Source organism: Anabrus simplex, chromosome 1 (assembly GCF_040414725.1).
Source record: "Anabrus simplex isolate iqAnaSimp1 chromosome 1, ASM4041472v1, whole genome shotgun sequence".
NCBI lineage: Eukaryota > Metazoa > Arthropoda > Insecta > Orthoptera > Tettigoniidae > Anabrus > Anabrus simplex.
Genome location: NC_090265.1, coordinates 1,684,982,258 through 1,685,108,888, shown reverse-complemented (window position 1 = coordinate 1,685,108,888; position 126,631 = coordinate 1,684,982,258). Strand labels below are relative to the sequence as shown.

Here is a 126,631-nt window from a genome sequence, read left to right as displayed (position 1 = left end):
AAATTTTACATTAACTTTGATTCCGTAGTTTGAGACCCGTTCACGCCCGCACCTTCTTTCACCTCTACCTACCGCTAAAACACGGTAACAATTATTATTATTATTATTATTATTATTATTATTATTGTTATTATTATTATTAACATCTGGGTATTGGCCCCTAAACTCTGATCTAGCAGCTGCTTTGCAATACCATCCAGTGCTTGTTTCCTTCACATCCATCACAACAGCCCATTTAAGAAATTTAATAAAGCCTCCTTATTCTTCATATGTTTTGCCCTAGCTATATACTGCATAGCATGATTACTTTTTTTTTTTTTTTGTATCAGTTGTTATTGATATATCACAAACATTGCACTTCAGAGCTGACCCGCCGCTCTGAATACGATCAGCACTAAACTCTTTAGCACTACCACGTATTTTCTCGGGATTCATTTTCTGTTTCAGCATGATTGATACTGACACTACAGTAATGGAAAATAGTGTAATATTAAGGTATACACACTGTCAAAGCGTATATCTTAACGTAATAATGACAAGGCCGGCAGATAAGCAGCTGCTGGAGGGAGGCAATAATCACCAGGTTCGATCTTACCATAAGCGCCATAAGTGCAGTGTAGGGAGCCTGCGATTCTTGCGAAGACTTGAGGAACTACACAGAATAGGGTTTCGGGCTGTGGCTCAGACGTTTTCTTATGAAGTGAGATTAGCACTTATTTTATTGAGATATATATTTTAGCGGGAATATTCCCACACCAACTAATATATCTTTACTAAACACAAAATCTATAATTTGAAAATGATAAATAATCTCTTCTTAATTTTTGATCCCACTTCTAGTGTTATAAATGTATCACTCAGTTGATTAAGAACATTCCTTGGACTCCTAATACTTCCCCTACTTTACTGATTAATTCCATCACGAATTTCTATCACCTGATTTTCAATTACCCTTCATAATGAATTCAAAACCCTGGAAGAACTTTCATCTTTATTTCATTATTCTCACTTATTCTATTTAATAACTTTTTAGGATTATCCCTTATATTTTCACAAGACGAAATATTGGGCTTTTCTTGTTTAATTTCTTTAGGAATAAAATGCGGCAAAGGAGCCAAAAAGGTATTAAGCAAGTGGAGAAAAGTTCTGACATTAAGAAAAGGTGTTAAAAAAGGTGCTAGCATTGAGAAAAGGTGCTATAAAGTGCAAGTAAAACACAGTTAGGGATGTTCGTTTTATGTTTGATTTGCAAGACAAGCTTATTTGGACATTTTAACACCGAGAAAGAATTAAGGTGCAGACCTAAAATTCCTATCTCTAGTAATGAATAATCCAGTGTGACGAGTTCTTAAGTAGAACAGTAGACTGTCAAAGATGGATGCAATTTAAAAGAATATTATTCATGTCTCCTTCAACGGTATGACAGTAAGAACAAATACGTAACTGTAGAACTCGTATGCGGTGAAGATGATATGGGAATCGTCCATGACTGAATTTGTGACGAGCTATATTAACAAAAATATTTCTGGAACAGGAGAGATTCCTGCGCCAATGAGCAGAAAGAACTACAGGATGCACATGGCAGTAGTGGTGTCCTGCCGCTCATTATTCCAAGGAGAGAACAATCTTCTCTTGAGGAGAGGTATATAATAATCAGAAGGGAGAACTGTATTGTATTCTAGTCGACCGCTAATTGAGGACGATTTAGCTAACTTATCTAGACGCTCGTTACCAGGCAGACCTATGTGAGCCTTTACCTAAGCCATTGTCACTGAGTTACCTTTAAATTAATTGTAGGCGACGGCTTGTGTCTATGATTTCATAAATCAGTAAAGTATTTTGGGCACTTTTAGTTGATAGTTTCAACTTCTCCAGTGCTGCTTTCAAATCTGAGAGAACTATAGGCCTAATGGTAGACTGATGGAATGTTATCGCATGTTGTAATGCAGCTAATATAGCAGTTAGCTCTGTAGTGAATATAGAGACTACACCAGGCAATTGTCCGGCCCATGGCTAAACGCTTAGCGTGCTGGCCTTTGGTCACAGGGGTTCGATTCCCGGCAGGGTCGGGAATTTTAAACATAATTGGTTAATTCCCCTGGCAGGGGGACTGGGTGTATGTGTCGTCTTCATCACTATTTCATCCTCATCACGACGCACAGGTCGCCTACGGGAGTCAAATCATAAGACCTGTACCTGGCGAGCGAAGTCTTCGGACACATCCCGGCACTGAAAGCCATACGTCATTTCATTTCACCAGGCAATTTAAATTGTGCACTCCTATTATTTGTTATGTTTATGAAAGCACAACCGACGGAATTCAGGGATTTGGAGCCATCTGTGTATATTTGGCGTAGATCGGTTAGAAAATGTAAAAATTATTCTAGTATTCGTATTATATCATTGTCGAGAGCGTCCAGTTGGAAGGGAATATATATATATATATATATATTTACAAGTTGCTTTACGTCGCACCGACACAGATAGATCTTATGGCGACGATGCGACAGGAAAGGGCTAGGAATGGGAAAGAAGCAGCCGTGGCCTTAATTAAGGTATAGCCCCAAGATTTGCCTGCTGTGAAAATGGGAAACCATGGAAAACCATCTACAGGGCTGCCGACAGAGGGACTCGAACCCACTATCTCCAACCTCACAGCCGCACGCCTCTAACCGCACGGCCAACTCGCCCGTGAAGGAGATGTTCGAAGAAGGTGAGTGGTTGGCGGCCGTGGCCTATACTAGGAACTGTCCCGGCATTCGCCTTAGTGCAGGAGAGTGGAAAATCACGGAAAACCATTCTCAGGACAGCCGATGGTGGCGATCAGCCCCTTTCCGTCTCCTGAGTACAAAGGCGTATAGAGATGGTAGAGCCGTGGCCACCGCTCCTCTGCTCGGTTGGTCGGTCGGAGTGCAGAGCTGTCGGACCATGGACCAGCCGTGACCACTTGTAGGCGGAAACCTACTCTGCGACCTAGTGAAAGTGCCTGGGTCGTTGTTTAATTCGGGGGTGAACGTATCAATCATGAAGGAGATAAACTCTTGACCAGGTGCTGACTTTTGATCGATGTTAAAATTGCCACAAAGTACGATAGGTAGTAAATGATACTCGTTCTCATGAACTTGTATTTTTATAGCAAAGTATAAATGACATAATGTACATAGATGACGAACACTGGTTGTCCTGGTGACAGTGGTGTCCCGAAACCGATGACGCCAATTCCAGATAGACCCCCAGCCCACAAACATACCCATGTTAAAAGCCCACGCTAGAGATTTGGGCCGAACTGGACGAGTGAAATAGTTAGCCCTTACTTTCTTCAATGAGTCAAAAAGTGCTATTCCAGCGCTTCTAAATAAAGATAATAATAAATAATAATAATAATAAAGACCTTTCGCGGTATCAACAGGCAGGCATTAGTCGGACCAAGAATGACGTTAACGTCCATGCACAAATTTCTTTGTCGGTTCGCTTTTGCCAGATCCATCGGCTTCGTTCGGGAAAGTTCGTAACCCTGTATCAATTGATAATTACGAACAAACCTGCTAAGGGATTTTGGGTCCCTTTCCGCGAAACAGGTTACAAATGTCGATGGTATCTGTAGATTTACGAAAGATCCGTAGAGCGAACACGGTGTTTGAAGAGGCTTTGACGATGCTCAATAGGATTAAAGTCAGGGAAGTTAAGACCCCATGGAAGTAGATGGAAATCTTGGTTATACTCTTCCAATCACTGTCTTATTTTTCTTGCCGCGTGACATGTACGAATCCAACCTGCCCAAGCATGTATGGCTAAGAGATCACCAAGGATGGAGTGGGGAGAAAATCGATTGAGAGTGCCTTCCACATGGGTTAGCGTATCGATTGTTCTCATGTACATTTGTAATCGACGTTCACCTCTCACACTGACAGCGTGGGGTGCCTCGCAGCTTTCATGCCAGTTATTTGCAGCGGTGCCATTTGTCCACTCACGATAAACTTTCACCACAGCATCATGCGAACAGTTTACAGAGTACACTTTTTTAGAAATTGCCAGAAAGCCAATAATTCGAACTCGCATAAATCGTCCCATGACCGAACGATACAAATGCAGACGGCCTATCACACACCTTATACTATCTGAATCTGACGAGAAGTCGCGGCAGCTTGCAGGTACAGCAAATAAAAGTCAAGAAAAACGAGACCTAAGTATTTTCCTCAGGCAGTGGACTCAGGAGAGGTATCAGTGAAGAATCAGTATGAGTCACTACAGGTAGATCAGCAGAGGGAAGATGGAGATCAGGGAAGTATTACAGCGGAGGGGAGGTGTAAGAGGAAAGGGAAAGGTAAAGTAGAGGAGAGGAAGAGGGAGGAGGAACAGGTTAGTGAGAGGAAGGAAAGAGAGGAGGAAGTGGGTTCTTCAGGCGTCAGGGAAGTTAAGGGAGACCAGGAGAGGAGCGAATCAAATGAGGAGGGTGGAGTTGGCCATGGTGACTCAATTGTCAGGCATGTAGGGAAGGGGTGTGAAGGAAAGGGAACCAGAGCAGAGTGTTATCCAGTAGGGTTGGGCAGACCGGAACAGTCAGTTGTTCTGGAACATTGGGAGCTTGAGGTGGAGTGTTTCGGTATAGTGTGCCAGCACACGGCACATGGGACTGTAAATGCGCAGGAGAAAGAACTTCGTGAGGCAACATGACATGCTTCGCATCAGCGGAAAAGTGCTGCTGTACCGGGCGTGTGTAGTTACGGCCAGCATAAGCTGCACGAACGTGAAGGAACAGTCGGGACACTGAAATTCGCGCCCAGTAATTACGTTCAAGGCTGCTTTTAGGTTAGGACTTTTCGGTCAATATGAAATACACATAACACGGTTACAATGGCAGTACAGGTGTTTAAAAGTAACTAATCCAAGAATATTTTCACCAGTTGAATGTATTGGACTGTATTGTGAGTAATTAGAACCAGGATAAAACTTCACGGCACGTGAAAAAGCAGTCTGAACCATTGAACTATAGGTATTACCTACAGTTCAATGGTCAGAACTCTGAAATACGAACCCAAAAATCATGTCTAAATGTTGTTTTTAGGATAAGAATGCTTTCAACCGTCCTGTCACAATTACACTGGCAGTAGATGTATTTACAAATGCACAATGTTATTTCCACCAAGTAAAAATATACTCGCACAGTTGAATAAACATTCGTCAGTACTCTATTTACGTACACAATATACAAGCGGAACACAAAAATAAGAATTGACCCATACAAGCAAAACATGAAGATAAAAATTAAGCACTAAGCAGAACAGGAGATTAAAAATAAAACTATACAAACAGAACACGAAAATAAAAGTCGTGGGATTTTTTTGAAATGTCTCGTCATTGTGCCGGTTTAGATCCCTTTGCAGACAAAACAGAAGAACATAAATTGCATTTCACTCTGTCCGGTTTTATTCTAGTAAAAAAGTCCTAAACAGGACTCCGGTGCGATATTATGCAAAGTTTACCTTCTTTCGTACGGTTATATTACTAGGCTTCAATGAAAAATCTCTTACAAAATAGTTGAAAACGAAACAGAACGCATTACGATATTCGTATATATCGAAAGCCAGTTGCCGGTGCAACGGAACTCATAGAACAAAGAGGATGTGACGGAACACAGAACACTTCAGCACGTGGCGGCACACAGTCAGCTAGTAGGCGAGGGGCATTGCATAGTGGCGCTTCTGACGGGAGAGCAAGTCACTATCTCGGTATCGCTTGAGAATGTTTCGGAACAATTAACACTCGGTGTTCCGGAACAGCGGAACACAACTATGCACCGGCATAGTGTGGCGAAACAGGGACATAGTGCCCAACCCTATTATCCAGACCAATGTTGAGGAAAATAGAAACGAGGGAGGACGGTAAGGAGAAAGTGGTAATTTTCCACCTTCATACCAATAACGTAAGGCCAGCAGGAATAGATACGAACATAGTTGAGGTGTGTAGGAACAGATTACAGCAGCACTGAACAAGTATAAGGAAGCAGAGATTGTTACCAGTGGGATACTGTGTAGGAGCGATACTGGCTGGGTAATTGGTAATTTAAATGTGACTATGGAATGGTTATGTGGGAAATTGGAAGTGAGATTTGTAGATCATAATCGGTGGGTAGGATATAGGGATTTCTGCTCAGTTGACCTCACTTGAACCGCAGTGGTACGTATCAGTTAGGAAGCTTGTTTAGAAGGTTTATAGGGCGTACATTCAGGGAAACGGGGTGGCTAGGGAACGGTAATAAGAATACAGGGACGTTGAAGTCAAGTAGGGATGGCATGAAATGTTAAGTGTTGAACTGTAGAAGTATTTTCTTAATATACGCAAATGATTTAGGGAACAATATAAAATCAAAAGTAAGATTGTATGCAGATGACGTAATTGTTTAACCTATAGGGAAATAAATAACATTGAGGACTGCTCAGAATTACAAAGGGACCTTGAGAGTATCCAACAATGGGTTGAAGAAAATAATATGGAAGTTAATGGAGGCAAATCAACTGTTACAACATTAACAAACAGGAGATTTAAAACTGAATTTAAATATAATTTGGATGAGGTAGTTATCCAAAAAGATTGCAAGTGCAAATACTTAGGTGTGAGATTTGAAAGTAATTTGCACTGGAAGGGTCATATTGAAGGCTTTGTTGGGAAAGCATACAGATAGTTACATGTCATAATGAGGCTACTTAAAGGATGCAACAAAGAATTAAAAGAGAAAAGTTACTTAAGTATGGTTCGTCCATTATTGGACTATGCAAACAGTGTTTTGGATCCTCACCAAGAATACCTAATAAAAGAAATAGATAGTGTGCAGAGGAAAGCAGCAAGATTTGTAACAGGGGATTTCAGGAGAAAAAGTAGTGTATCATAAATATTAAAGGAACTTCGGTGGGAAACTTTAAGTAAGAGAAGGGAGAAAACTAGACTTATAGGATTATATAGAGCCTGTACAGGAGAAGAAGAGGCTGCCTGGCCGAGGCGGTAAAGGCGTGCTCGGTTCGCCCGGAAGGACGTTCCCCATCAGGAAGTCGTAAAATTTAAGAAACGAGATTTCCACTTCCGGTTGTGCATATGGCCCTGAGGTCCACTCAGCCTACACAAAAAATAAGTACCAGGTTAATTCCTGGGGGCAAAGGCGGCCGGGCTAACCACTCTACCCCATCACGTGTCGAGGTTAACAACGGTGGAAGCCTCTACATTCCACTCTTCCAAGGGCCTTCTTGGCCTGTACGGAGGTGACTTTGCTTTTTTCTTATACAGGAGAAGAAGCATGGGGAGAAATCCGTGAGAGGCTTCAGTTGGAAAATAATTATATGGGCAGGACTGACCACAAGTATAAAATTAGAAGGAATTTTAGCAGAAGCGATTGGGGTAAATTTCCATTCATTGGGAAGGGCGTGAAGGAGTGGAACAGTTCACCAGGGATAGTGTTTGATCATTTTCCAAAATCTGTACAGATATTCAAGAAGAGAATAAACAGCTACAGAGAAAATAAATGAAATGTTAGAGGGCATTCGATCAGTGCAGGTTATTGCAAATAAAAGATGTGTGTGAATAAATTAATTCCATCCCCTGGTCTATGGAGATTGGACAGTCGAAGTAGGGGACTGCGTAGTGGTGGTGGTGGTGGTGGTGGTGGTGATTATTGTTTTAAGAGGAAGTACAACTAGGCAACCATCCTCTATATAACACTAATCAGGGGGAAAAATGGAAGGGATCCGACACTTCGAAAAATGAAGATATCGGTCAAAGGAAGACAAGGGCCGCGAAGGGCGTGAAAATGAAAGACTCCCTAGCCCTCGAAAACCTAATAGCGTCGGGGTCAGAAAAGAACAAGAGTTGACCAAGGGAGGTCGGATAGGATAGATGAAAGTGAGGAGCCTGGCACAAGTAAGTGGAAGCAATGCCAGGACTCAGCTAAGGGCCCTGTGGACGCCATCCCACGTTCCAAAGTTTGGAGCCCCTTGTAGTTGCCTCTCACGACAGGCAGGGGATACCGTGGGTGTTATTCTACCGCCCCCACCCACAGGGGGAAAGGGGACTGCCTGTAGGGGTGAAGTACAGTGGGGAATTCGAGGGCCCTGGGACCGCTATGACGGCTGTGAAGGCCCTTCAGGAACTCTGAAAAGCGGTGGCAAAAAGGGCTCTGGTTAAGATGCAGCAGGTCATTATGCTACTTATATTCGAAAATGGGTAAAGAGGAATAAATAAATAAATAAATAAATAAATAAATAAATAAATGCAATGTAAATTTTAATCTTATACCAGTTGTATAGTATTATTTGAAGTAATTCCTCATTCTGTATATGAGTTGACTAGGCCTATGTTTGTAAGTATAGGAGATATTATAAGTAGAATTTTGTAAACAATATAAATTTGTTAAGGATGAGCTGTGTGTTAATAGAAAAAATGGTAGTGTAAATTGTATAATATTGTGTTCTAGGAAAATGCCTTCTTCTCTTGTTAATTTAAAATTTAGTGCTTGACAATAATGTATTTTAGTGTACCATTTGCCACCGAGTTAGACACCTCATTTGCAAATACAGTGATTTTGATTTGATTTGATTTATTTATTGTAAAGAAAGGAATAGAATTAAGTAATTTAATAGATACATATTTACCAGATATTGTAATAGAAGTTGAATCATGGCTGAGAAATGATATAATAAATGCTGAAATTTTCTCATGCACTGGAAAATTTATCGTAGAGACAGTATAGGAATAGTACGAGGGGGAATACTCATTCTGGAGAAAGAATTTGTAAGCTACGAAAAAGTTAAAGATGACGAACATGAAATTCTACATGTAAGGCTCATCTCTAAAGATAATAGGCAACTTGAAAGAGACATCGAAAGGGTGACGCAGACGCAGATTCGGAACTTTTTAAATTTTGTATTGCTGTTTCTAGCCGAGTACAGCCGTCGTAAGGCAGACCCTCCGATGAGGGTGGGCGGCATCTGCCATGTGTAGGTAACTGCGTGTGAATTTTCCACGTAGATACCAATAACGTAAGGCAATCAGGAATAGGTACGAACATATCTGGGGTGTGTAGGAACTGCTTACAGCAGCACTAAACAAGTATAAGGAAGCAGATATTATCAGTGGGATACTGTATAGGAGGGATGCTCTGGCGGCATTTCTATAAATATAGCAACCCATTCAGTTACTCTCTTGTCTAGTCCAATTGCACTCATTCTTGCTAGTAGTCTCCCATGATCCACCCTATCAAATGCCTTAGACAGGTCAATCTGGATACAGTCCATTTGACCTCCTGATCCAAGATATCTGCTACATCTTGCTGGAATCCTACAAGTTGAGCTTCAGTGGAGTAACCTTTCCTAAATCCGAACTGCCTTCTTTCGAACCAGTTATTAATTTTGCAAAATTGTCTAATATAATCAGGAAGAATGCTTTCCCAATGCTAACATGCAATGCATGTCAAACTGACTAGCCTGTAATTTTCAGCTTTATGTCTCTAACTCTTTCCTTTGTACACAGGGGCTACTATAGCAACTCTCCATTCAATTGTCATATCTCCTTCATGAAAACAATAATCAAATAAGTACTTCAGATATGGTACAATATCCCAACCCATTGTCTTTAGTACATCCGCAGAAATCTTATCAACTACAGCCGCTTTCCTAATTTTCAACTTTTGTATCATATTGTAAATATCATTGTTATCATAGGTAAATGTTAATACTTCTTTAGCATAGTTCCCTCCTCTATCTGGGCATTATCTTTGTAACCAATAATCTTTACATAATGCTGACTGAATACTTCTGCTTTTGGACGATTCTCATATACATTCTCCCATTGTTAATTAATGATTCCCGGAATGTTCTTCTTGGAACCTCTTTCTGCCTTAAAGTACCTATATATACCCTTCCATTTTTTACTAAAATTTGTATGACTGCCAATTATGCTTGCCATCATGATATCCTTAGCCGAATTATTTTGCTAGATTCAATTTCCTAGTAAGTTCCTTCAATTCTCCTTACTTCCACAGCTATTTCTAACTCTAGTTCTTCCCAATCTGCACCTCCTTCTTAGTCTCTTTATTTCTCTGTTATAATAATGTGGGTCTTTACCATTCCTTATCACCTTTAAAGGTACAAACCTATTTCCACATTCCTCAACAATTGCTTTAAACCCATCCCAGAGTCTGTTTACATTTTTATTTATCGTTTTCCACCGATCATAGTTACGTTTCAAAAACTCCCTCATGCCTACTTTATCAGCCATATGGTATTGCCTAATAGTCCTACTTTAAATACATTCCTTTCTATCACATTTATTTTCAACTACGACAAAAACAGCTTCGTGATCACTAATACCATCTATTACTTCGATTTCTCTATAGAGCTCATGTGGTTTTACCAGCACAACGTCCAAAATATTATTCCCTCTATTTGGTTCCATCACTTTCTGAATCAGATGTCCTTCCCATATTAACTTTTTGGCCATTTGTTGGCCATGCTTCCTGTCGTTTGCATTACCTTCCCAATTGACATTTGGTAAGTTGAGATCTCCGGCTACAATCACATTCCTCTCCATGCCGTTTCTCACATAGCTGATTATATTATCAAATAATTCTGAATCAGTTTCAGAGCTGCCCTTTCCCAGTCTGTACACTCCAAAGATAGCAAGTTGCCTTTTATCTTTAGAAATGTGCCTTACACCTAGAATTTGATATATTTTGTCATCTTTAATTTTTTCGCAGCTTACAAATTCTTCTTTCACCAGAATGAATACTACCCCTCCTGGCATTCCTATCCTATCTTTACAATGCATACTCCAGTTTCGTGAGAAAATTTCTGCATCCATTATATCATTTCTCTGCCATGATTCAACTCCTATTACAATATCTCGTAATTTAAATATCTGTTAAATTACTTAATTCTGTTCTTTTCAGTACGTATACAGTTCAACACTAACATTTTTGTGTCATCCCTACTTGACTTCCAGATCCCTGTACTCTTATCACCCTCCCTAGACCACCCCATTTTCCTGAATGTACCTCTCTATTACCCTTTTAAACAAAATTCCTAACATATACGTACCACTGCGGTTTAAGTGAAGGTTATCTGAGCGCAGATCCCTATCTCCTACCCACCCATTGGATCTAGAAATCTCACTCCCAGTTTCCCACATACCCACTCCACAGTCTCATTTAAATCCCCAGCCACCTTCCAGTCAGTATTCCTACTACACAGTATTCCACTAATAAAAATCTCCGCTTCCTTAAAATTCACCCGTGCTGCACTTACCAGATCTGAAGCATCCCCAACTATGTTGGTACTTATACCTGCTTGTCTTACGTTGTTGGTACCAACATGAAACTCTACCACCTTCTCTTTTCCCCTGCTCCTTCTCTTCTACTTTCTTCAACATCTGCCTCAATCTAATTCATGGATAACACTCTACCCTGGTACCCTTTCCTCCACACACTTTCTCCACATGTCTAACAATGGAATCCCCCATGACCAGAGCCTCAACCCTACCCACTTCATTTGATCCCCTCCTCTCTTGGTGAGCCCTATATTTCCTGACAGCTGTAGAAGCTTATTTCTCCTCCATGTTCTCCCCAGCATGACGATGTTCCACCTGTCTTTTCCTATCCTCTACTCTACATTTCCCTTTCCTACCTTTTCCCTTCCTCCTACTTCCACACTTCTCAGCAACAGTTCCCTGTTCTTCATCATCCTTCTGTTCTTCTACCTGCAGTGACTCGTACCGATTTCTCACAGATATCCGTCTTGAATTCTGATCCTGAATAGATCCTCTAGCCTCTACTCTCCTTCCTCTTAGAACATTCGGCCACCTGTATTCTACAGTTCCCCCTTCCTTCCTAGCCCACCTTTATACCTAGTGTATCCTGTACATTGTTTGGGGGAGGCCTACCTTTCTTCGTGTCTTCTGAGAGAATCCTAATTATCTCCCTCAAGCTCTCCAACTCTTCCCTCATACTCCTTAATGCTTGGCCACATACACAGTTCCTACACTAGCACTCCTTAGCCATTCTTTACGGAAAAATTGAAAGAAAAGAAAAAATAAATAACTTATTATGTGCAAAGAATGAAATAAATATTGTCCAGGATAGTACACAAATATCTTACGACAATAAGGCAATTAATATACTACTACACTACAATACTACTTAGTTGTACTCAATTTTTCTCCTACAGCACCACAACAGGATAAAACTGCCGTTAATTACTGCATACTGAGAGGAATACACAAGAATTACACAATTCTAAACTGCAGTAAAACGTATCCTAGTTAAAATAACGGAATTATAGTAAAACACTTTCTACAGATACTTCTACTATATTATATAAATATTTTACAATAGAATAAGCACGCTAATTTCTAATAAGATACTACAATGCACTACGATAATTTTAAACTAAGTTCAGACTTATCCTAATTATAATAAAATGTTGCTATTAAGCGCAAACAGAAATGAAAATTGCAAGTTTTTAATTCACAAGAACTACTCAAAGACTACCAACAAAGCTATGCGTAGACAGATTATTATTTGCACTATTTTATCCTAATATGCTCTAATAGATTCACACAAAAGATACACATCCAAAGATCCACATGGATATAGCAGGCAAGATACTATCTAAATATACCGCATTTACACTATAATTCTCAATTGAAATGTGGTTATATGATATTTAGAGCTGGTGGATGACTATTATTTTCGCTACTACGCGGGACGGAGAGTAAAAGTGTCCTTAAATGCTGAAAAATAAGAGGTAGTTTACAGTAATTTCTGTCAAAAGTACGTCGGGGACTTGAACTGCAATATTATTGGTGTATAGGAATTTGATAATTAACTTTTACTCGATGAATAAATGAAGGTGAAAGTCTACAAATTATCGGAATACAGTAATCAGCTGATTCATGTATTTGATTATTCACCAACAATATTCTCTTTTATCTCGTTGGAATGCAGCAAACAATCGTCAACAATCCAAAGGCTGTTGAGTAATTATTCAGCGAAATACCGTGCATTCTCTTTAACTTATTTTTAAATCGATGTTTACAGGCGTATCGTGTTATTTAATGTAATAAGTTATTACCTTCGTGATAGTTTGAACCATCCTCGCGGTGTAGGGGTAGCGTGCCTCCCTCTTACCCGGAGGCTCCAGGTTCGATTCCCGGCCATGTCAGGAATTTTTACCTGTACCTGAGGGCTGTGCCGAGGTGCACCCACCCTACGTGATTACGATTGAGGAGCTATCTGACGGTGAGGTGGTGGCTCCGGTCTAGAAAGCCAAGAATAACGGCCGAGAGGATCCGTCGTGCTGACCACACGACACCTCGTAATCTGCAGGCCTTCGGGCTGAGCAGCGGTCGCTTGGTAGCCCATGGCCTTTCGGGGCTGTTGCGCCGTGAGGTTTAGTTCGGTTTGGTAATAGTTTGAATGGATATCTATACGAATATCTATACGATACAACGGAAAAGCTGCGGAAGTTACAATTCCTTATGATAATCTGCCTCTGTAAGTATTATACCAACAAACCTACAGATATTTTTTTTTAAAGTTAATATTATTAACTAAAACTAAATTCAAAACAAAGTACACCTAGCTAGCCTACTTAACCTAAAAAACGTAATCTGCTGAACACCAACTGAACTACTTGTTATAAAATTCAAATAAATATCACTACTCCCAATTTCTACCAACAAGCACTATACACCAATATAAAAACAGCTCTAAATGGATCTCTCTCTCTCTCACACACACACACACACACACACACACACAAAATTAATCGGTTTCAATAGGTTTTAAACACTTTATCACTATGATAATGCAAGAGGACTCTCAACAGCAGACCATTCACAACCCCATCCAACAATGGGAAACTATATGGAACTATATGAATATTAAATGCCTTTGCTGGCGAGATGTAGTATTTACAGTGCACTATGTCTTCTGGTATGGGCTATATCAAATGTGTTACTTTCATTGACCTGTCTCAGTCTCATCCTTGGCTTTGACAATATTAAAGTGACTGAGGTATGAGTGATGCTAGTAATACCATTCCTTATGCAGCCAGTCCCTGCTATGAATGGTGTGAAAATATCGCTCTTAGGGTCGGTTGGTGCATGCATTTCAATGGGCTTGGCAGACTGATACGTAATAATAGCGGCTGGCTCGGTGAGGAAAGCAACGGGAAACTACCCTCACTCCTCATTTCCCTAGTACGCCTCTTCAGTGACGCCTAGTCTATTTATGACAGCTGTTGGCGGAGCTGCAGAGGATCAAACCAGCCTTCGGGCTGAATACTCAACGTACACACACACATGAATATAAAAAGAAACGCTGGTAATTTCTCGATTGAAATAGCCTAAAGAGTTTAAGTGCTTAAGTGCTTTTAACATTTGAAATCCATGAAATTAAAATATGGTTTCCTTCTAGGAAACTTATTTCTTGATATAGGCTATAGGCAGGCATTTATACGAATTGAGGCACATGCTTCCCCTAGTACACCGTCACTGCATTGTCCTACATAAGAGGCTTGTAGTGGTGTCTCAACGGCGCACTGCGCCAGCGTCTTGAAAGGGTGTAGCATTCCAACTGATGAGCCCACTGCTACACTGGGTCGAAACGCTGGTAATTTCACGATTGAAAAAAGCCTAAAGACTTAAAGATCTTATATGAATATTTTATGAGTTAAAAACTGGAATCAGAGATACGGCTTTTTGCGGATGATATTATACTATATAGAGTAATAAATAAGTTACAAGATTGTGAGCAAATGCAGAAGGACCTTGACAATGTTATGAAATGGACGGGGTTAGGAGTTAGGTTGTGTGTTTCACTAATAGGAAAAGCCCTCTCAGTTTTAATTAGGGATAGGAGGGGGGGGGGTGGAGTTCCTTATGGGGATCACTGTAAGTATCTATTTTAACATAAGGAAAGCGCTTCACTGGGGTAATCACTAAAACGCTTGTAAATAATTGTTACATATCTCTTCACATGGCTACAAGAGTATTTAGACGTTATAATATGGATGTAATTAGAGTATGGTTCCAGTGTATGTGACCCTCATCAGGATTCCTTGCTTTGAGAACCGAAAGAAAAATCAATGAAAAGGAGCACGGTTTGTTCCGGGCGATTTCCGAGAAAAGAGTAATGTTACAAACATGTTGTGAAATTTGTGCTGTGAAGACTTGAGAGAAAGGAGACGAGCTGCTCGGTCAGTGGAGAGATGGCGTGGGATGACATTAGTAGACGAATACGCTTGAGCGGAGCTTTTAAAGGTAGGGGAAGTTCGCAATATGAAGATACAGTTCGAATTCAAGAGGACACATTAGGGCAAATATACTTTTATAAGAGGAGTTAGGGATTGGAATAATTTACCAAGAGAGATGTTCGATAAATTTCCAAATCCTTTGAAATTATTTAAGACCAGGTACATAAACGACAAGGAATCTTCCACCTGTGCGACAGTCCTACATACAGATCAGTGGTGATGATTTGTATTCTGAAAGACAGGAAGATGGAAAGTAACAAATAATGTGATCAACTAATGACTGGTCAACGTGAGAAGCGAGAGTTACACAAGGAGGAAAAACGGATAAACATTAAAAAGGAAAGAAAAACACCAAAAGACAACAGACTGTGAAATGCAGTACTAATGTATTACTGTAGTTTAACACCAGGTGATTTGTTTAAGACACGGAGAAGTCGCATTTCAATACTCTCAAATGCAGCTGGAATCGAAGCCGGTGTGTTTGGAACATAAGGACAATGATTAAGTGTGTGGTCGACAGATTTATTTTTGTTAGCGCCTGTAATTTCCTCCATTCTACGACAGAGGATGTCTATCATGAAGTGAAGTTAGTGTTTCCGCCGGATGTGTATCATGACCACAGCGATAACTTCGGTACTTCACCGAAGTTCAAATGCTAACTTAACCTCCTTTCGAGGAAAACAGATGTAAATGCTATAGGCCTATTATTATTATTACGCTTTCCTTTCCCTGGTGTGGCTCGGGATATTAAGCTGCTATTCTGTCGAACCATATCTTATAACACTACATACAGTCTATCAATACCACATTCAGTCTATATAATACTAAGCTCTTAATTTGGTTATTTTCAAACTTTAGTTTTCATGGCATCCGTGGAAAAGAACATCCTCCATATTTCCTTCTGGTTTGAATAAAGTTCTTGTAGAACACTAATGTAGGCAGGTGTAGAATGTAGTAGCATCTACTCTAGCAGATCTTCCATGAAAAACTTTTCTCTTACTAGTTCATATACCAATATTGTCATCATCATCATCATCTGTTTACCCTCCAGGTTCGGTTTCTCCCTCGGACTCAGCGAGGGATCCCACCTCTACCGCCTCAAGGGCAGTGTCCTGGAGTTTCAGACACTTGGTCGGGGATACAACTGGGGAGAATGACCAGTACCTCGCCCAGGCGGCCTCACCTGCTATGCTGAACAGGGGCCTTGTGGAGGGATGGGATGACTGGAAGGGATAGGCAAGGAAGAGGGAAGGAAGCGGCCGTGGCCTTAAGTTTGGTACCATCCCGGCATTCGCCTGAAGGAGAAGTGGGAAACCACGGAAAACCACTTCCAGAATGGCTGAGGTGGGAATCGAACCCACCTCTACTCAGTTGACCTCCCGAGGCTGAGTGGACCCCGTTCCAGCCCTCATACCACTTTTCAAATTTCGTGGCAGAGCCGGGAATCGAACCCGGACCTCCGGGGGTGGCAGCTAATCACGCTAACCACTACACCACAGAGGCGGACTACCAATATTGTGAGGGAGTAAATTTCAATAGGCTTAGAAGTTTCTTTAGATGTACATCCTTGGTCTTCTCTTAAATTACTCTTGATAAGATGGTCCCTTATTTGCTGTAGTCTTCAGATCTTCATTTTAAAGAGCTTCATCACCGTATCCACTGAAAGACATGTCATGATAACGATTCGCGGTGCACGGCTTTCATTACAGAATATGTGACAATACGAGACATCATGAACCGCAGGAGGATTGTGTGTGCCGACTGTGCAAGAATCGTTGTGATCGCTATCACCTTCAGAAATGTGGAAAAAGAGTGGTGACTTTGACCAAATTTTGTAGTGATTAACACAGAGAACTACATATCACTAAGTAAAAGTTTATGTATGTATTTCATGGTCATTAGCTGCATTAAATTACATTATATAATAAGCTCTACAGAGTTATAAGGCAATTAAAAGAAAGGGAGGGTTTCTATCCCGTTTCAGGGACGGCAAAACGGTTTTCTTGGCTTCTGTCGGGAACGCTTCGGACTGCTGTCGTGTTACAGTTCATTATGATTCCATTAGTCCATTGGGAAGTTGAAATTCCTTTCTTGGTCTGATCTGATATTATTGTAGCTGGTCTTGTCCAGGCATGTGGAACCGATTCTCCGCGATTCCAGTCACAACCTATCCAACCAAGACCGGAACCAACCCATCACTACTGATATCAATATTCATCACTGCTGATTTTACTGTACTGCATCTTGAAAATGATTACCACATTTAATAAAAGCTTTCGTGCAATATATTCTGTTCTGATGAATTTAGTAATATGCTCTTTCGTGTACAGTGTTTTATGCAATAATCCAACACATTAAACTTTTCTGCATAAAGTCCGACTCATTGGCTGGATGGTCAGCGTTGACGTTTTCGGTCCAGAGGGTCCCGGGTTCGATTCCCGCCGGGTCGGGCATTTCAATCTCATCTGATTAATTCTTCTGACCCGGGGACTGGGTGTTTGTGTTTGTACCAACACTTTCCTCATCATATTCAGACAACACACTACACTACCAACCACCACAGGAAAATGCAATAGAAATTACATCCCTCTACTAACAATCAATACTGATCTGCATTTAGGGCAGTCGCCCAGGTGGCAGATTCCCTATCTGTTGTTTTCCTAGCCTTTTCTTAAATGTTTTCAAAGAAATTGGAAATTTATTCAAAATATCCCCTGGTAAGTCAATCCAATCCCTAACTCCCCTTTGTATAAATGAACATTTGCCCAAATTTGTCCTCTTGAATTCCAACTTTATCTTCATATCGTGATCTTTCCTACTTTTAAAGACGCCACTCCAACTTAATCGTCTACTAATGTCATTCCACGCCATCGCTTCACTGACAGCTCGGAACATACCACTTAGTCGGGTAGCTCGTCCTCTTTCTCTCAGTTCTTCCCAGCCCAAACTTTGCAATTTTTTGTAACGCTACTCTTTTGTCGGAAATCACCCAGAACAAATCGAGCTGCTTTCCTTTGGATTGTTTCCACTTCTTGAATAAGTAATCCTGGTGAGGGTCCCATACACTGGAACCATACTCTAGTTGGCCCTCTCCTTTACATCCTTACTACAATCCCTAAACACCCTCATAACCATTTGCAGAGATCTGTACCCTTTATTTACAATCCCATTTATGTGATTACCCGGATGAAGATCTTTCCTTATATTAACACCTAAGTACTTACAATGATCCCCGAAAGGAAATTTCATCCCGTCAACGCAGTAATTAAAATTGAGAGGACTTTTCCTATTTGTGAAATACACAACCTGACTTTTAACCCCGTTTATCAACATACCATTGCCTGCTGTCCATCTCACAACATTATCGGGGTCACGCTGCAGTTGCTCACAATCTTGTAACTTATCTATTACTCTATACAGAATAACATCATTCGCAAAAAGCCTTACCTCTGATTCCATTTCTTTACTCATAACATTTATAATATATAATTTCGTGTGGCTATTTCTAGCCGAGTGCAGCCCTTGTAAGGCAGACCCTCCGATGAGGGTGGGCGGCATCTGCCATGTGTAGGTAACTGCGTGTTATTGTGGTGGAGGATAGTGTTATGTGTGGTGTGTTAGTTGCGCGGGGACAGCACAAACACCCAGACCCCGGGCCATTGGAATTAACCAATTAAGGTTAAAATCCCCGACCCGGCCGGGAATCGAACCCGAGACCTTCTGAACCGAAGGCCAGTACGCTGACCATTCAGCCAACGAGTCGGACATATAATTTATATATACGGTATATAAGAAACCATAAAGGTCCAATAATACTGCCTTGAGGAATTCCCCTCTTAATTATTACAGGGTCAGATAAAGCTTCGCCTACTCTAATTCTCTGAAATCTATTTTCTAGAAATATAGCAACCCAGTTAGTCACTATTTTACAAGTCCAATTGCACTCATTTTTGCCAGTAGTCTCCCATGATCCAACCTATCAAATGCTTTTGACAGGTCAGTCGCGATACTGTCCATTTGACCTCCAGAATCCAAAATATCTGCTATATCTTGCTGGAATCCTACAGTTGAGCTTCAGTGGAATAACCTTTCCTAAAACCGAACTGCCTTCTATCGAACCAGTTATTAATTTCACAAACATGTCTAATATAATCAGAAATAATGCCTTCCCAAAGCTTACACGCAACGCATGTCAAACTTCATCATCATCATCATCATCATCATCATCATCATCATCATCATCATCATCATCATCATCATCTGTTTACCCTCCAGGTTCGGCTTTTCCCTCGGACTCAGCGAGGGATCCCACCTCTACCGCCTCAAGGGCAGTGTCCTGGAGCTTCAGACTCTTGGTCGGGGAATACAACTGGGGAGTATGACCAGTACCTCGCCCAGGCGGTCTCACCAGCTATGGTGAACAGGGGCCTTGTAGGGGGATGGGAAGATTGAAAGGGATGGGCAAATATGAAGGAAGGAAGCGGCCGTGGCCTTAAGTTAGGTACCATCCCGGCATTCGCCTGGAGGTGAAGTGGGAAACCACGGAAAACCACTTCGAGGATGGCTGAGGTGGGAATCGAACCCACCTCTACTCAGTTGACCTCCCGAGGCTGAGTGGACCCCGTTCCAGCCCTCGTACCACTTTTCAAATTTCGTGGCAGAGCCGGGAATCGAACCCGGACCTCCGGGGGTGGCAGCTAATCACGCTAACCACTACACCACAGAGGCGGCATGTCAAACTTACTGGCCTCTAATTTTCGGCTTTATGTCTATCATCCTTTCCTGTATACACAGGGGCTACTATAGCAAATCTACATGTATTTGCTATAGCTCCTTCAACCAAACAATAATCAAATAAGTACTTCAGATATTGTACTATATCCCAACCCATTTTCTTTAGTATGTCCCCAGAAATCTGATCAATTCCAGCCGTTTTTCGAGTTTTCAACTTTCGTATCTTATTGTAAATGTCATTGTTGTCATATGTACACTGACTGACAGAGCAAATGCAACACCAAGAAGGAGTGGTCAGAACTTTATGCCAATTGCAGGGTAGACTGACGTCACTGAGGTATGCTCATGATGTGAAATGCGCCGCTGTGCTGCGCACGTAGCGAACGATAAATGGGACACGGCGTTGGCGAATGGCCCACTTCGTACCGTGATTTCTCAGCCGACAGTCATTGTAGAACGTGTTGTCGTGTGCCACAGGACACGTGTATAGCTAAGAATGCCAGGCCGCCGTCAACGGAGGCATTTCCAGCAGACAGACGACTTTACGAGGGGTATGGTGATCGGGCTGAGAAGGGCAGGTTGGTCGCTTCGTCAAATCGCAGCCGATACCCATAGGGATGTGTCCACGGTGCAGCGCCTGTGGCGAAGATGGTTGGCGCAGGGACATGTGGCACGTGCGAGGGGTCCAGGCGCAGCCCCAGTGACGTCAGCACGCGAGGATCGGCGCATCCGCCGCCAAGCGGTCGCAGCCCCGCACGCCACGTCAACCGCCATTCTTCAGCATGTGCAAGACACCCTGGCTGTTCCAATATCGACCAGAACAATTTCCCGTCGATTGGCTGAAGGAGGCCTGCACTCGCGGCGTCCGCTCAGAAGACTACCATTGACTCCACAGCATAGACGTGCACGCCTGGCATGGTGCCGGGCTAGAGCGACTTGGATGAGGGAATGGAGGAACGTCGTGTTCTCCGATGAGTCACGCTTCTGTTCTGTCAGTGATAGTCACCGCAGACGAGTGTGGCGTCGGCGTGGAGAAAGGTCAAATCCGGCAGTAACTGTGGAGCGCCCTACCGCTAGACAACGCGGCATCATGGTTTGGGGCGCTATTGCGTATGATTCCACGTCACCTCTAGTGCGTATTCAAGGCACGTTAAATGCCCACCGCTACGTGCAGCATGTGCTGCGGCCGGTGGCACTCCCGTACCTTCAGGGGCTGCCCAATGCTCTGTTTCAGCAGGATAATGCCCGCCCACACACCGCTCGCATCTCCCAACAGGCTCTACGAGGTGTACGGATGCTTCCGTGGCCAGCGTACTCTCCGGATCTCTCACCAATCGAACACGTGTGGGATCTCATTGGACGCCGTTTGCAAACTCTGCCCCAGCCTCGTACGGACGACCAACTGTGGCAAATGGTTGACAGAGAATGGAGAACCATCCCTCAGGACACCATCCGCTCTCTTATTGACTCTGTACCTCGACGTGTTTCTGCGTGCATCGCCGCTCGCGGTGGTCCTACATCCTACTGAGTCGATGCCGTGCGCATTGTGTAACCTGCATATCGGTTTGATATAAACATCAATTATTCGTCCGTGCCGTCTCTGTTTTTTCCCCAACTTTCATCCCTTTCGAACCACTCCTTCTTGGTGTTGCATTTGCTCTGTCAGTCAGTGTAAATTTTACTACTTCTTTAGCATTAGTAGGGGCTGCCTGGCCGAGGCGGTAAAGGCGTGCTCGGTTCGCCCGGAAGGACGTGGGTTCGAATCCCCGTCAGGAAGTCGTAAAATTTAAGAAACGAGATTTCCATTTTCGGAGGTGCATACGGCCCTGAGGTTCACTCAGCCTACACAAAAAACGAGTACCAGGTTAATTCCTGGGGGCAAAGGCGGCCGGGCGTAGAGCTAACCACTCTACCCCATCACGTGCCGAGGTTAACAATGGTGGAAGCCTTTACCTTCCACTCATCCAAGGGCCTTCATGGCCTGTATGGAGGTGACTTTGCTTTGCTTTGCTTTAGCATTAGTCTTATCCTCTGTGTGGACATTATCCTTGTAACCAACAATCTTTACATACTGCTGACTGAATACTTCTGTCTTTTGCATCTTGTTATTCGGAATTTCCTTCTTGGAACCTGTTTCTGCCTTAAAATACCTATTATGCTTGCCATCATGTTATCCTTATCTGCCTTCCTTGCTAGATTTAATTTCCTAGTAAGTTCCTTCAATTTCTCCTTACTTCCACAGCCATTTTTAACTATATTTCTTTCCAATCTGCACCTACTTCTCAGTCTCTTTACTTCTCTATTATAATAAGGTGGGTCTTTACCATTCCTTAGCACATTTAAAGGTACAAACCTGTTTTCACATTACTCAACAATTATTTAAAACACATCTCAGAGTCTGTTTACATTCTTATTTACCGTTTTCCACCGCTCATAGTTACTTTTTAGAAACTGCCTCATGCCTGATTTACCAGCCAAATGGTACTGCCTAATAGTCCTTCTTTTATGACCTTCCTTTCTAACACATTTATTTTTAACTACGACAAAACAGCCTCATGATACTAATGTCATCTATTACTTCGGTTTCTCTATAGAGCTCATCTGGTTTTACCAGCACCACTTCCAAGATATTTTTCCCTCCCGTTGGTTCCACCACTTTCTGAAATAGCTGTATTTCCCATATTAGCTTATTTGCCATTTGTTGGCCATGTTTCCTGTCGTTCGCATTACCTTCCCAAGTGACATTTGGTAAATTGAGATCTCCTGTTACAATCACATTTTTTCCATGTCATTTCCCACATAGCTGATTACCTTATCAAATAATTCTGAATCCGTGTCAGCGCTACCCTTTCCCGGTCTGTACACTCCAAAGACATCAAGTTGCCTATTATCTTTAGAAATGAGCCTTACATCTAGAATTACATGTTTGTCATCTTTAACATTTTCGTAGCTTACAAATTCTTCTTTCACCAGAATGAATACTCCCCCTCCCACCATTCCTATCCTATCTCTACGATACACTCTCCAGTTCCGTGAGAAAATTTCTGCATCCATTATATAATTTCTCAGCCATGGTTCAACTCCTATTACAATATCTGGTAAATACACTGACTGACAGAGCAAATGCAACACCAAGAAGGAGTGGTCAGAACTTTATGCCAATTGCAGGGTAGACTGACGTCACTGAGGTATGCTCATGATGTGAAATGCGCCGCTGTGCTGCGCACGTAGCGAACGATAAATGGGACACGGCGTTGGCGAATGGCCCACTTCGTACCGTGATTTCTCAGCCGACAGTCATTGTAGAACGTGTTGTCGTGTGCCACAGGACACGTGTATAGCTAAGAATGCCAGGCCGCCGTCAACGGAGGCATTTCCAGCAGACAGACGACTTTACGAGGGTTATGGTGATCGGGCTGAGAAGGGCAGGTTGGTCGCTTCGTCAAATCGCAGCCGATACCCATAGGGATGTGTCCACGGTGCAGCGCCTGTGGCGAAGATGGTTGGCGCAGGGACATGTGGCACGTGAGAGGGGTCCAGGCGCAGCCCGAGTGACGTCAGCACGCGAGGATCGGCGCATCCGCCGCCAAGCGGTGGCAGCCCCACACGCCACGTCAACCGCCATTCTTCAGCATGTGCAAAACACCCTGGCTGTTCCAATATCGACGAGAACAATTTCCCGTCGATTGGTTGAAGGAGGCCTGCACTCCCGGCGTCCGCTCAGAAGACTACCATTGATTCCACAGCATAGACGTGCACGCCTGGCATGGTGCCGGGCTAGAGCGACTTGGATGAGGGAATGGCGGAACGTCGTGTTCTCCGATGAGTCACGCTTCTGTTCTGTCAGTGATAGTCACCGCAGACGAGTGTGGCGTCGGCGTGGAGAAAGGTCAAATCCGGCAGTAACTGTGGAGCGCCCTACCGCTAGACAACGCGGCATCATGGTTTGGGGCGCTATTGCGTATGATTCCACGTCACCTCTAGTGCGTATTCAAGGCACGTTAAATGCCCACCGCTACGTGCAGCATGTGCTGCGGCCGGTGGCACTCCCGTACCTTCAGGGGCTGCCCAATGCTCTGTTTCAGCAGGATAATGCCCGCCCACACACTGCTCGCATCTCCCAACAGGCTCTACGAGGTGTACGGATGCTTCCGTGGCCAGCGTACTCTCCGGATCTCTCACCAATCGAACACGTGTGGGATCTCATTGGACGCCGTTTGCAAACTCTGCCCCAGCCTCGTACGGACGACCAACTGTGGCAAATGGTTGACAGAGAATGGAGAACCATCCCTCAGGACACCATCCGCACTCTTATTGACTCTGTACCTCGACGTGTTTCTGCGTGCATCGCCGCTCGCTGTGGTCCTACATCCTACTGAGTCGATGCCGTGCGCATTGTGTAACCTGCATATCGGTTTGAAATAAACATCAATTATTCGTCCGTGCCGTCTCTGTTTTTTCCCCAACTTTCATCCCTTTCGAACCACTCCTTCTTGGTGTTGCATTTGCTCTGTCAGTCAGTGTATATATCTATTAAAGTTCTTAATTCTATTCCTTTCATTACAATACTTCTACAGTTCAACACTAATATTTTTATGTCATCCCTACTTGACTTCCACATCTCTGCACCCTCATCACCACTCCCTAGACCATCCCGTTTTCCTTAATGTACGTCTCTATTACCCTTCCAAACAAATTTCCTAACTTATTCGTACTACTGCGGTTAAAGTGAAGGCCATCTGAGCGCAGATCCCTGTCTCCTACCCACCCATTAGGATGTAGAAATCTCACTCCCAGTTTCCCACATACCCACTCCATAGTCTCATTAAGTCCCCAATCACCTCCCTCCTACGCACAATTCCACTGATAACAATCTCCGATTTCTTAAATTTCACCCGTGCTGCATTTACCAGATCCCACACATCCCCAACTATGTTGGTACTTATAGGGTTGGCGTCAGGAAGAACATGCAGCCGTAAAACAGGGTCAAATCCACATGTGTGACACAGGTCGCACCCGCGACCCCGCAGATGTGGGAAAAGTGGTAAAAGAATTAGAAGATTAAACGTTTTGGCATAATGAAGATATCCATTATTTTTTCGTGAGAGCGCCATGCAACTAAAACCCTAGAATCACACCCGTCACTTTCAGGACACTTATCCGATTCCGGGGTCGCTATGACCCACGCAAGAAACATAATTTAGGCAACTAATTAAAAATGTATTTTATTATTTCTCTTTTTTGTAGATCCCGAGTAGGTCTACAGAATTATTTCTTTTTTCTGTCAAATATCAGTTTGCACAATATTCTTTGGTAATAAACTTACCCGTAAATTGCACACATCTTCACTGTAGATCGGCATGCCTTTCAGCGTTCTGTCAGAAAGAATCTGTGAATTTACTATTTTTTTTTTTTTGCTAGTGGCTTTACGTCGCACCGACACAGGTAGGTCTTATGGCGAGGATAGGATAGGAAAGGCCTAGGAGTTGGAAGGAAGCACCGTGGTTTTAATTAAGGTACAGCCCCAGCATTTGCCTGGTGTGAAAATGGAAAACCACGGAAAACTATCTTCTGGGCTGCTGGCAGTGGGATTAGACCCACTATCTCCCGGATGCAAGCTCACAGCCGCGCGCCCCTAACCGCACGGCCAACTCGCCCGGTGTGTATTTACTAAACGCCTCCACAGTCCTTTATCTGTAACTATCTCTATGGACTCGTTTAGTTCTTTACCTCTTGTCTTTAAATCATTGGAAACTAAGAGTAACCATAGTCGTCTTGATCTCCGTCTAAATCTCTTATCCTCCATGACCGATTCCATTCAGTATTCTCGAGGACAACCTGTCCTCCTCCATTCGCCCCTCCTGATCCCATCGAGCCCGTTTGTGCGTACAACTTCGTCAATCGAGTTCATTCCTAACTTAGCCTTTATTTAAAATGTTTTTCCTATTAAATAGCAGTTCGTAAGATATTTTTACGGTACCGGTAATTAATTACTCGTAAAAGAGATTTCATAATTACCTTGTTGTACATTAGAACTGTGTGCTAAATACATAATTTTCAAATTAATTCTTCCAGATGAATATCATCACAGAATAGTATACCGTTGTTTATTGTTTTCTCGACCTCTTCAGCATCACTATCATCCCCTTCGTTACTGTATTCCTGAATATCACTCAACTCACGGCAAGCCGTGGTTGCATGTTCTAGTTCATTATGTATGTATGTATGTATGTATGTATGTATGTATGTATGTATGTATGTATGTATGTATGTATGTATGTATGTATGTATGTATGTATGTATGTTCAGTCCGTCAGCGATTCCGCTGGTGGGATCCTCAACAGCTCTGCCATCAGCTGTCATAGATGGCCTAGGCATCACTGAAGGGGCGTACTAGGAAAATGACGAGTGAGGTAGTTTCCCGTTGCTTTCCTTACCGAGGCAGAAGTTGCTATTATGTATCAGTCTGCCAAGCCCACTGAAATGCATACACCAACCGACCCTATGAGCAATATTTTCACACCATTCATAGCAGGGACTGGCTGCAGAAGGAATGGCATTACTAGTATCACTCATACCTCAGTCACTTTTATTTTGTCAAAGCCAAGGATGAGACTGAGACAGATCAATGAAAGTAACAAAATAGCTCTAGCCTATACCAGAAGACATAGTGCACTGTAAACACTAGGTCCCGCCAGCAAAGGCACTCTAGTTCATTGCTGATTATTTTGGAAATGTCATATTCCGAAAGACCACGGCTTGAACACGGCATCTCTGCAGTTCAGTAGCTCAAATTACGTTCAAATAGTGTATCGTTTTACTTTAAACAGGTATTCGATGAAATACGGCATTTATATAATGAATAATCCAACAAATCATTGATTTTATTTTTCACAAGTTGCTTTACGTCGCACCGACACAGATAGGTCTTAGGATGACCATAGGATAGGAAAGGGCTAGAAGTGGGAAGGAATCGGTCGTGGGTTTAATTAAGGTGCCTGGTGTGAAAATGTGAAACCACGGAAAACCATCTTCAGAACTGCCGACAGTGTGGTTCGAACCCATTATCTCCCGAATGTAAGCTCACAACTGCGCGACCCTATCGACACGGACAACTTGCTCGGTCAAATCACTCTTACACAAACCACGTACTTGGGTCGTAAGAAACCCAAGCGCACCACAAATACACAATAGATGAAGAAAACTACCGGCTATAGTTGGTAGTTCAATCCAACATTGAAGGTGAAATGAATAACAGCAGGCTAATGCAGGTCGGCGCATTCACAGAGATGGACTTAGGATACCAGGGCCATGGACGATCGCACACTGTGGGTCTAGGGATAAATATATCACGATCAACTGTTATCGTCCAGTTCGTGCTCCATTTCTCTTCAGGGTTGGGTATGAAGTGTTGTTTCAATCATCAGTCCATAAACTGATTTATACAGCCCTCCATGCCACCCTATCTTGTGATAACCTTTTACGACCGGATGCCCTTCCAGACGTCAACCTCATCAGAGGAGTTAACGAGATGAAATGAATAACGTGATATTATGATAGTAGGATGGGAGAGGATGAAACCCGGTCTCGGTACATACAGTAGCTTACTCCTGTCGAATAACACTAAGGGGTGTGCTCAAAGCTCCAACAGTACCACATGTCCTCACTCCTTATGTACACTGCTGAGAAGTTTGAAATTGAATCCGAACTTTTGGCACTCAATCTAATGACTGGAAATTTCATCCCGCCACCTCTCCTACCCTGGTGATGAAAATGTTTTCGACCAACGTGACTCAAACCGGTTAACTACGGTTGTTGTTATTGTTGTTGTTTGAATCATCGGTCTATAAACTGGTTTATGCAGCTCTCCATGCCACCCTATCCTATGATAACCTTTTCATTTCTACGTAACTGTTGCATTCTACATCTGCTCTATTCTATTGTTCATATTCATACCCTGGTCTACCCCTACCGTTCTCGTCCCCTACACTTACCTTACTGAACAAGTCCTGGGTGTCTTAAGATGTGTCCTATCATTCTATCTCTTCTTCTAGTCAAATTTAGCCAATTCGATTCAGTGTCTCTTTCTTCGTAATTTGATCTATCCACCTCACCTTCAGCATTCTCCTGTAACACCACATTTCAACTACAGTATATACTTGACGCCTTCACGATCATGACTACCAGGTGGGCTTGAATATGGCGATCGACTGTTTAAACCGAAATATGTTATCATTGACCAAGCTAAATATCTACAACAGTCTATCCGCTGGGCATATTCCGTACGTGACGTATTCAATCAAAGCAACGACATTAAAAATATAGACTGCTAATCTGATGGCCATCTTTGAATCTACTTGAACCACTGGCAGCCATGACACTTGCAGGCAAAACATATGCTTATTTCCTCTGAATCTGCCATAGAAAGGATCTGCAGAAGTTATTGTGTGATGGGGTACGGTCTATGAGAAGGTGTGCAAGGTTAAAATAAATAAATAAATAAATAAATAAATAAATAAATAAATAAATAAATAAATAAATAAATAAATAAATAAATAAATAAAGGCTATGGATTCAGTAGAATGAAGTCATGCGAGGTTCGACCAAGAGACGTCCGGTAGAAATATTAAAGTGGTAAAGCTGGTAGGATACCGTATGTGGAAGAAACGTTACACTCAGCCACGGGTCAGGTGTTCTCAACTTTAGAATCTGGGGTTACCCCATTTAGTGGCCCCTTACGACAGGCAGAGGATGCCGTAGAGATATTGTACACCGTAACCAACGGACGTATGTGCTGCATGTCGCACAGCAGTTCTCAGAATGTAGCCATAAGTAGTAAAAAGCATAAAACATAACAAACCAGACAAAGAAGCAAAATTCAAAAATTATACCAGAATGACACTGAAGGTATGTCATGAAAAGGCAGTGGTATCTTTCTCTACGCGTGATAATTCCTCAATGAACTGCTGTACGTATTAACATGTCTTTCTGTAGTGAATGTCTTTATTGTCAGTGCATGACGCCGAATTATCCATCCTTCTACATACGTAATTCTTGTTTTAACCAAGCAAATGCTCGGCGTATTCACTGCGCTTATTTCGTTATAACATCAATGCAACATTAAGCATGTTTGAAAATGTCGTGTTTATTCTTAAATATATCTTTAATTTGCAATAACGTATAATCTCATCAATTCATTGAACTGATAAGGGCTAACTGTCAAGACCCGGTCAAGACCAAGAAGTGGCAGCCGCCATGACAATTGTAGGCAAACGTTAGTTCGCTGTGCTTCAACCAGGGGCGCTGTAACGGGTATGTTTAGCAATCTGTATCTTTCATGTCGTTGAATCAAAGACACTCCTCCACTGTCTTTGATTCATTGCAAGACTGTCAAAAGCAACGTTTTCTGAGTAAAATCTTAAGTAATACGTACCGTTAGTTTTATACTCTTTGATTTTAGAGGGCTTTGACCTCACCTGGTCTTGTTAGCATAGAAACCAAACAATGCGATAAAATTAACAGTCCGGCAAATTTTATAGATCTTTATTTTCTAATTTTCTTTATCGAGTAAGTAAGGATGTCTGCGCCATGTGGTGTTGTTACCCAGTGCCAACCTTGTTCACCGTGCACACCTACAAATCCTTGTGCACCATGCAGACCTTGTCTGGATAACCTGACGGCAGTGTTATGTGGCTGCGAAGATCTCAGACTAGTAAGTATTTCCGCAATGTTCTCGAGCACAAATTGTAATTACATATTTTCTCTTTCTCACATGACCTTACTGGTCTTGAAAGCCCCACGAGTATGCTATGAAACCATCCTAATGCTGAATTCATTCTGTCGAATTACTGATCACTGATTTGATGAAATAAGATCTGAAAGGGTTAAATATAGTGAGAAGGCAGGCATAGAGAAATAGGATTAGCGCGGAATGTAAGGAGATTTCTGTAGGAAGCGCGCCACGCCCATCAGCTGATCGATTAGGGCGGTCTGAGTGAATGTTATGAATATTGTGCTTGTGAATGTAGTAACCTCCATAGTAATTAAGAACTTTTTTAAATAACTGTGACTATTTAAAGACAGACCATTATTGTTGAGTGAAAGGCGTATGGCTTTTAGAGCTGGGATTTCCGAGGACATGTTCGGCTCGCCAGATGCAGGTCTTTTGATTGACGCCTGTAGGCGACCTGCACATCGTGATGAGGATGAAATGATGATTAAAAGACGACACATACACCCAGCTCCAGTGACAGCGGAATTAACCGATTGTGGTTAAAATTTCCGACCCTGTCGGGAATCGAACTCGGGACCTCTGTGGTCAAGGACCATAACGCTAACCATTTAGCCATGGAGCCGGACTTATTAAGTACATTGCATGATTCTTCCCTAAATTTATTACATCAGGATTTACATAAACAACTCTTACTGAGATAATGAGACCTCATAGTTTAGGTTAGGTATGTTATTTTCATGAGGTGGATTATGTAAATTCAAGGAACGTAATGCTTCTCATGGAATTCATTCACTGAATCGTTACCGTATAGTATATTTTTGTGGAAATATAATGTTGATAATGTAAATAAATTGCCACAATACCAAAAAGTTGTGCGATGACGATGGATATCCAACTATAAGTGACTATACATACTATAGCCTACACCAATATTCTCATTTCTTTCGAATGACGGCCGAAGAACTTACAGAAGACGAAAATCCTAACCGAAAATGTAACTATTACGAAGAATACAGGAGTATGTTTCACTCATTTTCCTAAGCTGAGGGTGAGTTCTACTTTTGACTTCCTTCTTGTTATGTAGATATAATGGCAGTGCGTTTTACTGTTGATAAAGTACAATTCTAAAAGTATCATAGATGATCAGGAACCAAATGTGGCGTCCGGCCCCCGCGGTGTAGGAGGCAACGCGTCCGCCTGTCTCCCGGCGGCCCCGTGTTCGATTAATGATTAATATTCCTGGCCTGGGGACTGGGTATTTGTGTCATCCTTAATGCTCCTTTCCTCACATTCAACACTTTACACTTCCGCAATTTCCAAATGCATGCAGGTTCATAACAAGTGGTGCAAAGTAGAGGCATAGCGGTCGGGGCAAAAGATTTTCTTAGGTCGACACCCCGAATAAATAGCATTAAAAACAAGTATGCCTATATTTGCGTTATATCGTGGGTTAGGTAATAATCAGAACGTGCAATACAAGCGAAATCCAGTCCAAAATATAGAACTAAATGCAGTTTATAAAACCTAGACTTCTATTAAATGATTTTGGCACTGTTACACATACCCTCCCCCCTTCTTTTTCTACCGCTTTTCCCATACCTGTGGGGTCGCGGGTACGAACTGTGTCGCACATGTGGATTTAGCCCTGTTTTACGGCTGTATGCCCTTCCTGTGGTGGTTGGTAGTGTAGTGTGTTGTCTGAATATGATGAGGAAAGTGCTGGGACAAATACAAACACCCAGCCTCCGTGTCAGAAGAATTAATCAGACGAGATTGAAATCTCCGACCCTGCGGGAGTCGAACCCGGGACCCTCTGAACCGAAGACCTCAACGCTGACCATCCAGCCAATGAGTGGGACTTTATGCAGAAAAGTGTAATGTATTGAATTATTGCATAAAACACTGTATACTAAAGAACATATTACTAAATTCAACAGAATAGAATATATTGCACGAAGGCTTTTATTAAATTTGGTAATTATTTTCACGACGCAGTAAAATTAGCAGTGATGAATATTGATATCAGTAGTGATGGGTTAGTTCGGATCTTGGTTGGATAGGTTGCGACTGGAATCGAGAAGAATTGGTTCCACATGCCTGGACAAGACCAGCTACAATAATATCAGATCAGGCCAAGAAAGGAAATTCAACTTTCCAATGGACTAATGGTATCAAAATGAACTGTAACGCGGCAGCAGTCCGAAGCGTTCCCGACAGAAGCCAAGAAAACCGTTGGCGACCATAAAGCGGGGTAGAAACCCTCCTTTCCTTTAATGTGTTCCTTATGACTATGTAGAGCTTAGCATTAATAATATAATTTAATGCAGCTAATGGTCATGAAATACATACATAAATTTTCACTTAGTGATGTGTAGTTCTCTGTGTTAATCACTACAAAATTTGGTCAAAGTCACCACTCTTTTTCCACATTTCTGAAGGTGATAGCGATCACAACGATTCTTGCACAGCCGACATACACAATCCTCATGCGGATCATGATGTCTCGTATTGTCACATATTCTGTGATGAAAGCCGTGCACCGCGAATCGTGTCATGACATGTCTTTCAGTGGATACGGTGATGAAGCTCTTTAAAGTGAAGATCTGAGGACTACAGCAAATAAGGGACCATCTTATCAAGAGTAATTTAAGAGAAGACCAAGGATGTAAATCTAAAGAAACTTCTAAGCCTATTGAAATTTACTCCCTCACAATATTGGTATATGAACTAGTAAGAGAAAAGTTCTTCATGGAAGATCTGCAAGAGTGGATGCTACTACATTCTACACCTGCCTACAATAGCGTTCTACAAGAAGTTTATTCAAACCAGAAGGAAATATGGAGCATGTTCTCTTCCACGGATGCCATGAAAACTCAAGTTTGAAAACAACCAAATTAAGAGTTTAGTATTATATAGACTGAATGTGGTATTGATAGACTGTATGTAGTGTTATAAGACATGGTTCGACATAATAGCCCTTCCTGACGCCAACCCTATATGGAGGGATGTAATCACTATTGCGTGTTTCTGTGGTGGTTGGTAATGTAGAGTTTTTTTTTTTTTTTTTTGCTAGTTGCTTTACGTCGCGCCGACACAGATAGGTCTTATGGCGACGATGGGACAGGAAAGGACTAGGAGTGGGAAGGAAGCGGCCGCGGCCTTAATTAAGGTACAGCCCCAGCATTTGCCTGGTGTGAAAATGGGAAACCACGGAAAACCATTTTCAGGGCTGCCGACAGTGGGGTTCGAACCTACTATCTCCTGAATACTGGATACTGGTCGCACTTAAGCGACTGCTGCTATCGAGCTCGGTGTAATGTAGAGTGTTGTCTGAGTATGAAGAGGAAAGTGTTGGGACAAACACAAACACCCAGTCCCCGGGCCAGAAGAATTAATCAGTGGCGATTAAAATCCCCGACCCAGGCGGGAATCGAACCCGGGACCCTCTGAACCGAAGGCCTCAACGCTGACCATTCAGCCAATGAGTCGGACATTGTTATACATTAAATTTACACAATTTAAATTAAACTACTGTTTCTAGACAATATTAAGGTTTTACAAGTAATGCAACTTAATTCCTTGAAGGATAGTGCCAGAAGTTCCATGAAAGGAAACCATGAAAGCTCCACTATATTTATGATCATCTGGAGACATGGTGGCAAAGCCTTAGTTTTTTATTTGTGTGCTTCGTTGTCTCCATATTTTTATTAAGACACGATAATTATGATTTGTTGGGTACATGGACGAGTAATACAATCGTTTATGATTTGACCACTTTGATTACGTTTTAAGTCTACTTCTCCTAAAATTACTTAGACCTAACATACAAGATATCAAACGTTACAGGTGTTAATGATCTCACCCGTTTTATTAATACAACGTTTGTGAATATTTCGTACCTACAAGGCACAGACTTACCACATGCGTGTATTGCAACGGTCGGACTGTTCGCCTCTTTGTGTGACGTCATCGATCCCCCTGTGGGTGGGGGCGGTAGGATAACACCCACGGTATCCCCTGCCTGTCGTAAGAGGCGACTAAAAGGGGCCTCAGGGGCTCTGAATTTGGAGTGTGGGTTGGCGACCACGGGGCCCTCAGCTGAGTCCTGGCATTGCTTCCACTTACTTGTGCCAGGCTCCTCCCTTTCTTCTATCCTATCCGACCTCCCTTGGTCAACTCTTGTTCTTTTCCGACCCCGACGCTATTAGGTTTGCGAGGGCTAGGGAGTCTTTCATTTTCACGCCCGTCGTGGCCCTTGTTTTCCTTTGGCCGATATCTTCATTTTTCGAAGGGTCGGTCCCTTCCATATTTTCTCTCTGATTAGTGTTATATAGAGGATGGTTGCCTAGTTGTACTTCCTCTTAAAACAATAATCACCACCACCACATGACGTCATCGAGCTACAGTACGGCCTGTGCATCATGAAGGCAGTGGTGAAGTATAGTGAGAAGGCAGGCATAGAGAAATAGGATTAGCACGGAATATGAATAAGAAGATTTCCGATTGGATGAAAGCAGTAATGGTACCTGTCTACACTGCTATCTACAAACAAGGGAAACAAATGACTGATTTAGAAGGGAGAGTGCGAACAATGGTGGAGAGTAGGTTGGATGAAAACCAGTGTATTTCAGATTAAGGAGGAGGAATAGACTGTTACGTTTATGTTTCGGAGATCTAGAGCAAGCATATGGTAGAGTACCGAGGAAGATGTTAAGCCATACCGGGGGATTGTGGGATTCGAGGTAGGTTATTACAAGAGATGAAAGACACCTATATTGACAATCCACCCAGAGTGATAATTGATGGTGGAACGAGTTTTGGTTCAAACTAGTTACATGGGTTAGACAAGGCAGTAATACACTCGTGAGCATCTGTATTATGCCGTAGCTGCCATAGTGATGAAATTGAGCTAGGAATGACAGAGAATGAAAGCAAAAGCTATGTTAAACTCGGAACTGAAAGAACTGGATGGTTTAAGTTAACAAATAGTGTAAAGCAAGGAAGTGCCCTCCCATCATGATGATGATGATGCTTGTTGTGTAAAGGGGCCTAACATCGAAGGTCATCGGCCCTTGCAGGTTATAGTGGTCACGGATGATATAATACAGAAGGTATATAATACACACATTGGGGAGAGAAGAATGAAAGCAGTGTTGTTTGCAGATGATCTACTAATATGGTGACACAGTGAGAGTGAAGTGCAGGAATGACTAAATGTATGGGAGGAAGTTGTGTCAGCTTATGGAATGAAGTTCTCAGCCCCAAAGAGTAACACGAAACAAGAACCGAGCGTATAATGGCATGACATTGAAATGAAATGACGTAAGGCTTTTGGTGCCGGGAGTGTCCGAGGGCATGTTCGGCTCGCCAGGTGCAGGTCTTTTGATTTGACGCTCGTGGGCGACCTGCGCACCGTGATGAGGATGAAATAATGATGAAGACGACACATACACCCAGCCCCCGTGCCAGTGAAATTAACCAATGATGGTTAAAATTCCCGACCCTGCCGGGAATCGAACCTGGGACCCCTGTGACCAAAGGCCAGCATGCTAACCATTTAGCCATGGAATGGCATGACATTAGGAGGGGAGCAGTTGTAAAGAGCTGAAAGCGTTAACCTGGGAAGTGTATTTGAAGAAAATGTAGCAAAGAGGACGGAAATCAATGAAAGAGAAAGGTGTGCAAATGGATTCGTTAAGAGTGTGGGAGGATTGATATGGAACAGGGATGTACCACAGGGATGTAAAGGAATTATCTGCAAGACTTATTTTGTGCCAATTTTGACGTATGAATCAGAAACGTGGGTGATAAAGGAGAGAGATAAAAGTAGAATGCAGCAGTGGAAATGAATTTTCCAATGGTTTCGAGTACTTTTAACAAGAATCGACAGAGTAAGAAATGATAGAATTCGGGAAATGGTAAATGGGGTACTCCTACAGGAAAAGATAGAGACATCAAGGCTGCAGTGGTGTGGACACGTTAAGAGATTGGGAGAAGAGATGATAACAAGAAAGATATTCGAAATGGAGTTGAAGGGAAGGAGACCTAGAGGAAGACCGAGGGACAGATGGCTGAAAGGTGTAAAGAAGAGTATCGAGGCAAGAGAAGGGAACTGGACGACAGTAACAGAAGAGATGTGGTGGGTGGAGAGAAAACGACGGAGAGGCTTATGTTCCAAGCAGACCCAGTCTGTGGTTGGAAACTGTTCCAGATGATAATGATGAATGACAGAGGAAAGTGTCCTTAATTTATAAAATTATGTACCTATTTTCTTCTAGGTGAATTCTGATTAATTCAGTAACAGTCAGGTATAGAGGCAGCCAGATCTTATTTAAGTTTACAATTTACCAAATATTGTACAACACAGAGTGCAGGTTAAATGCCACGCTGTCCTCGAATTATTTCGCTAAAATTAATTTGAGACTGCTGGTGGCAATGCTACACACTCTTCTTCCAATGTAAATGAGAACCATGTCCTCTAATACAAAATCAAATACAGGAACATTCAAGTGTAATACATTGATAAAAACCTTAAAAACGTAACAATACACAGAAGCGAAGAAATCATCACTCGCATGTCAAATGTTAACTGGTACTGTGTCTTTCCAAACTAGTGTTGCAAGAAACAACTGAAGTTTCGTCTGATATTGAGAACAATTTTCAACAAATTTTCTAGAACTATGCAATCATTCCTAATTTTGCAAATTTACAATAGATATCAAAGATACGGTATCAAAGAAAGGTGCCGTTAAAGTAATTCAAACAAAATTCTGCAAATTCTTAAATGCGTGCACATAATTTATGACTTGGAAGGAAGAGGTGCAAAACTGACAATATAAATTACTCTCAAAAATGATCTGTAGGTAACCACTGGAACTTCACCTAATACCTCATAAAATTTGAAAAACACACTTCATGCATTACTTTACGAATGTCAAAAGGTAAGAATCTTAATATAAGCGGAAGTAGTTATCATAACATTGCCGTACAAAGTGCAAACGTAGCATGTATCTGATGATCGCTCTTTCTAGGAAAGTGAGACGTCCAATTTGGGTTTAAATCGATTCGCTTAGTACTCTTTGCACAGTTTTTATAAGCGTTATTAAGGTTTACAGTTATCATCGATAATCTGTATGACAACAAGAGCAATAAAAACTTGAAAGGAAAAAGGCATAATTAAACAAAAGGTCCCATAGAGAACATTCAACATATAAGTAAACCCACCTGAATTTAAACGGAAGCCAATGATAAGCTTAATACTAGATATTCCTTTCAGATATCGACAATACAACCATCATCATCATCACCAATGCCAGCCTCCCTCCTGTTTGTTTCATTTCTAATCTTGTCGTTCCTGGTCTTTTGGTTCAGTGTTCTGAGGAATTTCATTTCTGTTAGCCGGATTTTGCTATTTGCCTTGTTATGCAGGGTACAGGATTCGAGTCCGTATGTGAGAACTGGAATGAAGTAGGTAGTATAGAACATGGTCAATTTTGCTTTCTGGGGTATTTTATCATCCCAGAGTAGATTTATCACTTGAAAATAAAATTGAGAATATTTCTGAGTCCTGTAAAGTATTTCTTGGTTTACTGTGTTAACTTTGAAATTATATTTCCAAGGTATTTTAAGTCAGAAACAGACTGTCACAGAGTTCCCTCTGGGAAAATATTTGAATGTGTGCATTTACTTTGATAGTAATTTCAACAGTTTTTGTTTTATTGATATTAAGTCCATATTTTTTAAAGTTGCAATTACAAAGATTCAGTTTCTCCTGTACTTCTGCTTCATTTCCCCCCCAGATCAGAACAATAAATTAAAACAAATTTGAAAGGCTGTAATTGAAAGAAAAAGGAAAATAATCCGCCTGTTTCAATCAAGCTGGTTGAAGGCTGCCTAGAACATTCTGCCAGTCGTACAGTCAATTTCAATACAAGTGAAGATAAACTAATAATTCGAGCAAACATATCTCATCTATATGAACGATATAAAACAATAGCGTTAATGATTCTAATCCGCACAAGCTCTGTTACATCACAAGGTTACGGTACAGATAGCATGGTGTGTGTGGTGTGCGCTCCAGGATAAAAGAGAAGCTAACTGACTTTTATTGGCAACAGAACTGCTACACTCGTTGTTTTCTTTTCTGTTTTGCACTGCCTTTTTTGCCACACCATCTTAGGCCGCTTCGTCTGACCGCGATCGTTATTCGTCCTGTAAAACGCTGCATATTTTTATTTTCAAGGCTAATTTCTTGTGAACAAAATTAATATTGCTATAATGGAACAGCTGCTGTTGTAAGTTCTCAACTTATTGTGTTATATCATCTACAATCTACGCGGTCATTTGATTATTTTTAACTGTTCTAAAGAACTGAACCTTTTGACGAATCGCAGAAAGGGAAGAGAAAACTTCTATGGTCAAAAACCCTGAACTAAAAATAAGATAGCCACCCATTCTTGCTATGAAGTAGCCAACGGTTTCAGAGCAGCAAAATGCTGCAGTTCACGAAGCTTTGGGGGAGGGGAGGGGAGGGAGTCGAGGGGAGAACTCATCATCATCATCATCATCATCATCATCATCATCATCATCATCATCATCATCATCATCATCATGTAGCGACAGGTAGGTAATGAAATGGAAGAAATCGATCTCTTTTCTAAGCAGGAATATTGTTATAGAAAATGTGACGTACCCACTCTTGCCCACAGATGTGTGACAAAACTGTGACGTGGCGGGTCACCTTAATTTTAATATAAATAAGTAATATCTCATTGTTTCTCCAAAATCAATATCTCATGGGCGCCAGTCTTCAAGTTTATGGCTTGAAAACGATAGTTGATAATTAATAATGATAACAATAATACGTAATGAGACTCTAAAAACTCCCAGGGGTAGGGTGACGGAACACTAACCATTAAGTACTGTACACAAACTTGGAAGTTAAGGATCATTAATAAGAATTTCCGAAAATAAAAATTAAAATAACTTCAGATAGATTAGCATTGTAGAATTGTCCTCTCCAGCTCTTGCCGTCGAAGTATATAGGCTCCAAAGTCTCCCTCCATCAACCATATCACATAGACCAGTAAGATTTTATGTCTTATCCCTTCTCCTATCCATTGCTGTGAATCCATCATGTAGCTTCATTACGTCCATTCACATGCGTTGAATTTTCTAACGGAAACAAAGCGTCAGGTAGCGAACTTCAAAAAGTAGGCGTTAACAAGGCATAAACTGTCTCTACAGAGTGTGGAGAGGGTAAGGTCTCTCGTAAGCTTGATGACGTACATTTCGTGGTAATGGGCTGAAATTAGCCTGCTGACTCCGGTCACCTGACTTCGGCTATTGGAAAATTTACTGCAAGCTATTAATACGAATGATGCTGAAATACTTTACTCAATAAGTCGTACGTTCAGTATACGTTATAGCAGCAATGCAAAGAAATGAAATGATGATGTGAAATGGATGATTAAAACCCTTTATATATATATATATATATATATATATATATATATATATATATATATATATATACATACATAATAATTTAAAAATGACCTACCAGTGATTAAATATATACATCTTTTCAATTAATTACACAGTTCAATAATTTAGTACATGCTGTGTTGTTCCAAACCTCACAAAAATGTTATTGTGCCCCTTCCCACTGAAAAGATCCTGTGGGCACCCTTAGTTAAGTCATGGTATTGTTTCCACTTACTTTTATCAGGATCCTTATTTTCATCTGTCCTCTCCGACCTCCCTTGGTAAACTCTTGTTCTTTTCCAACCCCGTCTGTACTTGGTTCGCGAGGATTATGGAGTCTTTCATTTTAACGCCCTTCGTGGCCCTGCCTTTCTTTGGCCGATTTCTTCATTTTTCGAAGTGTCGGATTCCTTTCATTTTCCCCTCTGATTCGTGTTAATAGAGGATGGTTGCCCAATTGTACTTCCTCTTAAAACAATAACCACCACCACTCATTCAAACAGCGACTTATTTTATTTATTAGTGTCAGTGCCAAGAGTGTCCGACGACGGCCGAATCTTCATCAACAGCGTCATTTATACCCTCGCTCTATATGAACATTGCAGGAGGTTTGGAATTGAAACCAGTCATTTTGTACGCTGTCTAGTGATTAGTAACTTTATACCACCGCCTCTCCTATCCTATCGGCCAACATTCTGACAGTGAACACTTTTTCTACCAACGGGATTCGAACATCGATGTCAGGACACTATAAATGCCGATATGAAACTTCTACTTTTAAAGGCAGAAGACGCATTTGGTCGAGCATATTAGCGTTCCAAGATCCACAAAGCAAAACTCTGCACTAGCTCAGAAGAAGAAGAAGAAGAAGAAGAAGAAGAAGATCACATAAAGTGCATTGATATTGAAAGAAAATTTAAACGATATTGATCAAAGTAACTGCATCATAATTATATAATTGCATATGATGGATTTAATTTAAATGTATACAGTCACGTTTAGTCTCTCTAGAGCAGCTGATGAGATTCAGTGGAAGCGGTCACGGAAGTCAGTCAATACAGCCGATGATCTCATCGCACTAATCACTATCTGTAAATAAATCGGTCCATCAATCACTTATTAATTCACTCATTCCATTCAATCAATCAAGCAAATAAGCGGTGTGTTACATACATACTTCTAAAGCAATTATACATTTATTTTATGTAATATGTGGTATGAGGGATGCATTTGATTACAGTCCTTCTTGATTTTAGATTTAAGAGCTTTTTCACCTCTACCGCATGAAATTCTGAAGTTAATACTGAAGTGTGTTCTCTTCTGTTACAGGAGCAGCGACCCATTCCTGTTCCAAAAGACGATGGTTAGTAGAATTCACTGAGACTAAGTCAGCACCTTTATACCATTGTGCTGGTAGAGTGGTTACGCAGTGGGTAGCTGGTGTCTTAGCACCTAGGTATAACGAGCAGATCATGCCTGGAATGGCTGCGACAACGCGCTGCTCCATGACAGAAATACAGTAACTACTCTTCTACATAAAAGCGAAATAGCCGTTCACTTTACATCCTCCGGAGAATGGAGGTTCCGTTGAATTATTATGTAGGCCGACTACGTAAAATATACACACGTACTGCACCCTTATAACTGTCGGCATATGGGTGCAATACATACATACACACATGCATACATACATCATAAACTCATCCATTATAGACGGTTATGTCTTAGAGCGTTCATTCCGCAAGACTCTGTGAATTAACTATGGTTTTGCTTCGTTCCAATCCTTTTAATGATTAAAAAATGAGCCTAACCATTGTCACGTTATTTTCTCACAACTTCTCTTCTCCCACCATAACCGAGACCATTGTCCTCCTAGGTAATCTATCCTCCTCCACTCACCTCACATGACCCTACTACCGAAACTCGTTTATACATACACCCTTTGTACTTCTTCTTAAATCAGAAATCACCATCACCACCACCACCACCACCACCACTCATTCATCGAGTTTACTTCTAACTTATCCTTTTTATCGCCGGCCCCGTGGTGTAGGGGTAGCGTGCCTGCCTCTTACCCGGAGGCCCCGGGTTCGATTCACGGCCAGGTCAGGGATTTTTACCTAGACCTGAGGGCTGGTACAAGTTCTACTCAGCGTACGTGTTTAGAATTGAGGAGCTATCTGACGGTGAGATAGCGGCCCCGGTCTAGAAAGCCAAGAATAACGGCTGAGAGGATTCGTCGTGCTGACCACACGACGCCTCGTAATCTGCAGGCCTTCGGGATAAGCAGCGGTCCTTCAAGGGCTGTAGTGCCATGTTTTTTATCCTTTTATCTCCTCATTCCGAATAACCTCCTACCATTGTTACCATCCGTTTGTACTAGCAATCACTTTCACTACTTTCATGTCTGTTACTTTCAGCTTATGATTAAGATATATTTAATACACCCAGATTTCGCTCCCGTACAACAAAATCTCTCCGAAAACAGACCAATGTAAAGATAATTTCGTCCGAGAACTGACTTCTTTCTTACAATACCGTTGATCACAACTGTGAGGTCATTACATTAGCTTTACTACAGCTTGATTCAAATTTACTTAGTATACTACCATCCTGGGAAAATACACATCCTAAATACTTGCAGTCATCCCCCTGTTTGAGTTTCGTATTCCCAAACGGACATTCGTTCCTCTTATGTTTCTTCCCTACTGACATCAGTTTATTCCTAAAAGTGCATATTTTCATAAATCATAGTTGCAGCAAATATTAAGATCCAAGATAATAGATTGCAGGCTTTCAGGACAGTAAGTCATGAAGACCAGTCGTCGGCATAAGCCAAACTGTTTAATACTGGGTTGGCCCGTAACTCTTGGCGTTTATTTTATAAACAAGATATGTAAATCAATCAATCAATCAATCAATCAATCAATCAATCAATCAATCAATCAATCAATCAATCAATCAATCAATCAATCAATCAATCAATCATGTATTCTCTATTGTCGTTTACAACTTCTTCCAAACGTTCAACAAGATTTCCAGTGCTTCGACGATAGAAATTACCAAGTTTCAACTCGAAGAAATCGTCCAACCATCCTTCAATTCCACGTCATTATTGAACGAAACGCCACGCATTTCATTCGAGAAGAAGAGTAACAGTTTGAAATTCGCAAACGCCAAGTTGAGAGAATACGGAGGATGTGGCAGCACTTCCTAGCCAAACGTATGAATGGCTTCCTTGGTCGTATTGGCGATGTAAGGGCGGGCGTTGTCGTGCTGCAGAAGAATGCCATTTCGACGATCAGGTATTTTTGCTGGATAGCGTTGTTGACTCGTTGCGTTTGTTGGACGTAAAGTTCAGCAGTCACTATTCGGTTACAATCTAGAAATTCATAGTGGATCATGCCTTCCCAGTACCACCATCAACACAACATCGTTTTGCGCGGGTGAAGACCTTGTTTTGATTGCGGAGTCGCTCATTTGCTGGGGATAAGCGCTGCTTCATATTGGCATATAGACAACATTTTTCATAACCGGTAACAATTCGGTAGAGGAATCGCTCCTTCTGTCCATGAGTTGACCGATGACGGGCGAGCAAACCGGTGGCGAACGTGACTTGTTGATTTTTATTGTTGCTCTTGTCGTTGAAAGCATGTGGAACCCACGCCCCCAACTTTTGAACCTTTCCCATCGAGTGAAGGTGACACTATATGGTACTGTGGGAGCATTCTATGATCTCTGCCAATTCCCTCGTCGTTTTGCGTGGATTTTTGTGAATAAGGTGATCAAACTGAACGGAGCGTCCGGTTCGATGCATGTCTCTGAGGTCGAAATTGACTTTCTTAAACAATTTTGAGCCGTCCTAAAAGGCATCGCATCTTCACCATACACTTCACAAAACTCTCCACCACCTTCTGTGGCTTTGGCATCTTGATTAAGCTCAAGAAGCAGAAAGTGTTGAAAATGCTTTTCGTTTTGTCGACTTGACACTCCATTTGAAGGACCTGAAACAAACAAAATCTATATCGGCATAAAAGTCAAACACAATATTTTGTATACATCTCTATCGAATACCATAAAACACAATGCCAAAAAATTGTTTTTCACGCTAAATTTTCACTTAAAAACGCCACGAGTTACGGGCCAACCAAATATATTTCCAGGCAGTTGAATCCCTCTTTTCAGTGAATGTTTCTGCAAAATAATTTTTATGCATCTTTAGGAAATATTCGTCGGTTCGAAATAAAGGTTAACAAATGCCGCGAATGCTTAGGACTCTCCAGTCATTCGGTAACTTAAGAGATAGTCTGCATTGTATTCACGTAGTATGCAATTAATGTCGGAAGTATTGTCATTCAGCTAGCTAAAAGCAGGTTTGAGATCTTCAGAAGGCTTCGTATTTGCTCAATGGGATTAATATCAGGGGACTGGCGTGGAGTGTGTACAGTAGGTATTTGGAAGTGTCATACAACAGCCACAGTTTGAGAGTATGCCCGGTCTGCTTGCAGTCATTATCTTGCTTAAAGGTCCAGTCGTCAGTCGTTCCTATTTTTCTGCCCTGGCTGGTAGTTCTTGTTTAAGGATGTTCAGGTACATTCTGTGATCCATTACACCATCAATAACGTACAGCTTCCCCACACCGAGTGTACTCATGCAGCCCCACAGACATACAGAGCCACCTCTATGTTTGATAGGTGGAATCAGGGGCGATTTCTCCGAGCATGCTACGCTTGCTGCGCAAGCGCAATATTTTTCTAAAGCAGGCGAGTTAAAAAAATTACAATATGTACCGTATCTGTAATAGATCTGCATTATACAAATCGCATGTTGCATATATCTTGGCGAGTCCAGCGAGGCTTGCTCGTGTCTTAAGAGCTTCAGCGGAGCTGTCGACACAGCGAGAAATGTATGCGCGCGCAGATTTCTTCTCTCCAAGGCCGGTTGCAAGCTGTTACGTTTGTAATATGTAGTTGGAAGCTCTGGTCTGAGAGCTACAGAGCTAGTGTGTTGTGTCAGTAAGTAGTGTACTGTAAGTTCCTGATCATCTATTCTGAATGATTTGACGTGCTGCAATGGGTTCCGAACAGTGCATTATTGACAGCTTGTTATCAAATCCATTTTCTCGGAGGACTATCCAAGAGAAAACAGACATTATTAAGAATGGCAGGCCCTGTCCGGCGCTGCCAGATTTAAAGACACAGCACAGGGAGAAAAATAGAGAATATGTACGTTCGTTCTCTGTATCTCAATATAATAATACGCACTGGTTGACAGGGTCCAAGAAACTGAATAGACTGTTTTGCTGGCCGTGTTTACTAGTTTTTGCTGATAACGGTGTATGGTTTAAAAGTGGCTTTGACAATTTGAACACCCTGACACTGTCCATTACAAGACATGAGAAATCTGCAAACCATATGAAGTGTTTCTTGCAGTTAAATAGCTTTGGGCGTACAAGGATCGACCACCAGCTGGATGAACAGAAACGCATCAGTGACCAACTTCATAATGAAAAGGTAAAGAAAAATCGTGACATACTTAAACGACTGATCGATGCAGTGTGTTTTTTTTAGCAAAACAGGAACTACCATTTCGCGGACATGACGTGTCTGCAACTTCCGTAAACAGAGGGAATTACATCGAACTTCTACAAATTATAAGTGAATATGATCCTCTTCTAGCAGCTCATCTGAAAGACAACCATTTTTAGAGGGACGTCGTCTGCAATCCAAAATGATTTAATAGCAGAAATAAGTTCAGTAATTGTGAGAAGAATAAAGGAGGAGCTCAAACAAGCAACTTTTGTGGCAATAATGTTGGACGAAACGTCCGATATTATTAATAAGTCACAACTCTCTACTTTACTCCGTTTTGTAGATGAAAGTGGTGAAATTCAAGAGAGGTTTCTTGGTTTTGCTGACGTTAGTAAAGATCGCACTGCTGGAGCCCTCTTAAATCATGTTCGTGCTATTTTAAAAGAGTTCAGTTGTGAGGAAAAGATTGTGGCTCAAACATATGACGGTGCTGCTGTCTTAGCCGGTCATGTGAATGGGCTTAATAAACTACTTCAAGACCAGTATCCATATGCGACATTTGTGCATTGTTATAGCCACCTATTAAATTTAACACTACAACAGTCCGCTTCAAAAATCAAAGAATGCACAATTTTCTTCCAAACAATGTCAGGACTTGCTGCTTTTTTTTTTTCTTTCTTTCAAAGTCTACGAAGAGAACAGCTGCTCTTCGAGATTTTGTTCAGAAGAAGTTGCCAACAGTAGCACCAACGAGATGGAATTTTGCTTCACGTCTTATTAATACTGTGAAGGAATATTATGATACGCTGGTGAAATTCTTTCAACATGTACAGGATACTTCAGACGACTGGGATGAAGGCACTACGTTGAAAGCACAGGGATTTTTGTTCTTCTTACTTAAGTTCAACACTGGATTTCTGCTGGCAGTGTTCTCCAAGATTTTTTCATTCTCCGATACTGTGTTCAATATTTTACAAACAAAAAGTCGGGATATTCAGTACTGTGGCAAGAAGGCTGAGAAGCTCTTTTTAAATATCCACTCTATGAGAGATGCTTTTTTTTTTTGCTAGGGGCTTTACGTCGCACCGACACAGATAGGTCTTATGGCGACGATAGGATAGGAAAGGCTTAGGAGTTGGAAGGAAGCGGCCGTGGCCTTAATTAAGGTACAGCCCCAGCATTTGCCTGGTGTGAAAATGCGAAACCACGGAAATCATTTTCAGGGCTGCCGATAGTGGGATTCGAACCTACTATCTCCCGGATGCAAGCTCACAGCCGCGCGCCTCTACGCGCACGGCCAACTCGCCCGGTCTATGAGAGATGAAGACTTTGATAGTTTGTATGGACATGATACTGAAATTGATGTTTATGGAGGACAGCCGTGCTCTAAAAATTAAAGAATTAGTGATCAACCAGAAAAATCAAAATACAAACGTCTATTCAATGAAATTATTGACAATGTACTTGTCCAAATAGGAGATAGTTTTAAATGCATAAAGAAATTTGTGTTCTTTTCGCTGTTGGATTGTGATTTGTTTGAGAAGCACAGAAATAGGTTTCCAGACAGTGATGTTACTACCCTAGAAAAAACCTATGGGTCATTTTTCGACATTGTTCGCTTAAATACCGAATTAAGTGTGATGTATTCATCTTCTGATTTTAAAGGGAAAAGTGTTTCAGACTTAATGCAGTTTATGCATACTAATAAATTGTACATGGGTATGCCAGAAATTTTCAAGCTCATCAAACTTGTAGCAACAATTCCTGCTACTATAACCTCTGCAGAACGTTCTTTTTCAACACTGAGACGCATTAATACATATTGCAGATCGACTCAAGGTCAGGAGAGACTATCATCATTTGCTACGTTGTCGATTGAAAAAGGATTACTTGCAAAAATTAGATTACAGTCCTCTTTCTATGATGAAGTTATTGATGGTTTTTTAAAGAGAAGCCGCAGAGTAGAGTTTGTTTTCAAGTAGGAAGATCTAATAAATAGTTGCAATTTTTCTGTGTACATAGTTTGACGTTTACTTGTTTAAATTATATAATCACTGGTTTGTCATGATTTGTTAATAATTATAAAATGTGTCTGATTGTTATTCTTTTGGCCATTCTTGAAGGTGTGACGTAACCAGTTTGAATGCATGTTCATGTAACCGATGATTAAAATGTTCATGTGATTTAGCGATTATTGGGTTTATACATTTTATTCATTCAGAACTATGCATGTCCCACCCCACCAACTTTCACGAATGGAAGAGCAAGCCTGACTTTCATGACCAGCATTCGCCCCTGGGTGGAATGATGTTCTGAGGCTGCAGTTCAGCGTTCGTTTTCCTCCAAATTTTCGGCTGTTCATCTAAACTAAACACGTTGAATTTACTCTGATCAGTCCATAGCACCTTTTTTTTTTTCAAATTTCGTCAGTATTATCTTAATATTTTAAAGGAAATTTCAGACTTGTTCTTCCTGCTCATTTAATTCACCCAGAACTTCTTCCAACCGTCTCGATGATGGTACCCTTCACGATCACAAACATGCCGCACAGTGCTCGCAGAAATTGTGACACCTGTGTTCTGTAATTCAGCTGCAAACATCGGAGCAATGAGACGGGGTTTTTCTTGATAGATCGGTGGATAACACTATTGTCGTACGGTGTGAAGATTTGCGGTCGTCCCGTTCTTGGCCTGTTTTGGACAGATATGTCCCTGGCGAATTTGCCTGTTACTTCGTAAACAGTTCAACAAGGTCTATTAACAATCCGGCTTATCTCTTTCAATGATTTTAATAATTTATTTAGCCTTATAATACTTTCATCCTGTGATGTCTCCTTACCTTTGCAGCCTATGTTTCCTTGTTCCTGCTGTCAATTTTATTGCTGTCCATCTGCTGCAATATGTCACGCTACTACTTCTGAGGCTGGATATGGTTGAGTTATGGCATAACACTCATTTGTTTTCCCTCTTTCATTATGTGCCCGAATATTGTTGCAGACCCTTCATATGCTATTCATACCACTTTCTTATTCTCAGTACATTTATATGCACCTTCTCCAATTGGTGTTTAGTATAAGAGACATGAAAGGGACTTCCTCTTACATCGAAAATGCAAAAGTGTCCGACTACTTTTGATTCTCACTATATTTGCACAGTGATAAGTTATGCGTTCTTCGAGAGTAATACGCCTACACATCTGGTTGTCATGTTTTATCAACAACGCTATCCTGCTAAAACGACCTGGTCGTCTACATAGCATTCTTCTGCAATACGACAACGCCCGCCCTTACATCGCCAGTATGACCAAATGTTTTATCAATATGACTTGTTATTCATTTTTGCTCACGATGAAATTTAAAAGGGTGCTTTGATAATTTTGTGAACTCTGATGACCACGTTATGAAGTATAACTCCTGCCTGCTATAGATCCTCTTGCTACTTTTTTCTGCTTAATATGGAATATATAAAAAGTGCACACAATAGTGTTGCCTCCTTTCTGCTCCTTTTGCCTCCATGTGAACTAGACGTGGATCTCTCAACGATATCACCCCCTGTGGGTACGGGTGGTAGAATAACACCCACGGTATCCCCTGACTGTCGTAAGAGGCGACTAAAAGGGGCCCCAGGGGCTCTGAACTTTGTAACGTGGTTTAGCGACCACGGGGCTCTTAGCTGAGTCCTGGTATTACTTCCACTTACTTGTGCCAGACTCCTCACTTTCATTTATCCTATCCCACCTCCCTTGGCCAACACTTGTTCTTTTCCGACCCCAACGCTATTAGGTTTTCGAGGGCTAGGGAGTCTTTCATTTTCACGCCCTTCGTGGCCCTTGTATTTCTTTCGCCGATGCCTTCATTTTTCGAAGTGTCGGATCCCTTCCAGTTTTTCTCTCTGATTACTGTTATATAGAGGATGGTTGCCTAGTTGTACTTTCTCTTAAAACAATAATCACCACCACCACCTCTCAACGATATCGGCAGCATTATTCATATGAAAGGCTTTCAGCAAGGAGACAGTTCCAGTTTAACGAAATGTTGGCAAATTAAAAAATAAGGTCTAAAATTTTCCTTGTCAACTTGGAGTTAAACGTTTTTGTTCACGAGTTTTCCATGTATTAACACATTATGCAGCACTATTAACAGGTAGAAGTATGATTTTAATGCAGAAGAATTTAATTTTATAATTCGGAGTCGGCTTTATTTTGCAGTATCATGTGGATATTTTATTTTCATAGGCACACACATGCACAGAAATGGTGTCCCGACGTAAACAATTAACACTGCCCCACTCCAGTAGTGAAAAGGAGGGAAGGGAGTGAAGGGTTAGTGTTGAAGGCCACGCCAGTGCCGAAAGGGAGGAGAAGGGAGTGAACAGGTAGCGCCGAAGGCACAGTGTGTGTATTGCTATACGTATACATCCACCACTGTGCCTATTTCAGTCACGATAGTCTTGTAGCGGGCTGTCTACCTGCAGCAATGCATTAAGCGAGGAGGTGGAGGGACGCCATGCTTTGTTTATATCCAGACACCATTTCTGTGCATGCGTGTACATAGTGATACAAAAAGTCATCAAATTAGAGTGTACATGGCTTATACTACGAAATACTGACATACGAACTGCAGTGCACCACATCTGAGAATGTAGAATACAGTAGAACACAACAGCACATCCTTTCTGTAACCTTGACATCAACATGAGTACTGTTCGCGTCCTTCAGTTTCGCTGTACAGGTCTAGAGCTCTATTTGTCCAGAAACAGAAAAAAAAAAACTGATGTTCGGTTTAGAGCATGAGGGAGTCAAATTCTTCTGTGGGGTAGCAGGAGAAAAACGCCAATTTTTGATACAATATGAAGAATATGGGGCATATAAATTTAAAAAGTATACAAAACGGAGTGGTTTTTTTTTTTTTTTTGCAGATCCTTTATGTGCCACTCGTACCACTTTCCTATTCTCCCGTGGACAGGGTTTTCCATTAACAGCTAATATTGTAGGCCACATGTGAACTAGATGTTACTTGGAGCTTTCAATTATATCGACAACAATGTGTGTTCCCGACCTCGAACTGGGGTGGGTTCTTTCACAGCTGAACTCTGCCACCAGCCTGTGCTAAGACGTAGCCATTGTAGCATGGTCCGCTCGTTTCACCGCTCCGCTAGTGGCACTCCACTGTGAGTAGTGACCTGAGTTATATGTGTCAGCTCCTCTCTTTCTGTATATCCCCCTGTGGGTGGGGGCGGTAGAATGCATCCATGGTATCCCTTCCCTGTCACAAGAGGTGACTAAAAGGGGCCCTAGGGTGTGGGTTGGCGACCACGAGGCCCTTAGCTGAGTCCTTTCATTGCTTCAACTTACTTGTGCCAGGCTCCTCACTTTCATCTATCCTATCCGACCCTCCTTGGTCAACTCTTGTTCTTTTCCGACCGCGACGGTACTGGAGTATTCGAGGTCTAGAGAGTCTTCCATTTTCACGTCCTTCGTGGCCCTTGTCTTCTTTTGGCCGATATCTTCATTTTTGGAAGTGTCTGATCCCTTCCATTTTCCCCTCTGATTTGTCAAAAGAGGATGGTTGCCTAGTTCTACTTCCTCTTAAAACAATAAAGAACACCACCACCATCACTCTTTCTGCATGTCGTAAAAGGCGACTAAAATGGCTGAGGTATTAGACTGGAGTCTAACGACCTTCATTACCTTTCATTTTATTTTGCCGATACTCTCATTCCTGGAAGGGTTGGACATCCTTAGACTAAAGAAAGGATGTAGGTACTTCTCCTTCACCCTCCTATGGGTGGCGGTGGTAGATAACACCCACGATACCCCTTGCCTGTCGTTAGAGGTGAGTGGAAAGGGCCCCAGAACTCTTAACCCCCTGTGGGTGGGGGCGGTAGAATAACTCCCACGGTATCCCCTGCCTGTCGTAAGAGGCGACTCAAAGGGGCCTCAGGGGCTCTGAACTTAGGAGCGTGGTTGGTGACCACTTGACCCTTAACTGAGTCCTGGCATTGCTTCAACTTACTTGTGTCAGACTCCGAACTTTCAACTATCCTATCCGACCTCCCTTGGTCAACTCTTGTTCTTTTCAGAACCCCGACGGTATTACGTATGGAGGCCTAAGTGAGTCTTTCATTGTCACGCCCTTCGTGGCCCTTGTCTTCCTTTGGCCGAAACCTTCATTTCTCGAAGTGTCGGACCCCTTCCATTTCTTCTCTATGATTAGTGTTATATAGAGGATGGTTGCCTAGTCGTCCTTCTTCTCAAAACAATAATCATCACCACCACCACCACGATCGTGAGAGGAGGAGATGAAATTTTAAGGATAGATACTTCGGTTTTGATTCATTCGACTACTGAGAGTCACAGTGAGAAAATGTCGTAGTTTGTTGATTTTTAACCAGGAGAGTATTTTATGATAATGTCAGGTCAGAAAAGATCGTGGACTCAGCAAAAGATATGGAGTAGGAAAAATCAAATAGAGGACTCCAGTAAAGTTGGGTGGAACCAGTATCAAGCTCTGTGGTCTTCATCCGCTTCTGGTGGCTATACTTAAACATGAGTGTCCCAAGGTGTAAATGTGTTGTGAAATTGAAGGAGCTGGTAAGGTACAGAGTGTTTGACTGATTTTGAGGAATTTCCCACTTGTACTGGATGTTTCTCAGAAATGTATGTGACTGGTATTCAATGTTGTGATGTATGTTGCTCTCTGTGTTCAGAGGTGCTCATTGAGATCGACTGCGTGGGTATCTGCGGTTCGGATATACACATGGTGGCCCATGGACCTACTGGAGACTGTCCACCGGTCATCCTCGGTCACGAGGCCAGCGGCACAGTCGCCTGTGTCGGGAGATGTGTCACCAAGCTCAAGAGAGGTAAGAGTTTCCCTATCTTATTAATTCGACGCTTTATTTTCACACATTTCTTTACATTTGGGCACTTATTCTTCTCTAAGCCTGGAGCTCCCTGTAAATTTCCTTTCTCACGAAGCAGATACATTTTCCCCGGTAAATTGTTACGTCATTTCGGTCTGTACAATGGCAGGCACACTCTTATGACCACAGAAAACTAATAACCAGTACCGTAACTCTCTTTAAATACTACATAAATTGAACATTAAATTCAAGACTATTTCCTTTTCCCATCAACATCACCATAAAATGTTCTGCTCTACGGCAGGTCCATTCGTGGAAGTGACCTCCATCTCTTTCTGTATTTACCTCTCTATATACCTCCTTTCCTCTTCTAATGTTGTTTAATAGCTGGTATCTCCTCCTCCCCCTTCCACGTTTCCATCTTACCATATTCATATCGGTGAAAGAATAATTTGTAAGCTACGAAAAAAAGATTAGAAACATGAAATTCGAGGTATAACACTCATCCCTAAAGATACTTGACATTTTTGGATTGTACCAATATAAATGGTCCGTTATTGGACATTATAAATTTTCCAGCTAACTCATTCCTGGTTGCCAGCGTTTCGCCCCCGTGTGCTAGGCTGGGCTCATCAGTTGGTACCTAGCACACCTACCAAGACGCATGGCTAGTGCATACCGTGGAGTTTTTTTAATTTTTATTTTTACGGGGGCCCCCCCCCCCGTAGCCCGCTCCCCCGCCGTGACCATCGACTCAATCTACATGGCCTCCGACATGCTATTAATTTCTAGGTAGAAAAGAGATAGCTGGGTAGAGTGGGAAGTGATACAAGGAGTATCTGCCTGTTTCCATGTCAGACACGTTACCAGGAGAGATTGTGTTAGGTATATGGTGTTGAGGTATGGTATTGAAGGGTCAGGGAAAAGCCACATAGGCAGAAAGAAGAAAGAGCCTACATGTAAAACCTGACTTCTTTTGATAGCACATGCAAGGATGTGGGCTGGAGATAGACCAGAGGTTGTGTTAGTTTGGATTATGTGTCGTGCAAACATAACCATTTCCTTGCCAATTTTCTGTTATTGAGGGGATCAGTCCTTCTTGTCACTGCCTGGTGCGGCTCGGGTCTGGTAGCGTCTGGGCTCTGGGCCACAGGTTCGTCCCATTGCCCAGCCGCCAGCAGTCCCTGGTGCCAAGTCTCCTTTTGGAGAGGGGGGAATTAAAGCCAAGCCTTACGTAATGCAAGGGGCTATCTTCTTCCGCCTGTCGATGTCCCTCTATGCGGTGTTATTGGAACACACTTGTCTCTGCAACAATTTGTACATATATACATTTAAAATTTAAAACTTTAGAGTGCGGGCCGCTCTCTTCCGCTCTCGTGTCCTGTGAAACAAGTACATCGTAAATTAAATGATATTATCAGGGATGGGTTATCTGTCCACTCCCTTGTCGCTGGCAGGGGGCGGGGGTGGATTGGGTCGTCCCTTATTAAGGCTGAGTTGCCTTCGTCTTGATGTATTTCTTATCTCAATCCTCCCTCGTTTGATTACCGGTGGTGGCTAGGTCTGTAACATAACATAACAAAAACATAACATAGCATAATAATATTAGTATAGCTTAATCTAGGATATAGGTGATCAGGTATGTACATATATACAGGTGTTGCAGTGTGGTGTGTGGGCGTAATGTTAAGTGGAGCGGTGTAGTGGGTAGGTATCAGCTTAGGAGCGAGGGCGGCTTTGGCCCCCCGGCCTCCCAACCCTGTGGCTGAACAGAATGTGTTTCGGCGTGGGGTATTTTGTGTATAGGTCGACGTCATAGCGTCCGATTCCACTGACAAGTGGGTTGACCTTACTACCCCATGACTTCTTGTACATTCGGAGTGTTTGCTTTCGAATGTGTTGCCTTATCGAGCTGACTTTCGCAATAGAGCGTAGTTGGCGTATTGGCGTGTCGTACGGGCGTCTAGCCGCTGCTCGAATGCATTTGTTTTGTATTAGCTCCAGCTTATCCAGATTTGTCTTAGCAGTGTAGCCCCAGGCGGGGGCTGCGTACGTTATTATTGGCCTAATTAGGGCCTTGTACATGTTGATTGCTACTCTCTTGTTAATACTGGATCTTTTGTTCAGTATGGGATAGAGCTGTGACAGTCGTGCGTGTGTTTTCCGCTGGATCTCTTTATGTGATATAGCATGGTTAGTTTTCTATCTAGGACTACTCCTAGATATTTGACCTTGTCGTGCCATGCTATATCTCGATTGAATAGTTTGAGCGGTTTTATATTGGCTGGCCTGTGTGTTCGTCTGTTCTTCCTAGTGAACATTACAGCTTGGCATTTGTCTACATTGACCTTGATACGCCATTTGGTTAGCCAGGGCTCGAGGGTTCGCAGTGCTACTTGTAGTCTCTTTCGGGTGCATGCTAGTTGAAAGTGTTGTACTGTGATAGCAGTGTCATCCGCGTAGAGGTGCGTGGTAGTGAGTTCCGCTGTCGGCATGTCATTCGTAAATAGAATGAACAGGATTGGTCCTATTAGTGACCCTTGGGCTACGCCCGTCCTGATCGGTCGCGTGCTTGACAGTGTGTTATGAACGTCTACTTGGAACTCTCGGCCTTCCAGGTATGATTTAATTAATCTTATGTACCCTGGGTGGAATTCGAGGTCTATTAATTTCGCTAATAGGCCTTCGTGCCAAACTTTATCGAATGCCTTCTGGATATCAAGGAATACCGTGCCTGTGTCCCTCCGCTTGTTTAGTCCGATGGTCGCTTGTTCTAGGACCCGGGTAAGCAGTTGCGGGGCGGAGTGGCCGTTCCTGAAACCGAATTGTTCGTTTCGAATGATTCCTCTTTCCTTGATATGTGCTATTAGCCTTTTCAGCAGTATTTTCTCGAATACTTTGCTGAGGGCGTCCAGGAGACTGATGGGCCTGTAGTTATTAGGGTTAGATTTGTCCTTGCCTGGTTTGCCAAATACAAGGATTCTCGCCCTTTTCCATTGTTCTGGATAATATTGCAATTGGAACATTGCGTTGTATATTTTAGTGAGTAGTGCGAGGACTTTCGGAGTTAGCTTTTTTAATATTATGTTCTGTATCTCGTCTGGGCCGGGTGCCTTCTTCGGGTTAAGGTGGTCTATTATCCACTTAATTTCGTGGATATTAGTCTTCTTAACCTCGGGCTTAGGTGCGTTTGCTAGGAATTCCGCTACCTTGGCCTCTGTTTGCCTAATGAAGGCGGGGTCTGACGGTTCGTCATTGGGCGAAAAGGCCTCTTCCAGTGAGTCGGCTATCACCTCGGCTTTATCTTGGTTTTCGTATACTGGTCCGTTAGGTCCCTTAATTGTTGGGATCACGTGTGGTTCTCGCGTGAAATATCTCGCTAAGTTCCACACCGGTCTGGTATTAGTGTCAAACGTACTCAGTTTGTTATTCCAGATCTGAGACCTATACTCCACTATTCCGGTTTCGATTTCGACCCTGAGTTCATTTTTGCGTATCCGGTCTTCATCGCGGTGGTATCGGGCCCAGTTGCGCTTGTGTCTGTTGCGCTGTCGTATTAGATCTTTAATGTGGGCCGGTAATTCAATGTTAGTGTTTTGTCTAGGTTTGTGTACCGGGATACTCGCAGTTGTGGCTGCCTGGATCGCATTTATGAGTGTTTTTAGGGATTCATCCGTTTGGGCTGGGTTTACTATTTGTATGTCCTCAGTCCCCTGTAGGAGTGTATCGAGTTTTCTTTCAAATTTACCCCATTTGGCTGCTTTATAGTTGAGTCGGCGCTTGGGGTTATTCTCATATTCCTCCGGGTTCGCTTCCAGTGTAAATATTACTGGTTGATGCCTCGACCCTAGGTCGTTAATGACCTTTATGATGTGTCTTTGAGGAATATTTCGCAGTAGGGCTATGTCTAGAATATCATCGACCTGTTCGTTTGGCGCTAGGAACGTGGGTTCGCTGGGGGCTGTTACCACATAGTCCTGGGATAGCATGTGGTTATACAGCCTTGTGCCGTCTGAGTTAGGTTTCAGGCATCCCCAGCTGGCGTGTTTCGAGTTTAGGTCTCCTCCTAGTATCGTGTTTCGATTTAGCCTTAATACCGATTCTATGTCTTGTGTGTTTAGATGTTTAGGTCTGGAGTATGCCGATATGACATTAACGAGTGTTCCTCGCACTGGCATGGCAATTCCGCATGCCTCTAGCTCGACCAGTTCTGGTAAGTCAATTTCCATATGTTTAATGTCCTTCCTTACCAGAACTACCACTCCTCCGACTTTGTTTGCCTTGTCGCTACGGTGTATTTTATAGCCTCTTATGGTGAACTTCTTCCCCGGTGGGAGGAAGGTTTCAGTTAGGAGGGCTACGTGTATGGTGTTCGCGGCTAGGAATGCTTCGAGTTCATATTTCCTAGACCTGACGCCCTGGCAGTTCCATATTAGAACTCGAAGCTCCTGCGTGTTATTATTATTATTATTATTATTATTATTATTATTATTATTATTATTATTATTATTATTATTATTATCTTCGTTGGGTTCTTCAGCCATCCGGGGTTAGGAGTTCGGAGATTGCATTAGCCAGGTCCCTTAGCCAGGGGTAGGGGAGCATGTTGGCCATCATAACACCAGTGGTTATGGCTACCGAGAGGTTCAGGTTCGGAAAGAAGGTTTTCAGGATTTCTTCTATCCTTTCCCTGAACGCCTTCACTGCCATGTTTCCCGCTGGCTGTTGTGCCTGTAACTGTGTAGTTGGTGAGTTTGGTGTGGTGAGAGGGGGGTGGTGGTGCGGATGCCGGCTGGCTATCGGCAGGTTCTCTGCGGGGGGTGGAGCTGGCTTGGGGCGGGCCCTCTAGCAGCTCGGGAGGTGCTGGCGTGGACTTAACCTGCCTTTGTTTATTTTCATGGGGCTGGGCCTTCCTGTTGTTGTTGTTGTTGTTGTTGTTGTTTGAGGTCTTAGTTCGGACGGAGGTGGAGGCTGGTTGGGCTGAGGGCCCGGGGTTGTGTTTACCTACCGTCCGTACGGGCTTGAAATTTAAGATGCCTCCGCCTGATGGGCGCTGGTTGTCTGAAGGACCTTGCTTTTGGCCCTTTGTGCCTGACGGGCCTGCGAGACCTGAAGGGTCCTTTTTGCCTGAGGGGCCTAGGTTCTTTTTGCGTGAAGCGCCTGAGCCTGAAGGGCCTGCTTGGGCTTTAGGGTTGCCACGCTTGTTACCCTTTGGTCCTTTGCCTTGATGGGCGGCTTCGTAGTCCTTGCGGCTAGGACAGTCTTTAAAATTGGCCGCGTGTTTTCCCCCGCAGTTAGCGCACTATACCGTGGAGGTCACTGCGTAGGTTAATTGTAGCCACCGGCAGTGCCAATGCACTATGAGAGACTTTGTCTCATTACCAAAAATTGATGCCTGCTTGGCCATCAGATGATATATATGTTGATTCCCATAGGGAATCTGAAATATTTGTTCTGAATGAGTAAATTTATAATACCAATATAAATGGCCTATCACACGGGGGCGAAACGCTGGCAACCAGGAATGAGTTAGCTGGAAAATTTATAATGTCCAATAAGGGACCATTTATATTGGTATTATAAGTTTACTCATTCGGAACAAATATTTCAGATTCCCTATGGGAATCAGCATATATATCATTTTTGGGTTGTACAGACCTGGCAAAGCTGGCGCTGACCCTGATGCGGAATTTTTTCATACGATAATCAGCTACATGGGGAATGAGACATCAAGTTGCCTATTATCTTTAGAGACGACCTTTACATCTAGAATTTCATGTTCTCATCTGTAACTTTTTCATAGCTTACACATTCTTCTTTCATCAGTATGAATACTCCCCCTCGTACTGTTCCTATCCCACCTCTACTAAAAATACTCTAGTTCCGTGATTTTCTCTTCGACAGTTACTTCTCAGTCATGATTCAACTCCTCTTAAAATATCTGGTATAAACTCTGTGTTATATGAAATTAGTTGATTCTCTTCCTTTCTTTACAGTATTTCTACAGTTCTACACTAACAACTTTATGTCATCCTTACTGAGCTTCCTCTTCCCTATTCTCTCATTAACGCTCCCTAGCCTACCCCGTTTCCCTGATTGTACCTCGCTATAACTCTTCTAAACGAATCCTCCTAACTTAAACGTACCATTGCGGTTCACGTGAAGTTTATCTGATCATAGATCCCTATCTCCTACAGACCCATTAGGATCTACAGATCTCACCCTCAGTTAGCACATACCAACTCAATATCTCATTTAAATCCTCATTCACCTTCCTGCACGGTATCCCACTGATTACAATCTCCGCTCCCTTAAACTTCTCTCCCACGCTGTCACAACCACATTCCACACATCCCCAACTACGTTAGTACCTATTCCTACTTGCTTTACGTTGTTGGTACAAACGTGGAAAATTAACGGCCTTTCTTTACCCTACTCCTTCCCGTCTACTTTCCTCTACATCTGCTTTAACCTCATTCCATTTAACACTCGACCCTACTTCCCTTTGCTCGACTTCCCTTTCTCCTAACAATAGAGACCCGATGACCAAAGACTCTACCCCTCCCCCCTCATTAGATCCTCTCATGTCCTGGCCTCCCTTATTTCCCTGACGTTAGGACCTACTTCCTGCTCCTTTCCCTCTCACGGCTCTGTTCCACCTCGCTCTTCTACTCTACTTTTCCCTTTCCTACCGTTCTCTTTGCTCTTTCCTCGTCCCTCCTCTGTAACACTTCCCTGTTTCTCACTTTCCCCCTGCTGTTCTGCCTGCTGTGATTCATACAGATTCCTCCTGAGCTCGACCCCTGATGAGAAACCTTACCCTCATTTTCCTTCTCCTTAAAACATACCCCACCTCTCTTTCACAACTTCTACCCTTCATTTCCTTGCCTCTTGCCTACATATCGTATGCTGTACTTTGACTGAGGGAGACCTATCTTCACTCTTGTAATACGTTAAAAACCTTATTTTATCCCTCAAAACTCGCTATCTCTTCCCTCAAACCCCTTATTGATCACTCACATCCACAGTCCCTACACCTGCCCCTCTCTCTCAGTCATTCTTTTACCTTCATAGAAATAGGAAATAATATGAAAATATCAACAGAACTAAAATGGCTTATTCTGTAAATATATTTCAGAGGAAAGAAATACTGTATTCTACCCAAGGATTTCACAATACACAAGCAGGATAGTGCGAGATAAAATAACTTCTTCTTAATCTGTTTACCCTCCAGGGTCGGTTTTCCCTCGGACTCAGCAAGGGATCCCACCCCTACCGCCTCAAGGGCAGTGTCCTGGAGCTTCAGACTCTGAGTCGGGGATACAACTGGGGAGGATGACCAGTAACTCGCCCAGGCGGCCTCACCTGCCATGCTGAACAGGGGCCTTGTGGGGGATGGGAAGATTGGAAGGGATAGACAAGGAAAAGGAAAGGAAGCGGCCGTGGCCTTAAGTTAGGTACCATTCCGGCATTTGCCTGTAGGAGAAGTGGGAAACCACGGAAAACCACTTCCAGGATGGCTGAGGTGGGAATCGAACCCACCTCTACTCAGTTGACCTCCCGAGGTTGAATGGATCCCGTTCCAGCCCTCGTACCACTTTTCAAATTTCATGGCAGAGCCGGGAATCGAACCCGGGCCTCCGGGGGTGGCAGCTAATTACGCTAACCACTACACTACAGAGGCGGATGATAAAATAACTACGGTAAATAATATATTATTAATAATAATAATAATAATAATAATAATATAACTGAAATTGAGCCTCCGTGGCTCAGACGACAGCGCGCCGGCCTGTCATCACCACTGGGTTCCGTGGTTCAAATCCCGGTCGCTCCACGTGAGATTTGTGCTGGACAAAGCGGAAGCGGGATAGAATTTTACCGGCCCCGTGGTGTAGGGGTAGCGTGCTTGCCTCTTACCCGGAGGCCCCAGGTTCGATTCCCGTCCAGGTCAGGAATTTTTACCTGGACCTGAGGGCTGGGTCGAGGTCCACTCAGCCTACGTGATTAGAGTTGAGGAGCTATCTGACGGTGAGATAGCGGCCCCGATCTAGAAAGCTAAGAATAACGGCCGAGAGGATTCGTCGTGCTGACCACACGCCACCTCGTAATCTGCAGGCCTTCGGGCTGAGCAGCGGTCGTTTGGTAGGCCAAGGCTCTTGAAGGGCTGTACTGCCACGGGGTTTGGTTTTTAACTGAAATTATAGAATATACTGCAGTTACACTGAATTGTTATTATTATTATTACTAGGCCTATTATTATTTTCACAAGTAAACATATATTAAAACGGCTGTTAATATAAAAAGGACTATACAAGTATTTCACATCCACGCAGCAAGTAAGATACTATCTAATAACATAACTACACTACAACTCTAAACACTTAACCTATCCTAATTATAACAGGTTAACTGTTTATTTTATCGTGTCAGAAACGTAACATATAACGTCAAAGATATTAAAAAATAAAATACATCCAGAAACTTGTATTACAAGCATATTATCATTTCTAGAAACAAGCTAATATTACATCACATGGGCCTACCCTACACAAATAAAACTGAAATGTAGTGTGACTAGTATCTAGCCAATTCATACGCTTCATTGGCGGCATCAATCAAGTTCTGAGGAGAACAAGTACAGTGTGCGCTCCCAGCGGGGCTGGCAGTCGACATGCACATGCATGCTCCGAACGGTGCATTCATAACCTCACTGCATAGCCACGAGGCGGTCAGTTACTCGATTTTGTGTGTCGTGGCAAGCCGTGAAGCTGTGAAGTGATACGTTTGTTGCAAGAGCACGTGTGACTGAATTCCAGTAGAATTAATTAAATTAGTTATATTATTACACCGTTGAAATGCCAGTGAAATTCACGCTTAAACAAAGAGTTTTATGTGTGACACAACCGAGTCATGTAGAGAGATGTGTAGGCGATTTCAGGAGAGATTTCCCGGGGTTCCAGCTAGGTGGAGAAACAGATGTCTCGTGAATAAATTAAGAACAGCGGAATCACTTAATGCTGTAATTCCTAAACCGAAACGGAAGGTTCTCTCGGAAGAAAACTCGACGACATTAACACATCATTCGTACGATCTACCACTAAATCTGTACGATGTGTTGCACAACAAGTCGTCTTCTCAAAATCTTCAGTACACAGGGCTACTAAAATATGGAAATTAAAACTTTACAGAATGACTATCGTCCACCAATTAGGACCCTGTGATGACGAAGCCAGAGTAAATTCTGTAATTGGACGTTGCAAAATATTGCTGACGGCACTGTTGACTACATTTAATAATTTTCTCAGATGAGGCATAGTTTCATTTGAGTGGTCATGTTTCTTCACAAAACAATAGGTATTGGAGCACAGGAAATCCGCGATTAATTAACGAAGTTCCTTTACATGACCAGCACATGGTGTGTTGTGACTGCAGAATTGATACTAGTCCCCATATTTTTCAATGATATCATAAATTCCGAGAGATACCGCACAAATATTCTCGCACCATTTTTTCAAATGTTGATAGATAATGAGATAAGAAATGGCTATTTCCAACAGGATTCTGCCATCGCTCAAACTGCACATGATTATTTGCAAGATATAGAGGCGGTTTTTTATGATAGGATAATATCGAAAGTGTTATGCACCCCCCCCCCCCCACCTTCGCTCACTCGATCTTACTGTGTGCGACTTTTATTTGTGGGAAACCCTAAAAATAAAGTTTACAAAAGTAATCCTCACACCATCGATGAACTTAACAAACAATATATAGTTGGGGACGAAACATGAAGGCCAGAGTTCCTGGAAGCGAGTTGGAAGCCAGCAGTCGATCACACTCTGCACCCTGCTGAGTTAACGAGTTCTCTGTGTTCCTTGTTTGGCGTGGAGAGGCTGCTAAACCACTTTCTTCCTCACTGTCTGTAGTATTCACCCTTTCTTTGTGTCGAGATTTGGCAACTCTGGCTACAGTAGAAGTAGTAAATCCTATAAGTCGCTAATAGACAGCGGGCTGCCGCTGGAAAGTAATGGTGTGAAACGAGGTCGTTATGATTTATCGCCAAGTATAACAACAGTAATTAGGACAATTACGCAACAGGAACTTATGCTCGGAACATGCATGTTGTCTCACGACCCCGCTGGGAGTGGACCGCACTGTAGCTGGGCACAAATCATGCTCTTCATCGCATAATGCGGAGTCGCAGGTTAATTCCTTGAACTTTCTCGTGTTGCTCTTTGATATGCCAGTTCCAGTGCGCAGCCAGTTCAGTGCCTTCCATGTTGACCAACTTTCCTCATGACCTGAAGCTTTCAAAAGGTACCATCTATTCTGTGAGGTAGCTGCATCTGGAACGCCATGAATTTACTCGAAATTTTGAAGGTGGCTCATTGAGGCTTTCTGTTGAAGAAAGTTAACTGGATAGAAATCCGCTTAGAGCTAAATTCTAAGAGAGATCATCCCCCCTCTCTCCCACTATACAAGGATTACACAAACTAAAGCAAGCAAGATGGTATCTAATAAAATGACTACACTGCAGAGAATTCTGCACTTAGGCGTATCCTAATTTTTAACAATTAGCTTTACGACGTTCCGGCGCAGATAGGCCTTATGGCGACGATGGGTTAGGAAAGGGTTAGGAGTGGGTAGGAAGTGACCGTGGCCCTAATTAAGGTACACCCCCAACATTTGCCTGAACTTGGGCAACCGCGGAAAACCATATTTAGGACTGCCGACAATGGGATTCAAATCCACTATCTCCCGAATACAGGCCTAAACAGATTAACTAAAACAATAGAACTGGATTTAAAATTAAATTATACTTAGACAGATATTTTCTATTACGCGCTAACAGAAATTAAAAAACTGCCCTTGATTACTCAAATATCGACATTCGTATAAGGGAACACGTCTAGAACAGTGACTCAATAACGTTAGACGTAATCTTCACATTACACCATCTTATGTACAACTTTACTACTTAAAACTTCGAGAACGTATACCCGCGATATTGAAAAATGCGTTTTCCCAAAAGCGTAAAAGTAGTTAGTGGGACGTAAAAACAATTAACATTAATAGAAAGATGCGCTCGGACAGTTCTTGGAGGGAGGTCCGTTTACTGCCAGCCTGGGTGGGGAACAGGGAGTAGGAGTATGGTTGCCATGGAAACGTGGGTGGACCCCTGTGGTTGCCGTGGAGATAAGCCTGCTGGCCGGCTCGTGTTGCTTGGAGTTGCCAAACCTCTCACTTCTTAGTTACGTACAACAGAACACAGCGGTCTGAACGAACGAACAAGCGAGCCAGAAGCGAAGGGAAGGAGAAAGAAATGCAGGAATGTGGCAATACCCTGCAATGCTCCTCCTTCCAGCACTATCTGTCTAACCGCTTCTTTTAATATTACGGGTACAGGCAGCTCTCAATTGTGCTACTTAGGCTACGCACAAGAAATTGTATACTAAGATTCCATGTTATCTCTATAAGCTATTAATGAACACCATTCATGACAGAAATAACCAGCACACCAAATCTACACTTCAGATTCCCGAACATCGTACTTTGAAACACAATAAATATTTTCTCTGCACAGCATCACGTCTTTTCTAATAGCCTGCTTCACAGATTTACTAAATCTGCCAACATCGCGTCTCTCGAAAAAAAAAATAAATAATAACTACCTGCTTCTTGGATGGATACAACAAAAGGCATTAATTAACGAAGAATTCCTTTAAATTCTCCTTCGTTTTTCTTTCTCCTGTAACAAATGTTCTATATTTTTCTTCAATGTAGGTGCTATATAAAGAGACTCATTAGCCTCAGCAGCAAATTGTAACAAATAAATTAAAATACAATTATTTATCTGATACAGTTATACCATGTTCGCTAAATCATCTCATTTTCCATAATCCACTGTTATTATTATTATTATTATTATTATTATTATTATTATGTCTTTTTATAAATATTAGTAATTTCTTTCCCTTGCAAATTAATTCCTTTCCTTTGGCAGCATTTAATTTAGTTAGATTAACTCCTTGTTAATCATTATAACAGCTCCTTATTGCAACCAAATTTATCAATTTCAATATTTGTACTAATTGTTTCAGTGTTTGTAATACTTGTGTGAATGTTTGTACTAATTGTTTTAGTGTTTGTAATACTTGAGGTTAACCACTGTGTATTTTTTTTGTAGTTTGTTATAATGTTTAACTTTGTTCTTCCGATTTCAACATTTATTTAATTTTCTCCTTCGTTTTTCTTTCTCCTGTAACAAATGTTCTATATTTTTCTTCAATGTAGGTACTATATAAAGAAGCTCATTAGCCTCAGCAGTAAATTCTAACCAATAAATTCAAATGCAATTCTTTATATGATACAGTTATACCGTGCGAGCCATAATAATGGAGATATTTAGGGTTTTCGACCTTTATTGCTAATTCCATCAACGGCGAGCATCGCTGTTGTGGAAATATTGTACAGTGTTAATGGTTATGAACAAACTGCGGATGGTGGTGGTTGTTCTAATTATTTATATAAGCTGAATAGGAAGACAATGAACATGGCTATCGAAATGGGAATAGAAATGTGAAGGAACTATCAGATAAAAGCTCCTAATATCCTAGTAACATCACTGAACGAGAAGGAAACAAAATTTGATGGCTACATTCTTCTAAGCCCAAAAACTTACAGAGTGAAACCTGTCTGAAAGGCCACCTCTATCACCTTTATTAAGAGACCAGCCCTATTAATAATTGATCATTAAAGGAACCGAGATAAAATCCCGTAGGTATAGTATATTTTGTACCTCTATTTAAAGACCACACAAGTGAAATTTGGAGGAGTATACAGTAACATGCATGAAAAAGACTTATGCCTTGCAAGTCCTTGCCAATTTCTTGAAGTGATAAGAGAGTCTTTCTACCACAGTCCACAGTTTTGCTGCAATTGATGACTTTGCTGCATCGATGACAAAATCTAACCTAAAGGCGGATTTGAAGAAATGAGCCGGAAAATACAGGAAGTAGACTGAAAGGAAATAAGAGAGTGGTGTGTGTTATCTGCAAGTGTAATGCATACTGAATGTATGGTATAGCACGAAAAGTTGAAGTAAGGCCCTGGAAGCCAAACGATATAAGCGCTAATTCCGTTAGCTGGTGTGATAGAGAGAGCAGGGCGAGTATGAGAGTAGAACGAACGCTCTGTTGTCATCTATCTCCCTTCACTATGAATAACTTAATTTTCAGCATTTGCCATTAGTTTGATAAACGGAGATAATATACTTCCGACAAAGACGTCAGTGGAAATCTCACAATCAGCGTACGAGAGCTGACAGCACTGGCTATTTAGGCTTGGTTCCCTCCAGCACACACCTCAGTGTTGTCAAATTGTGCGCAGTGACAGACAAATAATGGAGTTAGAACACCTCCGTGCTACCTTAACGGAAACGTCTCCTCTTAGAGCTAGGCGAGTATCAACCTGCGGTCACTATTCGGCAACATTGGGCAATCTTCACTTCGATTGGCTCGTGAGGGGACATTCCTCTGTACAGATTAGAAAACTATTGGTCTTGCATGACCAAGGACAGGAGGGAGATATTCGAAGTTCACATTTCTTCCGTGGTTTTACTTGTGAATATCACTGGTGTCTAAGGTCCCAGAATACTGTAGTTTAACGGGAGTGGAAGGGAATGCGCAATATTGGTTGAACTTCTCTTCCGAGCGCCATTAAAGTTTGGACAGTGACATGGGACTTAGCTTTGTGAAGGATTATGCAATTACCTTTATCACTCTATAAAAATCCACAGCCCGTTTCTAGTCATTGGACTGGGTCAGGAATGGAATGAATGAAACCCCATCTGGTGGCGAGGATAGGAAACGTGCCAGCTGCCGAAGCCTGCCGCACTCCTCTGGGGCAATGATTAATGACTGGTATACAGAGTGTCTACATAAAGGTGTCTGATAATGCAATAGGGGTTGGGATTGGTCAAAACGACAAGAAATATTCCTATAAACATATGTCCGGAAACAAATACCTGTTGAGATATGCACCGTTGTACCCGCTTGGAGGAGCGATGTGTTCGGTGGTGCAGGCGTCTTCACGTTGAAGGTCTTTGCACGAGTCTGATGTTCCGTCATAGTATGTGGTTGTGCTGGCAGTGCAGTGCTGTACCCAAACCAGACTAGTGGTCCCGTGCTGTGTGGACGACGTAAACATTGCGATGGGGTATGCCTCGAGGGAAATGGCAGGCATGGTCTTTTGCTATGGATTAGCCAACGGTAGTGGACGACAGACCCGTATCATGTACGCTCAACGACATCTTCGCCGCAACATTCCATCGGAAAAGATTTTCGCTCGGCTATTCCAGTGACTTGCAGAAACAGGTTCATTTCCTGCCAGGACAACGGATCGCAGTAGACTACGTACCGTTCGCACGCCGGAGATGAAGGAACGGGTGTTGCAACACGTGGTCCTCAAACAAGTGTACGAAGAAGCTGCTGAAGGTAGCAAACATGCTATTGCGTGGTTTGCTCTACATGAGCAGTTACTGTATCCGTACCATGTTCAACGTGTGCAAGGTATTCGGCCTCCTGTCCACCCTGCCAGAGCACAATTCTTTCAATGTCTCCTACGCCAGAGGGCGGAATATGCACAATTTATAGCCTGCATTATATTTACGGATGAGGCAGGATTCACCAGAAATGGCACCTTAAATTATTACAATACGCACGTGTGGGCGGATACTAATCCTCGAGCTGTCAATTTGTTATTTGCTTTGCGTCGCACTGACACAGATATGTCTTATGGCGACGATGGGATAGGGAATGCCTAGGAGCGGGTAGGAAGCGGCCGAGGTCTTAATTGAGGTACAGCCGCAACATTTGCCTGGTGTGAAAGTGGGAAACCACGGAAAACCATCATGGCTGCCGACAGTGGGATTCGAACCCACTATCTTCCGAATGCACGTTCACAGCTGTGCGACCCTAACCGCACGGCCAACTCGCCCGGTAAGGTCGTTTTAGTCTCAATATGTGACAAACTAACAGGATCATGCTTTTTACCGAACAGATTGACAGGTGCTGTGTATCATCCATTCCTGCGCGATGAATTACCCGGACTGTTGGAGGACGTTAGGCATCTAGAACGCCAACGCATGTGGTTTATGCATGACGTGGCACCACCTTATTTTCTACGCGTCATGTTACAATACCTAAACCAAACATTTCCTGGGTGATGGATTGGTCGAGGAAGTCCAGTAGCATGGCCTCCCGGTTCGCCCGACTCAATCCAGTGGATTTCTGGCTATGTGAACATTTAAAGACATTGGTGTATGCCATACCCATTGACAATGTCCAGATATTACACGAGCGTGTGATCAATGCGTGTGCCCACATCCGCGAACAGCCAGGCGTGATTGGATGCGTTCAAGATTCCTTGCGAAAAAGAGCCGAAGCATGTGTACAAATGCGTGGTTACCATGTTGAGCATCTCCTCTAACGTGCAGATGGTATCCGCGGACAGACCGGCTGACATCATCACAGCTCCTGGTTGGTTGTGTTGATGGCTGTTTGCACAACGCGTGTTTTGTGCAACGTGTGTGACAGCCATGTGTTCATTAGAAGTAGCTGGTAGGATGACGTCCATTGTGTGACAGTTCAGCGTTCATTAGGAGTAGCTGGTACGATGACGTCCATTCTTTGACAGTCATGTGTTCATTCGAAGTAGCTGGTAGGATAACGTCCATCTTGTGACAGTCATGTGTTCATTAGAAGTAGCTGGTGGGATGATGTCCATTGTCTGAAGTGTAAATACGCAACACAAATAAAATGGCTCATAAGTCAACGGGTATCTGTTTCTGGACATTTGTTTATAGGAACATTTCTTCTCGTTTTGATCAAACCCCAACTCTTGTTGTTTACGGGACACCTTTATTTAAACACCCTGTATGAAATGAAATAATATTGGAGAGTGATGCTGGAATAAAAGATGGCAGGGGAAACCAGAGAACCCGAAGAAAGACCTCTCCCGCCTTCGCTTTGTCCAACACCAATTTCACATGGAGTGATTTCCAGCACAAATCTCACATGGAGCGACCGGGATTTGAACCACGGAACCCAGTGTTGAGAGGCCGGCGCACTGCCGCCTGAACCACGGAGGCTACTCTTAACCACTCTATATCGATTCTAAATCCTGAAGCAGTTGTCATCCAATAAGATGTCCTTAAGGAATGTGTAGTTCGAGCACTTAGTGTCGGGGCGCACCAGCGCTGCTCTCAGCAGCAACTTTCTCCTCCTTCCCCACCTCCCCCGCGCAGTGGTCGGTGCATATGTGCGTAAGAGACAGTACATTCTTCACATTCTCTGTGTGTGTGTCATTCTCAGCAGAATCTATTCGATAGAACAGACAGTGGAGCAGTTGGTTTCACCTTCGTTAAAAATGTCGTTTAATCCTTCATGGGTGGATTCATATTTTGTTCTCAATACCGAAGGGAAAGCTCAGTGTTTAATTTGTAATGTCATTTTAAGCGTAAAGTCTTCAACCGTGCGACGACACTACCACAATAAACATGTTTCCACCTATGATGACATCGTTGGCGCAGCAAGAACCGAACAAATTGCTAAGTTAAAATCGGAATTGCCAAGTTCTTCAGAGATACGTAAGTTAATAACTTACTCATTAGGAATCGTTTACATGCAATTTTGGAGATTTATTTTCGTTTTTGGTTTTGTATTATTAAGAACTGTTTAGAATTAGACTTAGATGTGCCGGCGGAGTTGGCAGCGCGGTTAGGGGCGCTCAGCTGTGAGCTTGCATCCGGGATATAGTGGGTTCGAACCCCACTGTTGGCAGCGCTGAAGATGGTTTTCCGTGGTTTCCTATTTTCAAACCAAGAAAATGCTGGGGCTGTTCCTTAATTAAGCTCACGGCCGCTTCCTTCCCATTCATAGCCTTTTCCTATCCCATCATCGCCGTAAGACCTATTGCAAAAAAGAACCCACAAAGATAATTATTTTAATTATTTTATCTCCCTGTCCCACAGATACTTGAACCCAATACTTTAGAAGGCGCGGTTCGAGCACGTTATGGGCTATCGTTGCTCTGAAAATTGCAAAAAATAAGTTTTCAATTCTGAATTTAAATAAATGGAGAACTAGTACTTCTCTGTCTGATGCGGACTTAGAGGCTGTACTTAGAATTTCTACTGCCAAATCGATTGTACCTATTATTGGTAAATTAGTTGCCGCAAAACGATGTCAGCAATCGACTTAAACGCTAAATGTAGATTAAGGCAAACGCAAAGTATGTGCAGAATAAATTGTGTCTTTATGTGTTCACAGAACTGTCATAAATAATATTGTTTTCATAAGCTGCGCGCTGATTGACGACCTGTGGTTCTGCCTCTGTCACTTCCCCTCCTTCCCCCACCACCTCAACGGTGCTATAGCACAGCACCGGGGCTGCTGCCGGGGCCGGCCGGGGCCGTGGGAGCACCTCAGTTGGAATCGCTTGTTCTAAGCAATCATTGACGGTTAAAAAGAGTCGAAGACCAAGCGTACCTTTCATGGCTATTTTTTTTTCTATAATAGTGGACAGTAGTAGAAGGTCCTATTGTCCTTTCTTTTACTGTTATCGATTAGAATATATCCAGGTGTAGAGCTTGTGAGGTGACGAGCTGAGTTTTCTTGCTATCACGTAGGCCTACTTGTGTCACGTAGCTGCTCTCTGACATTCATTGATTAACTCTTGTTCTCTGCTAATCCCTACGTTGTAAGTGTTACACGTACCGTGTTTACATCAACTCATACTATAGTGACTTACCTCACACATACAAATAATGTGTAGCCTCCTTTAGGTGCCACTAATTTTGTTGCAGTGTACATTAAACTTCGAATTAGGGAATAGGGGGGGGGGAATCGCCCCACCCCAACTTTGTGGAGAAAACTTTACATTTTTATTCCATTTTAGCCGGCTGAAACTAGAAATTATAGGATTATTAAAAAAAAAGCAATTTGTACAAGCCCTGTTGTCTTATCAACCAATTCTTTCCTTATTTTCTTTAATTATTAACAAAATTATTAGCGGAAATACGCAAAAAATATCGTTCGTTGCGGCTAACCGATTTGTACAGCGCCACAGCAAGTAGCGGAGACTCTGCATGAGTTGTGAGGCAGGGTAAAAATGGTATACGATATATATATTCGTTAATGCCTTTGCTGATAGGACCTAGTGTTTACAGTGCACTATGTCTTCTGGTATGGGCTAGAGCAATTTTGTTACTTTCATAGATCTGTCTCTGTCTTATCCTTGGCTTTGACAATACGAAAGTGACTGAGGTATGAGCGATGCTAGTAATGCCATTCCTTGTACAGCCAGTTCCTGTTATGAATGGTGTGAAGTTGTTGTACATAGGGTCGGTTGGTGCATGCATTTCAGTAGGCTTGGCAGACTGACATGTAATAGCAACTTCTGGCTCGGTGAGGAAAGCAACGAGAAACTACCTCGCTCCTCATTACCCTAGCACTCCTCTTCAGTGATGCCTAGGCCATGTATGACAGCTGATGGCAGAGCTGTTGAGGATCCAACCAGCCTTAGGGCTGAAGACCAACATACATACATACATACATACATACATACATACATACATACATACATACATACATACATACATACATACATACATACATATATACATATTCATTCATGCGATATATTGAACCCTTTGGTCCACTATGAAGGATACCTACCTTCCTTACCTATCAGCAATTTTCATGAGATCTGTCTCTTGGGTCGTTTCAGGTTCTTCGTCACTTGCTGAGGTAAAAGGTAGGGTTCAGTAATCCTAATCTATCTACTGAAATGAAAGGTCTATTCATAAAATATGTGTATTTTATTTATTTATTTACATATTTTACGCCCACATTGGACCACCGAAATCAATATATTTGAGTTAATTTCTTCTCCCAGAACTTTCCCATCCTCTCCGACCTGGAAGCCCTTTGTGTGTCCGATATAGTATGTTGTTTCCGTTCAACTGTTTTTAGTTTGAGACATGCTTTTGTTCTTCAAAATCTTCTTCTCTTTTGTGTCTTTGATTTGTTGCCGAGTTATACCCAATTCTTCCAAATCATCCTGAACTTCTTTGAACCAATTATTATTGATTTTATTCTTCAAAAAGTAATCGAATAGTTGTTTCAATATCCTGGTGTCTGGTAATCTTGATATGTGACAGAAAAAGGAAATTCTTCTTTTACGCACGTAGGTATTATTGATTCACATTCACGATAGACAATGTTGTTAGGCAACAATCTCCACTGTCCATCAACTTGGTGTATTTTATTAATAATTGTTCTAAGAATTCTTCTCTCAGTTTTCTGTAATTTGTCTGTTGCAGATTTTACATTTAATTTGAATAATGTTTCACTAGCATACGTTGCCTCTGGTTTAACTATGGAATTATAGTGTTTCAGCTTAGCGTTAATCGAAAGAGATTTTTTTATAGGTTGGTCAGGTAAGTCTTTGTGCCTGTTTAAATTTAGTTGTTCTGTGTTCTATTGCTTCTTTTTCATTTGTGTTCCATGTTAATATTTCCCCAAGATATTTGAATTTCTGAACAATTTTAATCTCTTTATTACTGTTCAGTTGAATAACTGGTAAATCAACTTTAAAAGTTGGCATCATTTCTGTTTTTTCAAATGAAATTTGTAATCCCATTTTTTGCTATAATTTCTAGTTGTTCAATTTGAAATTTAGCCTCTTCTGTTGTATTTGCAAGTAATGCTAAATCGTCCGCAAAAGCAAGGCAGTTGAGTTTAATATTTCTACCGATCTTGATAGTTGGTTGGCATTTCTTGTTCCATTCACGCATAACTTTCTCCAATGCACAATTAAATAACAATGGTGAAATTCCGTCTCCTTGTCGAAGTCCAGTTCTTATAGTGAATGATTCTGATAAATCACCTCTAAATTTAATATTTGCCTTCGTATTTTTTTAAAGTCACAATAATGAGATTAACAAGTTTTTCGCGTAAGCCAAATTCTTTAAGGCTTTTTAATAATGATTCGCGTTGAATACTGTCGTATGCTTTTTTTAAATCCACAAACGTGATGAGTAGACCCTTACTTCGAATATTTGTATTTTATTTTGGAAACATTTACTGAAGAAACTAATAATTTGTAATCCAGGTATAATTCGGACTCTATCTTGTCCACTTAACACCACAATCATTTTTACACAGAGGGGCCGAACGCTGGTTTGAGCCTTTGCCTTAACTGCCTGATGGGCATCCTTACTAGAAACCATTGTCTCAATTATTAAATAAAGAAAGGAAAGTCTGGAAATCCTTAAATTCGGCTTCCATGTGAGACTACATGTACCATCATAATGATTCTTGATGGTCCAGCCCTCGTAACATGAGCTCTGGACTCTGGGTATAATTAAGGCAGTCCAATCGGTGTGTGCCACACAGTGGTTGTACGGCATGGACCCTTAATTGAATCGATAAGACCTGCGACTGTCATGGACCGACCTCTAAACATATAAGTTACTTTAAAGTCATTGTGGATGATGACTGCAAGGAAAATGATGCTACAGTGGCATATGGCCCTAATCTAAGTCTCTGAGGTTGATGACCCCATGACCATCCAAGTTTCTAGGGTGAAGGCTAAACACAATTAAGTTACATCGGTTGATGACCAAATTTCCACTTTACTAACCTCAGCACATTTACTGCTCAATCAATCAAAGTCAAATAATGCAACAACAACAACGCTCACAATACTTTGTGGCAGTACAATCCATTACCTTCGGATATGTCCCCTTAATCGTTACACTAACATTTAAATATTCCCAGAAAAATAAACTAAGATTTCCAGAATGCATCGTCAAGTTATTCGCTTAGTTTAAATTTATTTCACAAATACGGTTTCCACTGAATTTAATAATTAAATAAATTTAAATGATTTAATGAACAACAAACTCTATCTCCACGGACGAATGGTTTCTTTCACAAGTCCCTACTCAAAATATGATGGAATTAAATTTTAATTCGCTCATGTTTATCATCTGTTGTTATCGTGCAGCTGGAAAATATTTACATCATTTATTTCCAGTATTATATCTTGTTTGATGACATCACACTGTAATCTAATCTAATCCTAACCATTATTAATACTTGGATAACCCTAATAATTAAGTACAAACCAAAAGTAACTCGCCGTACAAGGTAAGCCGATTACGATGTCATATCTTGTCATAACATTACATAAAGCTTTGTGCACCCCTCACAAACAAATCAATCATCACTACCACCACTCCATATTTTGGACAACCCTGAAACTGGCTAACCTCGCTCATTATACTCTAACTTCGTGGTTTCAAATATACATTACAATCTCAATTAAACAAGTTCATAGTATCTAATAACCTACACGTCATCTCCGGATGATATTTTGAACTAGTTCTCGCAAATAATGATCTCCGTTACCAAGAATGCAGTTACATTTTTAACACGTAGCAAGCGCACAACCCCGTTATCTTCAAGCAGCGAACTCCGATCAGCTGGCGGCATTGAAAACAAACGACGCTCGCCCTGTCAGTTTCGACATGAAACACATGTCTTTCGTCATACATGACTGGCCTCTAAGAACGAACCCCTTTTACTTCGCAAAATAGAACAAAATACGATATTCTGACCAAACAAATATGCACATAGATTTACTTTTAAATGTCCTACAATAATTGTACACGTCGCAAATTAATACCGGCGTGGATTCTCGCACTCTACTTTCCATCCCAAACATTAAGAGAGAGAGAGAAAGAGAGAGAATCCGCAAGGGATAGCTCCCCTACAACAAGGGGTACCGTACGGTAACAGCATCAAATTATGATCTACTTTCGCACTATTTATCTTAGGATAAAATGGACTTATATGTATGTATATATATACATTTTAATTTTGAATTTCCTCTGTTGTAGTCCTACAGCTATGCCCGATCAGGAAAACTTTATTTTTCTTTACACATACCGTACAAATGATGATTTACCATTGCCATCTTCCTCGGGCTCGCACCAAAGTTCCGGGTTCACTACAGGCTTCCAATCACCTGACTCACAAATCCTATCTCAACTCATACGACCTCGTCTCAAACTCGACGACTCTCACTGACAAAAGAACTGGAATAAAAATCCTTACTAGAATCCACGACGCCTAATAATGCACAATAATTTAATAATGAACAACTTCGCATAAAATGATCTCATATTTTAACTTGGATTTTCACAAGAATGACTGACAAATTTCACTGTTATTTATTGTCACACAGACCCAGTCTAAACGGACATAGAATATCGTTACACTTCGTGACAAACTTCATCGATCTGCATTATTCAACACTACCTACAGCGCTTCCACCGGATTGAAAATGGTTAACCACGGATCCATTTGCACCAATTCCATCAAAATTCCAACAGAAAATGTTTACGTCGAATAAACATCTTAATTTGACATCACAAAATATAGGCAATAATTTCACGGAAATGACGATCTACTTTGGACGTGACATCACTTCGAAACCCTCATTAATAACTTTTACAACATTAAACGGCACTCGCAATACTTTAAAAATTTATCAGAGCAAAAAATAAAACCAATGACCTTTCGTCATATTTCTAACATTCACAAAAACATATGGGTGACCAACTGCGTCATAAATACCCACTTCAAATACATATAATTTTGACATCATAAAACAAGATATATTAGGCGGTAAGATGGTATGTCACCTACCTTAGGCTACGTCAGCGTCCATCTTTGGGCTCACCTCTGATCTTCTGTCATTTATTTAGCCATTTTTACATTTCTGGCTGTACATAGAATTTTCTTATTGTATCCTGGAAATAAAGCATAAAAAAGAAATGCCCTTTCACTTGGCGTCTTCCTTGATCGCACTCGACTAATTGTATTTATTACCCGCACGCGAATTACTTTTATTCACAATTTACAAATTTTACCAAAACTACTTCGGTATCTTGACCGTCCTTCTTATCAAATTGCTTATGCTGCACATGAAGTCAAGACCCAGCCACATCGGCAGAATCTAGGTTTGTAGTACTTAGTCTTTTTTTGACGAACGATTTACTTGCACAGTTCAACCCTCTCTCTCACGCTTCAATGATACAAATGCAGGGGTTTCAACATGGCGTCCCTTCTTATTTATAGACGTCACCCCCTCTCTCCAGATATTTTCCCTTTGCCGCCAAGAAAACTTGCGTAACTTTTCCGACTTAAATGAACTGTATTTAAAAGAGTTTTTGATGTAACTACATACTTGTTAACTCGTTAGCGGTAGTGTTCATGAACATTTAAAATTTGTTCTCATTAAATTAACCGGTTAAATGACCTCATTTGATAGGCGCTATTTTCTGTCGACTTAGCGTGGGTAAGCTAGGCACGCGCCTCCTTCTGAAATAATCCACCGAAATGACTTAGCAGCCTCAAATCCGTCTTACTAAAGACCAAGTGTACTTCTTTTGTTGGTACATTTCATGCCATCCCCACCCCGCCACTTTTAATTCCCAATCGCCGCTACTGGGGCAGAGACCACTTCACGCGACGTCTTTCGTACTACAGACGAACCTGATTGTACGTCATCTTACAGTCAGCGTTCCTTAAACCGCTTGTGCCCAGACTTCACACCCTGGTTATAACCTTAAAGCCAACCACCATTACTACTGCGATCCGGGTCACGTAGCTGTGAGCTTGCATTCGGTAGATGGTTGGTTCGAATCCCACTGTCGGCAACTCTGAAAATGGTTTTCCGTGGTTTCCCATTTTCACACCAGGCAAATGCTGGGGCTGTACCTTAATTAAGGCCACGGCCGCTTCCTTCCCACTCCTAGCCCTTTCCTGTCCCACCGTCGCCATAAGACCTATCTGTGTCCGGTGCGACGTAAAGCAACTAGCAAAAAAACTTCCTTCCCAGTCCCGCGGTAAGTGCGAAGTAAAACCAAATACAGAGAGAGAGACGTATTAATCGAATTGCATAATTACACCCTATGGTCTTTTAGATGACCATCTGACGGCTATGATTATTAAGGTGCCAAATTTATGTGATCTGACACCGTGGTTGGCCGGTTCGAGTCCCGTTGGTCGAAAAAATGTCAACATACAATCTCGGCGTCCTGGGAATCTGAGTGGCTAGCTATCCGAACTTCCAACAAGCGGATAGAAATTAAGAAGGCAACTACTGTGTGGTGGTCCTCTTTCCGGCCTTCACGAAGAGAGGCCATGGTATTGTGTAGGCTGAGGATAGGTCGCCGACGATCTGCGCACTCTTATCTACTAAAGAGGAAAGAACCCCCAGTGTGTTCTTGTGGTGCCGATTTCAGCGTAAGCCCACAGCCTCACAGAGTGCGCCGATCCCTCTGACCTAAGACGGAGCTCGGCCTGCAGGAAACACTCGATAGCACATTACCCGATGACGCGATTACTGCCGATCTCGTCATCCGCTTTATGTGCGACAGTGGATTCATCAAGGGCATGTACAGTAAATTGCAAGTGTTCCGTTACTCAGGGAACTCATGTTTCGTTTTGTTTCGTTGGTGAACTTTTCGGCTTAATTCATTACTTTTGTTTTATTTTTAAACTAGCATGTGCCCGCGACTTCACCCGCGTTTATTATTTCAACTGTTAGATGTTTATAAATCATCTACTTGAAAGCAAATTAAAAATAAATGTATTAACACACATAGTTTTAACTTAATTTGCATGAAATACATTATTTTACTTTTAATTAAATTGTTACTATCATTGCTTATGAGACCGGGCTGGTGAATGGTACAAATAATATGAAAACAATTTAAAAGATCAAAATAAATAAATAAATAAATAAATAAATAAATAAATAAATAAATAAATAAATAAATAAATAAATAAATAAATAAATAAATAAATAAATAAATAAATAAATAAATAAATAAAAACGATTACTGGGGCCGAAAATGGTTTTCTACACCACGGGCTTAAAATGGCTCCTTGACTTCTATTACCTATCTTAGGTACTGTACCCGCCCGTACCCAGAAAAGGCCCCGGCATGAGATCTACAGGGCGTTAACGGGTGGAAAATATAATAAAATAGGCGCTTATCTAACATTACCTTAATGGCATACAGGGTAGGAGAAACGGGACATAGTTAACTACAATGAGAACACATTCAAATTAAAGTTTAAATTAATACAAGCGGTTTATTAGACCTTGATGACGAGGGGAATGACGCATCTATATTCACAAATGAATTACATTAAATATTAACAATTGTGGCTTGTTATCGACTTGTAGTCGTGTGTGATGGATCCGAGTATTGTTTATCGCAAAGCGATTTGCCGTGACGTGATACGAACGGAAACAATTACCATAAACACTGAGGCTATATGACATTATTAACGAATGAAATTAACATTCATGCAACAAGTCTGAGCGATCCCTATACTAAAACACACAATTATCTCCCAACGAAATATCATTAAAGAAACTATACAAATGTAGAACAAACGCCCGGGTTTGAACCGACCCTTAGTTGAATGCAAATTCGCCGCGCCGATGGATTAGACCCATCGCCGACGCTAATTATAGTCACAACATGTTACACAAACAACATAGAGAATCACATATTATATACACTGAACACGTGAGGCACCCCATTCTTCATTTCAGCATTGTGGAATACCAATACCGGCGTATGGAACTGAACTGACAACCCCTTGGGATGAAAGTAGGACACTGAAATCCCTAGCTAAATTATACTCAAATGAGTAACAACAGTAATCTAACAAATACTAGTATCAATCACCGTGGCATTTATTAGCGAATACTTCATTCTGGAGTGTTGAATATATACCATTATTAGTCGATCCATACAGGGCTTCCTTTCTTAGCTCAGGTCCCCTTTCTACCGAGGCGGACACACACAAAAAAGCACGTCTGTTAGCAAGGTCAGACGTATCCACCCCCTACCACGGCGGTCAATAGCCTTGGCTTTCACAGGCATAACAAGCCCTTTCTTTAACAAAATCACCTCATCCCGAGGTACTTTCACAATAAACAGGTCTATTCCTCATTAAGCAAATTGCATCGGCTTCCAATTAATCACCTCGATTCAACACATAATTTTTTCATGACCCAACCATGACCATACGACACCGGTTTTTATGATACCAATATTCGTACGATTACTGACATTACAATTATTATTATTATTATTATTATTATTATTATTATTATTATTATTATTATTATTGCTGGATTCATCACTACACTATCTTCTTACGTGATTTACCAGGTAATTAAATCATACTGAGTCATCATACCGAAACTTCCTCGTAATTACGATGTAATTAAATAACCCAACGACAATTAATTCATAATTAAACCTTGATCAACTTATGATTAACACATAATTAATTTCTGAATAAATCGTCACACGGTAATACAATAATGAGTTAAATATTCACACGCTAATCAGCTCTATCAAATATTCACACTGTAATTAACTTCTAATTAAATATTCACACAGTGATTAAGCCAATTAAATATTCACACGGTAATTAACTCAATTAAATTTCCACACGGTAATTAACACAATTAAATTGTAAGTAAATAATGATCAACCTGGTCAAATAATCCAGCTTAAATTGTAACACTCACTAGCTAAATATTTCAAAGGAGGCCTGGGGCATCAGTTCCATATTCATTTCTCCTCACTCCGGGACCTCACGTCGCATACTTATATTATTTATCAGTCATGCATTTATTGATACAGGATCAACTACAGCCTAGCTTAAATTACCCTGAATTTACTAAAATACTAGTCTCCTGACGCCTTACTGGACACAAGTCTCCCAAAATCAACTAAGCAAATCTTCTACCGCATGCAAACCTATTAGATTATTGCCACAATTATTTACAGTTAAATCACTCAGACCTGTTATTAATTAAATAAAATAAGAAATAAAAGCTACGTGCCCCATTTCGGCACTTCAACATTTAAATTAAGTTATCCCTAACATGATAGCGTCAGCTTATGATAAATAATTCCCGTCCCCTCTAAGCAGGCCATATAATATGAAAAATACTCATCTCCATCACATGATGACACGTTGTCAGCTCGGGAAATCCATTTCAGGTTTTAGTGTTGACCCATTGGCACCAAAGCAATTACTGGTGACACCATTCTTCCTTCAGGCTGAAAGTCCATAGTTCCTGGTTGATGAAGCCGCCGGCAGTAATCCTAGTCACACAACACGTCACTACTTATTTCAAAATTTGTTTAGTTGCGTTCAGCGTGAACGTCCGACCACGATTTCGGATATTACTTCGTAATCCGCGGTTCAGTATCGGATTTCGTGTACCTCTCAGCCACTCTGCCTTTGATACTACTCGACACGGTAGTGCCGTAATAATAATAATAATAATAATAATAATAATAATAATAATAATAATAATAATAATAATATGATTCGCGCTGAAAGTTCGCGACACGTCACAGTTTCTTTTAAAGTTTAATCACTGGCGTCATGTACACCCAAATCTATGCAATCTTTATATGAATTACACTATTTCACTTGAAATTTAAGTTTAAAGTTACTTAAACAATGGATCAATTGGGAGCTTAACTAAATATAGCTCCGCCCTCGGTAAGCTGAGATTCCCGAATGATGCGCTTCCCTCTCGGCAGTGATTTTTACAAGGAGACAATTTCCCCTTCTACAAATCAGCCTATCCACGGCCTGCTAAAGGTCAAATAGTACGACTATCAGCTGACCAGTATTCACCTGATTTGATGGAGATATATCCGTACGATTATTCTTCGTAGGATCTCCTGCAATTAATTAAAGTATGTCCGGCTTCCCCTTCCACGCGAGGGTGAACTCCCGTGTCAAGGAGGCGTGATGACACTAAACAGATGGCCCCCGGTACTTTTCCACATAGAAACAAGACAGTATTCTTTCTTCGTCTGAAAGTTATCGAGTAAGAGGACATTAGACACTCTAAATAAATGTCCCAGTGACATTTATCTCTTTTAAATAGGAAGACGACTCCAGAATTCGGTTTTCATTAACTTTTATATCGTAGATAATTAAGTTGGCTAGTCTAAATTCAAGATGGTTTCCATATTTCGTTTCGAAAAAGTTTGCTTCCCCTCATTCTCCTAGTCGTGGGGAAGGGATGTCTTCTCTCGAGTTGCGTCATGGTGAATCCCCGATTGCAGCCCCGCCCGAGTTTAGGTGGGCTTGACTTCTGCCGCGGGTTCCAGCTACACAAAGGAAGATATTGCGCAATAGCTCGCAAGTAATGAAATCCTGTAGAATAAATTTAAAAGACTCATTTTTCCTGTCTTAATGATATGGATATTAATTAGTTTTGGTTTTATTCCCTCAAAGATCATTGCGTCTGTATTTTCAAAGACCAGTATTGACCAAAGGTCCTTGAGTCATGCCTCTGTCGGGTGCAATACGTTACCTAGCGAGAGTGAATCTGTGCATTATTAATCCTGGTGACAGCACGTTGGATTGTCATATCCCAACACACGTTTTCCGACGTTCCCTAAATTGGGGTGGCCATCGCGCACGCACGCACAGACAGACAAACACTTCTTTTTATTATTATAGATTTCTTCTCCACTTAATTTGTCCAGAGAGGACGATTGCCTTGTTGTACTTCCACTTAGAACAATCACCTCCACCCCCCCCCCACCGCCAGCACCGCTACCACCTGTTGGCCTAACAGGGTAGGAGAGGTGGTGGTATATAATTTCTAATCACTTGATTGCGTATCAAAAGTATGGTTTCAATCCCAAACCTCTCCGCAGTGTCCATATGGAGTGTTGGTATACGTTCGTCGGATGGAGACGTTCATTGACCAGACCCTTTGATGTTTGGCAGGAGTAGGTTACATGCCGACATCGGGTTTCACCCTCTCCCTATCTCAACGTCATCACATCAGACCTAGACACCTCCTGTGGGTGTTGGGGTAGTTGAATATATCCACGGTTTTCTCTGTCTGTCTGCATGTCATAAGAGACGACTAAAAGGGAGACTTGGGAATGTTGGTTGGTGACTAAGATTCACCTAGCTGAATCTGGGATTGCTTCTACTAGCTTGTGTTAGGCTCTTCACTTTCACATTTCCTATCTGATCTCCCTTGATCAACTTCAGTTCTTTTGCGACCCCGACGGTATTACCTTTGCGACGCCTGGGAAGTCTTTCATTTTCGCGCCCTCCCTTTTCTTTTGACGATACCTTCATTCTTCGAAGTGGCGTACCTCTTCCATTTTCCTTCTAATTGGTGTTAATAGAGGAAGGTTGCCCAGTTGTACTTCCTCTTAAACCAATACTCACTAACACTTCACACCCAGCCGTAGTAACCCCCTGTGGGTGGGGGCAGTAGAATAACACCCACGGTATCATCTGCCTGTCGTAAGAGGCGACTGAAGGGGCCCGAGGGGCTCTTAACGTGGGAGCGTGGATTGGCGCACGGGGCCCTCAACTGAGTCCTGGCATTGCTTCCACTTACTTGTGCCAGACTCCTCACTTTCATCTATTCTATCCGACCTCCCTTGGTCAACTCTTGCTTTTCTGCTACCCCAACGGTATTAGGTTTTCGAGGCCTACGGTGTCTTTCATTTTCACGCCCTTCGTGGCCCTTATCATCCTTTGGTCGATACCTTCATTTTTTGAAGTGTCGGATCCCTCCCATATTTTCCCTCTGATTAGTTATAAAAAAGAGTGATTGCCTAGTTGTACTTCCTCTTAAAACAATAATCGCCACCACCATCACCAGACGTGGTGTCCCCTGCCTGTCATAAGAGCCGACTAAAAGGGTCCCCAGGGGCTCTTATCTTGGGAACGTCGGTTGGCGACCACGAGGCTCTTAGCTGAGTCGTGGCATTGCTTCCACTTACTTGTGCTAGGCTCCTCACCTTCATCTATCCTATCTGAACTCTCTTGGTCAACTCTTGTTCTTTTCCGACCCCGACTCTATTAGGTACCGACGGCTAAGGGAGTCTTTCATTTCCTCGCCCTTTGTGACCCTTGTCTTTCTTTGGCTGATCACTTCACTTTTGAAGGGTCGAACCCTTCCATTGTTTAATTCTGTTCAGTGTTAATAGAGGATGGTTGCCCAGTTGTACTTCCCCTTAAACAGTAATCACCGCCAAAACATTACACCCAGACGAGCGTCAAATAGAAAAGACCTGCATCAGGCGAGTGAACTTGCCACATCCGGCTCTCAAAGCCATTTACCAAATACATCAAAATAATGCATCTTTGGAAATGAACAATATGACTTCGAGCAGCCTGAAATGTCGTAATTTCTACATTTATAAACTGCACAAATATTGTCAGCCATTATAATTGCATTACTAAACTGTAATGTAAAACCATTTAGTGACAAACGCCTGATATCATACTGTATGAACAGGTACGTCAAGAATCATGCAAGTGACAAAGAGCTGCCGCAGAATTCACCACACCAAGCCGTGTAGGTAGCGGCACTGTTGAATTTCTCGCAGAAAACCGCCAGCTGTCCGGTACTGTCATGGTAAAGTATTTGATTACACTGACATCATGGCCAATTCGGCCTTCTCCCGTTGACAGGGATGACGTCACAGCTTTGGTGTATCTACATGGAAGCATGAGTCTAGTTTGATTGTACGTTGTTTAACCCATCATTAAAGCTGTTATTAGGTGTTTTCAAAGAATAATATTATGAAAAATTATGTGTAAAACTTTATTTTCTAAAGTAATATATTTTTACTATACTATTTAGTATTGTAGTTTGACAATTCAAAGTTCCAATCTGCAGAAATGAAGTTCCTACGCACCATAGTGCAGGAAGGACAAGATCAGGAACAAAGAAGTCCGAGAGGAGACACACTACTAGAAATGTTCCAGTAGGCAATTCTAAAGTGGTTAGACCTTATAAAAACAGGATGAGTGTCAGCAAGAATTCAAGAAGGGAATAGGAGAGAGAAGTAAAAGGAAAAAGACCAATGGGCAGATCTAAAGAAACATGGACCGATCTAGTGAAGAAAGATGTCGAGGAGAGAAGACAAGAATGGAAAAAGTTACGAGTGGAAAATGGTTCATGGATTGACAAAAAAAGACGGGGCTCATATACCAAACCCGGGTGACTGGAGCTGGTCAACGATAGTGATGAATATTGTATCTTGAGCAGCTTGGTGTTACCAAACCAAGAATAGCTAGGTTATGTGAACCCATGGAACTTCCGTGACTTGTTCAACAGGGTTTAAAATTTAGAGTTTATTTATATGAATATGTAGTGTGCCTGGTTGTACATTCGATTACTGTTCAAACAAGGAAATTGCCATTTCAATATCCGCGTTCTCTAGTGATAAAGAGAAGCGTGATAAGTGGATTCTGAGCTAATTTTGAACCTGGTAAGCATGCTTGTGTCTGTGAAAAACATTCTTCCGATTAATTATGTTATTCTGGTAGACACTGCAGAGAGACCAGACGGTTCCCTTTTAACTGTGCCAAGGGGAAGATCTAAATTAACTGATGATGACCTCCCAACAATACTTCCTAGGCAGCCGTCATACATCTCACAACCAACTACTAAACGAAAATCGCCAGGAGAAAGGAGAGAGGATATATTGCATAAGGATGAATTGAAATGCAACGCATTGTGTGATGAAAACAATATTTAATTTTGAATATTTGCTGGGGAAGTAACAGATATAAACTTACATGCATTTTCATGAAAAAATTTGATTTTTATTCTGTTTCATTTCAAACCAAAGAACGTTCTTTCAGTCATAAACATTTTCAAAGATCTGAGTATGTCTAAATGGTCAAAAGTTGCCTTTTAAAAATTTAGCTTGATGTTAAGAGATACGTGCGTCAATTCTCAGTAGCCACATCGAATTAATCTAGAGAAGAAAACCGTATGCGAGCCTACAGTTCCCTGCCTGAAGAAAAAATACAGTGTTAGCGTGAATATCAAAGTTATAGGATTAATGAAAAGTGTCAGAAGAACTATTTGGAAACTTTCAGTGCATACTTCTAGACTGTGCAAACTTAATCTATACTGAATATCAGATATAGTAGTCACTACACTGTAAGGTTCAGTATCATTAATGATACACCTCTTACACCGGAATTAGCGACGAATTGCCGCGATAATTAACGCTGAAATATACAGAATGTCCTAGAGGGATGGTAAATATTCAGGGATATGACAGGAACGATCATTGGAAGCAAACAACTTCATATGTACATATGCCCTGTACATGTGGCGCATCGCTTTCTGTCTAATGCCTATACATATGACATCTTTTAATATTCCCAAAAGTACTCGTTGAATTTGCAAAATAAGCACATTACTGAACTTCGCGTTCTATTGGGTAAAATTAGTATACTGTAGTTACATTCAGGAAAATGAAGTTACTACCGTCTTCTCGGTAATTATTATGAATGTGATGGAGATGAATTGGAATGGGTTTTATGACTCTTAATACAATTTAAGAATTAGAAAAGAGAATGTCTATACCTTTAATGGATCAGAAGATATTTGAGGTGAACAACTTAGCTGATTACCCCGTACATTTATTGATTTCAGCTCTGAGCATTCCTAACAAAGTAGTGTCCGAACAGTGAACCATATAAGAAAGTTACAGAACTTTATTTAGAACAGCTTAGGATCCATGGATAAACGATTAGCGTATTGGCTTTGGTCCAAGGGGTGCAGGGTTCGATTCCCGGACGGATCTAGGATTTTAACCTTAATTGGATAATTCCAATAGCTTGGAGGGTGCTGGGGATGTGTGTCGTCTTCATTATTAAAATTCATATCAGCTCGAGCCTCATCCCCAGGTGGACTAAAAAAACCTGCACACCAGGCCTATCCGGAGGCCACACGCCATTCAGGACACTCAGTGGTGCGCTTCACTTAACTGCTGGGTCCTGTTCACGCTTGTTACAATACTTAAGCCCCTAAGAACACTTACACTTAGTCTTCCCTAAAGAGAAAGTTATAACGGTGTTTTTTTTTGGCTTCCATCAAAACGAAATATTTTCACTTCAAAGAGAAAATTTTAATTATGCAATCAATCAATCAATCAATCAATCAATCAATCAATCAATCAATCAATCAATCATGAATGGTCTGCATCTAGGGCTGTCGACCAGGGGACAGATTCTCTATGAATTGTTTGCCTAGCCTTTTTTAAATATTTTCGAAGAACTTGGTCGTATTCGATTATTTTTTCATGTCACTCCCTCCCAACCCCCAACCGTAGGGATTACTAAGGGTGTGCGACTGAACTGGAATTAAATGTCATCCGCATTGTCACTATTCATCTCAGTGAACCCGAAAACTATGGATTCAGCACTAGCATAAGTCATTTTCGATTATTTCTACAGGTTACTCCCTCTCCACTCCACCCCTACGGGTACTAGGGGTGTCTTACCACCACAGTAGTTCTCTGCAGTAGTATTAAATCATATGTGTACCAATTTCGATTGAAATTGCATCTTTACCTACAGCTGCCTGTCATTTTTAATCGTTTAGGTTCTCCGATATCTTTCGTAAAGATATTGCTCCTTAACTGTGTGCAACCCGCTAAGTAGACTACTGTATTTATTGCCGGCTAGGTGCATTCTTCTCCAGCAATATTATTAGAGTGGTGATTTGATTTTAGTATTACTTAAAGTTGGCTAAACTTACAGACCTATCAATACCTGATGATTCACTGACAGATAATACCGGGTAGAATAAAAAAGAATGCAGCAAATCGGTCCAGTAGAACAGCCAGACGGACAGGACAAATCTTTTTTGTAAACTGTTATTTAGACTGTGAATTTTTAAAATGAAACCCCCTGTATAAACTAAGTAATGAAAGTTAACAGCTTTCCTATAACTGGATGTCCAGTCGTGTCAGACTGATGAATGCCTCTGGAAAAGCCTCATTCATCTCCTCCAATGAGCCAAGTGGCACTTCATGTGTGATGGTCTGTTCATCAGCACATTTACAGACCACTACAGTACTGTCAACACCTGTTCTCCAGGCTGGTCTACGATACTTCATTCTTACATCGGTGACCCCCTCCAGGGGCACCAGGGCCTTGACGTCGGTGTGAGAGCTTGTGTGCTCGTTGATTCCGAGGGCTGTGTTAGCTCAGGGTTACCCGTGCTGGATTGGTCTCGGAGTACGGCCAGACTATCAAGGTGCTCCCAGTTTCCTCAGAGGTGTCTGTGTTCCTTTTTCTTTATATCTATTTCTTTCCTTCCTATCCTAACCTGCTGAATTTTCAATTCTCGTACTGTCTAACCAGCCTATCTATCTCGGGTAGTAAGGTTGTATGGAGGTTTATACTTCCCCCTCATTACAAGTTTCAGGTCGTGACGAGGTGATGCATGGCTACTGGGAGAGTAGTCGCTAGTGAAACTGCGCCAGATACCAGACGTCCTGTGGAGTATCCAACCCTCCCTCGGCATGAGGGGCTCTGCCGAAGGTTGAATATTTAATTCCCTAGCTACTCGTGGGACCCATAAACGGAACCTTCTTCTTTTTCAAAAACGTGTGTTACTCTAAAAAACTGCGTCCTAAAAGGCGAAGAAGAAAAGCGGTACTCTCAAGGGCTATTAGAATATCTAAGTGACGAATGTCTACTTCGATTCCTGGTAGCTTCTGGGGTCGATGGGAAGCGTTTGGTGGACTAAAGCCCTTTTATAATCAGTAACGCTGTAGAAGAAATTGTTTCTGGTGAAGTCGATAAGATGCAAAAGCTGCATGAAGGATCCGTACTTATTAAGACATCGACGGGAGAACAGTCGAGACGGCTACTGAAGGTCAAAATTTTCGGAAAGGTATCGGTCAATATCAAGAAGCACTGATTCCTGAAATCATGCAACGGAGTTATCTTCCATATGGATCTAGTTAAGGCTTCCGATGATAACATGATTAGAAACCTTGCACGTCGGAGTGTAACCGACGTGAAGAGGTTAAAGAGGCGTGTCGGTGATAAGCTGCTCGATACGGGCGCTTTCATCCTCACCCTTGACGCCCAGACCGTACCAGAAAGAATAAAAGTTGCAGTGTACGACCGACTGTTCGCCCATCCATTCCAGCACCAATGAGGTGTTATAACTGCAAACATTTGGGCACATCTCATTGCGATTTCAAGGATCGACGACCTGAAAAGTGTGTGGTGAGAGCATGCAGGTGTTGACTGCACACCACCACCTCTGTGCGTCAATTACACAGGCGTACATCCTACATCTCCAAGGAGTGTCCCACATTCAAGCAGCAGAATAAGATTCAGAAGATCAAAACTGGGGATTTATCTTATCCAGACGTCCAGGCTGCTCTGGAGTTCTCCATCTCTTTCTCAGGAAAGGTAGCAAAAATACAGATCACCACAGAGAGCTTATTACCAGTCACAAGTACAGCAAAATCATCAGTAATTCAGAATAGCCAGCAACAAGCCAATGATATCAAAGAATCTGGTGATCCAAGGATGGTATCCGTATTCCTAAGAAACCATAAAGTGCGTTATTGCCGACGTTGCCTGGGATGGAACCTTCCTAGGAACGTTTGGCTGGGAAGTCTCCCTACTAGGGCTGGAAAGTTCAGCCCTCCTACCATTTCCCAGCAAAACAAAAGAGAAGAAGGGGAAGTCACAGCGCTCCCCTAAAAAGTTGGAAAAGCCTCGGGGATCACAGCATCTCCAAAGAAGGCTGGCGATCTATTTTCCGGCTCTCCTGCAAGGAATATGAAAAAGGCGAGTAAGAGCGAGAGGCCCCAACGCCCTCTTGCATCCCTTTCTGTGGAACCCAATTCTCCCAGGAAGAAGACCCACCGTTCCCAATCAGCGAGTTTACCACACACGGAGTGCTCAGCCGCCGTGTCTACCTCTCCAGACGAGATAATGGAGATTGAACCACTCATTATCGTGGATGGCGATGACAACACAAATGACACCGACAAAGTTGGCGGAAATTGGAAGGTAGTAGGCGGAAAGCAATTGTCCTAATTTCGTTTCACTACTCACTCACACAATGGCACTACTGCAGTAAAACCACAATAGTTACACTCATCGAGTAGCTGAGTTAAGTCAATTGATATCCGTTTGCGCGGCAACCTAGTATGTTTACAGGAATCTCGTTTGAGACCTGGATACGGCACGAATATGACAAGATGGCGTATTTATTCCAAAGACAGAGTAACTGTGAATGGCGGGGCCACTTGGGGGCGTATGTACCATGTGCGCTCCGAAATCTTCAGTGAGGAAATGTCGCTCCATACTCTTCTGGACGCAGTTGCAGTTCGCGTTCCGTTGCCAGTAACGACAACTGTGTGCAACGTGCACTTTCCACCAGATTACGGTCTTGAAATGCCTGAACTACAAGATTTGATCTCTCAGTTACCTCCTCCTTTTCTCTTGCTGGGAGACATGAACACCCATAAAACTTTCTGGTGTTCTCCGTCTTTCTGCGCTAGGGGGTGTATTCCTGATCAGTGATCAATCAGTTCGATCTTTGCGTACTCAACACAGCGGAAGGGGAGCCGACACATTTCAGCAGCACACACGGTGCATTCTCACACCTGGATGTCACCTTTTATAGCCGTGCGCTAGTTTCCCTGTTACGGTGGCAAGTACACGATGACCTCTGTTACAGTGACCACTACCCGATTCTTCTCACGCTCTTGAATCAAAGTCAGTCCGAAGTACCTAAGCGCTGGTTACTTCGGGCACACATGGTACATACGCCCCAAGTGGCCCCGCCATTCACAGTTACACTGTCTTTGGAATAAATACGCCATCCTGTCATAGTCGTGTCGTGTCCAGGTCTCAAACGAGATTCCTGTAGACATACTAGGTTGCCGCGCAAACTGATATCAATTGACTTAACTCAGCTACTCGGCCCAGAATGTTCAAAATGCGCACTGATGACCGATGTTATGCTGGAGTCCGCTGACGACCACGTTTGTTCCATTACAACCGGAATTTTGGCTACTAAAGTATCCCTCGCCGGGGACAGGTCCTCTGGTGGACCAATGACATTGGAGCGGCCACATGTGATCAGCGAAGGGCTTTTAAGCATCATCATCGGAATCTTACGATGGTCATATTATATTTAAGCGTATGCGCGCTAAGGCCCGTTTTTTTATTTGAAAATGTAAGAAAGCTATGTTGGAAAAGTGTCTATCATCCATGACGGCACATACACCGTCATCACAAGTGTGGACAAAACTCCGCCGTATTGTCCGTGTGCAGAACTTCTCTCAGTCCCGGGAATCTCCATTAATGGTAATGGTGATGTAAGTCATTGCGAATCACATCGCGTCACATTTCACAGATACGTCCAACTCTGGGAGACCATGCATTTCTGCGGACAAAATACATCAATCAAATACTTAAACATTTGGGTGACCGATGTCTCAAGGATATCCTTAACCTATTCAACAGAATATGGAAGAGGGTGTGTTTCCATCTCTATGGCGTGAGGGAATTATAACACCAATTCCCAAAATAGGTAAAGATCCAAAGCTTCTGGATAGTTATAGGCCAATATGCCTAAGGAATGGCCTCTCCAAGCTATTGGGAAAGTTGGTGAAACGCCGACTTGTCTCTTGACTATCTACCAGTGTGGTTTTTGCTCTCACCGATCTGCCACCGATCATGTGGTCAGACTGGAGAATGCCATTTGGGAGGCCTTCCTCCCGTAGAAACATCTAGTCGCCGTGTTTTTTACCTGAAAAAGTTTACACCACTACCCGGCGATATGGGATTATCTCCACACTACACCAGTGCGGATTTCCGGGTAAATTACCGACTTTAATTGAGAATTCCATGGTCCTCCGGCTCTTTCGAGTCCGAGTAGGGAATGCCTTTTCTCATTACTGCGGTCAAGGAAATGGAGTAACACAGGGATTTGTAATGAGTGTTATGTTGTTCGCAATCGCTTTAAACGGCATAGTTGCTGCTGCCGGACCCACAGTCGGTCCTTCGCTGTATGTAGACGATTTAGCTCTACATTACAGCTCCGGAAGGATTGAGGTTGTTGAGAGGAAACTACAGCAAGCTATTAACCAAGTCGCCAGATGGGTCCTGCAACATGGTTTCCGAATTTCAGCTGCGAAAACCTTAGTTGTACACTTCTGTCGACGTTGGTTTGTGCATCCTGAATCAGAGCTACGCTTGCGAAACAGTATCTTACCAGTGGTAGACGCCTGCAGGTTTCTTGCTCTCCATTTCGATAAGAGACTTAACGTGGCAGCTCCACATCCGACAGTTGAAGGTAGCCAGAATGAAGAGACATTCTCAGCGCCTTCGTGGGGGGCTGACCATGCTGTGCTGCTACGTTTTTACGCGACTTCGCTCTTTTCCTGAATATACTATTACAGTGCGACTTATAGTTCACTATCAATATCTACGTTTAACCTTTTAGATGGTATTCACCATCAGTAGCGGCGATTGGAAATTAGACGTCGGGGGGGGGGGGGGGGAGGGCAGCAAACATGATAGACAACAAAAAGTACCAGGGTTCTGGGGGGATATCGTGGGGGCTAGACAACAAAATTGAAAAAATAATACATGATCTCTGAGCGAATTTCGACAGAGACGGAAAGGTTGGCTGTTTACCAGCTTAACTGCGGTAATAATAGTTTTTGAGATTTTGATTCAATATTATAAGAAAACTTTGACGAAGGAACAATTATATTACAATTAAATAGAAGTACGACGTGATTGTACAATAAAAAGTAATTTAGTATTTGACTGCACACTAAGAAAGTAACAGACACTAGATGGAACTACACAGACACATCGACTTAGTGAGACTGGCATACTGACGAATCCGTATGGCAAGTTGGTGAATAATACCTTAGTGTCCATGACTTTTTCAAAAATATAACCCTGCTTCCCTTCCTCACAGCACTGCTAGAGGCCCGATTACTATATGACGGCACAAACCCGCGCGAAGCCCCGAGCTTGGAGGGGAAGGTTTTTTTTTTTTTTTTTGCTATTTGCTTTACGTCGCACTGACACAGATATGTCTTACGGCGAAGATGGGGTAGGAAAGGCCTAGGAATTGGAAGGAAGCGGCCGTGGCCTTAATTAAAGTACAGCCCCAGCATTTGCCTGGTGTGAAAATGGGAAACCACGGAAAACCATCTTCAGGGTTGCCGACAGTGGGGCTCGAACCCACTATCTCCCGATTAGTGGATACTGGCCGCACTTAAGCGACTTCCCCCTGTGGGTTGGGGCGGTAGAATAACACCCACGGTATCCCCTGCCTGTCGTAAGAGGCGACTAATAGGGGCCCCAGGGGCTCTGAACTTTGGAGCGTGGGTTGGCGACCACGGGGCCCTTAGCTGAGTCCTTGCATTGCTTCCACTTACTTGTGCCAGGCTCCTCACTTTCATCTATCCTATCCGGCCTCCCTTGGTCAACTCTTGTTCTTTTCAGACCCCGACGCTATTAGGTTCCCGAGGGCTAGGGAGTCTTTCATTTTCAAGCCCTTCGTGGCCCTTTTCTTCCTTTGGCCGATACCTTCATTTTTCGAAGTATCGGACCCCTTCTTTTATTCCGTCTGATTAGTGTTATATAGAGGATGGTTGCCCAGTTGTACTTCCTCTTAAATCAATAATCACCACCACCACCACTTAAGCGACTGCAGCTATCGAGCTCGGTGGAGGGGAAAGTAGGAGAAGAAAGGTGGTGGAGGGGTTAACTACTCCTGAACTACTGGGAATGAAATGAAGCCATGTCACCCTAACGTAGTCACCGGGAGCCGATGTGAACGCTCCAAAGTGAACGTTCCTCTTCTCTCACTCATGCTGCAGCACATGGAGTAGCCCGCATAAGAAACTCATTTAGTGCTCAATTAAGGTTTTGTGTCATTAGCCAGAAATCTCGCTTCTACTCGCTGCTGCGAGAGTCTCCATTACTTTCCGTGGCACTGTAGGAATTGGTTAGCTGTGTCGAACGACATTTGGAGCGTATTTCCGCTAAGTATTTTTTTAATATTTATATAAATTGAAAGAAATGACTGGGCGACAGACTACCGCGTTTGTACAATTTCTTTTAATAATTCCTATTTTTAGGTGGCTAAAATGGAATCAAAATATATTTGTTCTCTACAAAGTGGGCAGGACCCCGCCCCAGTCGCTTCCACTGTTCACCGCAGTGGGGTTTTAATTATAAATTTAATGGGGAAATTAATTAAAACTACATCAGTGAGTACATACCATGATAGAGAGTTCCTTCAAGTTTTGTTTAATGTTAGTAGACTTCAACGTGGAATCCATTTGTTGCCCTGCACACGTGGAGACTATATTCCACTTCTCGCCACGTATTCACCAACATTTCAGGTGTAACTGTCCCAACGGCCACGGCGATTCTTTCCCGTAAATGATTGATGTCACGGATATTTTCACCGTACACAACATTTTTTATGTGGCCCCAAAATGAAAAGTCCAATGGGGTTAAGTCTGGGCTTCGTGGCCTATCCACCTTCCTGGAAAGCGAGTGTCAAGAGCCGCACGCACATGGTTACTGTAATGAGGTGGGGCGCCATCTTGTTGGAAAAACACAAGCCCCTTTTACACCTCAATATCGTCCATTTGGGGAAAGACGTACTCTGTCAACATGTCGTAGTAAATATCCCCGTTTATTGTTTTTTCTGCAAAAATGAAAAGACCAATCACACGATCTTCATCAAACCGCACCAGACTAACTTTGAGAGAGTCACGTTGATGCTGAATAACTTCATGAGGATGCCCTGCCCCCCCCCCCAAATTCTGCAGCTGTAACGATTAACTGTTCCAATGACATGAAATGTAGCCTCATCAGAAAAGAAAATATATTTAAAAAAATTGACATTATCATCAATTCTGTGTAGAAAGTCAACAGCAAACTCATACCTTTCGATTTTATCAGTAGGTTTCACTTCATGTAACAGTTGCAATTTTTAGGGGCGCAACTTATGTCTTTTACATACAACATCATACACAGTACCTTTAGGCACTCCTAATTGTAGACTACGTCTGACCAATGACTTCCTCGGGCTCCGAACACACGAAACACGGATGTGTTCAACAACATCTTCAGAAGTTCTCGGTCTACCCGGTGATTTTGATTTTAAAACACTGCCTGTTTACTTGAAAGTCTTTAGAAAATGACGGATAGTTTTTGCTATAAGTGGCTCACCACCATACTGACGTCTAAAATTACGTTGCACTGTTATAACTGACTCAGTTTTCACGAGCCAAATAACGCATTGCGCTTTCTGTTGCGGAGTACACATTTTTACTGAGTTGCTTTGCACTGCACTGCACTGCACGCACACCTGGACTGAACTGAGGGAACAGAGGACACAAACAGCACTAGCGCCATCTCAAGGCCAAGCAGACCTGCCAACTGCAGGGGAGCCAAACTTGTAGAGTTGATGAATCACACACCACAAATTAGAATAATGTATGTCACTTTGTACAGATTCTAGGACACATTAAAAATAGGGACTCCCTTTTTAAACACCCCGTACATTACTGATCAGAGAGGTTTCGTGCACGAAATGAAAGCGTAAAGGACTCTATCGTTTGTTGGTGAGAAACATACAGAAACAGTTTCTCAATCAGTTAATGTACTCACCCATTCGTACAAAATTATGCCTACAATTAGTATGGCCGGTACTCTTTTCCCGAAATTATTCATTGTAGTACAGGAGGCAACTGGAACTTTCGGTCCGAGAGTTTCCAAAGAAATGTTTCATGCCAGAAATATAATTCTAACAGCCACAAAATCAGAGAAAATGGTTAAAAAGGAATTAAAGTATTGGTTTAAAGTGTCCTTCTTCCCATTTTCGGAAGAGAAGTGTTTGCTGCTGCTAGATTCCTGGACTATCTATAGTGATAAGAGCTGTCTTGAAGACATTCCTCCAGGCAACAGTATAGAAATTCTCCAGATTCCTGAAAGCACTACAGGAGAAATACAGCCCTTGGACAAGTTTTTCTTCCGAAAGTGGAAAAGTACTCTCAGTTTTAATTACTGTGTTGATGGGATGAAAGTTCCTTTTGGGGATCATTGTAAGTACCTAGGTGTTAATATAAGAAAAGACCTTCATTGTGGTAATCACATAAATATAATTGTTAATAAAGGGTACAGATCTCTGCACATGGTTATGAGGGTATTTAGAGGTTGTAGTAAGGATGTAAAGGAGAGGGCATATAAGTCTCTGGTAAGACCCCAACTAGAGTATGGTTCCAGTGTATTGGACCCTCACCAGGATTACTTGATTCAAGAACTGGAAAAAATCCAAAGAAAAGCAGCTCGATTTGTTCTGGGTGATTTCCGACAAAAGAGTAGCGTTACAAAAATGTTGCAAAGTTTGGGCTGGGAAGACTTGGGAGAAAGGAGACGAGCTGCTCGATTAAGTGGTATGTTCCGATCTGTCAGTGGAGAGATGGCGTGGGAGGACATCAGTAGACGAATAAGTTTGAGTGGTGTCTTTAAAAGTAGGAAAGATCACAATATGAAGATAAAGTTGGAATTCAAGAGGACAAATTGGGGCAAATATTCGTTTATAGGAATGGGAGTTAGGGATTGGAATAACTTACCAAGGGAAATGTCCAATAATTTTCCAATTTCTTTGCGATCATTTAAGAAAAGGCTAAGAAAACAACAGTTAGGGAATCAGCCACCTGGGCGACTGCCCTAAATGCAGATCAGTAGTGATTGATTGCTTTGCATTACCGCGTAACAGATATTGTGCCGACTTGTGAAGGCTTTCAGTTTGATGTTTTTCAGAGAAACAACATACTGAAAATGCAGTCCTTCAATCATTTGCAATATTCTTCCCCACGGTTCAAGGACATGATTAAATATTCGTGGCTCGCAACCAATTATACAACGGAGAGACCTCCCGAGTTCGAAGTTCCTGCGAAATATTGCCTTCAAACAAGTAAAAAAAACCTGTGAAGAACAATGTGGCCTCAAAGTGCATATTCGTTATGGTTGGTGCCAAAAATATTTGTGTTTTTATCATGCGATTAACGCACCTCATTTATGTTTCATATTCGTTCTGTAACAATAAAGTGGCGTTGGCGCGTGGCAGCCTGCCATTTCGTTCTCTCTCCAGGAAAACTGCAATTCCACTCCACTGAGCACCGCGCGAGCCAGCAAGAAGCAAGGGTTGTCCAGTAAGCTGCGTTGTCACGCGGATTTTGTATCACGATTTCGAAGTCTTCCATTTCGAAATGACAGCTAAATTTTTGTACATCATTATTTTACGGATCTCCTCATGGTCTCTGCGAAATTTCATTGTCGATTCCGATATGCCAGTATGGCAGTTCCCTTGTAAGGCCAAGGCTGTACTTCTCAAGGTGTTCGTGATGCCCATGCTGGCCTGCTCAATACATTGTTGCGGTATTTTAAGTTTGGCAGACACTTTTTCCATATGTTTTTGAAAGATAAGTTCTGTCCAATGTTGCATCTAGATATTTTGGAGTGTTGTTTCACTGCAAGATTTGATTCCTGAACATAACTGAAGGTTGGTAGTGCGCCCGAAAATTATTGAGTTGGAACGTGGCTAGTTCCGTTTCTGATGGACTGGTATGGAGGCGCATTTTTCTGAAGTATTCATCCAGTTTCTGAAGATCTCGTGAGAGGACATCTGCTTCACTGAAGTTGGACTGTGAGGTAAATATCGTCAGCACATAGGTAGATCTTTGCTGGCCCGTTACACAGATTTTAGCTGGTGACTTGAATATCTCGTTTGTTGCAGGGGATTGAGTGTCGAACGAGCCAGCAGTACTTTGTCGAATGTGCCCGTTCTGCAGCTTGGGGTGCTATGTGCTCTGTTGGTCTCACACTTCACCTAGTAATACTTGTTACAGGAGATCGAGTGGTAGTACAGCCAGCAGGACCTTGTCGAATGTACCAGTTCTGCAGCTTGCGCTGCAATGCTTTCTTCTGGTCACACAGTTCAGCTAGTAAAACTTGTGAACCTCAGTTAAGCGTACATGAAGGTGAAGGGCAAATTTTACGTACAACTAAGAATTACTTACAAATCATGTTTTGATATTAGGCCATATTATTAATAAAATAATTTTCTTTATTTCCAGGAATAAGATTAAAGGCAGGTTATTTCAGAGATAAAAGTTAACAACGTAATTTGTGCTTTTACTTTACTTTATCAGTTTTACAACATTATTAATGAATACAGTGAGAATGAAATACCACAGTAACCACTAATCTTTCAGTTTTAATAATAATGGGAACTCTTCACTTTAAACTTATCTTCACTTGAACAAGGAAACTCATGCAATACTATCGTCACTGTAAAAGAGTCACTAATTGTTTAGTAAGGAAAGTTAGTTACAAAGATTATACCAGAATATTGTACAGTATATCAACATACGTAGAACTTTAACAAAACAATAGGAACATTAAAGAGATTAATTTTGAACTTGACCCTGGTTTAAAGAAATCATTTATTTTGGTGGTAATACAAACAGCAGGACCATGTCAAAGTACGCTGCTATGACCTCTGCTGGTCAAAATGTTCTAACATTGAGTATTTAGTAAAGTTATCAGCGCATCAACAGTTTTTTTTATTACCATTTTTTGTACTGATGTAATACGTCAGTCTTCACTGTCACTAGAATTGTCGTCGTTCGTAACTGCTTCATCCTTTTGAGCTGAATTGTGCCATGTCGATAGACATCAGCAATGATCTTCCCACCCTGCTAGTCTCTACATACAGGCAGATCATCATCAAAGTGTACATAGGTAGCTAAACTAACCATTGTATGGTAAATCTAGCCTCTCACTGCCAGGCACTTCTACAATATCTTCGCAAACGGAGGCCTCAACTCGTAAAAGACCACCTTTACGCAAGCAGTTGTTGATGGCGCAGGATGACGCATGCTCCCAGGTTATCGAAATGAATTCCATGGCCTGGAGTATGTTAATGGATAAATGTTCATTTCCTGCATCTGCGAGTGTTACTAAATGTTGTATCAACATTTTCCTGTAGTGAACTTTGAAGTTGTCAATGATACCCAGGTCATGCGGATGAAGAACACTGGTGTAACTTGAGGGGAAGAATTCCATTCGAACGTATTCCAAGGCTAATTTGTCTATTAGAAGCAGTTTCTGCTTCTTTTCCTTTTTCATTCCAAGGTCCAATTTCTTTAACCATCGTTCCATAATAATCACGATCATCCACGAATTTCTGTTGGACTCTTAATCAGTAGGTTTTGTTTCGACAACCCTGAAACACCTCGGATTTCGAGATTCTCCTATCACAAGAGGAAGCAGTTTGTCATCTGCGTTGGAGGCGAGAAGAACAGTAACGCGAATATTTATTTATTTATTTATTTATTTATTTATTTTATTTATTTATTTATTTATTTATTTATTTATTTATTTATTTATTTATTTATTTATTTATTGTATAAAGGGCACCTGAGCCTTAGCCCGTGTTTGTGCATTACATTAAAATTATTTATATACTAATACTGCAAAATGAACATAAATGAAAAACTGAAGTGAGTTATACTACACATTATATTTTACATACTAGCGCTAAATTAGCATTAATATTAAAATTGACAAATATCTGCATCTTCGTCTTAGATTATTTGAGTATAGATGTAAAGCGTAAGTTAATTTAAAAGATTGTAGTGCATGTTAAACAGATAGTTACTATTGAGCAAGTTTACTTTCTAAACACAGATAGTAAAGGAGCCATTCTAAGGTGATCAGGACATGCATTATGCATATTTACAGAATAGTACCAGAAGGATTTATTGCCAAATCCACCCGTATTAGTGGATATAATGTAAATTACCACCTTTTATGTTGTACTCATGGATATCTGCATTTGTTGCATATGTAGAATTAGAACGTGCCAGTTTCTCATCTTATAAACCATAATTGCTGATGCATTTTACGTAGTGTTATCAATAATAGCATGTTTTACAACTTATGCAATTGCACAGTAGTAGTCAATGTAGGTAAAGAGTATTTTAGACCTGTTTTGTGCAATATTTCTACATTGTCAAATATGTCTTTGTTACAACATGCCCAGAGAAGTACCATATATATTTCTTGACTTCTAATCAAGGATGAAAGATTGATTTTAATAGCCTTTGATCAAATTTGTATTTAAGTCTGTGGAGCACTCTTAATTGCTTATAGCAGTTCTTGTTAAGTGCTCCCTCGAAGAAAGAAGTTCATCAATGATTAACTCTAAAATATTTGTGCTTCTGACTCTAGGTACAGGATAATGAAAGAAGGTGAGTGTAACATCAAGTAATCCCATATGTGTGTGTCGGTTTATGGAATATCATATAATTTGTCTTATAAAGATCCATTCTTGGAGAAGATATATGTCAGACTGCATCTGCTTTTCAAGTTTTTCCTTACATGTACCTGTGTAAAACATTCGTATGAACAGCAAACAGAGACAGCTGCCCATTCAGTTTTAGAGATCCTATATCATTTATAAATGTTAGGGAAAATATAGGTCGAAGAACTAATCCCTCGCCTTTTTCCCCTCCATGGCATGGATCACCCTTCTCAGCTAGTGTTTTGTTTGGAAGGAGATTGTAGAATAGGCCAGTCCCATCACATTTGTAAATGTTTTGAGGCTGACATTCTCTTGTGGTTTCTGGTAGAGTCTCTTCTTTCCACTGCTGCACCGTGACTTCGTTCACAGCCTGTTCTTCCGGTGATTTAATCACGATCTTTAAATCATTGCAGTCATCCTGACGGGCCTTAAAATCTTCAGTGATGTTAGGTAGATCTACTTCTTTACTTTTCAACATGTTATCACTGACTGGGAGAGTTTCAGCATGGTTTTGCTGAAACCACGAAAGGAGGGGCTTTCGCAAATCTGCATATATCACCTGTTGTTTTATAGATTTTGCACACAATTTTAAAATTCGTTTACAGTAGCGTTTCTTTTACTAATGCAATGTGTGATATAAGCAATTTCTAAATCTCCAGATATTGCAATTTTAGTTGTATATGGATTATTGTCCACTTCTCGTATAAATTTTACTTTCTGGTCCAGCGCGTAACCTTTCCCTTTCTGTTCTCCATAGCCTACCGACAGCAATGTACTGTACACTTTCTACTGATATTCTGCCTTTGCTGGTGATACCTAGTGTGTACAGTGCACTATGTCCTCTGGTATGGGCTAGAACAATTTTCTTACTTTCACTGACCTGTTTCAGTCTCATCCCTGGCTTTAACAATATGAAAGTGACAGGTTTGAGCGATGCTAAAAAAGCTATTCCTTATGCAGCCAGTCCCTGCTATAAATGGCGTGCAAATGTTGCTCACAGGGTCGGTTGGTGCATGCATTTCAGTGGGATCGGCAGACTAATATGTAATAGCAACTTCTGGCTCGGTGAGGAAAGCAACGGGAAAGTACCTCACTCCTCATTTCCCTAGCACACTTCTTCAATGTTACTTAGGCCATCTGTGGCAGCTAATGGTGGAGATGTTGAGGATCCAACCAGCCTTCGGGCTGAGGACTGAACTTACACACAGAACCGCACATTTTATTCCTGAATACGACAAATGTTAGTTGTCGGCATCATTTTAATGTACCTGGTTTTCATATCCCTCTTACAGTTAAAACGGAAGCGTGTCCTATGTCCTGAACACGTGTCTCGTAGAGTCCTAATCTTCCTAGGTTAGCTTTATATCCCCCTGTGGGTGGGAGCGGTAGAATAACACCCACGGTATCTCCTACCTGTCCTAAGAGGCGGCTAAAAGTGGCGCCAGGGGCTCTGAACTTTGGAGCGTGGTTTGGTGACCACGGGGCCCTTAGCTGCTTCTACTTACTTGTACCAGGCTCTTCACTTTCATCTATCATAACCGGCCTCCCTTGGTCAACTCTTGTTTTTCTCCAACCCCAACGCTATTAGGTTTGCGAGGGCTAGGGTAGGGAGTCTTAAATTTTCATGCCCTTCGTGGCCCTTGTCTTGGCCGATAGCTTCATTTTTCGAAGTGTAGGATTCCTTCCATTTTTTCTCACTGATTACTGTTAATAGAGGATGGTTGCCTAGTTGTACTTCCTCTTAAAACAATAATCACCACCACCACCGTTAGCTTTATACCACGCTACACCACTACATCGCACCCCCACCCCCACCCCCACCCCCGACATCTACTGCTAAAGTCTAGGCGCCAACAATGCCGACTCTAGTGTATCGCATTTCTAACTTGCCTGTGCTTTGATCAGAGGAAGTGCATACGTCGACGACATTATTTTAACCTTATTACGTAGATGTAAACTGTATTTAACGAAACTTAATACGTATAACACCAAATTGCGTAATTCTTGTTACAGGAGATCGGGTGGCGATCGAGCCAGCAGTACCTTGTCGAATGTGCCAGTTCTGCAGCTTGGGCTGCTATGACCTCTGTTGCACCATGACGCTCTATGGCTGTGGACCTAAGCCTGGCAGCTTGGCGCGATACTACGCTCATCCAGCTGATTATTGCCATCTGTGAGTATCCTTCAACTTTTCATTAGGCAAAAGTAGTGTAAGGGAAATGCTCAGCGATATCGACTAAGCGGCATGTTCCGAACTTCCAGTGGAGAGATGGCGTGGAATGATATTCGTAGACGAATAAGCTTGAATGATGTTTCTAAAGATACGGAAGGTCACACTATGAAGATAAAGTTCGAATTCAGGAGGACAAATTGGGGCAAATATTCGTTTATTGAGAGAGGAATTATGAATTGAATTAGTTTACCAAGGAAAACATTCCATAAAGTTCCAACTTCTTTGAAATTACTTAAGAAAAGCCTAGGTAAACAACTGACGATTGATTGATTGATTGATTGATTGATTGATTGATTGATTGATTGATTGATTGATTGATTGATTGATTGATTGATTGATTGATTGATTGATTGATTGATTGATTGATTGATTGATTGATTGATTGATTGATTGATTGATTGATTGATTGATTGATTGATTGATTGATTGAATAAAAGACAGATAGCCTTTGCCCCCAGGAAATCTCAGAGCGCTGTACCTCTCAGGATGTGATAAACTCCTTTCTGGATATCTAGACTACGTAATAGGGAACTGTGTTAATTATTAACTACCTCATTCATTCATTCATCCCTCCTGTTCGTTGACATTCGATGGTAGACAGTACTGTACAAAAATCAGAATATCGATGGCTTAGTGCACAAACATTGTCTGTCCAAAAATCATGATTCTTGAGAAAACTCAAATTGAAAGTTTATGAAGTTGCTACCTACGACAATAATATAGCTGTAGCCAGTGTTACTGATCTGTAGATTAAATCTTTGTAATTGTATTTCAACAACTGAACCACATTTTTTATGCATCAGTAAAGGAATTATTCACTATATTTTAACGGAAGTTTGGGACATACAACATTTGGCACTAGCAATGTGAAAGAGAACTTCAAGGCGCAAACGTTGTATTTTTCAAAGGAATTGATTTCAACATGATTTATCATCATTTATTATTAAATGATTTTATTTTCTTAATAGAATCACAAGGTATAAATAATAAGTAAAAGTTGAATAATCACTGTTCAGTTATAAATATATCTCAAATCTTTCAAAACAGTGTCCAGGACATACAATATTTGTGCTCCACCAAGGCAGTAAGAACTTGAAATTTTCAACAGGAAAATAGTATATCCGAACAAACAATATCTGCGCCTTCAAGTGAAATGAAAAACAAATAGACTTACCTAGGCTAAAGTTACTATACGGGACATACAACATTCGTGAGGTAGAGTTGTTGATTTAACTAGGACATCCAATATTTGCACCTGGGAAATCAGCATGTTCCCTATTATTTTGAGATACTATAATTCTGAAGTAGCTAGAAATGCTTGAGAGAATTACAAATATGGAATTAACTCCAAACTGGCCATAAATGGACATACAATGTTTGTGCACTAAGCCATCGACATGAAAGAATATAAGTGACCTTAGTAGCCATCTTTCAGCCGGAGCTAACACCATAGACACAACATCGGGAAGAATGGAAGAATGAAACGAGAGTTACATGATATTTTGTGTAACGATGACCGAAAAGGGAAGACCATTTTTAGGAAGTGTTGTTTGAAGTAATCGCAAAGGAGGATTATTTATTTTATTTTATTTTATTTTATTTTATTTATTTATTTATTTATTTATTTATTTATTTATTTATTTATTTATTTAACGGATGACAATTCTTAGCACAGATGTATATGAAACAAAATAATTTTACAACTAAGTACAAAATAACTAACAAGAAAGGAGAAGAGAATTACAATTTAACAATTAAAGAGACTAAAGTATGCTAAAATAATATTGCAGTACATAATAATAAAGACACTAAAATCATTGCTACATGAAGAATACCATGGATAGTGATAATAATGGCTCGCCAAACAACATCTTTACACATTTATAGTGACAGAGTTTGTGCTGACACAACAGACTAGATGGTTTAACCACTTAATTGCCGTAGGGATGGCATACAATACTTCTTCCCATTCTCCAGTGAAACTCGTACGAGGATGCGGATGCTCTACCGATATGGTTCCAGGTCACCCTCTGGAGAGTCTGAAGTTATGTAGTTTATTTTTACATCTCCCATCATCAGTCCTAATACGGTTTAGAGGGCTTCACACATTCCTTGAAAGTTGGAGACCGCCCTGTTTGAGGAGATGAGCACAGGAGTATCAACTTGTATCTTCTATCTGTACCAGGCTGCCCGATCATCTGACTATGGAGGAGGGCGCCATGATCGAACCCCTGGCCATCGCAGTTCACGCCAACAGGCGCGCAGGAGTGACGTGTGGTTCCAAGGTGCTCATCTGCGGCGCCGGTACCATGGGGTTGCTGTGTTTACTGGCAGCCAAGGCGATGGGCGCCTGCCAGGTCGTCGTAATCGGTGAGTACACCCTTAACTTCACCTGAGTCTGTGCATCGGTGGTTGAGTGACCCAGCAGATCTCAGATGACACAGTCAGTGTTTAACTGTCAAAATTAATTACAGCAATATGTTAATAAAAGTGCCACCATATCAATGTCAGTTCCCCTAAATTCAAGGGTATTTCATCACTACAACAAAAACATAAGTAAATACATCTGCATTATAGACTGATATGCCTTTTAGCGTTCAGTCTGCCAACCTTTTTTGTAACTAGTTTTGTAGCCTCGTTTAGTCCTGTAACTCTTATTATTAAATCATTAGAAACTGAGTATAACCAAACATTATTTCTGACAGACTGAAGAACATAAGAGTTATAAATTAACTGAGTCAAAACTGAAAATAAATGGCTTCAAACATAAAAAAATGTGTAAAATATGTAAATAATGTTTCCAGTTTACCGTAATGATGAATCAAAACACTTAAATCACATCAACTACCTAGCATTGTGGTTGAATCTCCTGTTTTTTAACTTGGTAATGTCTTAGTGGTTGGTTTTCATCCTTTGAGTTCTGGATTGTTAGTGATGAAGTGTAATTTACCTTATCTACTATTGCTATTAGCGCTGTTTGGTGCTGCAATGTGGGACTTCTTTGAGTCTATATGGTATGGTTCTAGTCCTCGGTTGTGCTTTGTTTCCGTGGGTAATATCTGTTTGTATTGCTTTGAGATTGTGTTATGACTGGTAAGCACGTGTTGAGGATGGGTATCCTTTAACCTCTTATGAGTTGACTCGTGTATCTGGCTAGTCATTTTGGGTATAGCGTTTTTGCGTCAGGTGTTAGGTTGTCAGGACACTTTGGTAGGGATATGATTTGTCCTTTAATTTACCTCGGTGTTGCAGTAGATTTGACCATTGGTTAGTTCGGTCTACAACTCTGGTTGAGTAACCTTCCTTGTTGGAAATATTTCTCGATTCTAAGTGGGCTCTGGTTTCTCCAACTTATACTTCCCCGCTTGGTCTCTGGTCCGACGTCATCATTTTATATCTTGTAAACCTATGTTCATTTTAAGTACCCTGCCAGCCTGTGGCATTTTCCTAGTTGATCCTTTGTATCGCTTGATACCGTGTACTAGTCATCTTACCATTCTGTGGTTTTTCTACTACGTAGTGGCGGAATGCTGCATGCACAGACATGGACGTAAGTACAGTGAAACATTTTAAGTAAGCGATTTATAACTATTTTTTATCATTTTTTTTTGCTATTTGCTTTACGTCGTATCGACACAGATAGGTCTTATGGCGACGATGGGACAGGAAAGGGCTAGGAGTGGGAAGGAAGCGTTCGTAGCCTTAATTAAGGTACTATAACGGTTCAAATCCCGTTACAAGGTGATATCTGTATTATTATTATGATGATTATATTATTATTATTATTATTATTATTATTATTATTATTATTATTATTATTATTATTATTATTATTATTCAATTCCTTTCTGCAATGCTTGTCGCTTGCGTGATTGTAGGTAAATGTATGCATATGTACGTGTGTGTAGATTAACACTAAAGACATGTACAGTGGGAATTGCTATATATCAGATGTTGGATGTGACATTGCTACATTGTGCAATACTGCTGGAGTAAATGCAGAGACATCGCTACGTCATGACTACATCATCGTGAGCATTTAGCGATGAGCTTAGTTTCTTTGAGTATCCCTGGCCGCTCCGGGCTATTTAACCATTGTAGGTAACACTTGAGGCAAGGTGGAAGTAGATCATAGCTATTTCTGGAGATTACGTAGGTGCGTCAACCTAACGCCTATATAAGGTGGCTGCATATTGTAGCGTCAGTCATTATTCTACTGGAAGGAGAGGCTACAGTTGGCCATTAAGTGAACGAGACGGAGTGGCCTCAGTCAGTCAACGGGAGTCATTACTTAAACGGAAGGTGAAGAGAGAAGAAGTGGATGGTGAACAGTGATGGAGTCATAGAAGGATATACTTGCAATGATGTCATACCATACAGACTTACAAAGAAGTCATATACCGGGCGAGTTGGCCGTGCGCGTAGAGGCGCGCGGCTGTGAGCTTGCATCCGGGAGATAGTAGGTTCGAATCCCACTATCGGCAGCCCTGAAGATGGTTTTCCGTGGTTTCCCATTTTCACACCAGGCAAATGCTGGGGCTGTACCTTAATTAAGGCCACGGCCGCTTCCTTCCAACTCCTAGGCCTTCCCTATCCCATCGTCGCCATAAGACCTATCTGTGTCGGTGCGACGTAAAGCCCCTAGCAAAAAAAAAAAAAAAAGAAGTCATATGATATGGAGAAGAAGCAGTCACATGGATACATCACCAAATTAGGCGTGACACATCTACATTAAACATCAGATCTAAGGAATACGTCGTAATTACACTCAAAGTGTTGAAGGTACAGTCAAGTGAACCAGTGAGGGATATATTTCGTATAAAATTGTTAAATGCCCGGTCAAGAAGAATTCAAATTCATGCCTAGTTTCTTTCAGTTGCAATGTCATAATTTCATATTCTCATCTGTTTTATCGCAACAAGACTTACTATTTTTTATATACAATTTCAAGAATATATTTTGTTCTATCAAATTAATCTTTCGTTTGATTTATACAGTAAAATTTCTTAACCTCAAATTTAATGGGAAACCGAACGCCAATCTCCTTTTCCCAGAACTTATATGGTATGTTATCAAAAGTAAGCTTATTACCCCACACCCTAGAGACAGTCAAGATTTTCATTCTATTATTGCTGCACTGAGTGGTAGCTGACGCCCATCAAATAACGTATGTGTAAGTAAGCAGGTAAGAAGTAAGTGTGAGTACAAGGTCCGACGATTGTGTATTTTATTTAATGAATTTTAATTTTCAGATTTTCCATTTTAAAAGCAGATATTTTCATAATTTTCAATATAAATGCAGTTTGATATATTTCCAAAGATAGTCAGCGAGTTAGGAACTTCTCAGTACATTTGCCTGGTGTGGAAATGGGAAACCACAGGAAACCATCTTCAGGGCTGCCGACAGTGGGGTTCTAACCCACTATCTCCCGAATACTGGATACTGACCGCACTTAAGCGACGGCAGCTATCGAGCTCGGTTATATATAACTAAATTAATATTTCGTGTGCACACTGTATATTTCCCTTGAGTAATATGTATGAGATTCCCCGTAATACCACAGCCACAGATCATGTACTGTACAAGTGCAAGACCGTATTTGTGTGGGAAGACAAGAACTGTTTACGTCATGGTTTGGCAATGAGAGAGCCCGCTCCTTGAGCCATCGGCACCAGCGGGGTGAAAAGCCGAAAGCAGCGGACTACTAATACAGTAGTTCGTGCTGTAAAAACTAAATGGCGATATCCGTAGTTAAGCAATGTACCTGGCTGAGTATATTATGTATAGGCAATACAATCGTACAGTTCGTTTGTCGTGCATTGTTTATGCTGTATTCCTAAACAAACTTCAATTTTGGCCAACAGAATTTCCATGACTACAGGTGGTAGTCCAAGGAGTATTTAGATATCACATGTTAAAGTTAACGAGACAAGACAAGTCAAAACCCCAAGCTGCAGAAATGAAGTTCCTACGCACCTTGATACAGAAGACCAGGAAGGACAAGTTCAGGAATGAAAAAGTCCGAGAGGAGGTGGGCATAGGACCCTACTACAGAGGACCCAGAAAGCAAGACGGAAGTGCTTTGGCTGTGTAAAAAAGGATGAGTGCAAGCAGGACTGCAAGAAGAGAATATGAAAGAGAAATAAGAGAAAAGACAAGTGGACAGACCCAGAGGAAAATGGACCAATCTGGTGAAGAAAGATGTCGAGGAGAGAGGACAAAATTGGAAGATGATGAGAGAACAGTGATTTATGGACAGACAAAGATGGAGGGGGTCGTACATCACACCCGGGCAACTGGAGATGGTCAACGATGATGATGATGACAAAGTAATTAATTCTGTTTCCTACGCATAACCAAATGAAATGGATATAATAAAACGTATTTACTTAGCACACGGCGGTTGTACACAAAATACATTATTTTTTTTCCTCACCATAGTGTAATGTACTGAACGGAACAAGACATTAGGCACAATAATACTGATAACATTTTAAATCTGTTTAGACAGGCGCCCATTCACAAGTTGCAAATGAGAGCCGTGCAAGCAGCTGGTAGTCTGTCCCTTCCGTCAGAGCACATACTCCCCTCTTTTACCTGCCTGAGCTGGAACGCTGATCATTAAGCCGAATTGTGTAGACCTTTGTCTACGTTGTAATATTCAGTTCTTCGCGGACAGAAGTATTCGTATTCGTACTGTTGGTTGTGAACATGGAAACAGCAGACAAACCAGACGCAGTCTTTCTCATGTGTTTATTGCATGTTAAACGAGCCGTATTGTGTGACTGGTGGGATACAAGTGGTTTAAACGGGTCGCAAAGGCAAGTAAACTACGGTGGAAATGAGGCAGATGATTTGTCTCATTATAAGTCGTAAAGGGAAATAGTACTTCGAAATTGGAAACATCGTTGGGAGAAGTCGTTGGACTGTCCAGAGTATATTTAAGCGATTCAGAGAAACGAATTTGCTAATAGACAAAGAAAGAGTTGATCGCCCACAAAAACTGACCACCAAGGCACGTGATGCAAATTATCAAGGACCCAAGATCTACATCTAATAATAATGTTATAGTTATGTTATTTATTTTAACGTTCTACTGGCTACTTTCACGGCTTTCGGAGACGTGAGGCACCCGAACTTAGTTCCGCACGAGTTATTTTACATGCCAGTAAATCTACCGACACGAGGCTGATTTTTTTGAGTGCCTTCAAATACCACCGGACTGAGCCAGGATCGAACCTACCAAGTTGGTGTCAGAACGCCAGTGCTTCAACCGTCTGAGCTATTCACCCCGGCGATCTACATCTAGTACGATATTTGGTTATGTTGAAGAACAGTTCGGAAAGCAAGTGCACCCCGAGAAATACGGCGTCTTATCAATCGTGCAGGATACAGAGCTAGGGTATTCAGAAAGAAGCCTAACACAAGCAAGAAGAATCAAAAGAGCAAATTAGATTTCGCAAAAGCTTATGTAGGAAAGGACCTGGATTTCTGGAAGAGCGTTGTTTTCTCAGTCAAAATGAATTAAAACCTGTTTCATAGTGATGGCCGTGTTTTAGTTGGGAGATCCAATACTGGTCTCGACGTCCAGAATTTTCAAGCTGTGAAGAATGCTGTAAGTTGAGTTATCATCCCGGGCGTATGGCCACGTTTGATGCCGGGGAGTTAATTTTCGTTGAGGGAACTATGGACATATTTGCTTATTTACGTATCCTGAAAGAAAATATGAAGAATATTGTATAATAATAATAATAATAATAATAATAATAATAATAATAATAATAATAATAATAATAATAATAATAATAATAATAATAATAATCGTATGGCCTCAGCTACCGTGTGCAGATATTTAAATTTCTGCAGGCCTTCGGGCTGAGCAGCGGGCGCTTGGTAGGCCAAGGCCCTTCAAGGGCTGTAGTGCCATGGGGGTATATTATAAATGTACATATTTACAGTTAATGTACAAGTCAGTTTGAAGTGTACAAAACATAGCATGTGAGATCATGTTATACGTGCCCAGTATTTTGCAATGTCCAATGCACTCGGAGTGGCTTGTAGGAGATCATAATCTGTGCAGATGTTGGGCACAAAGGGCAGTGAACCATATGGCTCGTGGTTTGTTCTTGTCCACATTTACAGCTTGTATCACAATTTCTTCAAGTTATCCCTGGATCTTCCGTTCCTGATCGTAGCCTGTTCAGGGACTTCCATACCAGCCAGCTTTCATTATGTCTAAGTGGTAACGGCTCAGCTGCTGGTATTCATCCGCGGAGATGAAGCGTCCTCTTCTTCCACAGCTCTCTGGTGAGACGGTAAGCACTTCAGATGTTCTCAGGAAGCTCTTTCTGGATCTCAGCCATTGCTGATGAGGACTATGTCCATGCAGCGGGTGGGCGCTGTTCTGTTTCATTTTAAGCCTCTCCCTGGTGGCAGCTACTTCTTTACCTACACAGGGTGGCGCTATTCCAGAGCTTATCTGTCGGAGTAGGTTTTAAGCAACCTGTAGTCAACCTGCAGGTTTCACTGAGGACCGCATCTACCTGTCTGCCATGAGAAGAACTGTGACGGACTGGGGAAGCGTGTTCAGCAGCAGAGAAACACAGCGCCATTGCTGAAGCGCAAGTTGTTTGAGGATGAGAGCCCCATTGCGACCCAGACAATTTGCGAATAAGATTGTTTCGTGTGGATATTTTCATCTAATTACACTTACAATAGGTTTTGAACGCAAGAACTCTTATCATGGGTCACTCCCAGCTATTTTGGTGTGTGACAGTGCTGCAATGAACACCTGACCATTTTAGACGTAACTCACGATGGCTTCCTATTCCTTAAATGGAAGGCACATACTTCGGTCTGAATTGGTTCTGACTGTAGTACTTTGGCAGATTTCTAAGGGCAGCTTTCAGATTTCTCTCCACGGATTCAAAGTTTGAGCCTTGTGCACTAAGGGCTAGATCATTTGCATATAAGAAGCTTTTTATGATTCAGCACGACCCGCCACTGTTTATAATACCTCTACACCCCAAATACTAAAAACTCCAGCACAGTCCCTCGATCACAATCCTGTTGAACATCTCTAGAGTAAACTAGAAATAAGAGCACGAAAATACCGCATCTCTAGTAAAACTTAGATAAAAGAATTGCTTCTGAACGAATGGCACAATATTGGAGCAGATACAACTGGAAATCTGGTGCACAGAGACTGATAAAAGTGATTCACAGACGAGGTAGGCACACCAAGTGCCGAGGAACAGAATTCACTATTGTTCTTGGTTCGAGGAGATTAATGTTCAGTGAGTTTACGAATACTTGTGTCGAGTTTAAAATTTGTATTGGGAGACGACATATATTTTCTTGTATGAAGAACGTTAATGTTGTATCATTACTGTGTCCATAAGTTCAAGTAATTAGTTATTTTTATATATATATATGGAGTACATGTATATATTGAGAGTTCCACAAATAAATGCTTTGGTTGTTTCCTTGTGTCTGTACGAATACTGCATATCTTATTTTGTGTAGACCACATCGAGCACCGACTGAACGTGGCACGGTGTATCGGAGCGGACTTCACGGTGCTGGTAGCAGAAGGGTGCCACTGTGACAAGAACATAGCTAACACGATCCACTGTCTTCTGCACTGCGAACCACCCATTGCTATTGAGTGCTGGGGCACGGAGATGGGCGCACGTATCGCTATTCTGGTAAGTATAGCACAGCCTGACAACCGTTATGAACTATGTAAATTCTGCATGATCTTCTTTTGGACCGAGGCCAATATTCTCAGGGACTCTCTTCAAGTTGTCAATCGCTATTTGTATGAAATGAAATGGCGTATGGCTTTTAGTGCCGAGATATCCCAGGACGGGCTCGGCTCGCCAGGTGCAGATCTTTTGATTTGACACCCGTAGGCGACCTGCGCGTCGTAATGAGGATGAAATGATGATGAAGACAACACATACACCCAGCCCCCGTGCCAGGAAAATTAACCAATGATGGTTAAAATTCCCGACCCTGCCGGGAATCGAACCCGGGACCCCTGTGACCAAAGGCCAGCACGCTAAACATTTAGGCATGGAGCCGGACGCTATTTGTATAGTACGATACATTACAAATGAAATAAATGTTTCAATTTCCATTCTGTTAGCTGCTACTGGAGGAGAATCATTAAACCATAAACCATGAATCAGTAAATAACAGACATTTATAATGTTTAAATGCCGCACTGTTTGAAAATACAGTAACTAATTATGAACCTGAATCTTGACGGTTTGTGTAGGCTGAGTAGGGTGACCGACTGTTCAAAGAAGGAGTGAGGGACAAGACAGTAAAGAAAGAGGGACATTCCAAAAGTTCGGGGGACAGCTATATTTTTAGCTGTTATTTTAAAACGACAAAAATATTAACATTTACAAAAACATTGTGTTGACAGTTTCCCCATTTTTGACCAAAAGTAGGTCTACTCTTACTGAAGTACGAAAACATAGAAAAATTCATTTCACTCATCTTTATTGTACAACTTCTTTTCCAGTCTGTGGGAAACACTGGACGTCTTCTTGCAAAGTTTAGAAAACGCCTTGTGGAAGTTACTTCGATCAGGAGATAAGTATGGAGTGTTCGTTTCCTACTTTGCAGTATATGCATATACGCGTTTATTTTTTCCTTTTCGCCTTTTCGGGTTTAAATGATTGCTTCCTTGTGACGAAGTAGAGGTAAAGTCATCAGTGTCATCACTATCCGACACCGAATCCATTTTCTTCTTCTTCTTAATCTGTTTACCCTCCAGGGTCGGTTTTTCCCTCGGAATCAGTGAGGGATTCCACCTCTACCGCCTCAAGGGCAGTGTCCTGGAGCTTCAGACTCTGGGTCGGGGAATACAACTGGGGAGGATGACCAGTACCTCACCCAGGCGGCCTCAACTGCTATGCTGAACAGGGGCCTTGCGAGGGGATGGGAAGATTGGAAGAGATATACAAGGAAGAGAGTAGGAAGCGGCCGTGGCCTTATGTTAGGTACCATCCCAGCATTTGCTTGGAGGAGAAGTGGGAAACCACGGAAAACCACTTCCAGGATGGCTGAGGTGAGAATCGAACCCACCTCTACTCAGTTGACCTCCCGAGGCTGAGTGGACCCCGTTCCAGCCTTCGTACCACTTTTCAAATTTCGTGGCAGAGCCGGCAATCGAACCCGTGCCTCCGGGGGTACCAACTAATCACACTAACCGCTACACCACAGGAGCGGACCTTTTGTTTTATTTTAAATTTATTTTCCATTTAATTTATTCAGAGAGGATAATTATCTAGTTGTACTTCCTCTTAACACAATTTTACCACCAGGTAAGACACCTGCTGTGGGATGAGCAAATACCCATGAAAACAAAAATGACATTGTACAAGTCCTATCATACACCAGTTCTTACATACAGTCTCGAAACCACAACACTGACCAATAGAGATAATTCCAAACTTCAGGCAGCTGAAATGAAATTCCTACGCACTATGATCCAGAAAACCAGGAAAGACAAGATTAGGAATAAGAAAATTAGAGAAGAAGTAGGAATAGATGATTCTCTCCTCAATAAGATTCAGATATCAAGACTGAAGAGGTTTAGTCACATGAAGAGGATGCCAGTAAACAGAACTGCAAGGAAGGTATTTGACAGAAAAGTAGAAAGGAAGACGACCCGTGGAAAGGCCACGAAGGAAATGGATAGATTTAGTGAAGAACGATGTACTGCTGAGAGGTCATGATTGGGACAAGTTGGTGGAGGAAGAATGGTACAAGGACAGGATGAGATGGAGGAGGCTCATATACCACACCCGGGGAACTGGAGATGGTTTAGGATGATGATGATGATGATGAGGATAATTATCTAGTTGTACTTCCTCTTAATACAAATATCACCACCCCCACCGTTACTATGGTTACGCCCAATCACGGCCCAGTAACAGTAAAGGCCCATTCACAACGAAAATATTAGCATAGAGCGAGGACTTAATATGTTTGACATTAACTAAACATTGACAGTAAACATTAACGTCAAAACAAGACAGTCGAGTAAAAATTGATGCTTCCACTATGAATGATGATGTAGCATTGCAATTTATGTTTCAAATGTATGTATTGACTTGTATTTGTTTACAGCATTGGTTCTCAAACTGTGATACGCGTACCCCTAGAGGTACGCCTGAGACTCTAGTGGGGTACGCGAGCAGCCTTCAGAGGAAAAAAAAAATTAATAAAAATTGGAATATGGAAATAAATATGAAGAAAATTAAATATGTAGGTATATGTGGAGCCACGCTTTGCTTGAAAGTTTAACCAGGACTACGACACATCAGAAAACAAACAGAATATGCTGTGTTCCTTTATTATTATTGTATTATTCCTGATACAGACAAAGCAAAGTCATCTCCATACAGGCCATGAAGGCCCTTGGACGGCCGTAACCTCGGCACGTGATGTGGTAGAGTGGTTAGCTCTACGCTCGGCCTCCTTAGCCCCCAGGAATTAACTTGGTACTCAGGCTGAGTGAACTTCAGGACCATATGCACCTTCAGAAGTGGAAATCTCGTGTCTTAAATTTTACGTCTTCCAGACAGGGATTTGAACCCACGTCCTTCCGGGCGAACTGAGCACGGCTTTACTGCCTCGGCCAGGCAGCCTCTTGATACAGATACACACTCTTAAATTTCTTGTGGTGTGTTATACAAATATATTGAATTTCACAATCTCGTCTTATTTACGACGTGTATTTAAAAGAATTTCTAGAATAATTTAAAATGCCTTAATAATTAGCCAAGTACTCATATTTATAAACCGATCGTTTAGGGATTGGTTTCGTTGAACTTTAAGCCATGAGTGAGGGGTACAATTCATAATGGTTTGAGAACCTCTGGTTTACAATATCTTACATTTGAAAGGACAGAAATCCATTAAACCAATGAAGGATTTTACAAGAGAATTTGCATAACCTTCTGCGCAACATGTGGGACAGTAGCTCTGAACAATTCGTGTTTCCACGCGGTTTATTTTTTAGCTACTGGCATCCTATCCAGGCAGGTGATATTCGCATCCCAGCGGGTCCTGGAGTGGATCAAGGACATCGAGACCTCCAGCCAAGCCCCAAACGAGTCAGAGTAGCACCGGTGGCTTCAAAAATACATAGGACTATGTGAGGAATGTTTTAGTTGCTTGTTTGTTAATTAGTGGCAATTACGATAATTTGGTATTAATTACTTTCGTCAACGTTCTTGCCATTTTTCTGTTCGATAATTATAGAGCATAATGCATTGTCTTTCTCCAGTGATTTAAAACTAACATAAATATGATTTAAAATCTCCCTGTGCCATATTAATCTCGGTATATCCATGAATCTCGTTTTAATTTAATTGCTGCTTCCACTGAGTAACGGTGTGTATGTTTTTGTATTTGATATTTTAAGCACGAGTTCCGCAGTTACAACTGCTTGGTAAAATATGTTAAAAGAAAGAGAAATTATATAATTTTATATATGATTTTGCACTGAATATATGGCATTTTCAACCCTGTAAGTTGTATAAATTTTCCAACCTCTTAGTCACCCATATCGGCGTGACCTATATTTTGTAATTAGAAACGTAATTTATAATGTCCCTGCTCTTGAAAATAACACTCTATATGCTATACTAACAAAGGCAAAGGAAGGCTGCAGAGATTAACGGAGCAAGTCGCCACAGTGTGTGAAGAGTATGTCATGAAGAACAATGCCAACAAAAAAAATATATATATATGGTGACAAAAAAAAATACTAACATCAGTCAGAACAAATGTTAACCAGATAGGAAGTCTAAACGTTCCAAACTATTTCGTACCTGGGATATATAGTGCATGAAAATGTGGACCCTGACTAAAAAATTAATATCCGTATCGAGCAAGCAAGGTAGGCATTCATAGAACTGAGAAACATCTTGTGAACTTACGTACTTCAGAAGTAAAATGCTGCGATGCCCTGTGTTTTCCATCCTCTCGCCGAAGAGACAACGAGGCGAATGGTGTTACCATCGAGTGCGTCGGATATCATGAATATGACGCCTCGAATGAAACTGAAATTCCGCATGTATGGATGAATAGTGAAGAAAAGAAAAATGAGGTATTTGAGACACATAATAATGAACGAGAAGTACCATCTCCTTGAACTTATTAAATCTAAGGTAGAAGATGTTCTAGAAGAAGGCTGACTTCATTGTTCAAAAATATGCGACAGTAGTAATACATGGCTCTTCGAAGCTGTTCCGATTTTATACCGACAAAGAAGAATATCACCTTCAACATCTACCGAAGACACAAAAAAAAGTAAAAAGCAAAGTCTTCTCCGTACAGGCCATGAAGGGCCTGGGAGGGGCGGAAGGTAAAGGCTTCCACTATCCGTACCCTCGGCACTTGATGGGGTAGAGTGGTTAGCTCTACGCCCGGCCGTCTTTGCCCCCAGGAATTAACCTGGTACTCATTTTTGGTGTAGGCTGAGTGAACCTCAGAGCCATATGCACCTCCGAAAGTGGAAATTTCATTTCTTAAATTTTTACAACTTCCTGACGGGGATTCGAAACCACGTCCTTCCGGGGCGAACCGAGCACGCCTTTACCGCCTCGGCCAGGCAGCCCCTACCAAAGACACAGCAGAGTGAAAAGATTTGTCATAAAGCTGTCCGTTTTTTGTTCGTACCAGGAGCTGGTAGCATAGACCTACTTTGCCTTTCAGCAGAATCTGCAATTTCTCTAATTGTTCCTATTTGTTTGCAGGCTACTCGAGCTGGAGGCTGCGTCGTGTTTGTTGGCATGAGCTCTCCGTGTGTCAGGATCCCTTTAACGGAAGCTTGTTGCAAGGAGATCGACCTACGGGGCATTTCACGTTATGCCAACGAGTGAGTACACAGAAATTAACCTTTAAATAACTTTTGGCCCTTACCTACCCTCTACTCGCGTTTTGTCAGGCCATTTCTGGATTGAGCACTTAGAGCGTACATATTGTGAATAAATTATACAAACATTCAGAGGGAAACTTGTAGTAAATTTGAAAAATGATTCGTGGTGAGAATTAATGCAGTCACGTTCTAGTTCGTGAACCATGTACAACGGCTGAGTGGCCTAGTAAGTGGTTCTGAGGGTCGCGATACCACTTGCTATGGAACAGAAAAGGGCATCTCGGAGTCACACTACCATTGCACAGGCCAGGGACTCCTTGGGAACAATTTGGTAAACGAAATGGAATTCTATGGAGTGCTATTGGTATTAAGGAGAGACGTGCACGAAAATTCATCGATTTTTTAAATTCTCTGCAACTTGGACATTGTTTGAGTTAGAATCATGAAACTTGGCACACACATTCTTCTTAGCTATAAGCATTAATCAGTTAATTTTTTCATGGTTTCTTTTCAAGTTTGAATTTTGCTCATATTGATGTACCTTTTTCTCAGCAACGCCGAGATCCTGGGCTTTGTAATTTTGTTAGTGATTTCTAAGAAATTTAATGCCTGTAGGTCTTTTTAATTGCATGCCTATTTAGATTTTTGGAAATAAATTAACTTTTCTGTTCGAAAATATCACAAAAAGGCATAGCCTATATATTAAAGTTTAAAGTCTATAAAATGATATATTTTGTAATTTCCTTGCAGGAAAATGTGTAAAAGTGTTTAGCCTGCCTGTCTATCAAGTTTCAGATTGATATACTTAGTAGATCAAGAGAAAAAGGTACACTTGTCATGGGAAAAGGAAGTCCAGGAAATGACGATTGAATTTCACAACACGATACCTCGCACTGTATCTCGCAAATCAAAACAAACCTTCCGCGGTGATCGCCATGCTTTACCAACGGGAAATGACGCTTCACAGTCTTCTTCAGTACTCCTAAGCAACGAGCTAGCTCCTAAGTGTGATACCGTCAACTGCCTGACCAAACAGACGTGAAGAGTTCAGCACAGATGGAAAAAGGGAGCGTGCACCTGACACGCATGTGTTCATGAATTTAGTGCACTTTGGTATTGCATTCAATCAAATCCTTTTGGAACCAGATTTCCAACACAATAAGCTAGCAACTTCAGCAACAAAAGAAATCATAGTGTTGAAGGATTTCGTGCACGTGTCCCCTTAATGGGGCTAATGGAAGGAAGAAAGTAGAACTGGCTGAACGAGCAAATGGGGTGCATCTGGATGTGTTAGTAGCTAATGATGTTTGAGTAAGAGGAACTAACGAGGTAGAGATAGATTACAAGATTATATTAAAGGGGAAGGGCAGATTTTGAGGAGAGGTTGTTCATCGGGAAAACCATAGCACACAACATAGTTTCTGTTAGGCATACGAATGTTGATAGATTGTTCAACGATGTTGGTAGATTTAGTGGTTCGATGATTTAGGGGGAGAATTGTTCCAATATATTCACCATATGAAGGAGCATGTGGCTATAAATGCAAAATGAAAGCTAAGGGTTCTTATCAGGGAGTGACTTCAGGAAAGGTATCGGTAGGGATCGGAGTGAGTCACTGCAGGTAGAACAGCAGAGCTCTTAACATTCATTCATCATATTCATTATAGTTTTCCTTTCTCCAAAGGTTTCCTTGACTTTCCTGAATGCCGCATCTACCTTTCCTAGGACCATACAAACTTCAACATTCCTGCACTTCTCCTTCGGCCATTCTTCCTTAGCTGTCCTGCACTTTCTGTCGACTTCATTCTTCATTTATACATATAAAGAATAAAACACAAAGGTCCAATAAACCTGCCTTGAGGAATTCGATTCTTAATGATTACTGGATCAGATAATTCGTCACGTACTCTAGCTCTCCGAGTTCTATTTTCTAGAAATATAGTCTCCCATACAACCACTCTATTGTCTAGTGGAGTAGCCCTCATTTTTATCAATAGTATCCCATGATCCACCCTATCAAATGCTTTAGACAGGTCTTTTGCGATACAGTCCATTTGACCTCCTGAATCCAATATATCTGCCATATCTTGCTGGAATCCTACAAGTTGAGCTTCGGTGGAATAACCTTTCCTAAACACGAAATGCTTTCTATCGAACCAGTTATTAATTCCGCAAACATGTCTAATAAAACCAGAAAGAATGCCTTCCCAAAGCTTACATGCAATGCATGTCAAACTGACTGGCCTGTAATTTTCAGCTTTATGTCTATCACCCTTTCCTTTATACACAGGGGACTACTGTAGCAACTCTTCATTCATTCGTATAACTCTTTCACGCAAACAATAATCATATAAGTACTTCAGATATGTTACTATATCCCAACCCATTGTCTTTAGCATATCTCCAGAAATCTTTTCAATTCCAGCTACTTTTCTGGTTTTTAACTTTGGTATCTTATTGTAAATGTAATTCTTATCATGGGTAAATTTTCATAATTCATTAGTATTAGTCACCTCCTCTGTCTGCACATTATCCTTGTAACCAACAATCTTTACATACTGCTGACTGAATACTTCTGCCTTTTGAAGATCCTCACATACACACTACCCTTGTTCATTAATGATTCCTGGAATGTCTTTCTTGGAGTCTATTTCTGCCTTAAAGTACCTATACATACCCTTCCATTTTTCACTAAAATTTGTATGACTGCCGATTATGCTTGCCATCATGTTATCCTTAGCTGACTTCTTTGCTATATTCAGTTTCCTAGTAAGTTCCTTCAATTTCTCCGTATTTCCACAGCCATTTCTAACTCTATTTCTTTCCAATCTGCACCTCCTTCTTAGTCTCTTTATTTCTCTGTTGTAATAAGGAGGACCTTTACCATTCCTTACCATCTTTAAAGGTGCAAACCTGTTTTCACATTCCTCAACAATTGCTTAAAACGCATCCCAGAGTCTGTTTACATTTTTATTTACCATTTTCCAGAATTAATCAGAAGCGATTAAAATCCCCGACCGGGTCGGGAATCGAGCCCGGGATCCTCTGAACCGAAGGGCAGTACGCTAACCATTCAGCCAACGAGTCGGACTGGTCACTTTCATATTGTCAAAGCCAAAAAATGAGACTGAGACTGGACAGTGAAAACAACAAATTTATTCTAGCCCGTACCAGAAGACATAGCAAAGCAAAGTCATCTCCGTACAGGCCATGTAGACTCTTGGAGGGGTGGAAGATAAAGGCTTCCACTATTCGTAACCTCGGCACTTGATGGGGTAGAGTGGTTAGCTCAGGAATTAACCTGGTACTCAGTTTTGGTGTAGGCTGAGTGAACCTCAGGGCCATGTGCACCACCGGAAGTGGAAATCTCATTTCTTAAATTTTACGACTTCCTGACAGGGATTCGAACCCACGTCCTTCCAGGCGAACCGAGCACGCCTTTACCACCTCGGCCAGGCAGCCCCTTACCAGAAAACATAGTGCACTGTAAACACTACATCTTGCCAGACCGGGAGAGTTGGCCGTGCGGTTAAGTTCGCGTAGCTTTGAGCTTGCATCCGGTAGACAGAGGGTTCGAACCCCACTGTCGGCAGCCCTGAAGATGGTTTTCCGTGGTTTCCCATTTTCACACCAGGCAAATACTGGGCTGTACCTTAATTAGGGCCACGATCGCGTCCTTCCCACTCCTAGGCTTTTTCCTATCCCATCGTCGCCATAACACCTATCTGTGTCGCTGCGACGTAAAGCAAATAGGAAAAAAAATTAAAAAACTTACCAGCAAGAGCATTCCGTACATTTAACTTCCTGAATCTAAACTACAGATCTGTTCAAATTATTCGACTCAGCAGATAAATTCATGCTATTTTGAAATACATTTAAGATACCTCTTCATAAACGGGACTTTTCTTGTCAGATTGTTGGTGAACATGTGCAACATCACTTCCCGCACAGTTTATGAATGCATCAAGCTGTTGGCAGCTCTGTTTTGACCTTCAGCAGTTTTGTTTTGGAGGGAGAGTCATTGCCTGCTCTATAACTGCAAGCAGCACTTGTATTCTTGCTTCCGACAACAGTGAAAAAGTATAGTTATGGCCATTGTTGGTGGATTGTACTGTTGCTAGGGAAGTATAACTATCTCTAACCATTAATTTTAAAGTGATCTCATACAGTTTTATTCAATCAGTTGTTTCATTCCAACTTCTAGTACCGTATAATCGGATTATTTTTTGATAATGGGAAAAGGCAAAGACATTTCCCCACGTAAAATTGCAGTTGTCAATACTCTGCTGAGTGAAGGAAGGTATTCACAGAGGCAAATTGCACGTAAAGTGTGTTTAAGTCTAAAATCAGTGAGTAGAATTAGTGTAGAATTGAGGCAGAATACAACTTATCATCAAAATAGAGCGGGAAAGTGTGGGCGAAAATCAAATCTTTCTCCACGAGGCATTAGAACACTAAAAAATTTGGCTCTTCTCAATAGAAAATGCACTTCTAAGGACTTGAGCATTAAAATGGCAGGTTATGGAGCAGTTGTTCCTCCGGAAAGTGTCCGGAGGATCTTGTGTAGTGAGGGCTTCAAATCGTGCAGACCAAGGAAGGAAGCGTAGATCACCCCATCAATGGCACATTCACGTTTGGAATGGGCAAACGAACTTCAGCACTGGTCTGATGAATGGGAGAAAGTGTGTTTTAGTGACGAGTCGTATTTCAGCATTTCTAAAGAATGTTCAAGATATGTACGTCGTCGACGTGGAGAGGAATACAAGTTGGAGTGCATACAACAGACTGTGAAACACCCAACTGCAACGATGGTGTGGGGTGTGATGTCCATCTATGGGCCTGGACGAATTCAAATTTTGGAGGGGACAATGAAACAGGACAATTGCAAACGGGTTCTTGAGGAACAACTCCTTCCTCAGGCCGAAGAATTGTTTGACGATGGTTCTTTCATATTCATGCATGATAGTGCACCCTGTCAAAAGGCCAAAAGTATCACAATATTTTTAAAGGAGAAGGATATCAGCGTTCTTCCATGGCTGGGCAACAGTCCGGAAATGAATCCAATAGAAAATGTATGGAGCTTCATGAAACACAAGATGATGAAATAGAACATAACCAACAAACATCAGCTGATTGCAGAAATAAACAATCTGTGGTATACAGATGTGGAACTGAAGGATATGTGCGTAAATCTTGAGAAAAGCATGCCAAAACGGCTAAAGAGTGTCATTCAATACAAAGGGTACCACACTAAGTACTAAACTGCTCAGTTGTATTCAGGGATTTAATTGTAATGATGTAGTAGTAATTTTGTAGGTTGATTGAGTTTTACGTATGAAGTTAAGAAGTTGGTGTGATGAATGACAAAAGTGGGATAGATTAACTGGAGATACCTCCAAACAGCAAACAACTTATGCAAGGGACTGATGTTATGCTAAAATACTAGTTTTGTTAATATAAATATGTTTTTCAACACGATTTTGGGAAGAGAATTAAAAAAGTGCTTGATCTGCCTGTTGAGTCTAATAATTTGAACAGATCTGTATATGCTATTATCTTTCTGGAATCCTATAAGTTGAGCCTCGCTGGAATAGCCTTTCCTGAACATTGCCTTCTATTATACCAGTTAGTAATTTCGCGAACATTAATATAATCAGAAAGAATGCTTTCCTAAAGCTTACATGCAACACGTGTCAAACCGGCTGGCCTGTAAGTATTGGCTTTATGCTTATCACCCCTTCCTTTGTATACTGGGACTGCTGTAGCAACTCTCCATTCATGTGGCATAGCTCCTTCATGCAAACAGTAATCAAATAAGTACGGTGCTTGAGATATGGTACTATATCCCATTAAAGGGAAGGATTCAGTTGAATGGTTTCGCCAATGCCGACGACTTTGTCTTAGTAGCAAACTTAGTTTGAAAGCTTGCAATGTGATGGCTTAGAGTTTGAAAAGAAATGCAGCGGGTGTGATATGAACATTAGCGTATCCAGGACTGAAATGATGTCAGATTGTAGTAAATATCAGTTAGGGAATACAAAACTGGAAGTGATAGATTGTATCATCTTGAGCACGGATATTAACATTTACGTTGTTTGCTTGGTGTATAGCTAACTCAATTTCTCTCCTTAGTTTCGCGTGCGCGCTCGCCTACGTGTGCGCTCGCCAGATCAACGTGGCTCAGCTCATCACTCATCGCTTCACGCTAGAGCAAACTCACGTGGCCTTCCAGACGGCCAGAGACGGCTGTGGGAATCCCATCAAGGTCATGATATACTGCAAGAGAAATTGGTGTTGTTGTACTTAACACCGCACGCGCACCAAATTATTTATTATTGTGATGTCCTATTTATAATAAACATAATGTATTGAAAAGTATTCTTTTATTTCTTTAAGTATATTCCACAGTTTCGATTATTCTGTAAAAGAAGTGAGTGCCATCTTCTCACAAGGCATCCTCTTTCGAGGTCAGAAGGGAAGAAATAAGTCCAGCACATCACAGGCTATGTAGACTGTGCAGTATTGAATAAATTATTCGAAGTTCCGTGTCCTGCGCCCTTCATGATTGTAGTGTTACAAAAATGTTGCAAACCTTGGGTTGGGAAGACTTGGAAGTAAGGAGACGAGCTACTTGACTAAGTCATATGCTTCTAATGGAGAACGTGCTAGTGACTACTAGCGCTGAAGGTGGCAAAACTGTGAGGTAGCGTGCAGGCCATGCTGGTTTAACTAACGTACGACTGTGGTATTGATTGACGGCAAGGTGTTATTTTTTTACTGTTTAATGATATGACACATCATTTACATATAGAGGCAATGTGAAAAAGAAAGACAAAACTAGATATTGTTAGTGAACTTTATGAAGCAAGTATCGTGAAATAACACCAGAAATATTCAATTCATACATAATTGACACCTTGAGAATGACTAGTATAGGTAATTTTTAAAGCAGACAATAACGTCTCTTAAGTTACTTGTCCTTGTTTATTAAAACTCTAAATTTATATAATCCGATAATTAATTTTGTACCGATTCCAGATTTCACTCTTCCTGTAAATAAAATAATAAATCCGAATTCTTCCCTGTGAAAAACATTAAGGGGAGTTTTGACTTAATTTTGAAACTTATTCCGTTTCAGTTCTATTTGTACCAAGTATGTTTCACATTTAGGTACAAAGAAATTCATATTTTACCAAATTAGAGATACATGTATTCGTTCAGACGTTTTTTCAGTTTTCTCTTATACAATACTAGGAAGATACCCATGCTCTGCTACGGTTTTGAATTGAAGGTTACCTTTCAATGTTTTAAATTTTGGAGAGTCCACTGTCGGGTAGCCTATAAAATACACTCTCAGTTTGTAATGTACTTCAAATGGTTTTGGAGAAATTATTATTTTTCGATTTAACACTCATTTGAACACCATACACATTTAATGTTTTAGAACGCTATATTATTTAACATTTAGTCCCTAGATGCGAGCAACCTGTGAACTTTTGTTTTAGGAATAGAATGGTTTTAAAATATGGCTTATATAACATCTAGAGCATAGAATACCAAGCTGCATGTGAAATTTTAAGTTCGTAAGTGAAAAAAATTTCGGGAAAAAATAATATTGTGATTTTCCGAGTCAGTCCCCATCTAAACTCCTTAGAGGAAAACATTTTGAAGCCAAGTTCGGTGGCTCAGATGATTAAGGCGCTGTCTTTCTGAGCGCAAGTTGACGGGTTCGATCCTGGCTCAGTCCGGTAGTATTTGAAGATACTCAAATAAGTCAGCCCCGTGTCGGTGGTTTACCAGCACGTAAAAGAACTCCCGCGGGACAAAATTGCGGTACGTCAGTGTCTCCAACAATCATAAAAGTAGTTAGTGGAGCGTAAAACCAATTATTATTAAAATATTTTGAAATGAATCAAATTTGACACCCAAGGCCTAAAAGAATATTTTTCGTATAAAATTACAACTTCGTATGTCAAACGGTTTTGAAGGAATGAATAATTTATTTCCGGAGCTAACCTCACTTAACCCAAAATCAATCAATCAATAAATCAATCAATACTGATCTGCATTTAGGGCAGTCGCCCAGGTGGCAGATTCCCTATCTGTTGCTTTCCTAGCCTTTTCTGAAATGGTTTCAAAGAAATTGGAAATTTATTGAACATCTCCCTTGGTAAATTATTCCAATCCCTAACTCCCCTTCCTATAAATGAATATTTGCCCCAGTTTGTCCTCTTGAATTCCAACTTTATCTTCATATTGTGATCTTTCCTACTTTTATAAACGTCATTCAAACCTATTCGTCTACTAATGTCATTCCACGCCATCTCTCCGCTGACAGCTCGGAACATACCACTTAGTCGAGCAGCTCTTCTTCTTTCTCTCAATTTTTCCCAACCCAAACATTGCAACATTTTTGTAACGCTACACTTTTGTCGGAAATCACCCAGAACAAATCGAGCTGCTTTTCTTTGGATTTTTTCCAGTTCTTGAATCAGGTAATCCTGGTGAGGGTCCCATACACTGGAACCATACTCTACACCCTTTAGGGGTGGAATACTTTAAAATATTTCCCAGCTTACATGTAGGATTTAAAAAGTACATGCCGCCATTTGGATTTTTTCTTCGTACGTTAAACAGTTCCGGAGGAATGAGTGTTTTTGTTTTCGGGTCTTAATCCCCATTCAACACTCGTAGGGATTAACCTTTTCTTCACACCAGGCAAATACTGGGGATGTATACCTTAAGGCCACGGTCGCTTCCTTCCAGAACTTTGCCCTTTCCTATACCATCGTCGTCATAAGACCTCCTGTGTCGGTGCGACGTAAAGCAAATTGTAAAAAAACAAAGGTCAAACCATTTGTTATTTAACGCCTATGATATCATTTGGAATAGCGTGCTCTTTTGTGGTACTATTTGATTCAGTTTTGGGTATAAAATTCAGGGCATTAAATCCATCATAAATGAAAATTTCCATCTATGATGGCTCCTTGCTCGCTATTCACATTAACAACTCGAAGCGCTAGGCTACACCGTAACTCAGGGCAGTCTGCTAGAGCGCTCTGAACCTCGTGACTTGCACGTTCCCTATTGTCAGTGGAAAGAAGGCGTGAAACGATAATAGTAGACGAATAAGGCTTGAGCGGAGCTTTTACATTTAGGAAAAATCATAATATAAAGACAAGTTGGAATTTAAGAGGAGAAATGGGGCAAATAATCATTTATAGGAAGAGGAATTAGGAATTAAAATAATTAAGCAAGGTAAGCGTTCGAAACATTTCCAAGTTCTTTGATATCATTTAAGGAAGGATTGGATAAACAATTGATAAGAAATCTGCCACTTGGGCGATAGCACTAAATGCAGCTGATTGATTGATTGATTGATTGATTGATTGATTGATTGATTGATTGATTGATTGATTGATTGATTGATTGATTGATTGATTGATTGATTGATTGATTGATTGATTGATTGTAGAGGTAGGTTTAGGAAATGGTAAGGATTCGGGTCTAGACAAGATGATATCAAATAATCCGAAAAAGCCGTAGGTTAAATTTAATTTACTGTTACATTTTTTGAATATAAATATATAAATATAACAATAAAATAAAGCGAGATCAAACATTAACAGGAAATATAAATCTGGGGTACCTACGGGAACGAATCGTACCCGTGAAATTTCATTACATTTTTTTTCCTAAATGGAAGGTAATACTTGCCTTTACACAAATTAAGAGTAAAATTACAGGGAAATTATTATATATCTATAAAATAAGAGTGTTGTCTGTACAATGCTCAGAATTTAAAACGAATAGTATTTCTGTATCGGTTATGTCCACAGTAACAAGGAAATGAACTGTTTACTTTTCCGTGATGTGTGTCTGTCTGTCTGTATTACACCCGCCCCTAGCCTAAACGGCTCCGGCGAAAAATCGACAGGGTCATTAACGGGTTAAAACAAATAGGCGCATATCTTAAATTAACTTAGCGGCATACAGGATAGGAGAAGACGGGCATACCTAACTAGAATGAGAACACATTCCTATAAAGTTTAAAATAATTCAATCGGTTTATTGAATCCTGATGAGTATGGAAATGAAACATATATGCAAATGAAGTACATAAACGATTCGACATTTTGTTGTGAATTGTATATTAACCTCTGGTCTTGTCTGAAAGGTCCGAGTACTATCTATCGCGATGCAGTATGCCATGACGTAACGTGAACGGAAACATATATCATAAACACTGAAGCTATCCCATATTACTGGACAAATGAAATCTACACTCATGCGACAAGTCTGAGTGACGCCTACTCTAGAACACACAACTTATTTCCCAACGGAATACCTGAAGATAAATTATACAAACAAAGATCAAACACCCTGGTTTGAACCGAACCCTCACTTGAATACACAATAAGCCATGCCGATGGAATGAAATCATCGCCGACGCTAATTACAATCACTACATGTTACACAAATATCATAAAATAGTCACACATTTTATATACTATACAAGAATCAGGTGAGATACACATCCTTCATCTCACCACTGTGGAATAACGGTGCACACGCCCAGGACTGAGCTGATGACCCAAATGTCCTAGGTAATTTAAACTCAAATAAATAATAATAATAATAATAATAATAATAATAATAGAACTAAATTTTAAGTACCAGCTACCGTGTCACTCATTACCAACATACACTAATCAGCCGTGTTAAATAACTCTGTCCACATGGCTTGCGCTAGCAATATTCAGTCAAACACAGCTTCTCTCGGCCCAAAGTTCCTTCCCTTGAGACGTATCCACACAAAAAGTATATCTGGTTCAAGGCCGACCCTCACCCCTGTGGTGGGCGGTCAGTAACATCGCTTCTTACGGACAAAACAAGCCGTCCCTTTAATGATGTGTACTACTGCAGTGCACACTATAATACTGAGGTCAATTCCTCATTCATAATCCTCTATAATTATGTGTGATTACAACACCTCACACCGTGAGTTCAAACTTCAAAGCGTCCTGGCTTCAAATAAAAGGAACTTCAATTCCACATGTATTCTGTACACGGCCGAACCTGTGACTTCTAATGCCACACCTTCCTCAAAACTACAAGACACCGGTTTATAATATTAATATTCGTATTATTATTATTATTATTATTATTATTATTATTATTATTATTATTATTATTATTATTATTAATGGTTTCAGCTGCCCACTGACTTCCTTACGTGATCTTCCTCACACACACGCAGTAATTCGGCCACAACGCAGTAATTACATCGAAATTAATTCATCCCCTGGTAATTAAATCATATTAAATCATCACACGGTACTTAACTCATAATTAAATCACAATTAAACTATCACACGGTGATTAACTCTTGATTAAATCATAATTAAATTGTCACACGGTGATGAACTCATAATTAAATCATAATTAAATTACCACACGGTAATTAACTCATAATTAAAT

The 126,631-nt window shown here is 41.4% G+C and overlaps 1 protein-coding gene across 1 annotated transcript; it reads left to right on the top strand.

The window, feature by feature from the left end:
* The first annotated feature begins 35,830 nt into the window (after positions 1–35,830).
* Positions 35,831–121,491, top strand: LOC136863712 (sorbitol dehydrogenase). The gene is made up of 8 exons (XM_067140073.2): positions 35,831–35,950; positions 40,579–40,612; positions 51,488–51,643; positions 100,025–100,184; positions 102,430–102,614; positions 109,771–109,952; positions 115,029–115,150; positions 121,283–121,491. The coding sequence occupies exons 1-8, from the start codon at positions 35,831–35,833 to the stop codon at positions 121,455–121,457; spliced, it is 1,134 nt and encodes a 377-aa protein (XP_066996174.1). The 3' UTR covers positions 121,458–121,491.
* The last annotated feature ends 5,140 nt before the right edge of the window (positions 121,492–126,631 follow it).

Bases quoted from the DNA above. Each gene is read 5' to 3' on its own strand.
- LOC136863712 (XM_067140073.2), top strand. From the start codon at position 35,831: ATGGCTGAAAGGTGTAAAGAAGAGTATCGAGGCAAGAGAAGGGAACTG. The intron at 102,615-109,770 runs GTGAGTACACCC...TATTTTGTGTAG, and splicing joins CTGCCAGGTCGTCGTAATCG to ACCACATCGAGCACCGACTG. The intron at 109,953-115,028 runs GTAAGTATAGCA...ATTTGTTTGCAG, and splicing joins GCGCACGTATCGCTATTCTG to GCTACTCGAGCTGGAGGCTG.